We start from the raw sequence: 144179 nt of genomic DNA on the forward strand, positions 1-144179 counted from the left end.
GTTGGAGGCCTCCCCCCAAACGTGAATGAGGTCCACGATCTACGCACTAGACCAGGCGGGCGCCCGCCTCTTGTGGCCCCGGGCAGGCTCCTGGGAGCCGCCAGCCTGGTCCCGGGAAGAGGAGGAGGGCTGGGTGATAGCGGGTGGCTGGCTCATGCTGTTCCAGCTGCAGGGTCTGCTGGCTGCGTGCTGGCAGGCTTGCACCTGGCATGGGCACCGTAGCCAGACCGTGCCCCTTTAAGGGCTCCGGTGCCGGGAGGGGGGCAGAAGAATTTCCCTGGTTGTGCCCAGAGTGGCCACCAGGGCAAGCTGGGGAGGGCTAGCCTCCCACTAATTTGAATTAAGTGGCTACACAGCCCTTAATTCGAACTACTTAATTCGAACTAGGCGTTAGTTCTCGTAGAATGAGGTTTACCTAAGTCGAATTAAGCGCTCTGCTAGTTTGAATTAAGTTCGAACTAGCTGTTTGTATGTGTAGCGCCTATTAAAGTTAATTCGAACTAATGGCTGTTAGTTCGAATTAACTTTGCAGTGTAGACATACCCTAAGGTGCCACAGGACTCTTCATTGTTTTGGTGTATTTTTAGTTATCATGAATGTAATAGGCATTGATGAATTTCAATCAAAAAGGACCCAGTATCAGTTTTGCCCTTCATTTTAGTTTGCCTGTTATCTGGCCTGTTTCAGCTAATAGCAGGGAACAGTTGTTGCTTTTCATACCTTCAACACACTACTCTATTGGCTGTGGTAATTTCCAAGCCTACAAATGCAGACCACAGAGAGAATCCTCTACAAATATCTAACCTCTGGGATTATTTTTGGGTGTAACTGAAATGTGGTACTTCCAAACAATTTAATTAACATTGTGCCCTGTGCTGCCTTCTAATTCCTCATGGTGTCCTCTTCAGCTATCATTTAGCCATATGATTTTACTATTACAACATCTTGCCTGTGTGCCTTCTCTGTATTGTGGTGTTATATCCACACAAGTTATTTATAGCAATTGAGTTCTCAGACTAAACTGTAAAACTGATGTCTTGTGGTGAATGTAAGAATTACCAAAGGTCCATCTAGCTCAGTATCCTGTCTTTCAACAGTGGCCAAATGCCAGGTGCCCCAGAGGGAATGAACAGAACAGGTAATCATCAAGGGTATGTCTACTCTGCAGAGTTTTAGTGGGAAAATGGCCGTTTTTCCGACAAAACTTGAGGAACGTCCACACTGCAATTATATTTTTTTTAAACGAAATCGAAAGAGCAGAGGGGTTTTTCCAGCATTGGTAATCCTCATTCTATGAGGAAGAAGCCTTTTTCTGAAAGAGTTCTTTTGGAAAAAAGTGTGTGTGGATGAGGAAGAAGGTATTTCCCCTTCCCACCCCCAAAAGAAGAGGCTTCCATGAAATAGCACAGGTGACCTCGTGGCCACTGTATACAAAGTAATCACAACTCTATAGTTCCTGTCTGCTAGCCCCTCTTAAAGTTGCAGGCACCCTGGACAAGCCTTGTGGCAGAAAGCCTGCTTTAGAGCAGCACCTCACTGCGCTGCAATCCCTGCACTTGCAACCACATGCAGCATCAGCATGTAGCACGCGGACACAGCAGGCAGCCCCTGAGCATGCCCAGGATCCTGCTACCAGGCTCAGGAGAGGCCACATGTCCTGCCACACAGGGGGAGGGGGTGGCCTGTGTTGAAGCAGCTAGCCACAAGGGCACAGGCATGACCCCACACACACCGAGAAGTGCCACACACAGCATGCGGGCATGTCTGCACGTGCAAGACAGCAGCCACTCCCACAGATAGCAGTGCGAACAGCACCTGTGTGTGTGCAGATCCCAGAGAGCCCAAGGCTGCTCCTGCCTCCTCCGCCATGAGAGCATCCAACTGCAGCCGGGCACTTCCCTTGCCTACTTGTTTGTGGGCCGGGGGTGGGAAGTGGGCAGCACGGTCCTCTGGGCACGTTGGGGCCCCTGAGAGGCTGGGCCTGCTGTGAAGGCTGCACACGGCCTTGTTCCCAGGACATCTCCCTCTGGGCCTCAGACTGTTGGTCGCTGCTCACAGAGGAGGGCACGGCCTCAGGGACAGCGTCTACAGGGATGACTGATCACCTCTCCCTCTTGTGTATTCTCCACAGCTGAGACTAAGGGTCGAGCTACGCCACCACAGCCACCCTCCACAGCCGGGGGACCCAAAGGCACACCACGGTCCAAGAAAACCTGGTCCAACAGACCCTGACGCACAAGGTCCATGAGGACTTGTAATGGCGGAACTGTGCATAGGACCAATTGATGTAGCAGTGTCACAATGTGTGCTGTCATGTTGTGCATGATGGCACACCCACCTGATGCCACTGCTCCTGGCTTCCACCCTACTGCCCCCCCATATGCCCATCCCACCTCTGCCTGCCCCCCTCCCCGCTATGCCCTGCTCCCTCCCCAGGTGATGCCTGTGCCCATGTCTTTCCCAGCTGTGAGCCCCCTTTCCCCGCCCACCTTTTCTGAATGTTTCCTAAATACAGACTTAATATTTTGGAAAACCAAATGTGTGTTTATTGAGAGGTAAGTGACAGGGTGAAGGGAGGTTTTGTGGTGGGGAAGGGATAGGGCTGCAAGCCAGAGGCCCCTAGGGAGAAGGCTCTGGGGAAAGTTACTGGGGTTCTTGAGAGAACCTCTCTCTCAGGGCCTCCTGGATGCACACCCCGGCTTGATAGGCCTGGCGGATGGCAGCTGTTCTCAACTGCTCAAATGCTCACTCCTTGTGGCTGGCATGTGTCCCCCACCCTGCACCTGGATCTGGGCCCAGTTCAGATGGGCAATAAATAGGTCCATGCTGGGATCCAGGTGGCTGGTGTACGGCTTCATAAACCCTGGCATAAGGGGGTAGGCTGTGTCCCCCCACGATGCACAGTGGCATCTGCACATCCCCCAAAGGCAAGTTCATGGCGGGGGAAAAATGTGCCCGTCTCCAACTTGTGATACAGGCTGGAGTTTCTGAAGACTCGGGCATTGTGTGCTCTGCCTGACCACTCAACGAAAATGTCGGTAAAGTGTCCCCGGTGGTTGACCAGAGCCTGCAGCACGATAGAAAATTAGTCCTTGCGATTAATGTACAGGGCCACTCGATGGGCAGGTGCGCGGATCGGGATGTCCCATCAATGGATCCGCTGCAGTTTGGGAACCCCAGGACAGCAAATCTGGCCATGGTCACATCCAGGTCTCCCAAATGGATGACCTTCTGCAGCAGGATAGAGTTGATGGCTCTCACCACCTGCAGAAGAAAACAAAGAAACACACAAAACAGAGAATCAATGAGGGGGTGTCATGGCTCCTTCCCCACTTTGGCATGATAAATGCAGAAGTGGGGGCCAGCAAGTGTACCCCAAAGCCTTACCTACCAGGCTTTGGTATAAAACTTCCCCCAAAATCTTAAAAACCTAGATCTTGGGAATAAAACTTCCGCTGCCACCACCCAAATGTTGCTAAAGAAACCACGGGAAAGATCATTTGGGAAATCTCACCCCTAAAATAAAAATCAGGGCACACTATTAACCAATGCCAGGTTAATAAAAAAAAGGAAAGAACTTTTATTATTACAACCATATTTCTGTTGCAAGCATAATGACTAGATAGGAAGGTAACAAAATATACTCATGGAGAAACTCCATGGGCCTAGAACTTAATTACAAAGAAAAGTCAAAACATCTTTTAAACAGTGCCAGATCTCAGATCTCATACCCAACCCTTAAAACAATAAAGCCTAACACAGCTACCTAAACTTTACCCTACTTACAGAAAATGAAGAATGCTGTCTTGGAGAGAGAGAGACATGCTTGTCCCTCTCTGTAGCTGCAGATAACTCACTCAGGGTATGTCTACACTACCCTCCTAGTTCGAACTAGCGGGGTAATGTATGCATACCGCACTTGCTAATGACGCCCGGGATTTGAATTTCCCGGGCTTCATTAGCATAAGCGGGGAGCCGCCATTTTTAAATCCCCGCTGCTTCGAACCCCGTGTAGCGCGGCTACACGGGGCTCGAACTAGGTAGTTCGGACTAGGGTCCTATTCCGAACTACCGGTACACCTCGTTTCACGAGGAGTAACGGTAGTTCGGAATAGGACCCTAGTCCGAACTACCTAGTTCGAGCCCCGTGTAGCCGCGCTACACGGGGTTCGAAGCAGCGGGGATTTAAAAATGGCGGCTCCCCGCTTATGCTAATGAAGCCTGGGAAATTCAAATCCCGGGCTTCATTAGCAAGTGCGGTATGCATACATTACCCCGCTAGTTCGAACTAGCGGGGTAGTGTAGACATACCCTCAGAGAGACAAAAAGGGAGAAAGGAAAAAACCCAAATTCCTTTGTCCCAGTTTGAAAGTCCCACCTACATTCCTATTGGTCACTCCACCTGGGTAGGTGTAGTTAACCCCTTAATCCCCAGGCTGCTGGCTAACCCTCATAATCATGACAGGGGGGTACCTGAGCCCTTTGGAGATGCCTGCCCTGCTCCCCTCCCCTCAATACCCAAGGACCCACCTCTTATAAGGCATCCCTTCCCCAGCAGCCTACATGGCTGTGTGAGGGCAGGATGGCACAACTCCCCGAGGACAGGGCTTCCCCCCAACCCCACTCCATCCCTCATTGCCCCCAACCCATTTCCTGAGGGTCCCCCTTTTCCAGGACTCCTCTCGTCCCTGTGCAATGACTGCAACCCCAGAGTGCCTTACCTACATGAGGAGGCTGCCCCAATATTGGACTTCCCCATGCCGAACTGGTTGCCCACTAGGTGTTAGCTGTTAGGGGTGGTGAGCTTCCAGAGGTCTGTTGCAACCCTCTTCTGCAGGGGGATAGTGGGCTGCAGCTGGGTGTCACGTCTCCGGAGGGCGGGGACGAGCTAGGCACACAGCTCCAAAAAGGTGGCTTTCCGCATGCGGAAGTTTTGGAGCCACTGCTGGTTGTCCCACCACTCCAGGACCAGCTGGTCCCACCAGTCCGAACTGGTGTCAAGCCTTCAAAAATGTCTCTCCAGTGTAGACTGTGGTTGCCAAAGTGAAGCAGCTACAACCATGGAGAGGGTTCCCAGAAGGAGCTCAGGGTCCAGGTCGTACAGGAGTAGGAAGGCAGCTGGCAGAAAGTGCAGCAAAAACTGCAGCATGGCCATGTGGAGCCATCACATGCCCAGGGTAGCTCTGGTTCCATGACACAAAGAAGAAAGCTGTGGCATCCACAAAAGAACAGGGCAACCACACCAGGCACTGCGAGAGCTTTGCTGTCCCTCGAAGAGGCAGTCAGCACGCAGCAGAAGCAGAGAAATGGCTGTCCACGGCTCCTCCATCCATTCAGTGAGGTCCTACCGCTCCTTGGTCATCTCTTGCTCTCCCAGTGACATTGGCCCCAAATCAAAGAGCGGATTCTCCTCGCAGCACTCTTGCCCAGTGTACAGGCCTCCTTCCTGACAGCCCGCTGTGGTCCAATCCGCATACCCTCCTCCTCCACTTCCATGGTATGCACAAAAATACGTCTACCCACCACCGCCATATACCACCCAATGGCAACCCTGGGAGGCGCGTCCTATAAAGGGCCACCATCGTGCCCCTTCTACTATTTCCAGGCCACCTCCTGCCTCACCTCCCGCCATGGCCTCCTCCACCGAATCGAATTCTCCAGCCCCCATGGAGGCACATGACTCTCTTTCTGAAGGGGAGACTAGGTCACCTCTTCATAACTCGTCTTCATCTCCAGATGAAGAGGTCACATCCGAAGCCCCACCATCTGGCAACGATACTAGAAAATTTCAATACTTTTCAAAAGACTAGCTCTAGCTCAGGAAAGAGACCTCCAGGAGGTACAGGTGAAACAATATCGCCTTCTCCGCATGTTACAGCCTCTAACCACTTCCAGAATAGCTCTCCCCATGGCTGAAGCTATCATGGACCCGGCCAACAACATCTGGCAAACTCCAGCATCCATCACCCCAACAAATAAAAGGGCAGATCACAAGTACTTCATTGCTCCCAAAAACATGGACTTTATCTTTACTCACCCACCTGCAAACACCCTAGTGGTAGACTTGGTACGCCACGAAGGTAAACAATCCAACCTCAGAACCACCCCACAAGACAGGGACCATGAGAAACTAGACATCATGGGGCGGAAAGTTTATTCGTCAGCCACATTACTTCTGAGAGCTGCTAATTACACTGCCATGCTCGCAGACTATGACCACGCTAACTACTTGAAGCTACAAGATCTGCTCTAACACCTTCCGGAACATAAGAGGCCAACCTTGCTCAACATCATGCAAGAGGAACATAACCGTCTCCCCTACAGCACTACAGTCTGCCATGGACGTAGCAGACACTGCGGCTCGCATTACGGCTTCTGTGATTGTTCTCCACAGAATATCCTGGTTACAGGCATCTGGGGTACCTAGGGATCTGCAACAAAAGGTCGAGGACCTACCTTTTGACCAAACCAACCTTTTTGCAGCCAAGATGGATGAAGTATTGCACTCCATGAAGGACTCCCGTACTACTCTCAGGACCCTGGGAATGTACACTCCTCCCTTCAAGAGAACTAGGTACCAGTCTTACCAATGCCTGAGAGAGCCCTTCAGGCAGCAGCCCAAGTACAATTTTCACCCAAAACAAAGACCTCAGCGGCATAGACCTCAATGCCAACAATACCACCTCACAACCCATCCACCTGCAAGCAAGCAGCAGGTTTGAAGGTCAGGTTGAGAGCCAGAAAGTCAATCCACTACTACCGCCAACCGTTACTCCTCAGTTCCACCACCCCCTCCGGGCCTTTTTCCACCAATGGTCTCTCATCACTTTGGACAAGTGGGTCCTGGAACTGATTCAGTATGGTTACACTATCCCATTTACCTCCCTTGCTCCTACTCACCCTCCTACCCCATCCCTCCTCAGGGACCCCTCTCACGAAACTGTTCTCCAACAGGAGGTTTCACATCTTCTTCTGCTAGGCGCAGAGGAACAAGTACCACCAGATATTCCCATACTTGGGTGACTGCCTCATAAAGGGCGCGTCTTTTCAGAAACCAAAGCCATGACAGACACCACAATAGCTCAGCCTCGGTTTCCACATAAACTACGAAAATCCACCCTACTCCCAATGCAGAGACTGGAATTCATAGGCACCCTCATCGACATGGTCACAGCGAGGGCTACCCTTCATGAACACAGATTCGCCTCCATATGTGACCTGCACAGTCAGTTCTGACCATGACGGTCCACAACTGACTCAAGATCTTCAGGCATATGGCCTCCACAACCTACATCGTCAAATTGGCCAGGCTCCACATAAGAGCCCTTCAGTCTTGGTTCGCGACGGTTTACAAACCTTCCAGAGACCAACTTTCCAAACTTGTGGCCATTCCACCGCGCATCCTCAACTCCCTCCTCTGGTGGACAACTCCACAGAACATGCTAGAGGGCATTCCCTTCCAGCATCCTTCTCTCATGCTCACAGTTATAACAGATGCCTCGCTTATGGGATGGGGGGCACACTTAGGGAACATCACAAGCCAGGTCAAATGGTCATTCATGGAACAAACCTTCCATATCAACCTCCTCGAGTTACAAGCAGTCAGATATGCGTGCCAACACTTCAAACAGTACATACCGCATAAGTCCATTACCATCATGATGGACAATACCACCTGCATGTACTATATCAACTGACAAGGTGGGGCTCGGTCCCCTTCCCTGTGTTCGGAAGCTATCAAGTTCTGGAACTGGTGCCTGACACACTGAGTCACCCCATTGGCCACTTACCTCCCAGGCATATTCAATGTCACAGTGGACTCCCTAAGTCGCACATTCCAAGATCAGCACAATTGGGAGCTTGACAGACATGCCCTCACTCTACTCGTCCTTCGGTGGGGCCAACCAGACATACATCTCTTCGCCACAAGAAACAACAGGAAATGTCATCTTTATTGCTCCAGAGGAGCCCTGGGAAAACATTCCCTCGGAGATGCCTTTTCTATGACATGGGACGCCCCTCTCCTTTATGCATCCCCCCTCCCTTCCTGCTCCTACACAGAATCCTCAACAAAATCACGACGGACCAGGCACGGGTCATACTAGTGGCACCTGCGTGGCCCAGACAGACGTGGTATCCTTACCTTCTCAAGATGGTGGTGATGGACCCGAATCCCTTCCCTCTCCATCACGACCTCCTATCACAGAACGATGGGAGGACTCTCCATCCAGACCTTCTCAAGCTCCACCTCCACGCCTGGCTCCTTCATGGCTCTAGGATGCCGAGATTACTTGCTTGGAACAGGTGAAGGACATACTGATCAACAGTAGAAGACATTCCACCAGAAGAACTTACTTATACAAATGGAATAGATTCTCTCACTGGTATAGTCGAGTACATGCAACCCCTCCAGAGTCCACCCCTTTAGCTACCTTACTGGACTACTTATTATCCCTAAAACAGTCGGGTCTCACACTCAGCAGTATCAAGGTCTACACCGCCGCCATAGCTGCTTTTCATCATCCTACGACTGGCATTTCTTTCCTCGCTAACCCATTGTCCAAACGCTTCTTTAAAGGCTTACAGAATACCTTCCCTCCTGTCCGTCCACCAGTCCCCATCTGGGATTTGAACCACGTTCTAAAAAGCCTGACAAAGCCATCGTTCAAGCCTCTAGCCTCCTGTTCTTGGTCTCATTTATCTATGAAGGTGTCCTTCCTCGTTGCAATTACGTCCAGCAGGAGGATGAGCAAGCTCGCGGCCTTGATGGCCAATCCTCCATGCACTGTGTTTAAGGACAGAGGGTATGTCTACACTACCACCCTACTTCGAACTAGGGTGGTAATGTAGGCAACTGGAGTTGCAAATGAAGCCCGGGATTTGAATTTCCCGGGCTTCATTTGCATCTTGCCGGGCGCCGCCATTTTTAAATGTCTGCTAGTGCGGACTCCGTGCCACGCGGCTACACGTGGCACGGACTAAGTAATTCGGACTAGGCTTCCTATTCCTCGAACGAGGAGTAACGGTAGTTCGGAATAGGAAGCCTAGTCCGAACTACCTAGTCCGTGCCGCGTGTAGCCGTGCGGCACGGAGTCCACACTAGTGGACATTTAAAAGTGGTGGCGCCCGGCAAGATGCAAATGAAGCCCGGGAAATTCAAATCCCGGGCTTCATTTGCAACTCCGGTTGCCTACATTACCACCCTAGTTCGAAGTAGGGTGGTAGTGTAGACATACCCAGAGTGATACTCCAACCCCACCCGAAGTTCCTCCCCAAAGTACCCTCTCCATTCCACGTGAATGAACCTATACACTTACCTGCCTTCTTTCCGAAGCCTCACGCCAACCCAATCCAGGCTGCATGGCACACTCTCGAAGTCCGATGAGCACTGGCATTTTATGTTGACCGCACGAAGCCGTGGCGAGCCTCGCCTAGTCTTTTCATCTCCTACGCTGAAAGATCATGGGGACAAGCAGTCTCATCTCAGAGAATCTCGAAATGGATTACCTCCTGCATTTGAACTTGTTATACTTTGTACGACAAGCACTTACCTGAAAACATCACGGCCCACTCCACCAGGTGGCTTCCACAACCACCTTCCTTCATAACATTCCACTCCAAGACATTTGTAATGCCGCCACCTGGTCATCTGACCACACTTTTGTGCAGCAACATGCACTCTCCTCTTATATAGCATCGTCCATGGTGGTGGGACACGCAGTGCTGTCCACAGTGACTACTGTATGGCTCCAAACCCACCTCTGCAAGCCGACAACCGCTCTATAGTCACCCAGAGCGGAGCACCCACGGGGACCACTCGAAGGAGAAGAAAGAGTTACTCATCTTGTGCAGTAACGGTGGTTCTTCGAGATGTGTCCCCGTGGCTGCTTCACTATCCTCCCTCCTTCCCCTGCTTTGGAGCCTTGTACTATAGCGGGTAGGGAAGGAATGAAGGGGCTGCGACACTAGAGGGCGCTGCGGTGCCTATGTGGCACGGCAGAAACAGCTAGAAATGTCTCTGGTTACCGGTGCGAGGGCGCACCAGCACCCAGAGTGGAGCACCCACAGGGACACATCTCGAAGAACCACCGTTACTGCACAAGGTGAGTAACTTTTTCTTCCCTACCATTCAGCTAGCTCTATTGGTCCTAGTCCTCTTGGAGCCATTCCTGCTCGAGGGCTTCCATGGTGTCCCGATCCTGGTCTGGTTTGGTTTGGTCTCATCATTCCGACTGCTTCCACAAGTGACCAGCACTAAGGTTTCCCACCTCCAACTCCTCCTGGTGCCGTGCCTCACTTAAAGCTCATTGGGGCACTGCACCCTCTCCCAGTGCCACTTCTCAGACTTCTTCTTCTTCTGAAGCCTGCCTGGTTACATTGCTAATAACAGGGATGTTCTTTGATTAAAGAAATGTGGCTTCTGCTGGTTCTGAGCCATGCGCCAATACTGGTCACAGCCAGTCGTTCTGCGCATACTGGGGAGGGGAGTTAATGCTCACAGCTGGCTGCTCTGTTCACATGCCCCAGTGCCTGGAGGGAGAAGCATGTGGCGGTGGCAGCGGTGGCTCCAAGATCCAGGTATTAGGTTAGAGTGTGGGGGAGGGGGAAGGACAGCTGGGGGATCCTCATTCTGGGGGAGGGGTGAGGCATTGAGTTAGAGCTGGGGTGGTGGGAATGCCTGGTTCTGGGGGAGAGGAAGGGGATTAGGTTAGAGTGGGAGAGTCTGGGGGGGAGCGAGGCATTGGGTTAGAGTGGGGGGGGGGGCTGGGAGTGCCTGGCTCTGGGGGAGTGGAGCGGTATTGGGTTAAAACAGGCGGGGCTGAAGCACCATAAACTCAAAGTCTTTATGGATGCAAATAACAACAATTTTACACATATCATTACTGTATTAAATTCAAACAATACCTGAACAAATATAAAATATACCTAAAACAAAACCTATAATAATAAATAATTACAACTTTCTGAGGGTATGTCTACACTAGAAAGTTAGTTCGAACTAACAGACGTTAGTTCGAACTAACTTTCCTAGGAGCTACACTAGCGCTCCGTTAGTTCGAACTTAATTCGAACTAACGGAGCGCTTAGTTCGAACTAGGTAAACCTCATTTTACGAGGACTAACGCCTAGTTCGAACTAGCTAGTTCGAACTAAGGGCTGTGTAGCCCTTTAGTTCGAACTAGTGGGAGGCTAAGGCTTCCCAGGTTTCCCTGGTGGCCACTCTGGCCAACACCAGGGAAACTCTATTGCCCCCCTCCCGGCCCCGGAGCCCTTAAAGGGCCACGGGCTGGCTACTCACTTTGTGCCAGTTGCAAGGCTGCAAGCACCCGTGCCTGCACAGCCTGAACCTGCCACACAATGAGCCAGCCATCCGAGGGCTCCCAGCCCTCCACTGCTCCCCACGACCAGCCTGGCGGCTCCCAGGAACCTGCCCGGGGGCGCAAAAGGCGGGCGCCCACCTGGTCAAGTGCGGAGATCGTGGACCTCATCGAGGTTTGGGGGGAAGCCTCCAATGTCCACGATCTCCGCACTAGCCACCGGAACGCGGCCGTCTACGGACGCATGGCTGTCAGCCTGGCCGCCAGGGGCCACCAGCGCAGCCGGGAGCAGGTGCGCTGCAAGATTAAAGACTTGCGGCAGTCCTACTCCCGGGCTTGCCTGCCAGGGGCCGACCCGGAGGCCTGCCCCCACTTCCATGCCCTGGACCGCATCCTGGGGCCTCATGCCGTCCCTGCCCCCCGGGACATGATTGACCCCGGGGCAGAGGGACCGCTCCTGGAGACGGAGGAGGAGGAAGAGGGCTCTGAGAGCCAGGAGCCTGCCGCCAGCCTGCCCAGGACCCGGGACCCCCGAGGCACGCCACAGACCCGCTCGCCTGCATCGTCAGAGGCCGGGGAGGCGTCCACCTGTGAGTACCCTCGTGTTCCCCTTATGTGTACGGGGGGCTGGGGCGAGAGGGAGCCCCAGGACCGTGCGCCTGGGCCTTGCCCACCACGGAGCAGCAGCTGGGGATCCTGCAGGGGCCCTGGCCTTGCAGAGGGGAGCTGGGTTTCACACACCTGGGCCCCTGGGGAAATTGACCGCTGGTCTTCTTGCACCACAGCTGCAGCACCGGGGCCTGCAGGGCGCACCACACCGCCTGCAGCAGCCGCCCGCGCCCGGGCAAGCAGGACAGCCAGGAACCAGGAGGACTACCAGAGGCGGCATCTCCGGTTCCTGGACCGACAGCTCCGTCTCCAGGACCACTGGGTCCAGGAGGACCTCAGGCTGCGCCGGAGGAGTCTGGAGGCCCTGGAGGAGCAGGGCCGTGCCCTGCGAGGCCACCTCCAGAGCCTGCTGGACCGCTTTCCATTTCCTCCTCCCCCTGCTCCCCCTCTTGCTCCCCCTCTTGCTCCCCCTGCTCCTCCTGCTTCCGCTCCTGCTTCCGCTCCTGCTTCCTCCACACCCCCTGTCCCCTCTGCCCCCCCCTCCACAACCATTCCCCACCGACGCCCCCAGACCCACAGTGTGGCGAGACGGGAGAGGCAGCCGGACTCCCACCCCTGAGCTTTCCTTTCCCTTCCTCCCTTCCCTCCCCTCCCCTTCCAGCTCCCTCGTCCCAGGTTTCCCCCTCCCTTCTCCCACCTTCATTCCTCCCTCCCCCACCCCAGTTCTGTGAAATAAACAGATGTTTTTGTTTGAAAAACAGGTGTCTTTATTTGACAGTAGGTAGGGAGGGGAAAGGGGAAGGGGGGTAGGGTGGAAGAAGGCCCCGGTGGGGCATGCAGGGAGAGGTCAGTCCTCCTCCTCCTCCACCTGGAAGCTCTCCCGCAGGGCTTCCCGGATCCGGATGGCCCCCTGCTGGGCTTCCCGGATGGCGGCGGTGCGGGGCTGACCGTAGTGTCCAGCCATGCGGTCAGCCTCAGCCATCCAGGCTGGCAGGAAAGCCTCCCCCTTCTGCTCACACAAATCGTGGAGCACACAACATGCCGCCACCACGGGAGGGATGTTGTGCTCGGCCAGGTCCAGACGGGTGAGGAGGCATCGAAAGCGGGCTTTCAGTCGCCCGAAGGCCCCCTCCACCACGATGCGGGCCCTGGTCAGCCTGGCATTGAAGGCCTGGCGGGAGGGATTGAGGTGCCCCGTGTAGGGCTTCATGAGCCACGGCTGCAGTGGGTAGGCGGCATCCCCCACCAGGCAGACGGGCATGTCCACGTCCCCGACCCTGATGTGGCGGTCGGGGAAGAAGGTCCCGTCCTGCAGCCGCTGGCACACGGAGGAGTTCCGGTACACCCGTGCGTCGTGTGCTTTGCCAGACCAGCCCACATTAATGTCCGTGAACTGTCCCCGGTGGTCACACACTGCCTGCAGGATCACGGAGAAGTACCCCTTTCTGTTGACGTAACGGGACGCCTGGTGTTCCGGGGCACGGATGGGGATGTGCGTCCCATCGATGGCCCCCCCGCAGTTGGGGAAGCCGAGGGCGCCGAATCCCCGGACCACCCTGCGGAGCAGCACCCGGTTGATGGCCTTGACCACCTGCGGAGAGAGACACAGCAAAGCGCCAATCAGTGGGGCGCCCGGGTGGCTGGGAGCGTGCGTGCCCTGGCAGTGCCCCGCGCCCCACTCCCGGAAGCAACCCCCCTGGCGGCGTGTAGTACGGCCGGGACAGCCCGACCCCTCTGGAGCGGGGCGCTTTCGCCTCCTCCCGCCCCCCCCTTTGTCCCTGGGGCGGCCCATCCCCTCCTTGCAGCCCCCCGCCCCGGCTCGGTGGCCGACGAGCGCCGTACCTGCATGAGCACTGCTCCGACGGTGGATCTCCTCACGCCGAACTGGTTCCCGACGGATCGGTAGCTGTCCGGCGTGGAGAGCTTCCAGAGGGCGATGGCCACCCGCTTCTGGAGGGGGATGGCGGGCCTCATGCGAGTGTCCCTTCTTTGCAGGGCAGGGGCGAGCCACTCGCAGAGCTCCAGGAAGGTGTCCCTCCTCATCCTAAAGTTCTGGGTCCACTGTCGGTCGTCCCAGCGCTCCAGGACGATGCGGTCCCACCAGTCGCTGCTGGTGTCCAGACGCCAGATGCGGCGGGGCACGCCGGTGCCGGGGCGCCGCCGCGGCTCCTCCACGGCCCCCAGGGCGGCCAGGCGGAGAGGCAGGGGGCTGACATTCCCCAGCTGGTGCCAGGCAGCCTCGAGCCATTGCTGGCAGGCTTGCAGCAGCAAGTCCAGAAAGTGCACCAGAAGGTGCAGGGCAAGCTGTGGCTCCATGTTGCCACCTGCGGCGGCCCCCCCGAAGGGAAGCACCGACACAGACGGGCACAGAGACCGACGCTTTGCTGTCCCTCGGCGAGGTTGGCAAGCAAGCAGGAAAAGCTGAGAACCGGCTGTCCAGGGGGGTCCCTTTAAGCACGAGCCTCAGATAGCCTCAGACAGCAGCCACACAAAGCAACTGCTGACCTGATGCCCTGCCAGAACTGGTTTCAGCTGCCCTTAAATGCCCCCCTGCGTCCAATCAGTGTGGACGCGCTAGTTCGAACTAGCAAAACACTAGTTCGAAGTAGTTTTTAGTTCTAGATGCGCTAGTTCGAATTAGCTTAGTTCGAATTAACTAATTCGAACTAAGTTAGTTCGAACTAGCGCTGTAGTGTAGACGTACCCTGATAGAAGTACATTTTCTTTTTGGCCCTGAAAGCTATCAGTTTTCGTTTGTGCGGCCCTCTGATAGGCTTTGAGTTTGACATGCCTATCTTACTGTGTTTTTTAATTTGGAGCATAGATGTGCACACGGGGTGTGCCGGGTGTGCCCAGGCACACCCTAATGTTTCAAAGGTCCACCGTGGTGTGCTGGGGAACAGACGCTGCACAGGGTTTGCCACGCATGCGTGCTAAAACCGGTGGGTCTTAGCACCCCACGGAAACAGGCGGCAGGGAGCAGAATCGTCACCTTGCCTCCCCAGCAAGCGAGGTAAGTTTAAACCCCGGGCAGGAAGGCGGAGGGGGGGGGGTGTGCCTGTCCCTGGGCAGGGGATGGGAGCAGCGCGGCTAGGCCGGGGGTCAGCTTGGCTCGGCTCGGGAGCAGCACAGCTGGAGGGGGGGGGTGTGTGTCGGGGCAGCGCGGCTGGGCTTGGGGCGGGGGGGCCCGGGGGCGGGGGTAGCGCAGCTGGGCTCGGGGCAGGGGGGTCTGGGGTCAGGAGCAGCTAGGATCAGGGCAGGGGGGCCCGGGACTGGGGGCAAAGCAGCTGGCCTGGCCCAGGCTCTGGGGCAGCACAGCTGGCCTGGCCTGGCCCAACCTGGGGTTGGAGGCAGCGTGGCTGGGTCAAGGCAATGAGACTGGGGAGGGGAGGGGTCGGGGGCAGTGCAGCTGGTCTGGGGAGGAGAGGGAAGGGGGCAGCGCGGCTGGCCTTTGACCCCCCAGAGCTGCTTCCCATTCCCCCTTCCTCCAAGCCCTCCTCTTCCTCCCTGCCAACCCCGCATTCCTCAACCACCCCCCCAGCTCAGCTTCCTGCACCTCCTTCCAACTGGCCCCCCCTTCCTCTCAGCCAGCCCAGAGGCCCTGACCCCCCGCCAACTCTGCTTCCCACCCCCCCTTCCTCCTGGCCAGCCTCCCCACACTAGAGGCTCCCAGTGCCAATTGCACTCCACCTTCCAGTCATTCTCCCCACCACTGCCAGGCTTCAGTCTGGCGCCCAGCCGGAAAACCAGGAAATACCAGACATTGCATGTGTCTGGTATTTTCTCAATTTTTTTACCAGACAGAAGGCCCAAAAACCAGACTGTCTGGTAGAAAACCAGACACCTGGCAACCCTATGAGTCAGACCCGGTGCAGGCACCAAGTGATGGGGACTGCTGGAACTTTGGGAACGAGAGCCTGTGGGGTGGAGGTTTGTGGCCCAAAAGGGGGCTAAGAAACCTAAGAGACAGAGTAGGGGGAGCACCAGAAGGGTGACAGTCAGGGCAACCCTAGAACTCTGTTACAGACCAGCTGGCAGCTGCTGGAGCAGGGGGGAAAAATAGGGAGGAAAGGGTCAGAGAGGAAGGGGCTTGTGCTGAGGGGAGGGGGGCAGGTCAGGAGAAAAAAGGAGAAGGCACCAAGGGACAGAGTGGAGGAGGGAGACAAAATGCCAGGGGGCCAAGTGGAGACAATGAGGAAAAGGGCAGGAGGGGAAGTGTCAGTGAGACGGGGAACAGGATGATGCTAGAAGAGGAGAGGGTAAGGGCTTTGGGGGCTAAAGGAGAGAAGGAGAGGTGCTGGTAGAAGGCTTGAAAGAAGGGGTGGGCATGAGGAAGGCAGGGATGGAGCAAGGCATGTGTGAGGGCACAGGGGAATGAGGGTAATGGGGGGAGAGGGTGATGAGGGGGTGGGCATCAGGGAAAAAGGGGGCAGGGGCAGTGAGGGAAGGGGGAGGCACTAGGAGGGTGCAGGGGTAAGGGAAGGTGCAGGTGCCAGGAGATTCTGGGGGTGAAGCAGAAGGGCAGACACCTGCAGGAACCAGCACCAGTGGAGAGAGGCAGGGCTGGTGTGTAGTGGGAGGTGTTAGGAGAGGGGATGAGGAGGGGTAGCTCACATGATCAGAGTGGGGCTACTGGAGGAGTGGGCACAGAGAGGGAGAGAAGGGCTGGTGGAGGGGGGCTGGTCTCAGGAATGCTTATGGCAGTGAGAAGGGCAGGAGTCAGGACAGCAGAGGTGGGTGAGGGGTTGGGGGGGGGGGCAGCAGGCACCAGGGGAGCTGATGGAGCAAGCAGAGGAGGCAGAACAGCAGAGGGGAAAGGTAGAGGTTTATAAGATACTTATTAATAACTTGGGGTATGTCTACACTACTACCCTAGTTTGAACTAGGGTGGTTAATGTAGTCATACGAAGTTGCAAATGAAGCCCGGGATTTGAATTTCCCGGGCTTCATTTGCATGTTGCCTGGCGTGGCCATTTTTAAATGTCCGCTAGTGCGGACTCCGTGCCCGCGGCTACACGCGGCACGAACTAGATAGTTCGGATTAGGGTTCCTATTCAGAACTAACTGTACGCCTCGTGGAACATTTAAAAATGGCGGCGCCCGGCAACATGCAAATGAAGCCCGGGAAATTCAAATCCTGGGCTTCATTTGCAAGTTCGTATGACTACGTTAACCACCCTAGTTCGAACTAAGGGCGAACACAGTGGCACATCCAAACAAGCACAAACTCAGTACTGGTGCACAACACAAAATGTATTGTGCTCATGGGAGGAAACTCTTAGAAGGGACACTTCTCTCAGCCTCTCCACCCCCAGAGTTAATGTCACACACATTGGGTTAAAGGAATTACAGGATAGTTGCATGGGGTGGGTGGTTGGTGAGGGCCAAACTAATCCCTATAGGTAAGAGGATGGTGGGAAAAGTCCTTCGGTGGGGGGGGGGAGGCGGAAGGGGTCACCTTTTATATCTGGTCATGTGTCCATATTGCCCCAAAAGTATTACCCCCAGAGGCGTGGCTAATAAGGGTCAAAGTGTACATTTAAAAAAAATTCTTTGGGTGCACACCTTAATGAAATGTGCTGCGTACGCCTATGATTTGTGGTGTACATGTAAGTTGGGTCTCTATTATGGTGTTAGTTCGGCTTTTGGTGCTGTCTACACAGCAAGAAATTGAAGGAAGAACACTCTTCCTTCGACTTTCCTTATTCCTTGTGAAATGAAGGTTACAAGAGTCGGAGTAAGAAGTCCTTCAGCTCGATATTATTTCTAAAGAAATAATGGCTTGCTCTGTAGATATGCTCTTTAATGCTGCTTTGTAGACATAGCCTAAGGTGCCACAGAACTACTCATTGGTATAACTTTACAGACATTTGACCTGCTGGCCTAACTTGCTTAGAGGGCCAGAGATCCTGGATTCATATTCCCCAAAGAACTCTGCTGGCAGATGTGAAATCTATGGCTCTCTTGAAGTTGTCTTCTCCACCAAGGGGTGCTCATGAAATCCTTCTCCTTTAGGATGTCTACTTTTTTTATACCAGAGACCAGTTTTCTGCCATCCTAAACTGCGTCTGGGAGATCTCAGGGACTCACAGCAGTCCATGGACTGGACATTGAGAAACACTGGACTAGATGATTACTGTCCCTTCTGATCTAAGAATCTGTAGGTATGGTCCTGGCTCTGACAACAATGGGGCTGGGTTTTTGCCTTGTGAATCTGTCTGCTGGAAGGTTTGACTGCTGGGATTGTTATGGGAGTGCTCTTTCTTGGGTGGAATTATTTTATTTGACAAATGACACATGGGCTGCTCTTGTCTGAAGTGCTGATCCTTTATTCAGAAAGGTTTACGGAGCTTGAAAGAGCAATCTTGCTGTGGACTGAAAGTGGCATTTGAGGACAGAATATCTCTATAGGCCTCATTCCGGTGATCCCGTAAGTGGAAACTTGTTTATGTTACATTTGAAGACTTGTGTTTTAGTCAGTGATGCAGCAAGTATGAACATATTTGTGATTCCTCTCATTTCTCTATACACTGCCATTGTGCCAAAACTCATGAAATCAGTCAGAATTGCTGCAGCTTCTCATGTTGGCATGTTCCTCCAACTGCTTCTTTCCTCTTTTCTTATGGTCAACCAACTCATAGGTATCTGGGATTTGTGTTTGTATAAATCTGGATGCTTGCCCTAATTCATATCTGGATCACATTGACTACATGATAAAGATATTAGGCATATTCCTCTTGCTTGCAAGCATCCCAAATAACGGTGTGTCTAGACTACAGGGTTTTGTTTTGTTTTAAAGTGTCCTTTTTTCAAAAAAACTTCCCCTGAATCTAGACTGCTGCTGCTTTCTTTCTAAATTAAATTGAAAGAACGTGGTGGTTTTTTCAACTGCAGTAATCCTCATTTTATGAGGAATGACTCCTTTTTTCGAAAAAGTGGTCTTTCGAAAAAAGGCATTCTTGAATGCAAATAGGGCTTTTTCGAAAGAGAGCATCCATTTGAAATCAATAGAAACATGCTGATATGAACCCGTATCTCTAAAGAGAACTTGAGCAGCTGAAATTTCATGAGTGTGTGATGTACTCTGAAGGAAAGGTCAAAGATTAGCCTGAAGATTCTAGCCCAGCAAGAACCTGGATGTTGTCAGTCAGCCTCTCACCTTGTGTGCCTCCATTTAGTCTTATTGCTTAGCCAAACAGTATAGAATTTAGAACTTAGGAAATTCTGGATTATGACATTCAACCCGTAACAGAACACTTTTAGTCAACAACAGCTACCAATGAATCTCTTGAAGTGGAATTCACAGCAGCATTGTCACATTTTCTTGCATCTCTAGACAGTTAGATATACAAATGGGAGAGAGAGAAGCCACCTGAGTATTCCAGGATAGTGGCCAAAACTTAGTTAAGTAAGTCTTGTTTAGGTATTTCTGTGAATTAAGGTTTGATTCTTTGCCTGTTGAAGTCAATGGGAATCTTTGGCTCAGTGCCTAGGAAAAGTATTGGACTTGGCTACACTTAGTTCTGTGGTCCTTGTATTTTCCTACAGAACATGTAGAGGAAGTAAAATTGTATTGACCTGTTCCAGCCCTTGAGTTTTCTGCTGAGGTTATCAATAGGTACTTTAATCAGGATGGTGATATTTGTGTTGTGGACCTTAGCCCAGTTCTTATTTGATGAGATCACCAGTTAATCTTATTCAGTCGACCAGTCATCAGATAGACACATGGACTGGTGGGCGAAGCTGCTGCTTAGGGAGGCAAATTCCCAGCCTGTGGCCCCGCCTATATTCCAACCACCCCCTTGCCCTCAGCCAATGTCTCCCTCTTCTTTCTGCTCACCCACTTCAGCCGAATCCCAGAACTCAAATGTAGCAAATGACATTTGAAAAAAAACCCCATTCTTCTAAAATTCCTTTCTAAAGAAAATGGAGCATGTTTTCCACTGCATGCTAGGCTGTGATTACTGGACACACAGAAGGTACCTAATTAAAAGCACTAACTTTGGGAATAAAAAACATGAGTAACAGTTTTTTTATATACTCTGAAGTTTGTCAGAGATTTATTGGCAAAAACTTTGTAGTAAGGAAAAGTCTGTTTGTCCTGCTAAACACAACATTAAATATTATGGAATACATGATGCAGTTCTTCTCTGTTTTACATTTTCTTCATCAGTATTTCTAAGCTGATTTTATATTTTAAATATGCTCTTAAGCCTTCATAAAGTAATTATTCCAGAGTACTACATATTCTAACTCACTGAAACAAAGACATTATTTTAAATTAATCCGTCAGAGTGGTTTAGTATATTCATAACAAAGTTCATTGCTTTTAGAAAAAGGGAACAATAATTTATTTTGTGTAATTTTCATAACAATACATGTTTATGTAATTTCACTCCATGGTTATGTTAAAAATGTATTTCCAAACATTTTGGAGGAATGTTGTATATTTAAGGGCTCTCTTTGAATGGGGGTATGTGAAAGGCGAGTAGGGATGGATAGCAAGGGCAGGAAGACTTTGAGAGCAAGCTTTTAAGATATTGTCATTAAAATGTGTATTTTAGATAAGGTTGGTCTTTTGAAGAATGTATTTAAAAAACTATCTGAAGATCCAAGTATTTAAGACTAAAGCTGAATACGTAGATTTTGCATCTAAATGTCTATGCAAGGATACACAGCAATTGCTTTATTTCAAAAGAAAATTGAAATAACTAAGGTCTTTTCCTGACCTTTAGTAAACCTCATTCCACGAGGAATAAGGCCTCTTCTGAAAATGCTATTTCAGAAGAGGGTGTGTGTGGGTGCGGAACAGGGAATTTTGTCAAAAAAAGAGGCCTCCAGGAAATCCCACAGGTGCCCTGCTGGCCACTCCGTCCACACTCCTCAGGACTCTATAGTTCCTCTTCCCCTGCAGCTCTTAAAGCTGCAGACACAGGGGAAAAAGCTTGTGGCAGGAAGCTGGCCCTGACAGACTCCATCCACAGTGCAGCTGCCAGTGTAAGATGTCTGGCCCCCATGGCAGATTCCCAAGGCCCCCCCCCCCCCCACAAGAGCCCCCTGCCTATCCCAGGGAGCATGCAGAAGGCTCCCAGGAGCCTGCCAGGAGGCACAAAAGGCACACGCCATCCTGGTCTGGGGGGGGAGATCCTAGCCCTCCTCAAGGTGTGGGGCGAGGAGGAGAACCTCCAGGATCTATGCTCCAGATGCAGGAATGCGGACATATACAGCCAGTTGACCACTAAGGGCCAGACCAGGTCACAGGAGCAAGTCCGGAGCGAGGCCAAAGAGCTCTACCAGGCCTATGCCAAGGCAAAGGAATGCAGATCATGCTCCAGGGCAGAACCCACCCCTGCCCCTATTTTAAAGACTTCCCCCGCATCCTGGGAGGTGGTGCACCCCATTCCCACCACTGGTGGCAGACTCGTGGCTGGAGACACCTGTCGTTGACCACCCAGGGGGTCCAGCTAAAGAGGAGGAGGAGGAGGAGGAGGAGGAGGAGGAGGATGTGGCCAACACAGTGACCACTATCATGCTGGAGCTGGTACCCCATGGCCTGGATGTGTCCCAGGCATCCTCTGAGGCTGGGGAGGGATCATCAGGTGAGTGCTCTTAGTTTTCTCACACTGACAGGGTGCGGGTGGCAAGTGCTGAGGGGCAGTGGTACGATTGTCGCACGGCCTGCTCAGTTTGGCCATTGCACTGCAGTCTGTGCATGTGGATACATGTACAGCACCGGTCTGTGCCACGCAGCCTCAGGAGGAAGCACTGGAGCACCTGGGCTTCTGCTCACAAGCTCTGGAGAGGCCGGCCACAGTTCTGACTCCCTGGGGCGGGGGATGCCCCTCACCACCAGCTGCTGCTGCAAGGCGGCTGGGAACAAGGGCACACACATGCATGCACACAGACTCTGGAGTGCCGCACAAGGCACAAGGGCATGCCCGCATGCTTGAGGCAGCACCCGCTCCCGGGAACAGTGCTTCAAGGTGCAGGTGTGTCTGCTGCTCACACCATCCCCCAACCTCACCCCCTCTCCTTCAGTGGCCAAGGATACAAGGTCTCTTTCTTTGGGATGCCACCGCTGCCGGAGCCAGCATGTGTGCATCACTGATTGGAAACTTGCTGAGGGTGCAATCCATCCCCTCATCCAGGTCATTAATACAGATATTGAACAAAACCGGTCCTAGAATTGAACCTTGGGGCACTCCGCTAGAAACTGACCACCATCCTGACATCAAGCCGTTCATCACTACCAGCGGGGCCTGGCCTTCTAGCCAGCTTTCTATCCATCTTACTGTCCATTTATCCAATCCATATTCCCTTAACTTGCTGGCAAGAATATTGTGGGAGACCATATCAAAAGCCTTGCTAAAGTCAAGGTATATCACATCCACTGACTTTCCCATATCCACAGAGCCAGATACCTCATCATAGAAACTAATCAGATTGGTCAGGCACGACTTGCCCTTTGTGAATCCATGCTGACTATTCCTAATCACTTTCCTCTCTTCCAAGTGCCTCAAAATGGATTCCTTAAGGATCCCTTCCATGATTTTTCCAGGAACCGAGGTAACACTGTCCAGCCTATAGTTCCCTGGATCGTCCTTCTTCCCTTTTTTGAAGATGGCCACTACATTTGCCTTTTTCCAATCATCCGGGATTTCTCCTGAACTCCAGGACTTTTCAAAGATAATGGCCAAAGGCTCCTCAATGACATTTGCCAACTCCCTCAGTACCCTCGGATGCATTAAGTCTGGACCCATGGATTTGTGTAAGTTTAGCTTTTCTAAATAGTTTCTAAACTGTTCTTTACCCACCAAGAGCTGTCCATCTACATCCCATCTTGCGTCATTTAGCGCATTAGTCCAAGAGCCCACCGTGTCCGTGAATACAGAGGCAAAGAAAGCATTGAGTACTTCAGCTTTCCCCACATCATCTGTCACTAGGGGTATGTCTACACTACAGTGCTAATTCGAACTAACTTAGTTCAAATTAGTTAATTCGAACTAAGGTAATTCGAACTAACGCATCCAGACTAAAAAACTAGTTCGAATTAGCATTTTGCTAATTCGAACTAGCATGTCCACACAGAGTGGACCCTGAACTGGGGTTAAGGATGGCCGGAAGCAGTGCTGGCAGGGCATCAGATGAGGATTTAGAGCGTGGAGCTGCTGTCTCAGGCTAGCCGAGGGCTGTGCTTAAAGGGATCCGACCTGCACCCCGGAAAGAAAATTCTCAGGGGTGCCCCGCTTGCAAACCAGTCCTGGCTTGGATTGCCCGGAGTATCCACACTGGGCACATCATAGCACTCGGCCATCAGACCGGGTGCACTTTCCGCAGGCTGCCATCTGGGGAGAGGGGGAAATTGGGGGGCTGCAGGAGAGCTTACACCCCCAGAAGCCCGCAGAGCCAGCCCAGTCCTCCCCATCGGGGGCTCGTACCCCATTCCTCCCTCACCTCCTTCCACTTACCCTTCCCTAGCCCCCCTTCCTGATGTACAAAATAAAGGACACTTGTGTTCAAAAATAGAATCTCTCTTTATTGAACAAAACTCGGGAGACTGGGAAAAGGAGGTGGGAGAGGGGAAGAGAGAGGGTAGGAGAGGGGAGGGCAACTAAAACGATCAGAGGTTTGGAACAGGTCCCATATGAAGAGAGGCTAAAGAGACTGAGACTTTTCAGTTTAGAAAAGAGGAGACTGAGAGGGGATAGGATAGAGGTCTCTAAAAGCATGAGTGGGGTGGAGAGGATGCATCAAGAAAAGTTCTTCATTAGTTCCCATAATAGAAGGACTAGAGGACACCAAAGGAAAGGAATGGGTAGCAGGCTTCAAACTAGTAACAAAAAGTTGTTCTTCACAAAGCAAAGAGTCAACCTGTGGAACTCCTTGCTGCAGGAGGCTGTGAAGGCTACAACTAGAACAGAGTTTAAAGAGAAGTGAGATAAAGTGATGGAAGTTGGGTCCATGGAGTGGTATTAGCCAGGGGGTAAGAGTGGTGTCCCGGCCCAAAGTTTGTGGAAGGCTGGAGAGGGATGGCACGAGACAAATGGCTTGGTCACTGTCTTCGGTCCATCCCCTCCAGGGTCCCTAGGGTTGGCCGCTGTCAGCAGACAGGCTACTGGGCTAGATGGACCTTTGGTCTGACCCAGTAAAGCCATTGTAAGCTCAGGGCTCAGGGTTGGGGGTCTCAGTGGACCACCTTGATTTTCATGCACACCTGCTCCTGGGTGGCCAGGCTGGCAGCTCTCCTGCCCTAGTGCTTGTGTAGTGCCTATCAAAGTTAATTCGAACTAACGTCCGTTAGTTCAAATTAACTTTGTAGTGTAGACATACCCTAGGTTACCTCCTTCATCCAGTAGGAGCCGCACACTCTCTCTGATCACCTTCTTGTTAACATGCCTGTAGAAACCTTTCTTGTTATCCTTCCCATCCTTAGCCAGTCGCAATTCTGTTTGCGCTTTCGCCTTCCTGATAACCCCCCTGCATTCTTGTGCTATACATTTAAACCCCTCTCTGGTCATTTGTCCTAGTTTCCAGTTTTTGTAAGCTACCTTTTTGTGCTTAAGTTCACCAAGGATTTCCCCTGTAAGCCAATCCGGTCTCCTACCATGTTTGCCTCTTTTGCTACGTGTCGTGTCGGGATGGTTTCTTTCTGTGCCTTCAATAAGGCTTCTTTAAATACTGCCAGCTGTCCTGGACTCCTTTCCCCTTCATGTTAGCATCCCAGGGAATTCTGCCCATCAGGTCTCTGAGGGTATGTCTACACTACCCTCCTAATTCAAACTAGGAGGGTAATGTAGGCATACCGCACTTGCAAATGAAGCCCGGGATTTGAATTTCCCGGGCTTCATTTGTATGAAGCCGGCCGGCGCCATTTTTAAATGCCGGCAGTTAGAACCCCGTGCCGCGCGGCTATACGCGGCACGGCGTAGCTAGTTCGGATTAGGCCTCCTAATCCGAACTAGCTGTACTCCTCGTGGAAAAGCTTTGCGCAAAAGGGACTTTTGCCTGAATGGGAGCAGAACAGTATTTCCGCAAGAAGCACCGATTTCTTACAGTAGGAAGTCAGTGCTTTTGTGGAAATTCAAGCGGCCAATGTAGACAGCTGGCAAGTTTTTCTGGAAAAGTGGCTGATTTTCTGGTAAAACTGGCCAGTCTAGACACAGCCCTCAGGTTTTTAAGTCTCAGCTTGAGAAAGCTCTGCCTGGGTTGATTTAGTTGAGATTAATCCTGCCTTGGTCAGGGGGTTGGACTTGATAACCTTCTGAGGTCTCTTCCAGCTCTGTGATTCTATGACCATCTGTCTGTATTGTCCCCAACCGGACCAGCCATATCAGTGGGGCGATCTACACCACCTGAGCCAGGCACCTGACCCTGGGGGAGCCACAGTTGCTAGAGGGTCCAGGAACACTTGATGAGGGAGCATGTCTCCATCCTCAGGGACATGCAGGAGACACTGATCCAGAAGGTCTGGGACAACATGCACTGGCAGAGATATGGATGGAGCTGCTGCAGCAGGATGCAACATGTGCACGACCATCCAGGCTCTCCTGACCCACCTGGAGCCAGCTCCTGCTCTTGCCCCTGCCTCTGTTCCCCTCCCATGCCAGCCCCTGCTTCCCCTCCCATGCCTGACCCTGCTCCAGCCCCCCTCCTGCTTATCCCCTTAGCCTCCCTGGACTCTCCCACCCTTAAGGTTGCCAAGGTTTCCACACACAAGGTGGAGGAAGCACCCGAGCCACATGCCACTCCCAGCCCCAGCCCTGAGCCTCTCCTCCCTGCTCCAAGCTTCTCAGCACCCCCCCGCCTCCTCTCTCCAAGGTTCTCAGCCTCACACACCCATCCCCATTTACAGGTTCACAGCGCCCTCTTCCCCAATTACTTCTATTCCTAATAAATCACAACAGTTCTGTTTTTATAAACCAAACAGTTGTTTTTATTTTGTTTGCAGGGCAAGGGATGGAAGTGGGGAAGGGAGGAGTTGCTGTAGGAAAGGCACAGAGGGGCAAAGCACAGGACCCTAGTGGGGAAGACCTGGGGAGAGTGTCACTGGCGTCCTTGTGAGAAACTCTCCCTCAGGGCCTGCCAGATGCGTACCTCTGCCTGATGGGCCTGGCGGATGGCAGCGGTGTATGGCTGCTTAAAGGCCTTTCCCTTCCAGCCGGCCTCTGCCCCCCACCCTGGAAGGAAGGCCTCCCCTTTCCCCTCCACTATGTTGTGGAGCACGCAACATGCAGAAACCACCTGGGGGATGTTCTGCTCCCCCATATCCAGATGGGTCAGGAAACACCTGAACATCACCTTGAGATGCCCAAAGGCACATTCCACCTGCATGCAGGCCTGCCCAGGTGGGTAATAAAGAAGTCCTTGCTTGGGTGCCCAGTATAGGGCTTCATTAGCTACAGCATGAAGGGGTAGGCTGCGTCTCCCACGATGCACAGTGGCATGTCCACATCCCCAACCCTGATGTTGCACTCGGGGAACAAAGTGCCAGCCTCTTGCTTCTGACAGAGGCTAGAGATGCGGAAGATGTGGGTGTCGTGCCTTCCCTGACCAGCCGATAAAGATTTCTGAATATTGTCCTCAGTGGTCAACCAGGGACTGCAGGGCCATCAAAAAGTATCCTTTGGGGTTGATATGCTATCAATAGGCCCCCTGCAGTTAGGGAAGCCCTTAGTGGCAAAGCCAGCAGTGATGGGGTCCATGTCGCCCAGGCGGATGACCCTGCACAGCAGGACGGTGTTGATGACCCTCACCACCTGCAGAAGGAGACAAACAAACAAACAAAACAGAGAGGCTGCGTCTAGACTGGTAAGTTTTTCCGCAAAAGCAGGTGCTTTTGCGGAAAAACTTGCCAGCTGTCTACACTGGACGCTTGAATTTGTGCAAGAACACTGACAATCTAATGTAAGATTGTCAGTGTTCTTGCGCAAATACTATGATGCTCCCACTCAGGGATAAGCTCTCTTGCACAAATGCTTTTGTGCAAGAGGGCCAGTGTAGACAGGTAAAAACTATTTTGCGCAAAAACGCCCCAATGGCGAAAATGGCGATCGGGGCTTTCTTGCACAAAACCGCATCTAGATTGGCACGGACGCTTTTCCGCAAAAAGTGCTTTTGTGGAAAAGTGTCCATGCCAATCTAGATGCTCTTTTCCACAAATGCTTTTAACGGAAAAACTTTTCTGTTAAAAGCATTTGCGGAAAATCATGCCAGTCTAGACGCAGCCAAAATGAAAGGGGATGTCAAATCCCATGGGAGGTCCCCACAAACACTCCAGGAGCCTCCCCCTATGAAGCCCTTCCCCACACAGGGCTGTGTGAGGGTGGGACTGCAGAACCACCCAGGGATGGGGCTTCCCCCCACCACTCCTATCCCCTGACCCCCCAACTCTCCCTTTCCCTAGGGTTCCCTTTTCCAATACTTCCCCCCCACCCCCATGGGACTGCAGCCTGAGAGTGCCATACCTGCATGACAAGGGCCCTGATGGTCGACTTCCCCATGCCAAACTAGTTTCCAATGGATCAGTAACTGTGGGGTGTGGTGAGTTTCCAGATTGCGATGGCAACCCGCTTCTCTGGGGGGATGGCAGGTTGCATCTGCATGTCCCGTCCCATGAGGGTAGGGGCAAACCAGGCACACAACTCCAGAAACGTCTCCTTTCTCATATGGAAGTTCTGGAGCCACTGCTCCATGACAAGCTGGTCCCACCAGTCAATACTGGTGTCCAGTCGCCAGAAGCGGCGTTCCACAGTGAGGTGTGGCTGTAAGAGCTATGCTCCCACACATATGTTGAGAGACTCTGCAAGCAGCTCGGGGTTGTGTTCTTGCAGGGCCTTGAGGACAGCCTGTAGAAATTGCTGCAGAAACTGCAACACAATTGTCAGAGGCCATCGCATGACCAGAGGCAGCTCTGGCGCCATAGGAGAGAGTGCTGTGGTGTCCAAAAGCAGGGCAACCAATGCACGCAATGAAAATGCTTTGCTGTCCCTCAGGCTAGGTCTACACTACAGAGTTTTTGTGCAAAAATGGCCGTTTTTCCACAAAAACTTTTGGCGTGTCCACACCTCAAGTGCATTTTTGTGCAAGTAAATTGATAGAGCAGAGGGGATTTTCTGGTGTAAGTATTCCTCCTCCTGCGAGGAATAACTCCGTTTTGTGCAAGAGTTTCTGCACAAAAAGGTTTGGGTGGATGGGCAACAGGGTTTTTTTGTGCAAAAACGGGAAAGAGGAAAAAGCACAGGTGTCCTGGTGGCCATTCTATAAACAGCAATCAGAGTTTCCTTTCAAAAGAATATCCATGCAGTCTGGACGCTCTCTTGCACAAAAGTGAATCACTTTTTCGATGCACTTTTGCGGTGTGGACACGCTCTTGAGCAAGAAGTTTTTGCAGAAGAGATTTTATGCAAAAGCTTCTTGCACAAGAAGCCTGTAGTGTAGACATAGCGTCAGGGAGGTAGACAAGCAAGCAGGAGAAACAGACAAACAGCTGTTTTGGGGGGGTCCCTTTAAGCATGCGTCTCAGGCAAGAGCTCCGGGAAGCAACTGCTGACCTAATGCCCTGCCTGAACTGATTCTAGGTGACCTTAAATGCAAGATAGCATCCAACCAGTGTGGATGCTATCTTTCAAAATAGCAAACCACTATTTCATTGCACTTTTTGTGTGTAGACGTGTTATTTCAAAATAAGCTATTCCGGAAGATCTCTTCCAGAATAGCTTATTCTGAAAGAAGTGTGCAGTGTAGACGTACCAATAGTAATACACAAGTGTTTTTGTCAGTAAATTCAGGGTTGGCACATGCCTGTTAAATGGTTTCATTACCACTTAACGGTTTCATTTCAAAGGTTCAATGTTATTATGCTAATACGTCTGGCAAGCTGGAAGGTTTTTCATTTTTAAGTTAACTGATCCACTTTGTGGGAAGAGTCACCAGTCTGCAAGCTGCAACAGCCTACTCTGGGAGCTTTCAGGAACTGTCAGAATAGGGATAAGAAGTGAAGAGAGGTTGATCACTAAGACCCAGGAAAGGCATTGCCTCCCCTTGCCTCATATATCCACTGCCTATGGATGGACACAACTTTTGACCAATGTGCATGGTGTTTGGGAAGCTATCACCAGCTTTTTAATGTTTTGTCCAATCCTATAGCTACTGTACTACAACCAGACAACACTCATAGACTTCTTAAATTTATAAATAGCACACACTAGCGTCAAACTCGAAGCATTATTTTTGATAATTTATTTTACTATAGCAGTGTTTATCAACCTTTTTTATAAAGTACCCCTTTAAAAAAATTATAAGTACACCCTCTACCTACCATTTTCAGACACACAATTTTTTTTTTACCATTGCAACACATTTGTTTAAACAACTTAATTGTAGCTGGGTGGGCAATGAAATTGTTGGGTGTAAAAAGTACAAAAATAATAAAGCGCTGTAAAACTTAAAACAAAAATTAAGTTTTCTCCACATTTCATTTGTGTTGACATACACCCCAGACTTCTCTAACCCTAAGTACGTACCTCTGGTTGAGAAACGCTGTACTATAGCACCTGGAAGCCCCAGCTGAGACTGAGGGCCCTTGGTAGTAGATGCTGTACAAACCTGTGATAGAAGACAGGCCCTGTCATGAAGACCTTACAAGATAAACAGACAAGGCCATGGACAGGAAGGGAAACAGGCGAAGAGAGAGAAAGTGATTTACCCAAGGTCACCGTTCTCTTCTGGATTTCAGTTATATATGTGTGCTTCAGAGCAGAAGACTAGCATGTGAAACTCAGTGCTGAGGAAACTTCTAACCATGGAGAAGTGATGCAAGGTGGCTGATGACTGCAACTGGTAAAACATAAAGAAGGGTAAACCAGCTTGGCTAACATAAATGACCCAAAATGAATGCAACATTCAAATCTAGGTTCAGAAAGCATAGTCAATATGATGAGTCCTTTCCCCCTGGTATTTCTAACTTGGCTGTTGAAAGTGGTTCAAAACGTTTACAAACTATTGCTTGAACTTGAGAGAGGAAACATGGTCTACAGACTTAGGCACTGAAGTATTTGCCTGCCTTTAAGCACAAATAGTAGTTGCTGTTGGTTGTCTCTCGGGAGCTGAGGAAAACATGTTGTGCATTTCATTTGTGGAAACGCATTTGGCTCCAGAGCCCAAAGGTCAAAGCACATATGTAGTTACAGATAGGACATGGGATGCCGGTTGTCAGGACAGGAGAGAACGCAGCTCTGTGTCGTCTTTCACGTGCAGCTGCAAGGCGTTGGCGGAGGTCATCCTCAAACTTTGTCACTGCTTTCCTCATAAGGGAATGCCAATTAGTCCTGCCTGCAGCAGCTAGTTCAAATTGTCGAGGTTGAAGGCCTGTCCACTGTAAGTTGGTCTTCAGGTTGTCCTTATACCGCTTCCTTGGGCATCCCTGTTTGCGACTACCATGTACCAGCTCCCCGTAGAACAGCTACCTCAGGATCCTGCTTTCGTCTTTCCCTTTCCAGAAGAAGTTCAGTGAGAAATCCTTCTTCAGCAAGCCTGGTTTCACTCAAGACAGCAATATCAATACCATAGCATGAAAACTCTTTAGTGACTAGGGCTGTTTTCCGATGAGGTCTTACTGTCCATGAGCATACGGACATTCTATGCTTCCATTACCAACTTCTTTTTTTTGCACGACATAACCTGTGCATGAAGAATATTATAGTGGGAAAGCCTTTGCACAGAGACGATCCCACTCTCTCGGCCTCAGAAGTCAGAATCCAGTGGCACGAAAAAATTGCTACTTCTGGAGACTACCTCGGCTGCATTGGATGGCCATGTCACCTTAAATGCTCTGACATGCCCCATGCACTCCATAGTGCACTGCTGAAATGCCTTCTCAGCCATTGAATCATAAGGATTTCCTCTGCTTGATCCATCGAAGCAGTCTTCACATGCTGGGATGAGCAAGTCCCTAATTCACCGAGGGTTTCAGACCCATCGGCTACCCTCATCTGGTTTAGCCGGCCTGTCAAAGCCATTGCCTGGGAGGTGGCTGTTGCCACATGCAACGCAACTACGTGGAGCCACAGGTGAGAGATGGGTGCCGGTAAAAATCAATAAAGGATGGGCCAGTCCTGAAGAAGTGCAACAAGCCCTCCTTTAGAGGTACTACCCCATTAGAGGTACTACCATGCAACCCCATACACCCTTAAGCACAAATAGTGCCATTGAAATACATAGCACTGCTTACATGCTTGAAGTCACTCACATGTGAGGGTATGTCTACACTAGCCACCCTAGTTCGAACTAGGGTGGCTAATGTAGTCATTCGAACTTGCAAATGGAGCCCGGGATTAAAATATCCCGGGCTTTATTTGCATGTTCCCGGGTGCCGCCATTTTAAAATGCCCGGTAGTTCGGACTCCCTGCCCATGGCTACACAGGCTAGGTAGTTCGAACTAAAGCCCCTAATTCGGACTACCATTACTCCTCATTGTAGGGAGTCCGAACAACCGGGCATTTAAAAATGGTGGCGCCTGGGAACATGCAGATAAAGCCTGGGATATTTTAATCCCAGGCTTCATTTGCAAGTTTGAACGACTACATTAGTCACCCTAGTTCGAACTAGGGTGGCTAGTGTAGACGTACCCTGAGAGTGGAAAAGAGTCACATTACTGGAAGGGCCTAGTTCAGTATCCCACTGGTGGACTCAGGAGTGACAGTTGGGCCAGGCTGCTCCAAGCCAAACGCAAAGCTATCAGCAGGGAACACTAGGCTCTGTATATCAAAGTGCAGACAACTTCCATGAGCCTCTGGGCAAGGGTTTGTATGTGGAGGAGCGGGGGGGGGAGGGGGCGGAAGGCTGGCTCCCGCTCCCAGAAGGGGCAGGATCTTGGGTGGAAGGGGTGGGTCCAGGGCAGCTAGCCCTGTATGCTGCACCGAGCACACCATGCTGACCCCCAGGCCTCCTTCAGAGCTGCTGGACTGTAGTGCACTGCCCCCTTCCCTTAGTGCTGTCTGGAGCCCATGACCTGGTGCTCTAGAGGCAATCTAAAGGGCCTGGAGAGCCCTGATCCCCTTTCAATCGCTGGGCCCTGGGGGAACTGCCCCTTTAGCACACTACTTCCATCAGTGGGCCTGCTATACGTGCACAGTAAGGGTATGTCTACATATCAAAGTTACCGCTATTTTGAATTAACTTTAATAGTGTCTACACAGGCAAACCGCTATTTCAAATTAAATTCTAAATAACGGGGCGTTTAATTCAAATTTGGTAAACCTCATTCTACGAGGAGTAACACCAAACTCGAATTAGCTAATTTGAAATAAGTGCAGTGTAGACACTTATTTAGAAATAGGGGGCCTCCAGCCTTCCCAGGGTGCCCTGGTGGCCACTCCTGCCTCAAGTAAGAACACTCCTCTCCCTTCTCTGCCCTCCCCGGAGCCCTTAAAGGGGTAGACTGTGGCCACAGTTCCTGTGCCAGCTCCAAGCCTGCCAGCCCAGAGCCAGCAGTGACTGCCCCTGACCCAGTGGCCCCAAAACATGAGCCAGCAAGCCACTGGCAGCCAGCCCTCCACCGCTCCCCAGGAGCAGTCTGACAGCTCCCAGGAGCCTGACAGGGCCCAGAGAAGGTGGGCACCTTCCTGGTCCAGAGCGGAGATCAGGGTGGACCTTACTCAGGTTTGGGGGTGGTGGGATGCCCCCAGTGTCCATGATCTCCATACTAGATGGAGGAACATGGCTGTCTATGGCAGGATGGCTGCCAGCCTGGCCACCAAAGGCCACATGCAATCCCAGGAGCAGATTCGCATGAAAATCAAGGTGGTCCAGTGAAACCCGCAACCCTGAGCCCTGAGCTTCCCCTCCCCCTTCTTCCCCTTGCTTTCCCCTTCCAGCTCCCTCCTCCCAGGTTTCCCCCTCCCCTCTCCCACCCTCTCTCCTCCTCTCTCCCAGCTCCTTTCTCCAGTCTCACCAGAGTTTCATCCCCCACCCCCACCAGTTTTGTTTGTATTCATGAAAATACATGTTTTTTATTTGACATCAGGAAGTGGGGTTGGGGAAAGGGGTAAGTGGAAGGACGTGAGGGAGGAATGAGGCACAAACCTCCAGTGGGGCAGACCAGAGAGGCTCTGAGTGCTCCTCAGGGTGGAAGCTCTCCCACAGGACCTCCTGGATGGCAGCCTGCAGAAAGTACAGCCAGGCTCGCAGCAACATGTTCACGAGAAGCACCAGAGTGCCCAGGGGCAGCTCTGGCTCCATGTTGCACAGTACTATGGTGTCCCGAGTGAGGGCAACCAGAGCACTCTGCGACACAAATGATTTGCTGTCTCTCAGCGAAGCAGGCAAGCAAGCAGGGACACCTGGGAACCAGCTGTGTGTGTGTGTGTGTGTGTGTGTGTGTGTGTGTGTGTGTGTGTGTCCCTTTAAGCACAAGCCTCAGACAGCCTCAGGCAACAGCCACACAAAGACACTCCTGACCTGATGCCCTACCCCTGACCTGGTTCCGGCCAGCCTTAAATCTGAATCAGCGTCCACTCAGTGTGGATGCAGTATTTCGAATTAGCAAAACACTAATTTGAACTGCATTTTGTGCGTAGACGTGTTAATTTGAATTAGCTTAATTCAAATTAACTATTTCAAATTAAGATAACTAGAATTAACACTGTAGTGTAGACATACCCTAACATCTTTCCTATATCCTGCCAGATACATCACTTATTGCTAATGAAACAACATGCATAAGTGCCATGCTAAGAGCCTAAAGCACAGAGGATAGTGAATCCTAAATTCTGTTCTCTTTTTTCGTTGAGCCATGAGATGGCTTTGGGGCAAGATGGAAATAAACTGTGCACTCCTGCTTGGCACAAGGAAACATCTATAGAATTCCAGTCTGGTTAGCTGGATTCTTGCTGTGTCCTCTCCTAATTAACACAATAATTGATCAAACCAAGGAAGATAGGGTATGTCTACACTACAAAGTTAATTCGAACTAACAGACGTTAGTTCGAATTAACTTTGATAGGCGCTACACTAGCGCTCCGCTAGTTCGAACTTAATTCGAACTAGAGGAGCACTTAATTCGAACTAGGGAAACCTCATTCCATGAGGACTAATGCCTAGTTCGAATTAAGTAGTTCGAATTAAGGGCTGTGTAGCCACTTAATTCGAATTAGTGGGAGGCTAGCCCTCCCCAGCTTTCCCTGGTGGCCACTCTGGGCACCACCAGGTAAACTCTTCTGCCCCCTTCCGGCCCCGGAGCCCTTAAAGGGGCACGGGCTGGCTACGGTGCCCATGCCAGGTGCAAGCCTGCCAGCACCTAGCCAGCAGACCCTGCACCTGGCATGGCTCGAGCCAGCCACCCGCTGCCACTCAGCCCTCCCCCTCTTCCCGGGACCAGGCTGGCGGCTCCCAGGAGCCTGCCCTAGTCCGCAAGAGGCGGGCAACCGCCTGGTGTAGTGCGGACATCGTGGAATGAGGTGTACCGGTAGTTCGAATTAGAGAGCCTAATTCGAACTACCTACTCCGTGCCGCGTGTAGCCGCGGGCACGGAGTCCGCACTAACGGGGATTTAAAAATGGCGACGCCCGGCAAGATGCAAATGAAGCCTGGGATATTTAAATCCTGGTCTTTATTTGCAACTTCGAATGCCTACATTAGCCACCCTAGTTCGAACTAGGGTGGCAGTGTAGACATACCCTTGTGTAGCTGGCATGAGTTTAGTTTGACTGGTTAGCGTGGCTCTTTCACCTTATGAGCCTTTCCACTAAGCAAGGGCAGTTTTTCACTGTCTTTGATTCATGAGCTTTGCTTTTTGTCAAGCCTATGTTAATGTGCCCATGAAACAGGTCTACATGCTTTCAGTTTAAATCCTTAATGATCATTTTGCCATGCAAAATATGTGCCCTGTGACTGAGCACTCAGTGTAATCCCACGCAGAAACATGCTCCACTGCTCACTCTCTTTGTAGAAACATGACCAGCTTGTTGACTTTCTGGTTTCAGGTAGGTTGGACTTCAAGAGGAGAATTTTCTTCTGATTATATTTGTAATCAAGTGAGCTCCCTCTTCTTCCCTCTCATCGCATGCAAATGTATTGATTTGTACCTCAAATGCACTTCAAAACTGGATTAACTTCCATTTCAAACAGGACATTGTCATTTACAGCACCTGCCATATCTGAATGCTTCAGAAGCCTCAATGAATTAATTTTTACAATACACTTGTGAAGCAGGGAAATATTATCTTCAGTTTACAGATGGGGAAACAAGGTGCAGACTTTCAAAGGCATTTAGTTGGTGTTGTGCTTATTTTTGCAATGCCTAACTGACAGGAATCGAAGACTCATCTCAAACTGTGTTTAGACAATAGAAGCCAATACTCCCTTGTCAATGAGATTTAGATACCTAAAAGCTTAAATCCCTTTTAAAAAATGAGACTTTAGGCTCCTTTAAAAATCTGGGCTGGAGATTAAGTGATTTGTTCACACCAGATGAGTGGTAGTGCAAGAAACCTCTCCCAGATAGAGCGTCTGAATTCTAATCCTAATGTCTTAGCCACATGAAGGTAATGTTTCTCATGTTACTTATGCAGATATGATTATTCCTTTTCTAGTCTTAATTCCTGGTGCTTCCCATTTTAATTTTCCATTAGCTGACATATAACTTGCAGTGTGCTCCAATAGACTGAAGCTTAATCAAGGGACCTTGCTTTGGAATTTAGATCTAGCTCCCCATAGAGTAAATGGCACTTTGGTAGTACATGGTATATTTAATAAGATTGACCACATCATTTGCCTTTTTTTTTCTTTCCAGGACATGAGCAAGAAATAAATGATGGGAGAAGAAAGTCAATATTCACTGATGGTAAAATGCTCTTTCCAAATGACTTTTACAGGACTGTTGGATGTAGTGTCCTGGTGACAGCCCCACCTTATTGCTGACCAGAATATTGGAACAACTAAAGAAGTGATTGATCCTTAAGAATTTATTCCCGATATTGCAGTTCCTCCAGCAGATTCCGGGCCAGAGCTTTGGGGTTACATCTACACTGCAGGCTTCTTGCGCAAGAACTGTTTTGCACAAGAGCGCGTCCACGCTGCCATGTGCTTTTGTGCAAGAGCGTCCATGGCAGTGTGGACTCTCTCTTGAGCAAGAAAGCTCTGATGACCATTTTAGCCGTAGGCGTTCCTTGTGCAAGAAACCCCCGTTGCCCATCCACACTGCCTTCTTGCGTAAGAGCTCTTGCACAAAAAGGCTGATTCCTCATGGGGAGAGGAATAACTCTTGTGCAGGAAGCCCTCTGTTCCAACATTTTACTGTAAATTTTCTTGCGCAAGAACACGCGTGCAGTGTAGATGCTCCACAAGTTTTTGTGCAAGAACAGATGTTCTTGCACAAAAAGCCTGCCGTATAGACATGTCCTGGGAGTCTTGGTAAACAGCCAGTGCTGCATGGCTGTTCAGGCATCACAGGCATGATTGACCCACACAGCTTAAAGTCATGTACCATCCTGCTGAGTCTCAGTGCTTTCTTTTCAGCCACTCAGTCATCTGGGATCCCAGCACTTGCAGGGGGCTAGAACTGATGTTATGGGAGGTCATTGATCTCCATTTTTTATGAGTCTATGTGGTCTGATTCTTATTTACACTAAGGTCCCTTATGCTGCTAGAGTGGTGTAAAGGGTCCATAGTGAGTAAGGCAAATCCACTGGCTGTTTTTAACCTCTCTGATGCTCAGTTCAGATCGGAGGAGGTTCTGTGGTACACCGCCAAGGTGCTCAGCATGGAATCTGCAGCCCACCCCGGTGTTGGGGGACTAAGATGGTGTTGAGCCCTGAGGGTCTTTCTATGGGAACTGCCTGGAATCCCTGCTGGGCAACATGCCTTGCCCCTAATATGCCCTCTCCATTCACAACTCTGTTCTTGGCATGGTCCCCTATGCTGGGGATTGTGGAGGTTCCTAGAAGGCATCCTTGCAGTGACTGTAATGGCAGAATCCTTCCCTGGTGGGTGCTTTGGCTTTTAGGGTTCCTTTACACAGCACTAGCCCTTTTACATGGTATAAAGGAACCAGAGTTGGGGCGGGCATCTCCCCTCTTATGTAAATGGTTACACTGAGGCTGACACAAGCATGCAATGGAGCTGTGCTTTTAACACTAACCCCCCCCCACCAGCCCCTAATTTGGCCATTTGATAATCTGGACAATAACGTTATTAAGGTAAGTGAGACAAAGAGCATGAGGAGCTGGTGAACTTCTATGAGCTGAACCATAAAATTTTGGTGCAGCAGTGTCAGGGAAATAGGAGAAACTTAAATGGGAGCCAGGGAGGAGGAAAGAATGTGGGAATGTCAGAGAGCAAGGCCTGTGTGATGAAAGCAGCTCAGACAGGAATTCTGGCTTACTCTCTGCAAGAGGTCAGGTTATAAAGGTCCCATTTGGCATTCAAATCTATGCAATAGTGCTGGGAAATGCTGACACATAGCCACTCTCTGCTCTTGCAGGGTCGTTGTCTACAGTTAATAGGTGTGTGTGTGTGCACCATGTGCACGATCACTGGAAAGTTTTCTCTAGTGGTACCCATCACATTGGCTGTGGGGCCTCCTGGAGTGGTGCTGCTGTGGCAGTGTGTATGCCACTGCTGACCTGCCACCTGCTCAGTTCCTTCTTACGGCTAGTGATGGTCATTGGAGCTGCTCTCTCTTGCTTTGCAAGTGCTAGCTTTGTGATCTTCTAGCTAGTTATAGTCAGTTTGTTACAATTTGTCATAGTTAATGTTAATTACTATTTCAAATTTTGGGGCCTCCTCTCCCACCCATTTTGTTCCCCAAACTGGGGCATGCAGTGGTTGCAGGGACTTAAATTCCGTGCAAGCTGCAGGAAGCCTGTGCCTAAGGGCAATCTGCACAAATCTTGCCTCAGATGCCTGGGAGAGGACCTCAAACAGACAAGTGTCCCATTTGTAAGAGCTTCAGACACAGGACTACAAGGAGAGAGCCTATCCTTTCAAGCTCCTTCTCATGGAGGCAATAATCCCTCCTCAACCGACAGTGGTGCTGCAACCTCCAGCAGCTCATCATGGAGATAGGCGAGGACCTGCAAGGCATTTAAACCCTGGACCAGAAAAGAGTGAGACTTTCACCTGAAGCAACTTCTGATGGAATCTGCTCTTCCCCCTCAGCGCCAAGACCCAGTACACTGCCTTCAGTATTGGAGATGGCACCAAAGAGAGACTCATCCCAACACCAGCATTCACTGAATGCCTTGACATCCTGGCACCAGTCACACTCCCTGGCGAAGTCTACTACGGCAGCCAAGTCTTCTTCATCAGTGGCAATGGGACCCCCCTCAGCTTCGACCCTGATGACCATGCCAGAAGGTCCAGCAGGGCCTCAGACCAGGGCATTGCAGTGCCGTGTTCCTTTGGGGATCTGAGCCCCATCCTCCTCTACTTTCTCAGGACAGAATCGATGGTCATCGGCCTGCCTTCCACAATGAACACCTTTAAGACCACTTGAGGTCTCATTGAAATAATTAGGCCCCCTTCTGGGACAGACTGCTTACCCCACCACACCAGTTGTCCTCCAACTTGAAGCATGCCATGATGTGCCCATTTGCTCTGGCCACAGCAGCCCTTTGTTCAGAGTTCCAGCATCCCTCGGAGTCCTGGAAACAGTCTGACTTGTAGAACTGGTCCCGTAGTCAGTCCTCTTGGCACTGTTCCCCTGGAGAGTGTCTGTTATGAACCAGTCCTGGTCCCGAGTCATCCAGCTGACCTCAGAGTCATCCAGACAATCTGGGCAGTCTTGGCACTCCTAGTACAGAGGCAAATTGCAGCACCAAGGAACTTGATGCGATTTGAGCTTGCTGAAAGCCATCACTCTTTGCCTTGACACCCCTCTTCTCTGCACAGAACTCTGGAGTGTGGTATCTCACCTTGGCACTGACCCTTGCCCCCATGATCTGGCACCCGTTGCTTTCCAGTTGCCACTCACAATCTTGGTATGCCTGAAGTTCCAGCTAGTTCTCAAAGTGCTCCTTTTGAACCCTTGCTCCCTCCTGTACCGGTCATGGAAAGTGGCTTTTCTGGTAGCCATCACTTCAGTGAGGCGGTTGTTAGAGCTTCATGTGCTAATGTGTGAACCTTCCTACACTGTCTTTCATGAGGATAAGGGTTAGACCTCACCCAGCTTTCCCACCTCTAATTTTCATACTGGTCAGGATATATTCCTGACAGTTTTTTACTCAAAGACCCACAAGAGCTTGCAGGCCCTCATCTTTTATATTGACCATACCAAACCCTACCACAAGTCACTGCAACTGTTATTGGTGGTGGCTGAGTCTATGAAGGGGCTGCTGCCTGCCAGTATCATCACAGCATATTTCTTTCTGCATCATGGCATGTATCTAGCCCCGCTGTTGCCTCTCATGTCAAACTTCACACAGACACAAGCCTCCTCATATGCTTTCCTAGCTGAGCTCCCTCTCCAGGAGATCAGCAGAGCTTCAGTTTGGTCTTCAGGTCACACTACTTCATCGTGCATTAATTCAGGATGCAGCATTTGGCACAGCAGTGCTCCAGTCAAAACTCTTTGACTCCTCCTCATAGGTAAGGGTTGTGAATCACCTAATTGGAACTGATATGAGCAAGCACTCAAAGAAGAAAAACTGGTTACTCACCCTTTGTAACTGTGGCTACGTCTAGACTGCAAGCCTCTTTTGAAAAAGAGCGTCTAGACTACAACCAGTACTTTCAAAAAAGCAAGCCGCTTTTTTGAAAGAGAGCACCCGGACAGTCTGGATGCTCTCTTTCAAAAAAGCCCTGTTTGCATTCAAGAATGCCTTTTTTCAAAAGAGCACGTTCAAAAAAAGATGTTCTTCCTCATAAAATGAGGTTTACCGCGGTCGAAGAAACTGCTGTGTTCTTTTGATTTAATTTCAAAAGAACTCAGTGGCAGTCTAGACGCAGGGGAAGCTTTTTTTTTTTAAAAGGCCAGTTTAAAAAAAAACCCTGTAGTCTAGACACACCCTGTTTTTTGAGATGTGTTGCTCATCTATTCCATACCCACCCTTCTTCCCTCTCTGTCAGAAGAGCTGGCAAGAAGGAACTGAGGGCCGGTGGGGTTGGCAGGGACTTCCGTGGCCAACCCCATGGGTAGAACTGCCCAATAGCCATGCACTTCTTGAAGATATGAGCAACACATCTTGAAAAACAATATTTACAAAAGGTGAGTACTTGTATTTTTTTGAGATGTGTTGCTCATGTCCATTCCAAATCCTGCCTGCCTCCCTGCTGTCAGAGTAATAAGACAAGAAGAAACTGAGCAGGCAGTGGGTCAGCAGTGCCATATATACACCACCATAGCGACACCACTCTAGAGGACTCCACATCTGGCCAGGTACCACTAGGGAAAACTTTCAACTATTGTGCATGTGGCACATACACCGCCTATCTATTTGGACACGAGCAACTCATCTCTAAGAACAACAGTTACTAAAGATAGGTAACTTTTTTAACTGAATCGCAGATACAACAACAAAACACAAAGAAAAAAAATTAGGGTATGTCTACACTACCCCGCTAGTGTGAACTAGCAGGGTAATATATGCATACCGAACGTGCAAATGAAGCCCGGGATTTGAATTTCCCGGGCTTTATTTGCATAAGCCGGCCGGCGCCATTTTTAAATGCTGGCTTGTTCGAACCAGCACGCGGCACGGGGTTCGAACAAGCCGGCACGGGGTTCGAACAAGCCGGCATTTAAAAATGGCGCCGGCCGGCTTATGCAAATAAAGCCCGGGAAATTCAAATCCCGGGCTTCATTTGCACGTTCGGTATGCATACATTACCCCGCTAGTTCGCACTAGCAGGGTAGTGTAGACATACCCATTGTGTTTTATCCAATAAACATCAAGGCTGTGTCTAGACTGGCAAGTTTTTCCACAAAATCATCTGCTTTTGCGGAAAAACTTGCCAGCTGTCTACACTGGCCGCTTGAATTTCCGCAGAAGTACTGATGATCTCATGTAAGATTATCAGTGCTTTTGCAGAAATACTGTGCTGCTCCCGTTCGGGCAAAAGTCTTTTTCCGAAAAACTTTTGTGCAAAAGGGCCAGTGTAGACAGCAGAGATTTGTTTTCTGCAAAAAAGCCCAGATCGCGAAAATGGCGACTGGGGCTTTTTTGTGGAAAAGCGCGTCTAGATTGGCTACAGATGCTTTTCCGCAAAAAGTGCTTTTGCGGAAAAGCATCCTGCCAATCTAGACGCACTTTTCCGAAAATGCTTTTAACAGAAAACTTTTCCGTTAAAATCATTTCCGGAAAATCATGCCAGTGTAGACGTAGCCCAAGAATGGTTACTTTGGTTCTTTGGGGCTTGTTGATACAGCAGTAATTGAACTGAAGAGGGGAGTTATTTCTAAAATGTACTAATATGTTGTGCATTAATTGGTGTTTGTGGACCCTGCTGAAACCCACTACAGGTGACATCACTAGGACTATGTTTTAATCACAGGTATTTTTAGTAAAAATTCATGGACTACAAACAAAAATGTATTATGGCCCACGACCTGTCCATGACTTGTACCCTTGACTAAAGCTTGGGCCAGGGGTTGTGGCAGTTCGGGGGCTGGTGGTGGTCTGGGAGCACCATAGGTGCTAAGTGTTTGTGTGTGGCATGGCCCTGGGGCTCCACGGGTGTTAGGGAGAGGGGCTAGGTGGTGGCACACAGCCTGGGACCCCTAAAAGTGGCTGGCAGCTCCTTGAAGGAGGAAAGGCCAGGGGCTCCACATGCTGCCCCTGCCACAAGCTCTAGCTTTACAGCTCCCATTGGTCAGACACTGCAGCTAATGGCAGTGCAGGGGTGGAGCTCGTAGTGGGGCGAGTGGGCAGAGCTGCTCCCCTGGCCTTCCCTCCCCCAGGAGATGCAGGGACATGCCAACAGATTCCAGGGAGTCCCTGAGGTAAAAGCTGTCTTGCTCCCCAGCCATGAGCCTCCTCCCACACTAGACTGCCCAGTAGCAGATAGTACAGTTGTCTCAGGGGCTGTCTGATCTGCTCAGGCAGCTCTTGAGTCAGATGCACCAGCTGCTGCAGAAGTCATGGAGGTCACAGAAAGTCGTGGAATTTGTGATAGACACGTAGCCTTATTCTTCACTGTATATACAGAGTCCTGGTTCTCTTGGACACCCACGGAAAAAGTATTGCTGCCTTCCACCTCCCAAAACCCCCAAAAAGTAACTGAAAAATTAGACTAATAAACACAAAATCCAGCAGCCTTATTTATAGCATACTCTGTCCTGCTTTGTGTCTAATTCACCTTTTCAAATCTTTGGGCCTGAGTCTTGTATCACATGAGGTGTATGCACTGGTGTCTTCATCGATTGAAGTAAAATTACTCCAGCTTGCATAAGTGGGAGGAGAAGCAGCCCATCCCCCATTTTTAAATAAAATGCATATTTTGTTTCTTTCTAGTGATAAGGTAAGAAGCAGAAAATAGTAGCTGGGATTTTCATCCCAAGTGGAGTTTTCAAGGCTGGATAATTAAACAAACAAACACCAACAATAGTAACACTCAATTAAATCATTTATCCTTCGAGTTGTGAGAAGTTCAGAAGCTGTTCTCTAAATAACAAGCTCTACTTATACCAGTGATGCTGAGAATTTGGGAGTAAGGCATGGAAGGAAAGAACAGGCAGAAAAGAGCCATGTGTGAGCAAATGAGTTCAGTGAACCATACCGCATGTCATCTCTCCTCCTTGTAGTGTGTCCCTAGATGATGGAGAAAGCACAGGCTGATCTGAGCCATTTCTGGTTTGCTGGTTTGCTTGCTATAGGAGTCTATTTCACCGAGAAATTAGTCATGAAACCATAAATTAAAGCAGCTCCCTGTGGGATTAGACTTGTCAAGGTCTTTCTGTAATGCCGAATGAAGACTTTTATAAAGCTGCTTCTTGGAGAGGCTTTGCAGAGATCAATGAGCATTAATCAATTGCCGAGGAGAAAATTTACCTCTGTGCAGAGGGCTCTCAAAAGGGCTGTGAACCATGCAAGTCACTGAGGGCTAAAGCAGGAAACAAATAGTAAGTAGGCTGTGACTTGGTTGTCTGCATAAGGAAAAATTTCTCTCAGGGGAATAGATCACGCCCTAAACAAGATGTGTGGAAGGAGAAGAGTTCCAGATGTGTAGCATCAGCCCTCCTACCAGCCTACCTGGTGAGCTCTGTGATGTGTGGAGCTAAGGGGCTACAGTTACTATTTGTGTTGGCATAGAGCCACTGTGCACAGGCAAAAATGAACATTTAAAACTATGGTTGTGTCAGCATTATATTAGTTCTTTAAACAGTAGCATAAAATCTCTCTGGGGTTGAAGGCAGGAAAAGAGCCCATAGGATGCTATGCTGCAGGCTGGGGTGGGAGGAAACCCAAGACTTCTTTGTGGACCCCAAATCCCATGAATTTATTCAAACTGCTTGTACAGTATACATTATCCCTGTCTCATTCCATGCCTGGGAATTAATGAAGATTCCTGCTCACTGTGCAAACTTTCTGTGTAGGCTGATCAGGTCCTACCTCTTCTCTATCTATAGCACATAATAATTTAGTGTCCTGAGGACTATAATATTTTGGTTTAGTTTCAGTTGTTGGCTTGGTGTGTGGGTTGGGAGCTGGTTGGTATTGGTGGGCTGTGATCGGCAGGAAGTCAGACTGGTAGGCCATTCTAGCTTTAAATTCTATGACTCTGTGACCCAGTGTACAGGTGGTTTATCATCTGTCTCTCCCCGGCACCCAGCATTCTCTGCTTGCTCTTACTCCCATCTCTTTTATTCTAGGTGGGCATGATGTATGTATTTAACTCAATGTTCGGAATTGGAATCTTAGCCCTGCCCAAAGCCTTTGCCGATGCAGGCTGGTTGGCTAGCAGTGTTATCTTGGTACTTGCCATGGTGATGAGGTAAATACCTTTTTACATTGTCTGTCTCTGTTATCCTAGGGTTTACTTGGGACCTAGGCCTCCTTTGCAAGTCCTCAAACGTTGCTATGTAAAACGAAGTGATGCCTGATAAAATGTATATGAACAATTCTGTAATTGTGAGATTCCTTTCTCCGGTTGTACGCTCTTTGGTGCAGGGATCATTTCCTCTTCTGTGTTTCACCTATTACAACCAGGTCTGATCCTGACTGGGACATTTGGTCTCTTGTAATAGAAATTATTAAAACAGAATGATTTTTTCTACTTAATTTCTTAGGTAAACTCTGTGGCTATGTCTACCCTGGCAGCTTCTTGTACAAGAACAGTAGAATAAGCCCCCTTGTACAAGAGTTCTTCCACAAGAAGGCAGTGTAGACAGGCAACATGAATTTCTTGTGCAAGAAGCCCCTATGGTTAAAATGGCCATCAGAGCTTTCTTGCGCAAGAGTGTGTCCATACTGCCGTGGATGCTCTTGCGCAAAAGCACATCTCTTGCGCAAAAGCACACGGCAGTATGGACGTGCTCTTGTGGAAGATTTTTTGCACAAGAAATCTTCCGCAAAAGAGTTCTTGCACAAGAAGCCGCCAATGTAGACGTAGCCATTGTGTATATGTATGTCTATAGATGAAGGTGCTTCTGCTGCACCTGTCTCCCTGAGCTGCACTCAAATGCTTATTTGGGTGTTTGCCTGAGCAAAGTGTGTTTGTGAGACTGTTTGAGATCATTCTGGTCATGTGGTGTTAGGTGTTCACCTGTCCATTTTAAAATTATTCAGGGGAAGAAAATTGGAAACACTTCAAAGGTAGCAGTTGGTCTTTACACTGCCATGTGAGAAATGGGACCAAATCCTGATTCCTGAGACTATAGAATGACAATTGACAGAGGTCCTGCTCTGATTGATCACTGGGTAAAGCAGTGGTACTGTTCCTTCAGAAAGCTGAAGTACAGGGTTATTATTACTATTAATGCTGTTTATCATCTGCCAGCATGGCTAACTGGTGAGCAGTGTGCAAACATAGAACAGAGTTCATATGTTTCTAAACTTTTTACAAAGAGATTCCAGTGTCTCTAAGATAGGTATACTGTCATGCTTCACCTATCTTTTAATATATTTAGCCTCACAACACCTCATTTTACAGAGGGGAAATTGAGGCACAGATGTCTTCAAGGTCACACAGGATGTCTGTGGCATGGTAGGAAGAGAAACTAACCTCTTGGCCATCCTTCCTCTCCTAGGAAACCACTATATATTTTCAACAGGCCTAATGTCAGAATTTTAATGGGTGGATGGGTATTTATTACAGAAAGATGGTGCCTGTTCCATCAGTTGCTTTCCAGCTGTTAGCTCAAAAACGGCATGGGGTTTTTTTTATGGAAGAGGAGGACTAGGACTGGCTTTGTAAATAAGCCAAACTATAAATATAAAATTGAAAGAAATGTGATGCCATGGCCAGAAGTTTTTGTTCTGCTTCTGGGCATTATTCCTAAATCTCATGTTAGGTTGAGCTTTACTTGGCTGATTGCCAAGTAAATTTTGCATAAATATAATAAGCAACATAGTTACCTTGTTATGTGTTCTAAACAGCATGTGTCATGAAGGAACAAGAACTGCTGTTTTTAAGCTTTAGACAAAAATAGATGGAAAATGACATTGGATCTCAGATCTGAGGGTTAGGTACATAGATTACATAGGAATTCCTGGTCCTCTTCTGCACGTGAACCTCAGTGTTTAAAAAAAAACCTTAAATCCTACTGCCATCTAGAGGTGCCAGTGGGAGAAAACAGGCTAACTTCCAGAGATGTTTGACTGTGAATGCAGTTCAGGAAGAGTGTATCACTCCTCTCCTTCCAGTTTGTGCTGTAGTATTCAAGCTACACGCACAGAACTACATTTTCTGTTCTTACAGTATTTCATTCAGAGGAGGATTCAGTTCCTTGCTTTGCCACTGATTTGCTGTGTGATCATGAGCAAGTCACTTCCCCTCTGTGCCTTCTTGCCTTACCCACCTGCTGTCTTGCCTATTTAGAGCACAAACTTTTTGGATTATAAGTTGTCTCTGATGTTGTGGACATACAGCACCTAGCACAATGAAGCCCTGAATCCCATTTGGGGCCTGTAGACACTATTGCAGTGCAAATAAAAGAATTATGAGGCTTGATGTGCCTTGAGCAATATACTAGTTCAGACCATAGGAAACAATGTCTTCAGCCACACGCTACGGTCTGTGCGCACAGAGAGCATGAGAAACAGCACCCTGTGTGTCTGCACAGAGAGACTCAAGATGGCTATTCAGCAGCAACAGGGCCAGACCCACATGCCTTACTATACAAAACACACTTTGCTCTGCATATACGCTGCGTAGTCCCTCCCCCAGAGACCCAAGTGTTCCTTACTATAAATGTGCTCAAAGTTAAAACTTAGACTAGACATGAGCTAAAGCCAGAACCCCCAGTGTGATCCTATTTGAGTTCCAAGGGGTTTGGTTGGGGATCAGTCTCAGATCCCTGGGTTCTAACCAGCACTAGAGGTCTTGGCTCCAAATCAGAGCTATAACAAGAAGAGGCCTTTTTTCTATTCTCAGTTCATGTTCAGCTAACATTTCACAAAAATAGCTCAAAGGACTTCAGTGGGTCAGATTCAGATGATGGGCCTGACTTTCCTCTCATTTGCATTCAACTAAAATCAAGACTAACTCCACCGAAGACAATGGTGCTGCACTGATATAATGAGAAGAGTCAGGTCCTTAAAATCCAGCCGGGGATTGCTGGACCCTTGCTCTGTGCATCCGGAAGGGGCAGAACCCCATGCAGAAGGGGTGGAGCTGAGGCACCCAGCCCTCAGCATCACTTGGAGTGTGCCACACCAGGCCCTAAGAGATGCCCAAAGCATGCAGTATGATACTCCAGCAGCGATATAAAGGGCCTGTCAGCCGGCCTGTTCCAGGCTCATTTAATTTAGACCCAGATCTAAACTTCTCCTCATTGGCCCATTTCAGTTAAAGGCATGAGCAAGACAAATGGATGGGGCTATTTTTGCAGTATATTGTTAGGCATGAAGCAAGTATACAATACTCTAGAATCAGCGTTTCTTGCATTTCTCCCCTAGTTACATAACTGTGACCTTCTTGATTGAAGTAATGTCCTCTGCAAATGCCAGAGTTGTTTGGAACAGGAATAATGACATCCACAAAGAGGTGAATCTCTTTGCTCTTTACAGTTTAAGTATTTTTTTCTGAGATTAACTTTGTGCCGCTTTCTATCTGAGATATGAACTGAGCTGAATAGTAGCGCTCAAGTGAGTGGCCTCCAGGTTTAAGCAGGAATGGGAGCAGGTTATTTGATTCTCAGCCTTATTTCCTTGCCTCCATCTGCCAGTGTCTAGATTTTCTGGCCTTCAGGCACTGTTGCAAATGTGATTTTTTTAAATGTCAGTCAAAAATTGTCATTGAAATTTTCTCCATTTCTCTGATTAGCTGTACCCAGAACAGATCCCCAAAGGTAGTGACTAATGCCCTGGAACTCAGTTCTAGAGATCTGGGCTCTTCTAGAGACTATCTATGTTACTTCAGGCAAGTCACCTCATCCCTCTGACCTCAATTCTCCACCTGTATAATGGGGGTGGGTGGGATAATACTACCTTCTCCCTGCCTATGTTTGTCTTGTCTCTTGGGGGCAGGAACTGTTACTTGCTATGTTTGTACAGTGCTTGCCTTAAGTGCTATTGAAATACAAACAATAAATAACCACATTCACAATGTAACCTGAAGGTCAATAGATCTGGTGTATGGGGTATATGTTCCAATATGATCTACATGCACACTCTCAAAATGTCAGTAATATATAGATGGAATTATTTGGTAATCTTGCTTGTAGCAGCTGGTTAGTATAAGTGGGATTTGAACAAGGGGAGCACAATGTCCTTGTGGACAAGTACAGGCAGAGTGCTTCATGCATAGAGAGGAGATGTTTGCTGGAGAAGAGGCCAAACAGCCAAGGTTGGCAGTTATTTTAATTAAAATGTCCCAAAAGCCTTTAGTTTAGCTCTTTTCTCATAGATATAAAGGGCCTGTGACTTGTGCTTGTATTAATGTAACATGAAAGTTTCCAGTCACTGCTTGTGGACTTTGTGAATTACAGAGCAGAGCAAAGTGGTTTTATTCTTATGCAATGCTTGAAGTGAGTTCATTTGGATGATTTGTGCTTATCTAAAAGAGTTACTGCTTCAGTTGCTCCATCTTGGCTCATCTGAAGTGTTTAATTTAACTCAAAAGATATTGTATCCAGTAATATTCCCATTCATCATTTCATTACACTACAAAAAAGCCCATTAACCTAATGTTAAAAGTCTGACTTAGAGCCAAAAAATCAAGCGCTTTCAGAATTAATGGCAAAACTTGAGGCTGATGAGCTCTTTCTTAGCTTTACTGTGTGTGGCTGTTGTAACAAGCCACTGCATCCCACCTCGCCTTCTCCCCTTGCTCCTTCAGCAAGAAAACAAGCAGAAGGTGTAAAGGGTTCATGGAAAGGTAGGAGAGGTGTCATCTGGCACTTCTGCTTTGTGTGTTGAAGATATAAAGCCTTATTGTACTGATCTGTCCCATGCTCTGTTGATAATTTTGTTCTATAATCTATGTACTGCTTATATGGAGCCTGATCCAAAAGCCACAGAAATCAATGGGATTCTCTCTGTTAACTTTAATGAGTGCAGGTTTAAGTTTTAGGGCATGATCCATAGCCCACTGAAGACATTGGCAAGTCTCATATTGACTTGCTTTCTTAGAGCTGGGGGGCAGTGCTGCACTCGGGGCGGTGCAGAGATCTGTCTGTCCTGCACCTTCTGCCCTAGGCCCTTTCACTTCCAGAAATGCAGAGCTCACCCTCCCCTCCCCCCATTTGCCCAGGGGTCCGCAGAGGCAGTCAGCACCCTAATATTTTGAAATTAAATTATTGACTAAAATGGCAAACTACTGATCAAACTCTTTTTAAAAAAATTATGCAAAGTTCCAGCACATTCATATGCTAATTTGACCCAGACACTTGTCTGGCATGATTTTTACCATATTTCCTTTCATAAAGTCATAGAATCATAGAATCCCAGGGCTGGAAGAGACCTCAGGAGAGCATCAAGTCCAGCTCCCTGCCCAAAGCAGGGCCAATCCCAACTAAATCACCCAGCCACAGCTCTGTCAAGCTGGGACTTAAAAACCTCTAGGGATAGAGATTCTATCACCTCCCTAGGTAACCCATTCCAGTGCTTCACCACCCTCCTAGTGAAATAGTTTTTCCTAATCTCCAACCTAGACCTCCCCCACTGTAATTTGAGACCATTGCTCTTTGTTCTGCCATCCGTCACTACTGAGAACAGCCTCTTTGGAACCTCCCTTCAGAAAGTTGAAGGCTGCTATTAAATCTCCCCTCACTAAATAAGCCCAAATCTCTCAGCCTCTCCTCATAGGTCATGTGCTCCAGCCCCCTAATCATTCTGGTCACCCTCCACTGGACCCTCTCCAATGTGCCCACATCCTTTCTATAGTGGGGGCCCCAGAACTGGACACAATACTCCAGATGTGGCCTCACTAGTGCTGAAGTAAGGGGAATAATAACTTCGTGAGATCTGTTGGAAATGCTGCTCCAAATGCACCCTAATATGCTGTGACGGACCGGGCCGTGTCTGGGCACAGCTGAGGGCGCCCGCTCAGGGCGAATTGCTCAAATCTGGGGCTCCTTACTGCCCCCAGACTGGTGACCTCTCCAAACAGGCCACAAACCAGTCCCACAGAGCGCTTCAGCAGCCTGCCTGAAGCCTCACGAGCAAAACCCCTCCGACACCCCAGCAATATCCGTGCCCCAGATGGCCCCGGGCCTCATAAACAGGTGGGGGGTCCTAGCACCCAATCCCACCTACCCCGAACAAGTTCTGTCCGGTTCCAAGAAACCAGCCACAGATCCCTGGTCAATTTACCCTCTGGATCTTACCCACAAATCATGCTGGGCCAATCCTTTAGAATCTAAAACTAAAGGTTTATTATCACAAGAAAGAAAAGCCTGAGAGTCAGGTTGTTAAAGAATAGTACGTTACATGCACCGAATCTCCCAGTCCTCGATGCAGGCTCTAGCAGAGATGTTACAGCTGCTGGTTTAAAAGTTTTTATTGCACATCCTATCATCAGGATGGGTTCACAGGTCTTCCAGGCTCTTCAATCCCTGCAGTGCTGCCTCTGGGATGAAGTGCTGAGCTGAGAACAAAATGGCATCGACCACATGGCCTCTTTATACCTTCTTCCTGGCCTCTTCTGGTATGGAGCAGGTCACCTGGTCAGAGGCCAATCTCTGTTTCCTGCTGGCTGCTCTCAGGTGACAGCCCCCATTCTTTGGGTGTGTCCTCGGCCCATCAAGTGCCATTGTCCCACAGGGCCTGGCTAATCAGCCTGTCCATAGCAATGCTTAACCACATTCAGAGAAATATTCAGCTTCCACACAGATTACAGATTCCTACCTACACACACAGACATTATACACTCACATCAATAGCGTACATAAGATCAGCAAACAATAAGCTCCCATTCAATACCCCACATGGCTCCCTTTTATACCAATTTCTGGGGCCAACACCCCCACCTAGGGGTGCAGCAGTGATCTGGCTGCTTCCCTCCAATTCGGTAATGTGACACCCCCAACGCAAAATTGATGCAGGAAGTGATGCCAGTAACATCACTGAGGGCATCACAGGCCTCCCCATGCTCTGACTCTGTGTCATCACATGTTCTACCCAATGGCAGAAACAACAGTACAGAGCTGAATGTCGGTGTGAGAACCCAGTGTGCCTTAAATAGGCTTCATTATTGTAAGGTTTGCCCTATTGACAACTATGTCCTTGCACTGTCTCACCAACCCAAGGTAGAACTTGGTAAACACCACAGCTACATGGATCTGCTTTTGTGGCATGATCCATAAGTGTTTTAGGTGATTTTGCCCCGAGCTGAAGAAAATAGCGAATTTATCCAGGCCAGCTTTGGCAACTCTCTGAACAACAATTAACATTGTGTGAATGCGGGTATTTTTACCCCAAATCGTGTAGGCATTTTTGCACTTAGCCATGAAAACAAAATGGTGGCGTGCCTCAGTTTCCCTTTTCACATAGGACCTTCTGGCTGGAACCCTTTTTGTCCTGTAAGAAGTTCCTGGACCAGTTACAAGCATTAACCATGAAATATCAACATTACAATGCCCTTTTACGTACAGTCTGTCACTGGGCACATTCCCTAACAAGTTACAAGGTGTTTCCATAAGATCAGGCACATCATATATCCTTACGATTCTCTGCAACAATAATACATTGGTTACAAGAATTAACATCAGTAACAAGAACAATACTATACCAGGTGCATATTGACATTCTTCATCAGGCCCCTTCTCTGGCCCCACATCATTGCAGTTTTGGCCCTTCAGGTTCAAACTGCAAATCTTCTTGGCCAAAGCAAATCCTGCCCCTCTCCCTTGAAACCTCTGGCCTGAGCAAGACAAAGGGCTGGCTGGGTGTGACTCCTTGGCTCACAATGGCCCTGGAATTCTCCCCCTTCCCCCACTCAGTGGGGTAACAGCAGCAAGCTGTAGACTCCCAAGTCTCTCCTCTGTCCACCTCCAATCTCTGTTTCCACATGGAACCAGATATCAAACTCCCAATCCCACCTACCCCGAGGGTATGTCTACACTACAAAGTTAGTTCGAACTAACGGATGTTAGTTCGAACTAACTTTCATAGGCGCTACACTAGTGCTCCGTTAGTTCGAACTTAATTCGAACTAACGGAGCACTTACTTCGAACTAGGTAATCCTCATTCCACGAGGATTAAGCCTAGTTCGAATTTACTAGTTCGAATTAAGGGCTGTGTAGTCCCGTAATTCGAACTAGTGGGAAGCTAGCCCTCCCCAGGTTTCCCTGGTGGCCACTCTGGCCAACACCAGGGAAACTCTATTGCCCCCCTCCTGGCCCCGGACCCCTTAAAGGGGCACGGGCTGGCTACGGTGCCCATGCCAGGTGCAAGCCTGCCAGCACCCAGCCAGCAGACCCTGCACCTGGCACGGATCGAGCCACCCACCGATGCCCCCCAGCCCTCCCCCTCTTCCCGGGACCAGGCTGGCGGCTCCCGGGAGCTTGCCCGGGACCGCAAGAGGCGGGCACCTGCCTGGGCTAGTGCGGACATCGTGGACCTCATCCACAATCTCCGCACTAGGCACAGGAAAGTGGCCGGCTAGGGCAGGAGAGCTGCCAGCCTGGCCACCCAGGAGCAGGTGTGCATGAAAATCAAGGGGGTCCACTGAGACCCCCGAACCTGAGCCCTGAGCTTACAATGGCCGTACTGGGTCAGACCAAAGGTCCATCTAGCCCGGTAGCCTGTCTGACGACCCTAGGGACCCTGGAGGGGATGGACCGAAGACAGTGACCAAGCCATTTGTCTCATGCCATCCCTCTCCAGCCTTCCACAAACCTTGGGCAGGGACACCACTCCTACCCCTTGGCTAATAGCACTCCATGGACCCAACCTCCATGACTTGATCTCACTTCCCTTTCAACTCTGTTCTAGTTGTAGCCTTCACAGCCTCCTGCAGCAAGGAGTTCCACAGGTTGACGCTTTGCTTTGTGAAGAACAACTTTCTGTTACTAGTTTGAAGCCTGCTACCCATTCCTTTCCTTTGGTGTCCTCTAGTCCTTCTTTATGGGAACTAATGAAGAACTTTTCTGTATGCAACCTCTCCACCCAACTCCTGCTTTTAGAGACCTCTATCCTGTCCCCCCTCCGTCTCCTCTTTTCTAAGCTGAAAAGTTCCAGTCTCTTTAGCCTCTCTTCATATGGTACCTGTTCCCAAACCCTGATCATTGTAGTTGCCCTCCCTTCTCCCAGCCTCTCTCTTCCCCTTTCCCACCTCCTTTTCCCAGTCTCCCCCAGTTTTGTTCAATAAAGACAGATTCCATTTTTGAACACAATTGTCCTTTATTTTGTACATCAAGAAAAGGGGCTAGGGAAGGGTAAGTGGAAGGAGGTGAGGGAGGAATGGGGCACGAGCCCCCGATGGGGAGGACTGGGCTGGCTCTGCGGGCTTCTGGGTGTGGAAGCTCTCCTGCAGCCCCCCAATTGCCCCCTCTCCCCAGATGGCAGCCTGCAGCAAGTGCAGCCGGGCTGATGGCCGAGTGGTGTGATGTGCCCAGTGTGGGTACTCAGGGCACTCTAAGCCAGGACTGCTTTGCAAGCGGGGCACCCCTGAGAACTGTCTGTCCGGGGTGGGGGTCGGGACCCTTTAAGGCTAGCCCGATACAGCATCTCCATGCTCTAAGTCCTCCTCTGATGCCCTGCCGGCACTGCTTCCAGCCATCCTTAAGCCCGGTTCAGGGTCCACTTAATGTGGACATGCTAGTTCGAATTAGCAAAACGCTAATTCGAACTAGTTTTTAGTTCTAGACGCATTAGTTCGAATTAGCTTAGTTCGAATTAACTAATTCCAACTAAGTTAGTTTGAATTAGCGCTGTAGTGTAGACGTACCCTGATTGATTATGAGTGTCCACCGTGTCCCGAGATGGGAGCATAACTGCCATCTCCTGTATCCTAGGAAGAGTGACCACACAGCTGTTCTGCTCTGCATATTTAGCTCCACAGTCCTCCTCCTGAATCTGAGACACTAACTTTCCACTCTGCTCACTCACCTGGGAACAATCCTGTCCCACACACACTGACTTCCCAGCAAGCTGGTCACACACAGTCACTGGGTTAGCAGCCTGCTCCAATTCTCTGGCTGTTCCTGCCTCATCTGGAACAACCCTCAGTCCCTCCGAGACCTCTCCACCACCATCCACACTGGGTTTCCCTAAACCCAAGTCAGTGGAGTCACTGTTAACAGACAAGTTCTGTCTGTCAGGCACTGCAACAAGTGCCTCACGCAAGAAGCTGCTGCCTTTTACAGGCAGAGCTTTCTCCTGAATGCCTTTTCCAAGCAAGGTCCTGTCACCTCCCTCAGTCACAGCAAACTGCTTGCTACATGCACTGCCAGGACTCTCCTCCCTATGAGCTTCCTTAAGCCACAGTTCACCCTCCTCTGGCTCTGCAGTAGCATTGCCCTGCTGAGCCCCAACCAATTCCTCCTGCAATTCCCTTACTCCCTGGGTCATCTCTGGCCCCTCAGATGGATTCACAGACAATCCCCTCTCAGGCACACAGACAGACTCACAAGAGACAGGGTCAGAGGCACCTTCTCTCCCTTTGCAGCGCTCCAGATGGCCGTAAACGTCCACACCATCATTAGGCTCCAGAGTTAACACGCCCTCATTCTCTCCTTGTGCCCGGGTTAAGGGGTCACCCTGGTCCCACAGATTCACTTCCCCCTCTTCCAGCAACACAGCAGCATCAGTCACAATATCAAGGTCACCACTGTCTGATCTCTGGGGTTCTGGCAAAACACTGACTGGATCTACCTGAGTCACCTCATCCTTCTCCCCAGCAGACACGAACTTAGAGCCACCTCCTTTCTGGGCCTTTTCTGTATCCAGACCCAACTCTGGGACAACAGCACTGCTCTCAGCCAACACAGGCTGTGGGGCATCTTCCTCAGACAAAGAAAGAAACTCTTCCCCACACACGGACAGACAACCAGAGACAGTTTCTCCCTTGTCCCAATACCCCTGGCTAATCTCAGGCATACAGCTAGCCACCGAGACAGCTTCCTTTACTGCCCCACTGCTACTTCCACCAGCCAAATTGCCAGTTTGCACACACTGTGCTTCACACAACTCAATTTCAGCTTGTGCAGGTTCAATTCCACAAACCTCACCAGCCACCAACTCCTCAACTAAAACTTCACTCTGGCCAGCCACTCCAGACTGCCCCAGAGAAACATTTCCCTGACTTCTGGGCTCTTCCTGCCCTGGTTCTGATTCCAGCCTCACCTCTGAGGCATCAGACAGGCCCTCACCCACAGGCTCACTGCCCCCCTGCACAGACACACAGCTATCTGCCACAGGCACACATGTAGAGACACTTTCCCCTTGGTTACAGGGAGACTGACCAGCTCCAGGAAACTTTCCATACCCACATGCACCCCCTTCCCAAACCTCCCTGTTAGCTACAGGTAACACAAAAGGTTTGCATTCACACATACTTTGGGGTTGGGTCATCACATCAGCTGGGCAAAATATGTCTGCCATATCATAAGCACACCGCATACCCACAGAGTTATACATTGAACCTTCAGGAGAATACAGTCTCTCTTGTTCTTTTAGTCTCTTAAGCTGGAGGTCAAGTCTAGCATGTTTCTCCTTGGCTAGGGCCATCTTCTTTGCATGCTCTACCTCTTCCCTCCGCTGTCTCTCAGCATATTTTGCCTTTTCCTCCTCAAGTTCCCGATCCATCTCCTTCTGTCTCTTAGCAATTTCTTCATCTGCCTTCTGCCTTCTTTCAGCAGCTTCCTTGGCTCGCTTCTGATCCCTTTCATCCACATCTCTGGTTAGTAACAACACTACCAGATCTAGTTTAGAGGCCCTATTCCTACAGGCAATGCCTCTCCCCAAGCACAAACCCTTCAGAGCACTTTTGCCCAGACTCTCATATAATCCCGGGATCATCACAGCGGCTCTTTAACCAACCAAACTCTCAACACCAAAATTCAAATTTAGACAGCGTGGGGTCCTGATCCCAAAGCTCAATTGACCAAGATCTGTGGATACTGCCAACTACGCCACTGTGACGGACCGGGCCGTGTCTGGGCACAGCTGAGGGTGCCCGCTCAGGGCGAATTGCTCAAATCTGGGGCTCCTTACAGCCCCCAGACTGGTGACCTCTCCAAACAGGCCACAAACCAGTCCCACAGAGCGCTTCAGCAGCCTGCCTGAAGCCTCACGAGCAAAACCCCTCCGACACCCCAGCAATATCTGTGCCCCAGATGGCCCCGGGCCTCATAAACAGGTGGGGGGTCCTAGCACCCAATCCCACCTACCCCGAACAAGTTCTGTCTGGTTCCAAGAAACCAGCCATAGATCCCTGGTCAATTTACCCTCTGGATCTTACCCACAAATCATGCTAGGCCAATCCTTTAGAATCTAAAACTAAAGGTTTATTATCACAAGAAAGAAAAGCCTGAGAGTCAGGTTGTTAAAGAATAGTACGTTACATGCACCGAATCTCCCAGTCCTCGATGCAGGCTCTAGCAGAGATGTTACAGCTGCTGGTTTAAAAGTTTTTATTGCACATCCTATCATCAGGATGGGTTCACAGGTCTTCCAGGCTCTTCGATCCCTGCAGTGCTGCCTCTGGGATGAAGTGCTGAGCTGAGAACAAAATGGCATCGACCACATGGCCTCTTTATACCTCCTTCCTGCCCTCTTCTTGTATGCAGCAGGTCACCTGGTCAGAGGCCAATCTCTGTTTCCTGCTGGCTGCTCTCAGGTGACAGCCCCCATTCTTTGGGTGTGTCCTCGGCCCATCAAGTGCCATTGTCCCACAGGGCCTGGCTAATCAGCCTGTCCATAGCAATGCTTAACCACATTCAGAGAAATATTCAGCTTCCACACAGATTACAGATTCCTACCTACACACACAGACATTATACACTCACATCAATAGCGTACATAAGATCAGCAAACAATAAGCTCCCATTCAATACCCCACATGGCTCCCTTTTATACCAATTTCTGGGGCCAACACCCCCACCTAGGGGTGCAGCAGCGATCTGGCTGCTTCCCTCCAATTCGGTAATGTGACATATGCCATTAGCCTTCTTGGCTACAGGGACACACTGCTGACCCATATCCAGCTTCTCATCCACTGAAATCCCCAGGTCCTTTTCTGCTGAACTGCTACTTAGCTAGTCAGTCCCCAGCCTGTAACAATGATTGGGATTCTTCCATCCCATGTGTACTTGTTCTTGCTGAACCTCATCAGATTTCTTTTGACCCAACCCTCCAATTTGTCTAGATCACTCTGGACTGTATCCCTACCCTCAATGTATTTACCTCTCCTTAGTGTCATCTACAAATTTGCTGAGGGTGCAATCCATCCCCTCATCCAGGTAATTAATAAAGATGTTGAACAAAACCAACCCTAAAACTGATCCTTGGGGCACTCCACTTGATATTGAGCTGTTGATCGTTACCTGTTGGACCCGACAATCTAGCCAGCTTTCTATCCGTCTTACAGTCCATTTATCCAATCCATACTTCCTTAACTTTCTGGCAAGAATGCTGTGAGAGACCGTATCAATAGCTTTGCTAAAGTCAAGATATATCACATCCATTGACTTCCCCATGTCCACAGAGCAAGCTACCTCGTCATGGAAGCTAATCAGATTAGTCAGGCATGACTTGCCTTTGGTGAATCAATGTTGACTATTCCTGATCAGTTTCCCCTCTTCGAAGTGCTTCAGAATTGATTCTTTGGGGATCCTCTTCATGATTTTTCTGGAGACAGAGGTAAGGCTGACTGGTCTGTAGTATCTGGATTGTCCTTCTTCCCTTTTTTAAAGATGGGCACTACATTTGCCTTTTTCCAAACATCTGGGACCTCTCTCCAGTCTCAAAGCTCTGCAATGACATTTGCCAACTCCCTCTGTACCCTTGGATGCATGGATTTATGTATGTCTCGCTTTTACATTTTAAATTTGTACACAATTACAGGATATTGCAATATTTCACTGTACAAACAGTGGGGAGGTTTAATTGCATGCACTTAACAATAGCAATGTGAAAGATTAAATGGTTAACTGTTAGGGACTGGAGCAGCTCCCCACCTGCCTGGGGCAGGGGTCTGCACCAGCCTTCCTCGTCCTGCTGGAACAGCCCCTGTCTGTTGTGGGCCCAGACATACCTTCCCCACCACAGGTTACACATTGGCTCCCTTGGAACAGGACTGGCAGCAAAGCTTCCACCCTGGGAGCAGGGCCTGCAGCAGCCCTGCTGGCCCTGCTCCTGGAGAGGCTTTGCTGCAGGCTCTGTAGTATAAGGCTTTACATTACCGAGCCTGCAGCACAAATAAGCATGTAACCACTTGTAGCTACACGGTTATATTTTAAAATGTATTTTTACATCCGTAGTTGACAGTATGCAACAGTGTGTGTATAATTCTGAATATTGAGTATTATAATTGTATTGATTATTGCAATCACTTCTAGTGTCATACTCAGCATATATGGACTGGATCTTCTGGTGGTGGAATGTGGACCTCTGTGAAGCTACACTGATTTAACATCAGCAGAGGACTTCGCGTATTGTTTATATTTATGGTTCTGCGAAACTCTGCTGACTTTCCGCTTTGTATCTTTAGAATGAAATGATATTGAAAGAAAATGTTCCCTTGTCTGGAAAGAGAGAAGAAGAGTCCACCCACACAAAGGCCCTTCATTCAGTAAGTTTCCCTTCAGCAAGAATTCTTGCTTGGAAAGGATTCTTTTACTCGAAAGGGTAAGGGGCAGAGCATTCCTGATCCTTCCCTCTACTCTGCACTAGTTAGGCCTCAGCTGGAGTACTGTGTCCAGTTCTGGGCGCCACATTTCAAGAAAGATGTGGAGAAATTGGAAAGGGTACAGAGAAGAGCGACAAGAATGATTAAAGGTCCAGAGAACATGACCTATGAAGCCAGGCTTCATGAACTGGGCTTGTTTAGTTTGGAAAAAAGAAGATTAAGGGGGACATGATAGCGGTTTTCAAATATCTAAAAGGGTGTCACAAGGAGGAAGGAGAAAATTTGTTCCTCTTGGTTTCTGAGGACAGGACAAGGAGTAATGGGCTTAAAGTGCAGCAGGGGAGGTTTAGATTGGACATTAGGAAAAAATTCCTAACTGTCAGGGTGGTCAAATATTGGAATAAATTGCCAAGGGAGGTGGTGGAATCTCCCTCTCTGGAGATATTTAAGAACAGGTTAGATAGACATCTATCAGGGATGGTGTAGACAGAGCTTGGACCTGCCTTGAGGGCGGGGGCCTGGACTCGATGACCTCTTGAGGTCCCTTCCAGTCCTATGATTCTATGATTCTATGATTGTTGTTTTGAACATCTTCTCCATTATCGAACATCTCACCAGAACTACCATCCTTGTAGCTGAGAGCACTGAGAGATTCAGAGCGACAGCGATCTTGCTTCCCAACTGCTAAATAGATGGTTCTGTTACCCACAGCATACAGGACTAAGAATTGTTGCCATGTCTCCCACTTATGATGAATGTAGTGAGCCCACACTATTTTCCTTGTCTGTTTTGTCTTTGAATTTGGATTTCAGTGTAGATGTCTGAACCTAAACCATGTGACCTCTTGCAGGATTTTTGATCCAAGAATGGTTGTTTTGTTGCTATGTGCAATGTAAATTAGACCTTTCAAAATTTTTGAGACACCATCAAGAGAGTCAATAAATTCCTGTTCTAACTGATCCAGTGTTGCACATTCTAGATGAATGTTCTAACCATGGAGCTATTTTGCTATCCTTGAGTGAGTCTCTGTCTGAAATCAGAAATTCCACCCTAGACGTGCAGAAAATTTCAATGAAATAAGTCTTTGCAAAAATATTTTGTTTTTTGACCAAAGAAGTTTGTTTGTTTTGTTTTTTAAGTTTTGGGATCAGTTCTACTTTGAAGCAAATATGACCCAAAGTATATAGAAGTGTCTAGCTCAGTGGTCCAAAATACGGTACCCGCGTGTGCCATGGCACCCGCAGGGGCATTGGTATGCGACCACCAAGTGCTTGGGGCTGGCCTGGCCCCGGGCACGTGGCGCATGCATGGTGCTGGAGCCAGCCCCGGGAACGCATGGGGGGAGTGCCGGCCCCGGGCGCGTGGTGCTTGGGGGGGACTTGATCAAATGCTTCTCATTTAAGATGCATTTTCCTGTAGAGCAGATGGGCTTGTTAAGTCATATAGGGAGAATGAATAATTTTAGTTTTTATTCCAAGGGTCTGTATTCTTATATGACTGTATTATGTATGTACAATACACACATCATACAAGCCTATATTATGCATATATAATACATAAAATCATAGGGCTGGAAGAGACCTCAGGAGGTCATTGAGTCCAGCCTCCTTTGGCTTTGTCAGGCCGAGATTTAAAAATCTCTGGGGATGGAGATTCCACCACCTCACTAAGTAACCCATTCCAGTGCTTCCCCATCCTCCTAGTAAAATAGTTTTTCCTAATCTCCAACCTAGACCTCCTCCACCGTAATTTGAACCCATTGCTTCTTGTTCTGCCATCCATCACTACAGAGAATAGCCTGTCTCCATGTTCTTTGGAAACTCCCTTCAGGAAGTTGAAGGCTGCTATAAAATCCCCCCTCACTCTTTTCTTCTGCAGACTAAACAAACCCAAGTCCCTCAGCCTCTCCTCATAGGTCATGTGCCCCAGCCTTCTAATAATTTTGGTTGCCCTCAACTGGACCCTCTCCAATGTGTCCACATCCTTTCTAAGGGAGACCGGGGGCAAAACTGGACACAACACTCCAGATGTGGCCTCTCCAGAGCTGAATGAAGGGGAATAACCACTTCCCTGGATCTGCTGGCAATGCTCCTCCTAATGCAACCTAATATTCCATTAGCCTTATTGGTTACAAGGGCACACTGTTGACTCATATCCAGCTTCTCCTTCACTGTACTCCCCAGGTCCTTTTCTGCCAAACTGCTACTTAGCCAGTTGATACCCAGCCTGTAAAAATTCTTGGGATTCTTCCATTCCAAGTGCAGGACTCTACACTTGTCCTTGTTGAACCTCATCAGATTTCTTTTGGCCCAATCCTCTAATCTGTACAGGTCACTCTGAACCCTCTCCCTGCTCTCTAGCACATCTACCTCTCCCCCTAGCTTAGTGTCATCTGCAAACTTGCTCAGAGTGCAATCCATCCCCTTATCCAGGTCATTAATAAAGATGTTGCACAAAACTGGGCCTAGAACCAATCTTTGGAGCACTCCACTTGAAATTGACTGCCAGCTTGACATCGAGCCGTTGATCCCTACCTGTTGGGCCCAACAATCTAGCCAGCTTTCTATTCACCTTACAGTCCATTTATCCAATCCATACTTCCTTATCTTGGTGGCAAGAATATTGTATAGTACATGTATATTATTGTAATAGAAACCATAAATAATGACAAAAATCTGATATATATATAATACACATTTATAGGGTGTGCATTATGATGTGATTCAATCACAACATAAGATTGAACCTACTTGTTTAATAACATGAGAAATTTAAAAAGGGAGTTATTCGCTGCAGAAGCCTTCTGAATGTAAAGTACTTAGTGGTCCCTTAAGTGATGCAGGAGCCCCATTAAGAAGCCTCCTCTGTGCTAACATATGAATACGATTTAATTGCAACTGCAGGCAGTAGACTAGTCTTCTGTCTGCAGTTGCAATGAAAACTGACACCATGATCCAAATAGTGTCTGGAAAGCCAGCAGTCTGCAGAGCCAATGAACAGCTCCTGCAGCGGGGAACAAAGTGCCAAATCAGCATTTTTTTAAAATTGAAAGGGCCTTGTTATTTGTACTGAGATTAACCATGAAAAGGGATTTTGTAAGAAGCCTTTTGTGCTATAAAGGTCTTTAATCTCTTTGGAGTCAATGCTTGGGCTATGCCTTAGGATACTTGAAGGGGAGACCTCTCAAGATTTCTCTTCACACATATTCCCTTCAATTATGTTTGAGGCATATCCCCAAAGAATCATGCTCAGGAACACTCCCCAGAATCCCTAAGCCTTCTCTATGCAGAGTAGTATGATAAAATATGGTTGTTTGGAGAGAGTTTTTCAGGCTCAGTTTTGCAGGCCCTGTCAAACAGCTAAAGCCAGCTCTGAGTTCTGTACCCACAGCAGCACCCATTTCCAATGGGGATGCCCAGCTGCAGGTTACGTGCTCATGCTTAATGTATATGATGTTATAACCTCTCTTCCCTCCCAGATGGTTGCTAGTAGGATTTGAATTTAGACTCTTCAATAGCTTAACAAAACTCTTTTAGCTCAAGTGACAGAAGTGTATCTTCCTTGTCTTTTATAAATAATATGCTTTTGTCCTCTAGTGGAATGTAAAACTTGCTTTACCAGTGTGTTACATACAGTGCACTGTGACCAGAAAACAGTTCTGTCCCTTTTATGGTCTCTTGAAGGAGTCCTTCTCAAAGTACATTTGCTGCTACTATTGCCTGCCAGATGATCGAAAGCCAAGTGTGTTTGATATAAATGAGTTTCTCTCTCTGACTGACCTGACGAAGATGTACTTCAGTACCGGTAAGTTTCCTGAATTCATTTTGCCTTCCTGTTTGACTTTTGAACTGATTGTTTGGGAAATTTTCAGAGTTATTTTCCTTATCCACTTTCACAGGGTGGATCTCAATGAGGTTGAGTCAGGTGAGAGCACTCTCCCAATTCCAGTTATGTTTGTAATTGTAGGTACAAGTAATTGCATTTCTTCAAAGAGCGTTGTTAATGAAACACTATACAAATCACTTTCTGGTCTCAAATAATCAGTTTCTGAAACTGAAGTGCTTCCAAAATCCTTTAAATAATACTCTGCTGCAATGTCCTAGAAGTTCCAAATCTTGTTGTCGGATATGGTTCCATTGGTTTCTTCACTCTATGGGACTTCCTGCAAGGTCCTGTTACATTCCTAAGTGGGGTGTCATGAGCATAAGTTCTGAATACAGTGGTCTGGAAAATGGGCTTTTCATCCTGCAGGAAGGTCTGTTTTGACATTTGGAAGTGGCACATCCAGATTGGTACAACATAGCAAAAGTTTTTGGGGATAAAAAAAATCTGAACATTTTTGATTGAGAAATGTCAATGTTTTGTTTTGGATGAACATTAATCTCTGTGTCTGAACTGCCATAATGCCCTGTGGGGATTGTAGTTCTAGGTCCCTCATGCCCTCCCGCACCCATATGGGCCTTGCTCTGTGACTGCAGTATATCTCCCATGATGCACTGTGGTCTCTCTGTGACTAAAATCTACCATTCCACAGCTGCCCCCTTCACACAATCCATGCCATCCTAAGTCTTGTTAGTTTTAGCATTAGTTACTCCTCTGCAGTATCTGGGAAAACTCCATTAGTTTCAAGGGTTTTGGATGAGTCTTCAGCTCCCAGGGAGTTGGCTTCCATAGGGAGCTGCTTGTAAAGGAGATATGTAAAAAGAAACTGAGAATCTGGCAGTTGATAACAGAGCAGCTGTATTTGCTATTTGCAAATGACAAAACATATAGCAGGGTAACTTTGAAAAGATGCACAGGCTGAAAACTTTAAAAGCAGGGAGGCAGGGTATAGCAACATTGCTGCCCACACAATGTTGAAACAGTAGGTAATATTTTTGTACATATTTAAGCTGAATATATTAAACTTTACTTGAAAATCAGAGGAGATCTGAGCCATAGTATACTACATAAAGGAGACATTTTGCATTGACTCCAATGGGCTCTCTGCTTGGTGACTTTTCAGCTGAAGATAATTTTTGGAAAGAATGAGAATAACTAAAAATGGCCAGCTAGTATGATGTCACAGGCCTACCGTGATTGGGGAAGAATTTTGACTGAACAGTTTTCTGTTCTCTACGTGTATATAGTAAACCATGTTCACAAAAGTATCCTGAGCCAGATCCTCAGCTGATTAAATTGGTAGCTTCATGGACTTCAATTGAATTAAATCAGTTAAGGATCTAGCTCTCATGCATAAAATACAGGCACTTAAGCAAGGCATGGGATCCTGCATGAACTGGAACCATCAAAGTATCTGAGCACCTCCAAACGTTCAATGTGTTTATTCTCACAATACCCTTGTAATGTAAGAAGTGAGGTGAACCACAGAGTGACTTACCCAATGCCACTTACAGAGTCTGGGGCAGAGCTGAGATGAACCTCAGGCTTCTGAGTCCTAGATAAGCACCCTATCCACTGGGTCATTCTTCCTCTGGTTAGCCTCTTTTAATACACTTTATGTGAATGCTCTTGAAATTCACACTAATTTGCTTCTGTCCTTGGAAAGTAGTCATGGGCAGTGCTCCTGAATGGCTCTGTGACTGAGATTGTGGAACTACAGACTCAGTGGCAGTTCCAGTTTCTAAAGTAATCCTCCCCCAAGTGTCTTTGTGAATTGCCCAAAAATATGTCATGAATAAAACACAAACTGGTGGGAACAGATGAAAGGCAAGTTATTTGTCTGAGTTGCCTGATTTTGCTTAGAGGCATGAGTGTAGCCTGGGCTGAGTGGTCTGCTCCCACGCAAATCTGAGCAGGGGTATTAGTGCCAGAGCATCACTCCAGCACTTGTAATCCAGGATGGAGCTATGCAGCCACCGTGCAGAAAGCGTGGCTTTGGCAGCTCTGCTTTGTCATTTTCTGAGCCACAGGCCAGAGGATCCGCCCCCATTCAGCAGCAAAAACAATGAAGTGGTGCGGGTAGGATTGCCAACTTTCTGTTGGCACAAAACCTAACACCCTAGCCCTCTAGCCCTGCCCCTTCCCTGAGGCTCTGCCGCAACTCACTACATTCCCTCTCCCTCAATTACTGTCACTTTCAATGGGCTGGGGCAGGGAGTTGGGGTATGCGAGGGGTGAGGGCTCTAAATGGGGGTTCAAGCTCCAGGTAGGGATGTGAGGACAAGGTATTCGGAATGCAGGAGGGGGCTCTGGGTTGAGGCTGGGGTTGGGCTGCGGGAGAAGGTGAGGGCTCTGGGGTGTGGGCCAAGGATAAGGGGTTCAGGGTGTGGGAGAGGGTTCTGGGCTGCGGGTTGAGATACTGGGGCTAGGAGGTGAAAACTCAGGGCTGAGCATGTGGACTCTTGCGTGGACTCAGGGATGTGAGGTTTGGGATGCAAGAATGGGCTCCATGTTTGGGGAGGGGCTCAGGCCTGGAAGTTGGGGTGTAGAAGGGGCTAGAAGCTCAAGGCGGGGGATATGGGCTTTGGAGAGGGATGCCTAGACATGCAGGATTTGAGGTGCAGGAGGGGAGTCTCTGGATTTGGGGGGTTGGGGCTGAGACTTGGGCTGACCTTGGATGGCTTTTGGTCAGCAGCTCTAAGCCAGGCCTGTTCTGGAGTACCACACTGAGCCTTGGAAGCAGCCAGCAGGAGGCCCCCCTTGACACACTGCATACTGCTGTTGTTCACAAGTATGATCCCCTCGTTCCCATTGGCCAAGAACCAGCCAATGGGAGTGTGGAGCCAGTGCAGAGGGGGTAGAGCATGGAATCCTGTCACCCCCCCGCCCTTCCTGGAAATTGGACCTGCTGGTCTCTTTCAGGGTGTAGTGTGGTGCCCCAGACTTTTAATAGTCTGGTCAGCAGTGCTGACTGGAGCCTATAGCCAGGGGTGGGGAATCTACAGTCTGCAAGCTGGATCCAGACTGTGGCTTACTTGGCTCTGGTCTACTGTGAGGCACAGGGCTCCTCCCTGCAGTGGGGCAAGGTGAGTCAGTAAGTTTTGGGGGTTTTTATGTTTTTTTGTGTGTGTGTCCCCCAACTGATTTTTTGTAGGTCAGTAGCCTCTGACTGAAAAAAGGTTCCCCACCCCGGCCTCAGTGAAGGACAGCATCGCAGACACACATTAGCTCCCCAGTTGTTCTGCCACCTCATACCCTTCTGCCAGGCTCTACCATCTGGCTGCTAACTCAGGGGAGGGGTAAAAGATTGAAAAGGAGAGTGGGGCCTGATCCCTCTTTCATGAAGAATGCACTATGAGCCATTTGTGCTGGGAAATCAACCCAGAGAGGGGTGGCCAATGTGGCTCTCCCCTGCTGCTAAAGGGAAATGGTAAGGACCCCTGACAGCTCCTCTGAGGGGAGAGGTTAGCAGGCATATTGAGGAACTGTGCTGGGTCCCTGCCAGGTTCAGTAATGTGCAGGGCCCCATCAGGCCCCTGGCCCATGAGTGTGGGACAAGTAAAAGGCACCCAGGAGAGGTGAGCTGAGTTCAGCAGAGAAGGAATGTCCACTTCTTGCTATGCCACTGCTTAGAGGTAATGTGGACACACAATTGACTCAAGCCTCCACCTCAGTTGTCCTGCCTCAGAGTGGAATGATCCTCTCAATCAGAGGCGGGGAACCTTTTTTGGGTCAGGGACCACACGTGAGAAACAAAAAAACCCCAAACAACACTCCCCCGAGTGAGAAGGGGAAGGACACTCCGTACATACCTATCCTACGCCAGAGCCTGGGGGGGCCAGCCCAGTAGATTTCTGTGCTTCAGCTCTGTGTTGGGGCAGCAGGGAGGCTGGAGTGCCATCACAGGCTCTCCAGTGTGGGTAAGGGGGGGCTCTGAGCCCTGGGGGCTGGATCCAAGCAAGCCAGGGGCCACATTTGGCCCTGGGACCTGAGGTTCCCTACCCCTGCTCTAAATCATGGAAACAAAGGTGCTTAGCAGTGGAAAAGAGGCTCTATCCATTGAAGTCAAGCTTTTCCTCAAGATTGTTAATGTGCAGAGTGAGGGGAAAAGAATCTCCCTTTTTCCATCTCTCCTTCCACATGTTCTCATGGCCAGAGCCTCGTCTGGTGTGAATCCAACATAGCTCCCTTCAAGTTGAGCAGAGGATCAGGCCCATGCTGTCTTATTTATACTGCTATGTGTCTATCTGCAGACAAAGGAAACCTGTATAATTCTTATCTATAGATCTAGCTGTATATTTTGCTTCTGCCTGTCTCATCTGTGTCTGTGTATGCTATAGCATTATAGGCCACGCCACTAGTTTTCACCCAGCCCTTTGAAGTCTGAACCACTTTCATGTTTCTTTTGTTTCCTGGGTAGTTGGAGACCTCCTCAGTCGAATTACATTGATACTAGGCATATATGGATCGTTGGCAATGTTTCTCACCATGGTACCTTTCAGCCTTTCAGAACTATTCTGGTAAGAATTCATAAAAATCAGGAGAAACTTATGTTTTCCCCCTTCAACAGTGGCTCCAACTTAAATTGGGCACCCTTTGAGAAGCCACTGAAAACCAAGAGCTGACTTGGGACAGCAGACTGGTGTCAAGTCTTCATGGGGCAAAGACTTCATGGAGTAATGGGACAGGCAGGAAAGTGGATATTTAAAGAGATATCAAATAGAAAACTGTAAAAAGGAAACTCACCACAGCTGCCAGGAGTGGGGCAAATTGCCTGTGGCTCCTGGCAGCCATGGGGAACTCACAGCAGCTCCAGATAGCCTCAGAAGACAGGAAGCAGTGAGTCCTGTGGTTCCTGTCCCCTGCCATTCCCTTCTCCCACCATGAATACACGGAACCGCAAATAGCGATTCCATGAATCCACCGTATTAAATCTAGCTTGAGGTTATTCACATAACTGAGCTGGTAGTGTGCTTTCAGGTATAGCTGCTAAGGTTAGGAATTGCCAAGACAGCTGACCTCAGGAACAATTGTTAGCGTATTCCTTGCTGCAGAAGTGGAAGATTATCCCATCCATGACTACACTTCAATCAAAATGTAAAGCTCATCTTTTACACTGGCCTTGTCTTAATAATAAATTTAAAGCAACTATGCATTCTTGTCACTAGGAAGAAATGTTCAGATGACCTGTTGGCTTTAGCGAATTTTGGTAAGAGACCCTGAAACTGGGCTGATAAGCAAGATCTAGACACCTAGCTGTATTGTATTGTATTGTACATTTTTAAGAAATCCCAATTGATTTTAATGAGGAGCTCTGCTTAATAACTGAGGTGATGATATGTCCCCTAGCTAGATTAACACAAATATACGTAATTAAAGGTAAAATTCTAACTTTGAGCACCAACTGTGTCTGTTAGACTTGGCAAAGACTGTTTTTAATTCTCCTCACTCATTCATCATGTTGCAGAGTGAGGTGGAGCTTAAATTAGATTCACCCCCCCCAAAAAAAAAATTAGCCAATGAGCATACACAGAACTGATTTTTAATTCCTCAAAACATTTTGATTGTCCTTCTCACACCATCTTTCCATAGAATCATAGAGCTGGAAGAGACCTCAGGATGTCATCAAGTTCAGCCCTCTGCCCAAGGCAGGACCAATCCCAACTAAATCAACCCAGCCAGGGCTTTGTCAAGCCGAGACTTAAAAACCTCTAGGGATGGAGATTCCACCACCTCCCTAGGTAACCCATTCCAGTGCTTCACTACCCTCCTGGGCAGTGTCCAGACTTAGGGTTTTTTTCGGGAAAAGTACCCTTTTCCCGAAAAAACTTCCCCTGCGTCCAGACTCAAGCCTCGTTCTTTCAAAATTATTTCGAAAGAACGCGGCTTTTCTTTCGATGGCGGTAAACCTCGTTTCACGAGGAAGAACGCCTTCTTTCGAAAGTTCCTCTTTCGAAAGAAGGCGTTCTTCAATGTCAATAGGGCTTCTTCAAAAGAGAGCATCCAGACTCGCTGGGTGCTTTCTTTCGAAAAAGCGGATTGCTCTTTCGAAAGATCCGCCTGCAGTCTAGACGCGATCTTTCGAAAGAGGCTCTTTCGAAAGATGCTTTCGAAAGAGCCTCTTGCGAAAGAAGCCTGCAGTATAGACATAGCCCTGGTGAAATAGTTTTTCCTAATGTCCAACCTAGACCTCCCTCACTGTAACTTGAGACCATTGCTCCTTGTTCTGCCATCTGTCACTACTGTGAACAGCCTCTCTCCATCCTCTTTGGAACCTCCCTTCAGGAAATTGAAGGCTGCTACCTAATCTCCCCTCACTCTTCCCTTCTGCAGACTAAACAAACCCAAATCCCTCAGGGTATGTCTACACTACAACGTTAATTCAAACTAACGGATGTTAGTTCGAATTAACTTTAATAGGCACTACACTAGCGCTCCGCTAGTTCGAATTTAAATCGAATTAGCGGAGCGCTTAGTTCGAACTAGGAAAACCTCATTTTATGAGGATTAAGCCTAGTTCGAACAAGCTAGTTCAAATTAAGGGGTGTGTAGCCCCTTAATTCGAACTAGTGGGAGGCTAGCCCTACCCAGGTTTCCCTGGTGGCCACTCTGGCCAACACCAGGGAAACTCTACTGCCCCCCTCCCGGCCCCGGACCTCTTAAAGGGGCACGGGCTGGCTACGCACCTGCCAGCACCCAGCCAGCAGACCCTGCACCTGGCACAGCTCAAGCCACCTGATGCCCCCCAGCCCTCCGCCTCTTCCAGGGACCAGGCTGGCGGCTCCCGGGAGCTTGCCCGGCACCGCAAGAGGCGGGCACCTGCCTGGGCTAGTGCGGACATCGTGGAACTCATCCATGACCTCCGCACTAGGCACAGGAAAGTGGCCGTCTAGGGCAGGAGAGCTGCCAGCCTGGCCACCCAGGAGCAGGTGTGCAAGAGAATCAAGGGGGTCCACTGAGACCCCCGACCCTGAGCCCTGAGCTTACAATGGCCGCCCCGGGTCAGACCAAAGGTCCATCTAGCCCGGTAGCCTGTCTGCCAACAGCGGCCAACCCTAGGGACCCTAGAGGGGATATACCGAAGACAGTGACCAAGCCATTTGTCTCGTGCCATCCCTCTCCAGCCTTCCACAAACCTTGGGCAGGGACACCACTCCTACCCCCTGGCTAATAGCACTCCATGGACCCAACCTCCATGACTTGATCTCACTTCCCTTTCAACTCTGTTCTAGTTGTAGCCTTCACAGCCTCCTGCAGCAAGGAGTTCCACAGGTTGACTCTTTGCTTTGTGAAGAACAACTTTCTGTTACTAGTTTGAAGCCTGCTACCCATTCCTTTCCTTTGGTGTCCTCTAGTCCTTCTATTATGGGAACTAATGAAGAACTTTTCTGTATGCACCCTCTCCACCCAACTCCTGCTTTTAGAGACCTCTATCCTGTCCCCCCTCCGTCTCCTCTTTTCTAAGCTGAAAAGTCCCAGTCTCTTTAGCCTCTCTTCATATGGGACCTCTTCCAAACCTCTGATCATTGTAGTTGCCCTCCCCTCTCCCACCCTCTCTCTTCCCCTCTCCCACCTCCTTTTCCCAGTCTCCCCCAGTTTTGTTCAATAAAGAGAGATTCCATTTTGGAAGACACGTTATCTTTATTTTGTACATCAAGAAGAGGGGCTAGGGAAGGGTAAGTGGAAGGAGGCGAGGGAGGAATGGGGCATGAGCCCCCGATGGGGAGGACTGGGCTTGCTCTGCGGACTTCTGGGTGTGGAAGCTCTCCTGCAGCCCCCCAATTGCCCGCTCTCCCCAGATGGCAGCCTGCAGCAAGTGCAGCTGGGCTGATGGCCGAGTGGTAAGATGTGCTCAGTGTGGGTAGTCCGGGCAATCCAAGCCAGGGCTGCTTTGCAAGTGGGGTACCCCTGAGAACTGTCTGTCTGGGGTGGGGGTCGGGTCCCTTTAAGCACAGCCCTCGGCTAGCCTGAGACAGCAGCTCCACGCTCTAAGTCCTCCTCTGATGCCCTGCCGGCACTGCTTCCGGCCATCCTTAACCCTGCTTCAGGGTCCACTTAATGTGGACGCGCTAGTTCGAATTAGCCAAACGCTAATTCGAACTAGTTTTTTAGTCTGGATCCGTTAGTTTGAATTAGCTTAATTCGAATTAACTAATTTTACATTAACTAATTCGAACTAAATTAGTTCGAATTAACGTTGTAGTGTAGACATACCCTCAGTCTCGCCTCACAGGTCATGTGCTCCAGCCCCCTAATCATTCTGGTTGCCCTCTGCTGGACCCTCTCCAATGCATCCACATCTTTTCTATAGTGGAGGGCCCAGAACTGGACATAATATTCCAAGTGTGGCCTCATCAGAGCAGAATAAAGGGGAATAATCATTTCTCTGGATCTGCTGGCAATGCTCTTCCTAATGCATCCTAATATGCCATTAGACTTCTTGGCTACAAGGGCACACTGTTGACTCATATCCAGCTTCTCATCCACTGCAATCCCCAGGTCCTTTTCTGCAGAACTGCTATTTAGCCATTCAGTCCCCAGCCTGTAACAATGGTTGGGATTCTTCCATCCCAAGTGCAAGACTCTACACTTGTCCTTGTTGAACTTCATGAGATTTCTTTTGGCCCAATCCTCTACTCTGTCTAGGTCACTCTGGAACCCTGCCTTCCTGACCCTCCACTCTGACCCCTGACCCAGATCACAGCTCCTTCCTTCACCCAAACTTCCCCTCAGACCTCACACCATCTCCTGCACCCCATTCCCTTACCCCATGCACCCAACCTCCACCGAAAAGTGTGGCCCTTGACCACTTTCCAAAATCTTGAAGTGCCCCCCCCCCCAATTGTCCATCCTTGGTCTACGGTAACTAGCTTATATACAGCATCACAATTCCAGCTGTTCAAATATCATGAGAGAAGCCACCACAAAATTACAAGATATAAAATGCAAACATTTTGGCACTTTTATTTGTCTTATGAGTGTTGACAAGTATTTTTAAGTATTTATCTGCAACTGTGAGAGCTAAACACTTTTTTAAAGATAAAAGCTGAGGTTCTCACATAATAAAATGACTCCTGGAAGTTAGGATTTGTGGAAATCCCCTAATATTGTGATACATAAATAAAATTCAGGGAGTTGTTGCTCATTTCCATAGTATCTGATGTCTCATAAGTAGGGCATACCAATTTTGCAGCTGCGACAAATGCATCACAGGCCGTGAAATCTGATCTTTTGTGTACTTTTACCTTATTCTACAAGGTGAACATATACAAAAGTACAAAGCATTTCTCAAACTGGGTGTCCTGACCCAAAAGAGGGTTGCAAGTCTATTGTAGAAGGCTCATGATATTGCCACCCTTCTGCACTATGTCAGAGCTGGATGGCTGCCAGACAGGAAGCAGACTGACATCACCAGGCATATTCTTCAGAAATGTGTGAATGTTTGAAAAAGATCTTATGACAGAAAATGTATTATAGCTTCCCTTCAGCTTTTGCTGCCAGTGAAGAGTAAAAATATGGCTAAGTCATAAAAACATAAGAACATAAGAATGGCCGTACTGGGTCAGAACAAAGGTCCATCTAGCCCACTAGTCTGTCTGCCGACAGTGGCCAGCATCAGGTGCCCCAAAGAGGGTGGACCGAAGACAATGATCAAGCGATTTGTCTCCTGCCGTCCCTCTCCAGCCTCTGACAAACAGAGGCCAGAGACACCATTTCTATCCCCTGGCTAATAGCCTTTTATGGACCTAACCTCCATGAAATTATCTAGCTTCTCTTTAAACTCTGTTATAGTCCTAGCCTTCACAGACTACTCTAGCAAGGAGTTCCACAGGTTGACTAGACGCTGTGTGAAGAAGAACTTTATTTTATTAGTTTTAAACCTGCTACCCATTAATTTCATTTGGTGTCCTCTAGTTCCTCTATTATGGAAACTAATAACTTTTCTTTATCTGCCCTCTCCACACCACTCATGATTTTATAGACCTCTATCATATCCCCCCTCAGTCTACTCTTTTCAAAACTGAAAAGTCCCAGTCGCTTTAACCTTTCTTCATACGGGACCCGTTCCAAACCCCTAATCATTTTAGTTGCCCTTTTCTGAACCCTTTCCAAGGCCAAAATATCTTTTTTGAGGTGAGGAGACCACATCTGTACACAGTATTCAAGATGTAGGCGTACCATAGTTTTATACAGGGGCAGTAAGATATTCTGTATCTTATTTTCTATCCCTTTCTTAATAATTCCTAGCATCCTATTTGCCTTTTTGACCGCCGCTGCACACTGTGTGGAAGTTTTCAGAGAACTATCCACAATAACTCCAAAATCTTTCCTGATTTGTCATAGCCAAATTAGCCCCCATAATACTGTACGTATAGTTGGGGTTATTTTTCCCGATGTGCATTACTTTACACTTATGCACATTAAATTTCATTTGCCATTCTGTTGCCCAATCACTCAGTTTGGTGAGATCTTTTTGGAGTCCCTCGCAGTCTGTTTCTGTCTTGACTATCCTAAACAGTTTGGTATCATCTGCAAACTTTACCACCTCACTGCTTACCTCTTTCTCCAGATCATTTATGAATACGTTGAAAAGGATTGGTCCCAGGACTGACCATTGGGGGACACCACTAGTTACCCCTCTCCATTCTGAAAATTTACCATTTTTTCCTACCCTTTGTTTCCTGTCTTTTAACCAGTTCTCAATCCAAGAAAGGACCTTCCCTCTTATCCCATGGCCATGTAATTTACACAAGAGCCTTTGGTGAGGGACCTTGTCAAAGGCTTTTTGAAAATCTAAGTATACTGTATCTACTGGATCCCTCTTGTCTGCATGTTTGTTAACCCCTTCAAAGAACTCTAACAGATTAGTAAGACAGGATTTCCCTTTACAGAAGCCATGTTGACTTTTGTCCAACAAATTATATTTTTCTACATGCCTCACAATTTTATTCTTTAATATTGTTTCGACTAATTTGCCCGGTACTGAAGTTAGACTTACCGGTCTGTAATTGCCAGGATCGCCTCGAGAGCCCTTTTTAAATATTGGTGTCACGTTGGCTACCTTCCAGTCATTAGGTATGAAAGCTGATTTAAAGGATAGGTTACAAACCACAGATAATAGTTCAGAAATTTCCCATTTGAGTTCTTTTAGAACCCTTGGATGAATGCCATCCGGTCCCAGAGATCTGTTAACATTAAGTTTTTCTATTTGTTCCAAAACCTCCTCTAATGACACTTCAATCCGGGACAACTCCTCAGATTCATCACCCACAAAGGACAGTGCAGATTTGGGAATCTCCCTAACGTCCTCAGCCGTGAAGACTGAAGCAAATAAATCATTTAGCGTATCCGCAATGGCTTTATCATTCTTGATTGCTCCTTTTATATCTCGATCGTCTAGGGGACCCACAGGTTTTGTAGCAGGCTTCTTGCTTCTAATGTGCTTAAAAAACATTTTGTTATTTCTTTTTGAGTTTTTGGCTAGCTGTTTCTCAATCTTTTTTTGCTTTTCCTATTACATTTTTACACTTGATTTGACAGTGTTTATGTTCCTTTCTATTTATCTCACTAGGATTGGACTTCCACTTCTTAAAGGATACCTTTTTGTCCCTCACTGTTTCTTTTACATGGTGGTTAAGCCACGGTGACTCTTTTTTAGGTCTCTTGCTATGTTTTTAAATTTGGGGTATACATTTAAGTTGGGCCTCTATTATGGTGTCTTTAAAAAGTTTCCATGCAACTTGCAGGGATTTGGCTCTAGTCATTGTGCCTTTTAATTTCTCTTTAACTAACCTCCTCATTTTTGCGTAATTCCCCTTTTTGAAATTAAATGCCAGAGTGCTGGACTGCTGAGGTGTTCTTCCCACCACAGGAATGTTAAATGTTGTTATATTATGGTCACTATTCCAAAGCGGTCCTGTAACGGTTACCTCCTGGACCTGATCCTGCACTCCACTCAGGACTAAATCGAGAATTGCCTCTCCCCTTGTGAGTTTCTATACCAGCTGCACCAAGAAGCAGTCATTTAAGCCACTGAGAAATTTAATCTCTGCTTCTCTTCCTGAGGTGACATGTATACAGTCAATATGGGGATAATTAAAATCCCCCATTATTATAGAGTTCTTTATTTTGGTAGCCTCTCTAATCTCCCTCAGCATTTCAATGTCAGTATCACTGTCCTGGTCAGGTGGTCGGTAATATATTCCTACTGCTAATTTCTTATTATTGGAGTATGGAATTACTATCCATAGTGATTCTATTGAACATGTTGATTCATTTAATAATTTTATTTCATTTGATTCTACATTCTTTTTCACAAACAGTGCCACTCCACCACCCAGCTGGCCTGCTCTATCCTTTCGATATATTTTATATCCCGGTATGATTGTGTCCCACAGATTTTCCTCATTCCACCAGGTTTCAGTGATGCCTATTATGTCAATCTCCTCCTTGAATAGGAGGTACTCTAGTTCACCCATCTTATTAGTCAGACTCCTAGCATTTGTGTAGAAGCACTTTAAAAATTTGCTACTGCTTATTGGTTTGCCCTTCTCTGATGCATTGGATTCCTTTATATGCGGTTGTTTGTCTGCTCTGGCCCATGGTTTGTCCTCTCCCCTCCTCTCTTTCTGACTACAGCTTAGAGAATCTCTATCAATGGATTCTCCTCTAAGAGAAGTCTCCATCCGATTTACGTGCATCTCCGCACCAATCGGCTTTCTGCCATCTCTTAGTTTAAAAACTGCTCTATGGCCTTTTTAATGTTTAATGCCAGCAGTTTGGTTCCACCCTGGTTTAGGTGGAGCCCATCCTTTCTCTACAGGCTCCCCCTCTCCCAAAAATGTCCGTAGTTCCTAATAAATCCAAACCTCTCTTCTCTACACCATCGTCTCAGCCACGCATTGAGACTCTGAAGCTCTGCCTGCCTACCTGGCCCTGCGCGTGGAACTGGAAGCATTTCCAAGAATGCCACCATAGAGGTCCTGGATTTCAGTATCTTTCCTAGCAACCTACATTTGGCCTCCAGGACATCTCTCCTACCCTTCCCTATGTCATTGGTACCTACATGTACCACGACTACCGGCTCCTCCCCAGCACTACACATAAGTTTATCTAGATGCCTCGAGAGATCCGCAACCTTCACATCAGGCAGGCAAGTGACCATACAGTTCTCCCGGTCATCACAAACCCAACTATCTATGGGTATGTCTACACTATCCCCCTAGTTTGAACTAGGGGGGTAATGTATGCATACCGAACTTGCTAATGAAGCCCGGGATTTGAATTTCCCGGGCTTCATTAGCATAAAGCCGGCTCCGCCATTTTTAAAAGCCGGCTTGTTCGAACCCCGTGCCGCGCGGCTACACGCAGCACGGGCTAGATAGTTCGAACGAGGTGTACAGATTGATCGGAACAAGGTGTACAGATAGATCGGAATGGCTACATAGTTCGAACTATCTAGCCCGTGCCGCGTGTAGCCGCGCGGCACGGGGTTCGAACAAGCCGGCTTTTAAAAATGGCGGAGCCGGCTTTATGCTAATGAAGCCCGGGAAATTCAAATCCTGGGCTTCATTAGCAAGTTCGGTATGCATACATTACCCCCCTAGTTCGAACTGGGGGGTAGTGTAGACATACCCTATGTTTCTAACAATCGAATCACCCGCTAACACCTGCGTCTTCCTAACAACTGGCATCCCTCCCCCTCAGAGGTATCCTCAGTTCAAGAGGATATCGCAACATCCTCTGGAAAGAGGGTCCCAATTACGGGATGGTTTCCCTCTGTTCCCATTGAATGCTCTGTTCCTGTGAGACTTTCATCCTCTTTAAGAGCACTGGGGCTCTCAGACTGGAGGTAGAACAGTACTACAGTGTACCGGAAAGTCTCATCAACATATCTCTCTATCTCCCTTAGCTCTTCCAGTTCAGCCACCCTGGCCTCCAAAGCCCGAACTCGGTTTCCGAGGGTCAGGAGCTTCTTGCAACGGGTGCACACATACGCCACCCGTCCACCGGGCAGGTAATCATACATGTTACACCCGACGCAATAAACAGGATAGCCCCCACTCTGCTGCTGGGCTTCTCTCTCCATTTTTTTTATGAATAAGTTTAAGTATAAACTGGGCTTATTAAATGTCTGGAATATAGATTATTATAAAAGTTAGGTTTAAAGAAGGTCAGGAGTCACTACCACCCTCTAACCTCCCCCTCTAAACTCTCTCTCCAAACTCCCTGTTAGCTGCTCCTGTTCACAAGCTCCTTGGTCGCTGACTCACAGGCTTATCAAGCCCTGGTATCCCCTCCCCCTGACTGAGGCTCATCCAATTAACAGAGGTTTCTAGATTTCAAACCTTTTAGAAGCTCCTTCAAACAAACAAACAAACAAACAAACAAACAAACAAACAAACAAACCAAACAGACAAATACAAACTCACCACACAGCAAATAATGCCCCCACACAATAACACACACTACAGACAGCCACTTACCACAAGGGTCCCATATTTACTCCTCTTTTACCTGGAGAACTCCCTCTCCAAACTCCCTGTTAGCTGCTCCTGTTCGCAAGTCTCTGTTTGTGTGATCATACTGACTAATGGTGCATGTGTTAGAATATGGGTCAGCAATAATTCAAGCATAGTGAACTTCTGCATCGATTTCAGCCTCATTGCTGACCTCGTAATGACTTTAGGTTCCACTCAGTGATTTTTACATCAAAAAATTCAGGCGATGGCTACAGTGCTAGTAACAGCCAGAGTTGTCTGTGATGCCCAAAGTGTGCTTAGGGAGGAAAATCCATGGCCCGCAGTACTTAGAGGTGTGCTCTTTAAACCCTTTTATCATTTGAGTCGACCTTGCTGTCCCAGCCCAAATAATACTTTGTCTGGAATACAAGGTAAAAAGCACAGTTCATATTTGATCCCCACGAACCATTTTAAAGTATTCTTTATTAAGGATAAATGCTTTTTTCATTATAGTCTGCAGCTGGGTGGGGGCAGCTATGTTTGTAAACCATTTTCAAAACCTGCTCATTTCTCTAGTGTAGAAAGGCATTAAAATAAAGTGGCTCTTTCTTTGGGTGTGAAGTGAGAAGGAAAGAAGCCCTGAGTCTGAAAAGAGAAGTGAATTCTAGGTCTCTCAGTGTGGTATGGTGTGTTCTTTTTATGATGTCACCTTATTCTTCTCTTAAGCAGCAGAGGGCAGTGGTGCTTCAGCAATAATTTTTGTATTTCTGTGGTTGGCTGAGTTATGCCTTGCAGAGAATTTGGTTTCCATCCTGCAAAATGCTGTAGGCAACTTGAATTGAGGGTGCTCAGATCCTTTCAGGATCAGGTGCTTTGTTTGGACTGGCATGGGGAATGCAAGGAATTCCAATTCCTTCACAGTCAGGGGGAGTATGATACTTGTGCTGGCTCAGCTGCAACTCAGCACAACATCGTGCAACCCTTCAGGATAACCACAGGGCACTTCTCTGGTTCAGTCTTTTTCTGCTTGCCTACTTATGCCATGGAGTGGTCTGAAAGTCAGGAATACTGTATCACAACTTTGCAAGTAGGTTGTTCCATGGGTGCTAGAATTGGGTGGCAGAGAGGAAGGGGCCTTGCCCCCACTTTTAAAAATGGAAGGGCTATTCCCACCCACTTTTTAACATGGCACAGTTTGGGGGGGGGGGTAGGTAGTTGACCTCCTGTCCCCCAAAGGGCACTTCTCAGATAGACACGGAACAGCACAGGTAGGGGCTGCGCAGCACAGTAGGGGAGCTCATAGTTTCTCTGACACAAAGTGCAGCCCCTGCCCATGGTGCCAGTCTCTTCTCAGTGGGTGAGCTGAGGTGTCCCCTTGCCATAATGCCCAGTCTCTGTCACCCCATCACTGTTCCTTCACCCTAAGGCCCCAGCCCCAGCATGGCCAGTAGCAGAGCAGGGCTGTAATAAGAACCCTGGGTAGGGGCTCAGGTGTCTGACAGCAGCATCCAGCCCATGCCTCTCCCCCTGGGACATGCTGTCCAGGAGAAGTGGAGGATTTACGGTTCCCCATATTAGCCGAGGGTCCCTGGGTGGCTCTGTCCATAGCCGGGCACCAATTTCTTGCTTGGCTGGGGGCGGAGCCTCAGGGGAAGAAGAGGAGCATGGGGTTTTGGGGAAAGCTGAGGGGTAGAGGAAAAGGGCAGCAGTCATAGAATCATAGAATACTAGGACTGGAAGGGACCTCGAGAGGTCATCGAGTCCAGTCCCCTGCCCTCATGGCAGGACCAAATACTGTCTAGACCATCCCTGATAGACATTTATCTAATCTACTCTTAAATATCTCCAGTGTTTAACCACCCTGACAGGAAGTTTTTCCTAATGTCCAACCTAACCTCCCTTGCTGCAGTGTGAGGCCATTGCATCCTCAGAGGCCAAGGAGAACAAATTTTCTCCCTCCTCCTTGTGACACCCTTTTAGATACCTGAAAACGGCTATCATGTCCCCCCTCAATCTTCTCTTTTCTAAACTAAATAAACCCAATTCTTTCAGTCTTCCTTCATAGGTCATGTTCTCTAGACCTTTAATCATTCTTGTTGCTCTTCTCTGGACCCTCTCCAATTTCTCCACATCTTTCTTGAAATGCGGTGCCCAGAACTGGACAGAATACTCCAACTGAGGCCTAACCAGTGCAGTGTAGAGCAGAAGAATGACTTCTCGTGTCTTGCTCACAACACACCTGTTAATGCATCCCAGAATCATGTTTACTTTTTTTGCAACAGCATCACACTGTTGACTCATATTTAGCTTAGATTCCTTTAAACCCCTAGATTCCTTTCTGCCATACTCCTTCCTAGACAGTTGCTTCCCATTCTGTATGTGTGAAACTGATTGTTCCTTCCTAAGTGGAGTACTTTGCATTTGTCTTTATTAAACTTCATCCTGTTTACCTCAGACCATTTCTCCAATTTGTTCAGATCATTTTGAATTATGACCCTGTCCCCCAGAGCAATTGCAACCCCTCCCAGCTTGGTATCATCTGCAAACTTAATAAGCGTACTTTCAATGCCAATATCTAAATTGTTGATGAAGATATTGAAGAGAGCTGGTCTAAAAACAGACCTCTGCAGAACCCCACTTGTTATACCTTTCCAGCAGGATTAAGAACCATTAATAACCACTTTCTGAGTATGATTATCCAGCCAGTTATGCACCCACCTTATAGTAGCTCCATCTAAGTTGAATTTGCCTAGTTTATTGATAAGAATGTCATGTGAGACCTTATCAAATGCCTTACTAAGGTCTAGGTATACCACATCCACCGCTTCTCCCTTATCCACAAGATTCGTTATCCTATCAAAGAAAGCTATCAGATTGGTTTGACATGATTTGTTCTTTACAAATCCATACTGGCTGTTCCCTATCACCTTATTATCTTCCAAGTGTTTGCAGATGATTTCCTTAATTACTTACTCCATTATCTTTCCCGGCACAGAAGTTAAACTGACTGGTCTGTAGTATCCTGGGTTGTTCTTATTTCCTTTTTTATAGATAGGCACTATATTTGCCCTTTTCCAGTCTTCTGGAATCTCTCCTGTCTCCCATGATTTTCCGAAGATGATAGCTAGAGGCTCCAATACCTCCTCTATCAGCTCTTTGAGTATTCTAGGATGCAGTTCATAAGGCCCTGGTGACTTGCAGGCATCTAACTTTTCTAAGTGATTTTTAACATGTTCTTTTTTTATTTTATCTTCTAAACCTACTCCCTTCCCACTAACATTCACTATGTTAGGCATTCCTTCATCAGACTTCTCAGTAAAGATTGAAACACAGAAGTCATTAAGCAACTCTGCCATTTCCAAGTTTCCTGTTACTGTTTCTCCCTCCTCACTGAGCAGTAGGCCTACCCTGTCCTTGGTCTTCTTGCTTCCAATGTATTTATAAAAAGTCTTATTTTTTCCCTTTATTCCTGTAGCTAGTTTGAGCTCATTTTGTGCCTTTGACTTTCTAATCTTGCCTCTGCATTCCTGTGTTGTTTGCCTATATTCATCCTTTGTAATTTGTCCTACTTTTTATTTTTTATAAGACTCCTTTTTTACTTTTAGATCATGCAAGATCTCGTGGTTAATCCAAATGGTCTTTTGCCATATTTTCTATCTTTCCTACACAGTGGAATAGCTTGCTTCTGGGCCCTTAACAATGTCCCTTTGAAAAACTGCCAACTCTTTTCAGTTGTTTTTTCCCTCAGTCTTGATTCCCATCGGACCTTACCTATCAGCTCTCTGAGCTTACCAAAATCCACCTTCCTGAAATCCATTGTCTCTATTTTGCTGTTCTCCCTTCTACCCTTCCTTAGAATTGTGAACTCTATGATTTCATGATCACTTTCACCCAAGCTGCCTTCCACTTTCAAATTCTCAACCAGTTCCTCCCTATTTGTTAAAATAGAATTATAGAATCATAGAGCTGGAAGAGACCTCAGGAGGTTATCAAGTCCAGCCCCCTGCCCGAGGCAGGACCAATCCCAACTAAATCAACCCAGCCAGGGCTTTGTCAAACTGAGACTTAAAAACCTCTAGGGATTGACATTCCACCATCTCCCTAGGTAGCCTATTCCAGTGCTTCACCACATTCCTAATATCCAATCTAGACCTCTCCCACTGTAACTTGAGACCATTGCTTCTTGTTTTGCCACCCGTTACCACTGTGAACAGCCTTTCTTCATCCTCTTTGGAACCTCCCTTCAGGAAATTGAAGACTGCTACCTTATCTCCCCTCACTCTTCTCTTCTGCAGACTAAACAAACCCAGATCCCTCAGGGTATGTCTACACTACCCCCCTAGTTCGAACTAGGGGGGTAATGTATGCATACCGAACTTGCTAATGAAGCCCGGGATTTGAATTTCCCGGGCTTCATTAGCATAAAGCCGGCTCTGCCATTTTTAAAAGCTGGCTTGTTCGAACCCCGTGCCGCGCAGCTACACGCGGCACGGGCTAGATAGTTCGAACTATGTAGCCATTCCGATCTATCTGTACACCTCGTTCCGATCTATCTGTACACCTCGTTCGAACTATCTAGCCCGTGCCGCGTGTAGCCGCGCGGCACGGGGTTCGAACAAGCTGGCGTTTAAAAATGGCGGAGCCGGCTTTATGCTAATGAAGCCCGGGAAATTCAAATCCTGGGCTTCATTAGCAAGTTCGGTATGCATACATTACCCCCCTAGTTCGAACTAGGGGGGTAGTGAAGACATACCCTCAGTCTCTCCTCATAGGTCATGAGCTCCAGCCCCCTAATAATTTTGGTTGCCCTCCGCTGGACCCTTTCCAGTGTGTCCACATCCTTTCTGTAGTGGGGAGAGGCCCAGAACTGGACACAATATTCCAGATGTGGCCTCATCAGAGCCGAATAAAGGGGAATAATCATGTCTCTGGATCTGCTGGCAATGCTCCTCTTAATGCATCCTAATATGCCATTAGCCTTCTTGGCTACAAGGGCACACTGTTGAATCATATCCAGCTTCTCATCCACTGTAATCGCAGGTCCTTTTTTGCAGAATGGCTACTTAGCCATTCAGTCCCCAGCCTGTAACAATGGTTGGGATTCTTCCATCCCAAGTACAGGACCCTACACTTGTCCTTGTTGAACCTCATCAGATTTCTTTTGACTCAATCTTTTAATCTGTCCAGGTCACTCTGGACCCTCTCCCTGCCCTCCAGTTTATCTACATCTCCCTCTAGCTTAGTGTCATCTGCAAACTTGCTGAGAGTGCAATCCATCCCCTCATCCAGGCCATTAATAAAGATTGAACAAAACCGGTCCAAGAACAGATCTTTGGGGCATTCCACTAGAAACCGACTGCCAACCTGACATTGAGCCGTTGATCACTACTCAGTGGGCCCAACAGTCTAGCCAGCTTTCTATCCATCTTACAGTCCATTTATCCAATCCATATTCCCTTAACTTGTTGGCAAGAATATCGTGGGAGACCGTATCAAAAGCTTTGCTAAAATCAAGGTATATCACATCCACTGACTTTCCCATATCCACAAAGCCAGTTATCTCATCATAGAAGCTAATCAGATTGGACAGGCACGACTTGCACTTTGTGAATCCATGTTGACTATTCCTGATCACTTTCCCCTCTTCCGAGTGCTTCAAAATGGATTCCTTGAGGATCCCCTCCATGATTTTTCTAGGGTCTGGGGTAAGGCTGACTGGTCTGTAGTTCCCTGGATTGTCCTTCTTTCCTTTTTTAAAGATCGGCACTACATTTGCCTTTTTCTAATCATCCAGGATCTTTCTCGAGCTCCAGAAGTTTTCAAAGGTAATGACCAAAGGCTCCGCAATGACATTTGCCAACTCCCTCAGTACCCTTGGATGCATTAAATCCGGGCCAAAGGATTTGTGTATGTTTAACTTTTCTTAATACTTCCTAACTTGTTCTTTCCCCACCAAGAGCTGTCCACCTCCTTCCCATACTGCATTGCCTAGTGCATTTGTCTGGGAGCTGACTTTGTCCATGAAGACAGAGGCAAAGAAAGCATTGAGTACTTCAGTTTTTCCCACATCATCTGTCACTAGGTTACCTCCCTCATCCAATAAGGGCCCCACAGCCTCTCTGATCACCCTCTTACTGCTAACATGCCCATAGAAACCTTTCTTGTTATCCTTAATATCCCTTGCTAGCTGCAATTCCAATTGCGCTTTCGCCTTCCCAATAAATCCCCTACATTCTCAAGCAATATATTTATACTCCTCCCTAGTCATCTGTCCAAGTTTCCACTTCTTGTAAGCTTCCTTTTTGTGTTTAAGCTCACCAAGGATGTCCCTGGTAAGCCAGTCTGGTCGCCTACCATATTTGCTTTTCTTGCTGTGAATCGGGATGGTTTCTTTCTGTGCCTTTAATAAGGCTTCTTTAAAATACTGCCAGCTCTCCTGGACTCCTTTCCCCTTTATGTAATCATCCCAGGGAATCCTGCCCATCAGTCTCTGAGTGAATCAAAGTGTGCTTTTCTGAAGTCTAAGGTGTGTATTTTGCTACTCTCTTTTCTTCCTTTGGTCGGGATCCTGAAATCTACCATCTCATGTTCACTGCTTCCCAGGTTGTCACCCACCTCTACTTCCCTTACTGGTTCCTCCCTGTTTGTGAGCAGCAGGTCAATCTGCTCATGGACCCTGGTCGTTTCCTTCAGCACTTGTACCAAGAAGTTATCCCCAACATTCTCCAAAAACTTCCTGGATTGTCTGTGTACTGCTGTATTGGTCTCCCAACTGATGTCAGGGAGAGTAAAGTCGTCGATGAGAACCAGGGCCTGTGATCTGGAAGCTTCTCTCAGTTGTCTAAAGAAAGCCTCATCTACCTCATCCACCTGATCTGGCGGTCAATAGCAGACACCAACCACAATATCACCCTGTTGCTTCCACCTGTAAACTTAACCCATAGACTCTCAACAGGTTTTTCTCCTCTTTATACTGGAGTTCAGAGCAATCATAGTGCTCTCTTACATACAGTGCAACTCCTCCTCCTTTTCTCCCCTGCCTGTTCTTCCTGAACAGTCTATACCCTTCCATGACAATGCTCCAGTCATGTGAGTCATTCCACCAAGTCTCTATTATTCCAATCAAATCATAGTTCTTCGACTGGGCCAGGGCTTCTAATTCTTCCTGTTTGTTTCCCAGGCTTCTCGCATTTGTGTACAAACACCTTAGATAGCCAGTTGATTGCCCTACCTTCTCCGTCCAAATCAGGGATCCTACTTTGTTGCTCTTTCATCCTTGTGATTCTTCCCGGTGTCTGACTTCCTCACTTGCCTCAGGGCTTTGGTCTCTGTCCCCCAACGAAGCTAGTTTAAAGCCTTCCTCATTAGGTTTGCAAGCCTGCTGGCGAAGATGCTCTTTCCTCTCTTGGTTAGGTGCATCCCATCTCTTCCTAACAATACTTGTGCTTGGAACAGAGTCCCATGGTTGAAGAAACCAAAGCCGTCTCTCTAACACCACCTGCGTAACCATGCATTTACTTCCTCAATTTGACGATCCCTATCTGGACCTTTTCTTTCAACCGGAAGGATGGATGAGAACACCACTTGTGCTTCAAATTCCTTGATCCTTTTTTTCAGCAGTACACTATCTGCTGTGACCTGCTCAAGGTCATTCTTGGCAGTATCGTTGGTTCCTACATGGAGAAGCAGGAAGGGGTAGCAATCCGAAGGTTTAATCAATTTCAGAAGACTCTTGTTCACATCCTGAATGCGAGCGCCCAGTAAGCAACACACTTCTGGGCTGCTCCTTTTGGGTATGTCTACACTACCCCGCTAGTTCGAACTAGCGGGGTAGTGTAGACATACCCTTTGGCTTGAAGCTTGTGGAAGTGTGGCGCAATCTGATTCATCACACAGCAAAGGTGCTGGAACGGTTTATATAGTGGAGGTTCTGGAGCCACTCAGTCCAGCTGTAAACCCTGCACACGAGGTAAACACTTCAAGCTAGTGGGTATGGCAGCACTACCAGAAACTGGAGCTCCAGCACCTATGTCACACACCAATACCCATCTTAGACTTTAGTTAATGACAAACTTTAAGAGAAGGACAGAGCTTTGAAGTTATTATGACTTTCTCACTGAAAACTGGAGAATAAAGATTTTGGATCTTCAGCTAGCGTAAATTAGTGTAGTCAATGAAGTTACAGGAGTGGAATTATTGATGTTGTTCCACTAGCTGAGGGGCTAGCCCTTGCAGCCCATAGAGCTAGATTTAGCATTTCATTTTATGTAGGAATAATGCAAGGAACCTACAGGCCTGTATCATGTAAGGCCTTTCCTGAAGCAGTTAGCATGAAGCCAGTGAACTTAGGCATAGATAAATAGTCACCCTGGGTATGTCTATACTACCCCACTAGTTCGAACTAGGAGGGTAATGTAGGCATACTGCACTTGCAAATGAAGCCCGGGATTTGAATTTCCTGGGCTTCATTTGCATAAGCGGGGCGCCGCCATTTTTAAAACCCCGCTGGTTCGAACCCCGTGCAGCGCGGCTACACGGGGCACGAACTAGGTAGTTCGAACTAGGCTTCCTAGTTCGTGGAATGAGGAGTAAAGATAGTTCGAACTAGGCTTCCTAGTTCGAACTACCTAGTTCGTGCCCCGTGTAGCCGCGCTGCACGGGGTTCGAACCAGCGGGGTTTTAAAAATGGCGGCGCCCCGCTTATGCAAATGAAGCCCATGAAATTCAAATCCCGGGCTTCATTTGCAAGTGCAGTATGCCTACATTACCCTCCTAGTTCGAACTAGGAGGGTAGTGTAGACATACCCTCTGAGTTTTGGGGACTTGGGAATAGTGTGCTTAAGGGTGGCAATTTGTTCAAAATGACACCAAGTAGCCGCAGAATGTTGAACTGATATTAGCCTTGAATATTTAGGATAGAAATATGGAAATGGTTAACCACGAACTTGCGTTGCCAACAAATTGATGCATATAGTAATGACCTAAAAGTATTAATAAGCTAACCTATAGAATAAATGCACCTCAACATTATTAGGGTAAGGAAGGTAGATATGGACAAAAGAGTCTGGACATTTGAATGAATATTCATGACAGACCCTAGCTCATATAATAGGCCAGGCCACCACATGAGAAGGAACTGATCTGACCTGGATCTGGGCCATCAGACTTGCTTGGCATGCCAAGGACAAGGCAGGACCTTGCTCTCTTACCATGGGATCCCTAAGGAGGTTGTGACTATGTGCAAGAAAAAGAACAAGAAATAACATTAACTCTTATTACTGCTGTATCTTTATATGGTTTGGAACTTTTCTGTCTTTACTCGTGCTAATAGAAGTGGTTAAAGCTTTACTGTGCTTTCATTTTGAGTGTCATCACTGTGCACACCAGGGTTCACGACCCACTATTAAACTGGATAATCTTGATGCTCTTGTGCCTGACTCTGGGACTAGAATCTTATCTTTAAATCAGTATTAACTGGAAATCTAGAACAATCATTAACCACTGCAGCATTGGGCAGCATTACAGTCAGAACTTTCCCAGATCCTTAGCCATGTTTACTTGTGAGCCACAGGTTGGATACTGTGGAAGACACAGAATACAAAAAGCAAATATATGAGTTAAGGCTGATTTTTTTTCCAAAAGGGGCTGAAGTAAGTAAGTTTCTCAAAACATACAAGTCACTGGGGATGCCTGCCTAATTACTATAGTCCATTTTGAAACTCCCTCCTCTTTATGTTGAGGCCTGTTAAGAATTTAAAGTGTAGACTGGATGAAAGAGAGGCATGAATGACTGTGACAAATTACAAATCAAAGGAAAAACTACTGGGACCCACTGGAGATAATAACAGCTTAAAATGACTATTGGGCTATGTCTAGACTGGCCCCTAATTCCGGAAAAGTCATGCAAAGCAGGTAAGTCAGAATAGGGAAATCCGCGGGGGATTTAAATATCCCCCGCGGGATTTAAATAAACATGTCCGCCGCTTTTTTTCCGGCTTGGGGAAAAGCCGGAAAAAAGTGTCTAGACTGGCGCGATCCTCCGGAATAAAGCCCTTTTCCGGAGGATCTCTTCTTCCTACTTGAAAGTAGGGATTTGAATTTCCCGGGCTTCATTTGCACAAGCGGGGAGCCGCCATTTTTAAAACCCCGCTGGTTCGAACCCCATGCAGCGCGGCTACACGGGGCTCGAACTAGGTAGTTCGGACTAGGCTTCCTATTCCAAACTACCGGTACACCTCGTGGACTTTTGTCGACAAAAATAACCTGCGTCTACACTACCGCTGAGTTCTGTCGACATAACGTTGACAGAACTCAGCAGTTTTGTCGACGCTGGTAAACCTCATTTTACGAGGAATAACGCCTTTTGTCGACAGAGTTCTGTCGACAGAAGGCATTATTGCATCTAAACTGTCCTTTGTGTCTACACTGCGATGTCGACAAAGCAGCTTGCTTTGTCGACAGAACTGAATGTAGTCTAGACGCTCTTTGTCGACACAAGCTTTGTCGACAGTATCTGTCGACAAAACTTCTGTCGACAAAAGCCTATAGTCTAGACGTACCCTAAGGGGGAAGAGGGATATGATAGAGCTCTATAAAATCATGACTGGTGTGGAGAAAGTAATTAAAGAAAAGTGATTTACTTGTTCCCATAATACAAGAACTAGGGGTCACCAAATGAAACATGTTTAAAACAAACAAAAAGAAGTAGTTCTTCACACAACTCACAGCCAACCTGTGGAACTTCTGACCAGAAGATGTTGTAAAGACCAGGAATTTAACAGGGTTCAAAAAGAACTAGATATATTAGGGATGTGAAAGACTAGTTGACTAGTTGTTCCCTCCTCCCCCGCTCCTCCCTGCCCCACTCTCTCTATCAGAAAGAGGCAGCAAGTGGGAGAAAGAGGAGAAGTACTTCAAAGCAACAGTGCCGCATGGAACCTGGGGCCAGCTGGGGTGTCCCCAGGCTGCACGCGGCATTTCAAAGCAACAGTGCCGCATGGAGCCTGTGGTCAGTGGGAGAGTTCCCAGATGATCCCAGGTTCCACGTGGCACTGCTGCTTTGAAGCACGGCAAGGAGCCTGACTCCAGGAGCCTGACTCCAGGAGCCTGATTCCAGGCTCCACGCAGCGCTTTCGCCTTTGAAGTGTAGCAACAGCCTTAACAGTCAAAATGCACTGACTATTCGATTAGTCAGTTGCTTGCAATTTAACATCCCTGAGATAAATTCAGGAGGTTAGGTTCATCAATGGCTATTGGCCATGATGGGCAGCAATGGTGCTCATAGCATCTGTTTGTCAGAAGCTGGAAATGGATGACGGGTGGGATCACTTGATGATTGTCTGTGCTGTTCATTCCCTTTGGGGCAGTTGGCATTGGCCACTGTCAGCAGACAAGATACTGGGCTAGACAGACCTTTGGTTTGACCCAGTATGGCCGTTTTTATATTATTACTGCAGCCCCCAGTACTCTGTGGTCTATCCCATTGGCCTCATGTAACTGTTAATGGACACAGATCAGAGATTCGAAATGATAACACACAGAAACCTGTTGGGGAACATTTTAACTTGCCTGAGCACTCATTAATAGATTTAAAAGTGGCTATCCTCTTACAAAGCAATTACAGGAACCAACTAGACAGAGAGACTGCAGAACTAGCTTTCATATGCAAATTTGACAGATTTAGCCAGGGATTACACAAAGACATTTCTTGGATGGGCCATTATATTCAACCCTCAAATTACATCAGAAGCTAAGTATTGGGCACTTACAGGCCACTCTATTAGCCTCATTTTTCACAGACACTCTAATTGAATAGTTTTAGTTTTTTCTTTCCCTCTTCCTCTCCCCTCTTTATCTGCTATTTATTTGTACCTGTGGATCCTTTGCTCCATTTGTCTGAGGAAGTGGGTTGTGCCCACAAAAGTTCATGATACTATCTGTATTTTTTGTTAGTCTCTTGGGGCACGTCTAGACTACCCTCGGCTACTGAAAGTAGATATGCAAATTTGGCATGAATTTGCATATCTTCTTCCGATCCCTTTTTCGGAAGAGTTTTTTTCGGAAAAAAAAAGCAGTCTAGATGGGGTGTTTTGAAAGAACCCTGTAGACCTCATTTTTTGAGGAATAAGGGTTCTTTAGAAAAGGGAGGAGTTTGAGTGAAAGACCCCATCAAAACTGGCTAATAATATTCCTCAGCCAGTCAGAATACAGAAAGTTGTAAAGTGAATGATTATTAAGTGACCTGAAAAAGACAAAATTGGGTTTGCATGTTTCCTCCTTTGTGACATATAAAGAAAACCTGAGTATCACTTTTTCCAGCTTCTTTCATTCATAAGAAATCCAGGTATTTTCTGCCCTGTTTTTCATGGTAGAGTCCATGGAGAACTGGAGGGTTATGTCAATTTGCAAAATCAAATAAGTTAAATTGCCAAAGGAAGAGATTTATAGTCAGACTGTGACTCTTATTTAAGCTTTATGCCCTTAGTACTTTGGCAATGTAAAAAGGGCCTTAATACGACTGAGACTGAGGCACTTTGTTTTTTCTTGTTTGCTAGCTCTTGTTTAATTCTAATACCAATTAAGCGCTCGCAAGTAAAAGGTACAACACATCCACCATGAGATTTATGGGTCTAGATACTCACATACATACTGAGGCTTCAAGTAAAATTAAAGGCCAGGCTTCACAATAGATGAAAAATCAAACAGAACAAATGCTTTGAAACCAGACTAAAACATCCAAGCTTTTTTGATCTACACAAAAAAATGTAAAAGCCCAGAAGCCCAGTCTGTGTATGTCTGTGGAAGGCAAGCACAAAAGAGTCATGAACTGAAGGGAATTTGTTTAAAAATGTGAAGAAATGTTAATGGAACATGTTTCTATTATTTACTGCATTTTTTGTGCATTCACTTAAAACCCAAAAAGAAGGCTGAATTTGTGCAGACAGTTTGCCTTTCAAATCTGGTCTCTTTGTGTATATAGTATTGTTGCTTAGTTAAATGACTAATGTGTCAGACTGGATTTTGACATTGGCCTAAGAGACAGGAATTTCATATTCATTCAGCTTGCTATCTCCGTGGACCTTCAGTAGAATATCTTCTTATACCTGAGGTTATCCAGCTCTGAGGGAGTGGGAGGGAGTGGGTGTGTGAGGCAAATGAGTAATGTGTACTGAGTGTGTGCAGTGGGTTCTGAGAGTTGGCTTCAATGAAAAAACAATGAAAGTAACAGGAACCCAAAGCTAGAACTAATTCCCCACCTGAAACCAATGAGAACTCTTGGGAGGGATGTTTTCCCTTTGAGCTTGTTGATGTAACTCCTATTAATACTGCTAGTTGTATATATAGGGCCTGATTCTGCAATTGGATCTTTGTGCCCAGGTGAAAATGCCACCCTTGGTTCTAGTTCTCTGCTCTTGATCCCAGATGGGCGAGGAAATAGGGCACATTTGATTAATGGGTTACTGCTGCAGGGGGTAGAAAACAAGAGTCTTGATAAAACTGTTCACCCTCCGTCTGCAGGAGGCTTCACCATTGCTCAGTGAGGAAGGTATTAGTAGATTTGCAGCAACAAATCTATCCTTCCTGTACCATTGCTTCCTTCACCTCTCCAGGTAAACACACACGGCATGCACAAACCATGTATAGACTGCTTCTTTCACAGTTCAGTGGAACTATCCTTGTTCCACTACATCCAGGGCCCAGTGTATGACCCTGAAAGAGACGTCAGGATTTACTCCTAAGAGAACATCTTCCAAACCCTCTGAAATAACACTGTCACTTTCATTTGGTAATATAGCATGAATTGTTCCATAAACCTAGTCCACTGAGATGTGACACAGCCTCACCTAGCCACATCTGACTACAGTGCAACTCTGCACTGAGAAATTGTTCCATCCCTCCATGGCAGCTAGTCACCTGCTATTCCACCCATCCTTCTTGTCATCTGTTGAGGGGCCATCTTTGCTTCACCGTGTACTGAGATTCATTCAGAAGGAAAGCATGTGTTCAGGGGCAGCCATAGACTAGTTGCCAGCAACTGGCACCCTAGGCGAATCATGCAATCGGAGCCCCACCTCCAAACTGCTCAATGATATTGTGCCACCATTTGGCACCCCATTTAACTTGGCATCCTAGGTGACCGCCTAGTTCACCTCTATGGACGGGCCACCCCTGCACGTGTTATTTATTACACTGGGTTTTGAAAGGTCTCCACTTATTTTCAATGTAGTTCTTTAATAGATGCTGTGCCCTTGATATCTCTGCCAGTGGAAACTAGTCTTATCAGCTTGGCTCACTGCTATGATGCCTTTTTCTAGGCGGATGTAATCAACTGGTGGGAATACTTGCACAGTTCCAGTTTAGAGGAAGCACAAAGAGTAGAAATTAAATAATATCCATTCCCCTTTCCCTGCCTCCCACATGGAAATTACCACTTATGTTGTCCATATTACTGAACAATTCTAGCACATCGAGTTATGGAAGAATTGTGCCATGTAGGCTGGCACTATACACATGTGTTAAATAATCATGACAATCATTTGGGTCCCAGTTCTGCAATGTGATGCATCAAGGCTGATATCAGTGGAGTGCTTCTTAGATGGGGGATCTGCTCACATGTATCCCATTGCAGGATCAGGGCCTTAATGATCCATATTCTTAGCTTATTTTTCTCTCATCTTGCACTTCCTCTTAGCGTATGTCTATTCTGCAAAAAACAAACAAACAAACAAACAATAAACAAATCACCATGGCATCAAATCTCAGAGTCCAGGTCAGATTACTTGTTCTAGTAGTCCTTGAACTGGAGCTGGGCTCTGAGACTTCCCCTATTGCCAGGATCCAAGAGGAGCCAGAATGTCTGCACTGCTATTTTTAGCCCCACAACCTTTGGGACTTGGGATATTTAAATATCCCCTGCGGCATTTGCATGAACATGGCTGCTACTTTCAAGTAGGAATAAAGGATCTTCCGGAAAAGGGCTTATTTTCCTCAAGATCCCGTCTAGACTGGCGCTTTTCTCCGGCAAAGCCCCGAGCTGGAAAAAAGCGGCAGCCATGTTCATGCAAATGCCGCGGGGGATATTTAAATCCCCCGCGGAATTTGCAATTCCGAAGTGTCTCATTAGTATCCCTTTTACGGAAAAGGGTGCCAGTGTAGACACAGCCTTAGTGTTTGGTGGGGGTGGTGTATGTGAGCAGCTGTTTGCAATTTAGTTGCTGAATACCAGACCTCTACATGTCTTAAAGAGGCTGCCCAGCTACAGTCATAGCTGCCATTTTCATAATGTTAGACATGTTCATTGTAGATGATTGGAGGAGCTGCTCTGAGATTTTTCCATTGTTTTGTCTGGAAAACTATCATGGGAAATATGTCTGTTCTTTTGTTCTTCATTCCTAGTTCTCTTAGTGGTCAGTCAGAGGGAGGATAGGGATGTCATGGAGTTACTCCTGCCTGAATAATATTTCCATTGCTATATTTCAGTGAATTAGTGGAATGCGTGCATTGGGGGATGCGATGTGACTGCCTTTGTTATACTGGAAGGTGCTTATCCTGGATAGAGATTTAAAAATCATCATGTATGGATAGTCTCAGCCTACTTCAAACAGCTCTGGAAATGCCAGGATTCAGGCATAAATCTGTGCCTCATATTCTTCTTGTAATACAGAGACACTTGATAGACTGGATGTAGTAATGGTACCAATTAGGACCACATTTTTCATAAAAGGGCCACTTGATTTTTCAGTGCCTCAGTGTATGAGTGCCAAACTCAGGTCCAAAGCTTGAAGCGTGCAAGATCCATGACAATGTGGTTGAAAGCGAACTTTGACAATAGCCTAAAAAATAAGGTAGGCAAGTATTTCTTTTTAAGGATGCATACATATTCAGGGACAAACTAAAAAGGCTCTCATCTCATTGTACAAGCTGTTTGAGAGCACTGCTCATTCTGTCACAGGAGTATTTTAGTGCTTTAAAAAAAATTGCCAGAAAACATCTGCAGTCTGCAAAGAGCTGTTCCAAAAAGCATCTTGTCCGCATTAGTCTGTGATGCATCCCCAAAGGATTTATTACCTATGGTTGGCTGACTCTCAGCAAATCCCCCTTCTTTCATCTAGATGGCACTCTAGAGTCTGGAAAAGCCTTTTACAGATTGCTGGGGAGTGCAGACATTTTAGCAATGACTGCAAGGAATCTGGCTCTTAAATTAACTTTAGTCAAACTTATTGTGCATGAATGGGGAGGAGAGAAGACGCATAAAGGGGGAGCAATAGAATATCAATGCTGCTTCTAAAATTTTAGAAGCTAAATGAACATGGAGAAATACTGTCTGTGGCTGAAGCAAATGTTAGTACCTTTTTGGTGTGCATATGTAAGAAAGGAAGACCAGTGATTTGTTCAGAGGCATTTTGATATTGGCATCTTCTCCTTAAAGAACAACAACCAAGTATAAAGTCCTATTTCTCGAGCACATTTCTTGTTTCTTTTCCTATTTTTGATTCTTTCCTCAGCTTGTCTGCTGAATGTTCAGTCTCTGACTTGTTCATTGTATATATTCCCCAGGTCCATATAATGATAGCAAGTAAATAGGGGAATTTGGGGAACTGGCAAAGGAAGATCCCTAAAAGCAGGGTAGAGTTAAAAACACCTGGAGTCATGATGGTCAGTTGCTGAGGATTCAGAAGACTTCCAGATTACCAGCTCTGGACAAATACCTAACACAGTGGGCCACAAATCTGGATGAGAGAGACCTCCTAGGCTCTACCAAGCTATACATGATTAATATAGTTGGAAAATTTGTTGGTGAAAATTAAAATATTTTGATTCTGAAATGCTACTTGGTCACCTGATGGGAGATTTAGATTGAGGATCACATGCTCCTATTCTCCTTTCAAGGCACCACATCATCATAGCTTCCCTTTCGTTGAAAGGGGTAAGTGCAACATAGCACTCATGTGGCCCAGTGGGTAATGTGGAATCCTTGTTCTCAGTGACTAGAAAAACAAGGTAGTAATAATAACTACTACAGGAGAGCTGAACTATTAGACAGGAGCAGGGAAGAGGAGGGTACTGGCATACTGTTGGTGCTTTCGAAAGGAATCTCTGGTAGCAGTGAGAAGTATTGTCAGGATCAGGTCTTAGGTCCTATATGATGGGAAGCCAAGGAGTGAGACTGACCCATCTTAGCTGCTGGAGAGCTCCATGTTTGGCTTCACACATGATAAGCTAAAGAACCCTTTAAAACTGCCCTGCTTCTACAAACAAGACAAGACACTATATCTTTCTACCTTTTTCAGCAATATCCCTAGTTGCACAGGAGTGAACAATTTCACTGCTAAGCCCTATGAAGAAAACCACTGCTGGGGGCCCATCAGCAGGATTAATGCTTACAGAATTTTTCTGGTGAGAATTTTTGTGGCATTTACTTAATTTATTTAATTCTCTAAAAACCTGAAGCTATTATATTCAAGGAGTTAGCCATCAGTAATTATTCCCCCCCCCCTCCTCTCTTGTGTTTTTTTTCCCTAACAGGCTGGCTTTGTTTTACTGATAGGACCTTTTGTATTTTTCTCCATTCAGAAGAATAAATTTATTCAAATCTTTGCTACCATTGTATCCTTCTCAGGTAAGATGAAATACAGAGCAGCCTTGGGATATTTTCAGGCTGCTGAGTGAGTAGAGTTATTTATCTCTGCAAACAGTAGTTACATTTACAACCTCTAACACCCAAAGCTACACAAGGTTACTTTTAAGGGATTTGTATAATTCATATTTTGCCACTGATGTGTGTGTCTTTCAAATGGCTCCACCCTGCAGGCAGTTTTATATGAAATAATGCTTGTATTTTTAGTGGGGCCTAATTCCTTTGGAAATTTAATAGGAATTGGGCACCTTGCTTTGAAAGCTAAATGCTTGTTAAAGGCTTTGCAGGATGTGGGCCCTGGTTTGTGTTGAGCAAAATAATGAAAAGTCACATCTTTAAAAGGGCTTGGTGCCCAGAAGCTTATTGTTTTGCAATCAAGTTTCAGAGCAGCATATATTTATATGGAGCACAAGAATACTCAGAATTAGAACAGAAGTTACTAAGAAGTGTTTGGAATATGAAAGCTCATGCTTAGTGACTTATGCCAACCTCTATCTAATTATTATGGGCTAGGAGATAATGTCCTGAGGGAGCAGATTGGCCCAGAACTGATTGCTCTGTCTGGAATTTCTTGCATCCTCCTCTGAAGAGTGATGGTCACTGTTAGAGATGAGACACTGGACTAGATGCACTGTGAGTCTGATGAAGGCTGGCAGCTCCTGTGTATAAACTGCTGTTTTCAATGGAAGTTGCTGGATGCTGAACACTTGGAAGAATTTGGTCATTGATAAGGTGCCTGAATTGCAACTGAGCTCTTTTGAAAATCTGGCCTCAATTCTGTTAGCTAAAAACTTTTGAAACATGCGGTGTAAGGGCCTGATCCAAAGTCTGCTGAAATGAATAGAAGATCTCCAGGATTCTGCTCTCAGTAACTGTGACTCAATGCTAAGGAGATGTCTCAGAATTTGCCTGCAGACACAGAAGAGGGAATCAAGAAGGCTTATAAAATAGTCTTACACCACTGATTATTTTTCCTGCTTCAGTTAAGTTATCTCTCTCTCTCTCTCTCTCTCTCTCTCTCTCTCTCTCTCTCTCCCTCCCTTCCCCCCCCCCCCCCAGGGATGGCAGTAATTTTTGACTGGGGGGGGGCACTCCAAGAATTTGGTAAATGGTCAAGGGTTGCACTCTTCTATGTTAATAATAGAGAAGGTATGGGGTCTGGGATGGAGGTTTAGTGCAGGAGGGAGCTCAGGGTGGGATGTAGGAGGGGCTGCAGAGGTCTGGGAGGGAGGTGTGACTAGGGGAGGAGTGCAGGAGGAGGTGCAAAGGGTTTGGATTGTGATCTAGAGGAGGAGGAGGTTGTGACCTGGGGCAGTGTATTGAGGGAAGTGAGGTGGAGTGCCTGCATTGGAGTGCTACATACCCTAGCTGGTTCAACAGGACCCTCTGATAGGCTCCCTGCACTGCTCAAAGCACTGCTCATACCCCCACACTGCTCAAAGCAGTCAGCTGCTGGGGCCATGTGTGTCTGTACAACATGCCAGTTGGGTGGTCCTCCGCACGCTGCCTGCACCACAAGTATGGCCCAAGCAGTTCCCATCAGCAAGTTTTTTGCTGTTTTGAGTGAAGTGTGGGGCCAGAGCAAGCAGGGAACCTGTCCAAGAATCCCACTGTACTCCTCATTCACATTATACATGCATTGATACCAGTGTCAGATGGTTGAGCTGAAGCACAGAGAGAGGATTATAATACATCTGAAACATTATTGTCTGCTACACAGATAAATATGCTGCATTTTGGAATTTTGGGGAGGGCTGGAAGATAGACCTGCCTCTTTTCTATAGCTGTTGACCTCATTTGTCTGAAGACTGTTTATGAGCTGATTAAGTTCCATATTTGTTTAATTCTATATACAACTGGCCTTTCCTGTTTGCATTGGCAGCACAAAGAGAAACACAGTTCTACACATCATTATAACTCTTGGCTGTGTCTAGACTGGCCAGTTTTTCCGGAAAATCAGCCACTTTTCCGGAAAAACTTGCCAGCTGTCTACACTGGCCGCTTGAATTTCCGCAAAAGCACTGACTTCCTACTGTAAGAAATCAGTGCTTTTTGCGGAAATACTATACTGCTCCCGTTCGGGCAAAAGTCTTTTTCCAAAAGACTTTTGTGCAAAAGGGCCAGTGTAGACAGCAGAGATTTCTTTTCCGCAAAAAAGCCCCGATCGCTAAAATGACGATCAGGGCTTTTTTGTGGAAAAGCGCGTCTAGATTGGCCACGGACACTTTTCCACAAAAAGTGCTTTTGCGGAAAAGCGTCCTGCCAATCTAGACGCTCTTTTCCGAAAATGCTTTTAATGGAAAACTTTTCCGTTAAAAGCATTTCCGGAAAATCATGCCAGTCTAGATGTAGCCCTTGTGTTTACAGATGACTGACATTGTTCTCTGTAAGCTGAGTGCTTATGTGGCCACCCAGGAGAAATTCAAGTGCTGCCCAGCTGAATAGCAGAGCACCCTCAGCCTCCCACAGCTGGCATCATGTGTTTCTACTGGTGGTACCCATCTACATATATATATAGGTGCACTTAACAAAATTTATTCTGCACATGAATGGAAAAAATCAAAAGGAACACTGATGACTGGATAACATCTTTCTTAATTTATGGGTTAATTAACAACACTTCACATAATGCCATTTTCAGGGTCTGAGTCTCCTACCCCAAATGTTGTATTAAACTTTAGGGGCCAGATTTTCAGCTGCTGTAAATCCTTGTCTCCGAAGGAAAGCTATTCTGATCCTGACATTTGACTTTATATGAACTGGCAAGGAGTGTGGTCTAGTAGCTAGAGCACTCACTGGGAATTCAGGTCAGCAGCTTTTTGAGGATTCCTAGGCTCAGTTGGAGCAGGACATGACTTGTCATACATGGGTGTACTGTATAGGAGCTAAGCATTTCAGAAATATCTGCTTTAAGGATTCTGTCTCTTTCATGGACATTTTACTTTAGAAAGTTTTAACTTTATTGTAAAGGATTGTTTCCATTTCATTTTTAAAGTTGGGAGGTTATAAACCTTCTGGCTGAGGTTTCATTTTTCTGGATCAAAAAGAGAAGTGAATTGCATGTTTAAATCCCGTGGGGATGCTTGAAGTATTACCTAAGTGTAGAACACATTGTTCCTGAAAGCAGCTCAGCTGCCTGACCTACCTAGAGTGGTGACTCATCCACCTCATCTCTGGCACCGATGGGGATATAAGCATATTCTTTTCATAGCCTCAAGAATTATCACTTGCAGTTTTCATTGTGTTTCAGGGCAGTGCAATGCTGCATGTGAAAGCTACTGTCACACTGGTGTAACACAATGTAATTGCCAAGCTCCGCCTGGGCCAACTTTCCATACTGTGGCCATGTTGCCATTTGTAGGTTCACTGACATTCTTCAGGAGCAACTTTTATCAAAGTAAATTAAAGTTAAAAAAATAGCCACAGCACCAGTGAGACCCAGAATTCAGTGTCTGTTAACCTGCTGCATTTCTGATCCACAAGAGACTACAGCTCCCAGCCATGGAAGTTAATCCTTTCATTCAAGGTGGAGTGAGTCACATGGGAGGTTTGGAGTTCCCAGGTTCACTCCCTGGTGACAACTCCGATGATGATTGTTATACAAAGAAAATGGGGACAGCAACATGGTCAAATACTGTTTGATGGTTTCCACATGGACAGTACTCTCTGGGCAACATTGCCAGCAATTTTTTCTTTTGCCTGCGGGGTGATTGCACCCATAGAGCATTTGTATGCAATCAAGCCCTGTCAAAAGAATGGTTAGTAAATCTAAGAGATAGCTATTTATTTTTCATTTGTGTTGTAATTTGCTTGTGTTTTCAGTTGTTCAGAATGACCAAGCAACTTCATTAATTTACTGAATGAGGCTTGTGTTTGTGTCTGCTACAAAGATAATTGGCCTTGGCAGACAGCACTTTTTAAATGAATTCTGAGTAGGCCATGTTGATGGCCAGTTTCTGGAGCAGCAACCGTAAACCCCATGTGACAGCAACTTGGGACTGAACATTATAATTTTCTTCAATAGTCAGTATGACTGTGAAGATGCTGATTTTATATAAGAAACTAGCTTTCTTCCCCTTGCTCAATCTTCATATGATCTTGCTTTCTAGGGCTACAAGAGCAGGTGGGGCTGGGTTGTTTATGCTGCCTACGGCTCTACCTTTAAATAAGGGGTATTGATACCTGAACCAGTCTTGTTAGGATGATAGTGGATTTTATATTCATGAGTCACAACTTGTTTAGACACTTCCTGGTGACCTCATTCCATCATTTTAGTAGATACTGTCTCATTTCCAGGCCCACTTCCTCCCTCCCCTGGAAATGACAAGTTAAAGTTCTCTAGGAATTGTTTTAACAATGTGATTTTCAGAGTCTGTTGGTTTTCCAAGGAAACAAAACTCTGTTCTATTAAGATGTTTGCCTAAAATCTCGGGGGGGGGGGGGGGGGGGGGAGGGAGAGAGAGAGTGAGTCCAGATTCAATATCTTAGTATATTACACACAGATAAGCAATAGGAAAAATGCTTGTGGCTTAAGCTCTACACTTTATAGTCAGAGGTATTTCAAAGACTTTCCTGTCTTTCTATTCAAAAACAAAGCTAGCAGAAGGAAAATGGACATCACTTAATATCAGAGGCTTATTATTTGACATTACTCTTATAAAACATTATATAGTTCTCCACTTTAAATTAAGGCAATAATTTTCTGATATTTTAAGAACATAAGAATGGCCATACTGGGTCAGACCAAAGGTCCATCCAGCCCAATATCCTGCCTGCCAACAGTGGTCAATGCCAGGTACCCCAGAGGGAATGAACTGAACAGGTAATGATCAAGCCATCTCTTGACAGAGAAAAACATATCTTTTCCCTATATTCACCTTTGGGCAATATGGGAACTCACAAAGGGATGTTTCATACATAAAGGCATAGAAAAGTAAAGTCTGTTTTAAAGAAGCTGATCTGAGGAGATCACTGTTACCTTAAGAGGAAGGATTACCGAGTGGACAAGACAGGAGCCTGGCATTTGGGGAGGGAGAGTGGAGGAGACTGAGTTTGAATTACTACTCTGCAACAGGCTTCATGTGTGATGTTTGGTAAATCACTTAGGGTAACGTTATCAGACGTGCCTCAGCAACATAGAAGCTAACTCTCATTCAAAAATGGGATTTAGGCTCCTAAACCACTCAGGCACTTGGGAAATTTGACACGTTGTCTTTTTCTGCCTAGTTTCCTTAACTGCAAGATGGGCATAATAACACTGTGTGGTTGTTGTGATGATGCATACATCAGACTGTGAGGTAGACAGAGATTTGGTAATGGTGATTAGATGAAATACCTTTGAGAGCAGAAAGGTAACTTGATTGCCATAAATCTCCTTCCCAAGCCTCTCCTGATCAGGGATTCTAGCGGCTGAATTTTTCTGTGTACATTTTAAAAATTAAAGTCTAGGTTGTTTCTACACAAGCAGAGTGACCATTTACTATGCTCTTGCTATTTTGTAGTGCACGTCTCTCTCTTTCCTTTTAACTGAAGCCCAGTGACAGTTCTGGAGCCCAGAAAAACTCTTGGAAACTATCAGTATCCAGGGTCAGTCTTGCTAGGTGGCAATTAGCAGCTGAGTATAAAATGCATGTAAAGAGTTGTTATCAATGGGGCCTTTCTGGTGGCATGTATTGTGCTAGAGGCAAATGTAAATTGAGGCATGGGCACCTTAAGACAAGAGCCAGAAAGACTATTAGATCCCAGGTTGATTTTTTAAGTCTGGCAGGTTGCAGGTAAAATATCTTATTACTTACCAGTAAAGCAGGGCTACTCAACTTTGGAAGTCCCGGGGCCACAATGATATTCAAATTATATGCTGAGGGATGCAACTTAAGTGTGGTTGCATGTACATGCAAATATAGATGCAAGTATATGCAAATAGCTTCTTTCACACTGACTGGCATAAATGCAATAATTAAGGCAAGTCTACACAACACACAGGCCCCATTTAAGACTGTTCTGTTTATATTAATAAAATTCAATATTTATTCAATTTCCACCCATATTACAGCACTTTTAATGAGCAATGACAGTCCAGGAAAGTAACTACTAAAACACACATGAACAGAAGACCATTGTATTGACTACTTTTTTGTTTTGGCTCCCACCCATTGAGCCCTGCATAAACCCAAAGTGCACCGTGGGCAGCAAACAAACGGGTTGCGTGTTGAGTAGCCCTGCAGTAGAGTAAACCTGATCAGTATGTCAGACAATGGAAATACATGCAATGCTGTTTTTGTTAAAAAAAAAAAAAAAAAAAAAAAGAAAAGGTGCCGGTACCCTGTGCTGATGCATACCATCACAAAAAAAGCACTGAAAACATGGAACCCCATAGTTCCCTTCTTTAAGTCACTTTTCTATCTTCAAGCAAATTTTAACTAAATTCAGCCTGTGGCAAAGAAAACTTTAACCTTGAATCTGACTTTTGTGTAGGAACCCCTTTCCTTCCAGGAACCATTAAGTTTCTAGTTTGCATCCCCTGGTTACTAAATGAGAAACATATTTTGCTTTCAGATGTGTGTGAGTTATTCAGGGTTTATATTTAGCAATGTTGAAAGTACTGTGTGTGTTCTAAAAGGAGCAATGCCATTTGGATAGCGATCAGCCTTTGCTGATCTACTGAATTCTATTGAGGATGGGTGCATATGGCATATACATGTACAGTGGAAGGTATCTGCAATTAGCTTTGGTGTAAGGAGACTTTGTTCCTGACTGTACTGGGTTTAGAAGCAAGCCCTTGGTAAAGAGGAATAAAAATCTAGGGTAAAACCCTGGCCTCAGCTAAAGTCAATAGAAATTTTGTCATTGATTTCAGTGGGGCCTGGTTATCACCCTTTGAGTTGCTTTAGTATAGAGTGGTGTTCAAAACATCATTGCATAATTAATGGTCCGCTTCTTTTGATGAAGTTTTGTGCAGAAAAGATCAATTCAAACTACAAGGGGTGTGAATTATGTATGCATAGGTATTATTTGCTCTGTAGTCTAAAGGTTAACTAAAACAGCCTTGAAGGATAGCTAAACTCCCATGCTAAATCCAAACTTGCTGGTAATTGGAAAAAATTTGGAGAAAAATCAGATGGGACTTTGTATACTTAAATATATAATTCAGCCTAGCTAAATCAAAGTGAACATAGCACGTTGTTTATAAATGGCATCTGCACTTAATCAAATCAATGCAGGAAAAGCGTATTTTCTGAATTAATTATTCTAAAGCTAAGAAGCTGCTAGCAAGTTTGTAATGTGCTGCATGTTTGATTTTATTCATTATATGAATAGGTTGGGAAATGCTGACAGAACAGAAAGACCACAAAATGAAAAATTAAGGTAATTGGCAGCTTGAATTGACCATTTGCCAAACTTATGAGGATTCCAGATCTCTTATAAGTGAAGCGTTTGGTTTTGCTGCTTGATGTAGACCACTGTCAGGAGACTTGGGTTCTGTTTCTGGTTTTGCCTCGGCATGTTGTATTGTTGTTTGGGAATTACTTCTGCCTGAGTTTCCCCATTTGTAAAATTAGGGAAATAATGAGGTTTAGTTCTTGGAGCTCTCTAAATTACTATCATTACTATCAGAGTGAATGTAACTTAGAGCTAGTGTGTTATCCTGCATGTTTTTTCATGGTAACCAAGTTATTGCTCCTCTGTGCCACAGATGTTGGTCTTTGAGGAACCTACCCCTAACGTCTCACTCACAATAAGTGCTAGCAGTTGCTTCAAGGCTACAGTGGATTACAGCATGATGGCTGCAATCAACAATATTTTTCCTTACAAACCTAAAAATGTCCTGTTTTGCACACTAAAAATGTAGGGTTGTGCCCTAATATGAGTCTATAAATCTATAACCTATGCTAAAATCCTTTCTACAGCAGTTTTGGGTGATGCTGATGTGAGGAAATTGTGTTCTCAGTGTGTGGAGTCTTATTTTTAACATTGCATTGTGCAAGATGCAATGTTTTGTTTGCTTGTGAGAGTGTAACCTATAGGTAACAGATTCATTGAGGAACTTCATCAGTCAGAATTGTGCTTACTGGTAATAGACTCAGCTTCCAAAAAGAAATGTTCCACATCTGATCATAAACATTTATTCAAGATATATAAGTTATAGAACTAACTTTAATAGTATCACTTTATGGCTTCCCATAATGTTTTATGTATAGGGGACAGGTGTGAGCCAATAAAGTTAATAAGAACTTTAACTTTGGCCTGGTCTACACTGGGGGTTTAGGTTGAACTTAGCCACATTAGGTTGATTTTCTAAACATTGAGTCTACACCATTCCACTTATTTCGAGGGCTGTTAAAATCTATTTCGCTATTCCTGATTTTCATGGGGAGTAACAGTAAATGTGACCTTGCATGCTCAATTTTAGGTTAGTGCAGTGATGCAATGCTATGAAAATTGATGCTCTTGGCCTCCAAGAGGTGTCCCGCAGAGCCCCATTTGACTGCTTTGGCAAGCACTTTCAACTCTGCTGCCCTACAGATACACACAAAAAAGCTTGGGAAAGTTTGAATTTCATTTTCTGTTTGGCCAGCATTGTGAGCAGACCTCAGAGAAGGCAGCACATGTGATCATGAATGCCCAAAGTTGCAAAAGGGCTCCAGCAGAAAGCATGTAGGAGATCCTGGATATCATTGTTGTGTGGCAAGAGGAATCTGTGAAGACAGAACTAGGACCCAGCAAAAGAAAACCTGTAATCTATGCCAAGATTGCATAGGGCATGGTAGAAAAAGGATATGTCAGGGACACCCAGCAGTGGCACATGAAAGTAAAGAAGATCAGGTAGGCATACCAGAAGACAAAGGAAGCAAAATGATGGTCTGGGTCAGCACTGCAAATGTGCTGCTTCTATGAACATGGGATTCTGGGGAGGGGAAGGACCTGACCAGTGTTCCAACCCAGTATGTGTTCCTCCCAAGATATTCCTCAGGCAGTCTTGGGCAGCAGCATGGAGGATATGTGGATGAGAAGAGGAGGAGAAAAGTCAGCAGACAAGCGGAGCATCGCATCTCACCGATAGCCAGGACCTCTTTATAACTTTGGAGACAATCCCCTCCTTCCAGAAAGTATTACTGCTTGATGGCAGTGAGGGCACTTCTGGTGAGTTTATATTTTTAATCATGCTACAAGTGGATTATGACAGTTGGGGGTGATCTGTGGCGACCGCTCTGCCTACACAACAAGGGCTCCCCGGAACAGTTTGTTAGTGTGTCTGGGGATGGAGTGGGAATCCTCCCTGCACATCTCCGTAAAGCTCTCATAGAAGTTCTCTTTCATCCTTTTCATAAGGTTGCTGGGGAGGCCTGCTTTATTCCATCCTCTACAATAGGATACCTTTCCATGCCAATTCATCAGTAAGTGGTCTGGCATCAATGCAGCTCAAAAAACATTTCAGAATAAGGTTCAGGTCACATTCAGCCACATTCAGTCAGCATCCACTCTCTATCACTCTGTAAGATTCAGAGAAGACTGATGATATGAATGGCAACCTGGATGAAGCAGGGGAAGTTATATATGTAACTGATACCACAGCTGTACTCCTCCGTTTGCTCATCCCCAACAAAGCATTGTTTGAGCCCCTGCCCTGCTGTCACACCCAGACCTCCTCCCTCAGCAGTCTCCTCTGGAAAGGGAAAGTTGCACTGTCCTGGCAAATGGTGTGTGTGTGTGTGCACATGTGCATCAAACACAATCACCATGTGAGCCCTTGCCCTGCCACCATGCCACTGTGGCCCTCCTTTGCAATTTCAGATGCTTGCATAGCTGCGGGAGCTGCTATTTTCAGCCATTGTGTCGCACATGCTTTCAAAGTGAAAGCAAAAGAGCAATCCCTAATCTATCCTTTGCCATATCTGCCACCACACTGAGTTCAACTTCTTCCTTAAGATCTCCGTGGTGTACCTGCTCCATAGTGGGCACTTTAAAGCATACATTTGGACTTGTCCATAACACATCCCTATTGTCTTGGACAGATGTTCTTTTATGCTAAGAGATTAGGTTTTACATTCCTCCTGTATGGTCTGCCCTTCACTTTGTTTTGCTACAGTGGATACCACAGTGAGCTTGTTGCCCACTCCCCTGGCTCCTTGAACTGTTTGGCTAGCACAGATTCAAAGTGAAAATGTAGTTGGGATGACCTGTTCAATGAGCAAATTCAATCCACCTGCATAGATAGGGTGCAGTTAAATACATGGAGGAGAGCGATGTTGCAGGAGATGTAAACGGAGTGCGAGGAAAGGGAGCATGCAGGGAATGTGAACTGAAGGCATGGGAGGACATCTTGAGGATCCCAGAGGAGACTGGTAGACTCATAGGAGAATCAAAAGCACAGACAAACACACCCCTTCTGGCCCATGCAGAACCACATTATCTCCTCACCAAGTTCCATTACCTCCCTCCCAGGTGCTGGGGGCTTTCACTCAACCCCCAGGGATGTCTTCTGCAATAAGTCTGAATAAAGACTTTAATTATCTTACCCATTACAAAGATAGCTTCCCCAATTATCACCTCTAATACCATTAGCTCACAGACATTTACCTCCCCCCCCCGATACCCCTTCTGTTCTGAAATTTGATTTGTCCATTTCATATGTGTTCATTTTTTTAATCGTATCCTTTGGTATATATGGTTGTGACAATTTTCTTCCACTATTTGATCTGAGGAAGTGGGTCTGGCCCACGAAAGCTCATCACCTAATAAACCATCTTGTTAGTCTTTAAAGTGCTACATAGTACTGTATTTTGTTTCAGCTACACCAGACTAACACGGCTACATCTCTATCACTATTCTGCAATAAAAGGCTGTCATTCTCACCTGTGTAACTGCTGAACAGGGGGATTTTAATATATCACTTTCCCTTGCCTCTCCCCCAACCTCCAAAGCTCCCACCCTGAACTTCTTTACTGGTCCTGCTTTCTTGTGTTTCCTAAATAAAAATGTGTGGTTTCTCATCAACAGCATCTTTATTGCTTGTGTTGCATAATGTGGGGGAGATTTACTGGCTTTATGGGCAAGCACACTTAACACAGGGTGCATCTTGTTAAGAGCAACATGCATGATTCTCATATCACTGTCTGGCTATTCACAAAGCTGTTTTTCAAAGCTTCTCTGATTTTCAGTGTCCCTCAGTGTGGTCTCCTTATTGCCCCGGTGTTGGTCTCCTCATAACTAGTGGCTAGACTCTGTGCCTTGAGCCCAACACCATGGCATAAATTTTCTCCCTTACTGTCACAGATAATATGGATATCCCAGCAGGCTCCCACATCAATGGGAATATTGCTTTTGCTGAGCTCTAACCTTGTCAATAAACTGTGAAACCTTCCCTTTAAATCATCTAAAGCATATTCTATCACCATTCTGCATTTGCTCATCTGTAGTTGAACGGCAACACTTTGGCCGTTCACCAAAATTCATCAATATCATATGTCTCTTACACGGCAACATGCAGGTTGTGATACACAACAATGGTGATGCAACTGAACCAATTGACATAAGGACTGCAGTCAAACAAGGGTGTGATATAGCACCTGTGCTATTTAATATCTTTTTCACAGCCATGCTCCGGGTTATTGGAGATGACCTCCCAGGTGCAGTCAAAATAACCCACAAGATGAATGTAGCATCCTCAATCTGTAGCATCCCCAATCTGGGCCTCTTCAGAGCTAAGACCAAGACTACAATAACATCAGTGGTAGAACTTCAGTATGCTGTTGATGCCGAGTTCAGTGCCACCTTGGAAGATGGTCTCCAAGCAGTCATTTATGATTTTGCCATGTCTGACCTCAGATTGGGACTGTCTCTCAATGAGTGAAAGACCAAGTTTCTCTTTCAGCCACACCCATCATACCGTTACCTGAACCAACCATCACGGCAGCGGACCAAGTGCTGGAGAATGTCAACAACTTCCCCTATCTCAAAAGCTATCTGTCCAGCAATAATGACATTGATGATGAAATCTGCCACCAAATCTCCAGTGCCAGTGTGGCTTATGGATGTTTACATAGGTGAGTCTTCAATAACCATAACATCAAGACGCAGATCAAGATTGACATATACGATGCCATAGTCATTCCAATGTTGCTACATGGAATTGAAGCCTGCAATCCCTATAGACATCATATTAAAGATCTGGAGAAATTCTACCAAAGGTACCTGATGAAAATAATGGGCATCACATGGCAGGACAGATGGACCAATGTTAGTGTCCTCGCAGAGGCTGATTCCTGCAGCATTAAGGCAGTAATCACCCACAGGCAGCTACGATGTTCTGACCATGTGGGCAGGATGCCTGACACATTTTTGCTTAAAGAGATTTTCTATGATCAGCTGAAGATCAGGATGAAGTGTCGTGGCAGGTAGAGAAAGGACTATAGAGATATTCTGAAGAACACCTTGGTAAAGTGCAACTTTGATACTGACACCTGGGAGAGGCAGATGGAGCATCGGATAACCTGGAGAACCATCATCAAGAATGATGCCCGACACTTTAAGATCAAGCATCATCTCCATGAAAAAGATCAGAGCGTGCTCAGTGCCGCTGGTATCGGTGCCAGTGGAGATAGAGACCTCACATGCAGCCACTGCCAGAGAGTGTTCCTTGCCAGAATTGGCCTAATTTCTCATCTATCGGTTATAGGCATCTAAGGGGAAATCTTACCCGATTTTAGGGATCTCAGAGAGATAGATGTATATCTTCTAATCCTCAATGAAGAAGCAATATGCTACAGAAAATACATTGTCATCTGTGATATGTGGGGGCTGTCTGCCTTGTAACCCCGTGTTTCCACCTGATTGTGCTGTGATGTGTGATTCCCAATGACTCACCCCACGTGTGTATTGGCCCTGACACCTAACTACCAACCTGAGCAGTTAACAAGGATCTTCCCAGAGGGAGAAACAAAGGAAGGACGGTGAGACGGCCACCACGCTGGGGGGTAGAGCCTGGGAGCTGGACAGTCTTGGCTGAAGAAAGCATGAAGAAAGCAGACTAAGTCCAGGACAGGGAGGTTCAGGGGCCTGTGAACCCCCAAGAGGTCTAAGGCTGTCTGCCTGGCTCCTGTGTCAACATCAAGCCTGTGCTGCGCTGTATCTCTGAGTACCAATAAACCTTCTCTTCTACTGGCTGGAGGAAAGTCACATCTGGCTGTGGATGAGGGTGCAGGGTCGGGTGCCCTCTGACGTGCCGTCACCAGCTAATAAAGTTTTATGAATTTATGAAAATATCAGGTTGGAAATAGGATTTAAGTGATTTGCTGTTACTCAAGAAGAGATGCTTCATTTATTGAAAATTATTTTTGATTTTCCTTGAAACTGTTTTAAACTTAATCTACTTGATGCTTTTTATTGAGACAGTGATTTTTATACGAATGCTACATTTTTTAGATAATTTTCTTTGCAAGTAGTTTTCTCCTAGAAAAGATCCCATGTCACAAGCCTCCCTTGATACTGATAATACAATATATTCTTTTGAAGCGCCCATCTTTATTTCACACTATTCACATCCTTTTTTTAAATCAGATTCTGAGCTTGAATTAAAACTAGTGTTTTGATATTCCCTTCCCGCCTTGTCTCACCACCCAGGAGGCTTGTCTCATTTTTCTTCCCTTTTTGAAATGAGACCACTTGTACAATTTCTATGCTGAAGAGTGCACAGATTTTTGTGTTTTGATAGCTATAGTTTGTTAAGCATAGTAGACATGCTACAGGATACTGTAGTTCATTTATGTATAATTAAGCATAAAGGCACAACACACCATCCTGCTTCACTAGAACTCAATAATCTGACCCCACTGGACCTGCTAATGAAGTGAAAGGAATATATTTTGCTTTCAGTCCTGTGCTTCATTTGAATATGTAGACTCAATCAGCTATATCATGAAGTGGAGTGGTTTTGTGTCTATTAGACCCATGTTACTAGCATTATTGCTCCTTGTACCTTCCCCACTCACCTCTGTGACAAGTGTCTTGTGGATAAATCATGTAAGAAAGCTTTGTTTTTGTTTGCACTTTGACCTCTAGACTGTTGGAAGGCTGGGTGGTGGGGAATAGGTCAACAACTGCTTCAGTCATGGCTATATCTGTAAGGTGCAGAACATTTCCATCTCCCATGTGCTGCCCCTACATTACAACATGCCTAGTAGCATATTCTGTGCTAGGTATAGACCCAGTGGTACCATGTGTTTCTGCCTGTGCATGTCAGGAGAATGGGAGTCACAGTGTCTTTCAGTTATAATCTGTCACCTGGGCTATTCTAAGGGAAGCTTAACATTGCTCACAGTAGAGCATATAGTCACGATCTAGTGTTTAATAAGTAGTTGAAGGTCACTGAGCAAAGAAGAGCAGCATTTTCAGCAGCCATAGATGAGTTCCCTATGGGAAATGATGGCAATTATGAAATTTCTGCTCTTCCCTAGTACTCTGAGATAGTTAAGTTTACACACTCTAGTGTACATTGCTATTAGATGGATGCAGTCTGTGACTACATAATTGTGAATAATGATGGCTTGTGTTATATGCAGGTTTCAGTGCAGTTAACTCTTTCAGTTTTCTGTACAAATACGTTGTCCTTTATTCAATGAGCTTCATTTATATTTTGACTTTTGATTTCTCTTCTTTGTGTAGGACAATGGCTTCTTTACCTCTGTAGGGGGGTTTTGAGATTCCCTCACTAAGCTGTGATATAATGGAGGCCAGACTAGATAGTCTGTGTGTCTACTTGATACCAGGTGTAGTTTCAGAAATAATGCTTTTAGACCCAGTCCACTAAATACTATATACACATCACTGGTATTGTGCAGAATTCCATCCCACTACAGCTTCTCCATGACAATCTAATGTAACACAGCCCACAGTGCGGGTGCTATCATACAACTTTTTCCTCACGTATACGAATACTCAAAGATGTTGATCAGTATGTAGACTTTCTCAAACAAAAAATTGTCCTCTCTGGTAGTTGAATGTGGACCAGATCTTCAGCTGGTGTAAATTGGTGGTGGTCCACTTTGAAGTAAAGCTGCACCCAACATCCACTTCTGAATTGTTGTCCACAAATTTTGGCAGTATGTGCAGTTGGTTATTAGTGTTCGTATTAGGGATGTGAAAGCCTAGGCTCATTCATTAACATTCATGGTTACATGCAGGACTCCTCCCCACCCCTCGATCTGTTGCCTTTGTATCAGAGACAGCAGCATGGGGAGGAGGGGACAGACAGGACCATCATCTCAACTGAAACCTTTGTTTTCAGTTCAGAGATTAGGACTAGGCTTCAAACACAGCATCTCCTGTGGTGACAGCCCTTGTAACTTTTCTTTACAGCTGGGCCAGCTGCAAGCTTGGCATGTTCCCCACCTTCCACGCCATGTATCCATCTGAGAGGGATCCACAGGCAGAAATGCGGATCCCTCTCATGTGGGAGCAGATGGCCTGCCTGCAGTCTCTCACCCAGGGACTCGAGGAAGAGCACCAGGAGCAGGCTGCCAACCAGGAGGAGTGCTGGGCCAACCGGGAGGAGCAGCGGGCTGACTGGAAGCAAAGGAGGGCTGCCTGGGCCCAGCTGGTGTGGCAACATGATGCCATGTTCTCCACCTTTTCCTCAGTGATGGAGCGCTTGGAACACCATGAAGCGGGCCACCAGCCACCTCCCCGTGCCTCCATGGCTTCCTCTCCAAGGCTCCCTAGGGGCTGCTAGGGCTCCAGAACATGGGGTGGTGGGAACTCTAGGACAGCCAAAGCTTCCAGACTATCTAGAGGCAGGTGCCATTACCAGCTCCATCCCACTTCCCCATTCCAGGTTCTTTACCCATACCCTGTTGTATGTCCCCCCTCAATAAACAGTCCTGTTTTTTCACAAAAGATGTCATTATGGTTTGCTCTGTAGGGGAGGAAGGGGAAGGTAGGAAAAAAGGAAAGGGGAATGGAGGGGTGGGGAATGAAAGGCACACACAGGAAATTCAGGGGCCCCTTGTGGAGAAATATGTGGAAGAGTCTCAGAACTGACCTTGTATGAAACTCTTCTTCAAGGCCTCTCTGATGAGAACAGCCCTTTTAGGTGCTCTATGTATGGCACTGGTGTCTGGCTTCTCAAATTCCCTGGCCGGATATTTACCCTCAGCACCCCACCCTGGCAGAAAAGTCTCCCCCTTGTTCTCACACAGGCTGTGGAGCACAGGACAGGCCGCCACCACAAAGGCGATGTTGTGCTTGCTGAGGTACAGGCAGGTGAGGAGATTCCTGAACCTCCCCTTTAAATGGCTGAATGCTCATTCAATGACCATGTGGCACCTTCCCAACTTGGTGTTGGACTGCTCCTTGCTGGGCTCCAGGCTGCCTGTGTAGGGCTTCATGAGCCTGGGGAGACAGAGGTAAGCTGTGTTGCCCAGGATTATGAAGGGCATGTCGACCTTCCTGGCTTGATGATGTGGTTGGGGAAAAAAGTGCCGGTATGCATCTTTCGGAAGAGGAAGGAGTTCTGGAAGATGTGGGTGTCAGGCCCCTTTCCTGACAATCCAACATTGATGTCAATGAAGCATCCCTTGTGATCCATTAGGGCCTGCAACACCGTGGAGAAGTACCTCTTCCTGTTGATAAAGTCTGAGACATGGTGATTGGGTTCCAGCATGGGAATGTGCATGCAGTCTGTGCCCCCCCGGCAGCTGCATGCACATGGCAGCCCATGGCTGCAAAGCCATCCGTGATGGTGTCCATGTTGCCCAGAGTGACAGCCCTCAGTAGCAGCAGGCAGTTGATGGCCTTTGCTACCTGCAGGAGAATGGTCCTGACTGTGGATTTCCTTGCACGGAACTGGTTCCTGACTGAGTGGTAGCTGTCTCGCACGGTGAGCTTCCACAGGGCGATAGCGATGTGCTTCTGTTTGGGGTTGGTGGGTCTCATGCTGGTGTCCTGTCACCTGAGGGCAGGGGCAAGCCACTCACAGAGGTCCAGGAAGGTGGCCTTGTGCATATTGAAGTTCTGCAGCTATTGCGGTTGTCCCATACCTGCATGATGGTGTGGTCCCACCAGTCTGAGCTCATCTCCTGACACTAGAAGCAGCATTCCAAAGTATCCAGGGGATTCAGGGGCGTGAACAAGAGCACCAGGACTTCGGTGAGCAGGGTTTGCAGGCAATGCTGGGGTTTGTCATCCTCATGCTGCTGGAGCAACACGCAGTTAGCTTGGAACTACTGTGCCATGAGGTGCAGCATGAGACCCATGAACCTGGAACTGCTTTGCAGCAGCTCTGTCTCCATGCTGTGAATGGTGTGGCATCTGCAAGGGCAACCAGATCACAAGAAGGGATGTGCCCACTTCATCCCTTTTTGTGTCCCGCGTCGGGGAGGCAGTGGAGGAGTGGCTTGTGAGAGGCAGCTGTAGAGAGTTGCCCCTGAAAGCATTCATCACCGTTTGCCTGACCAAGCAACCCTTGGAAGTATCCGCCCTCCTGGTGCACTCCTCAGAGTGCTTCTGGGGACTCTAAGTCCAAGGCAGGATCCAATCAATGTAGACTCGCTATTTCGGACTAATTCTAACTTATTTTGAGGCTTCCCCATAGAAGGGACATGCTATTTTGATTTTGTTAAATTAGGAGTTATTAAATCGGGTGTTATTTAAAAAAGGGAGAGAGAATAATATGGAAAATATCTTAATGCCTCTATATAAAACCATAGTACACCCATATCTTAAATATTGCATACAGATGTGGTCGCCTCATCTCAAAAAAGATATATTGGCACTGGAAAAAGTTCAGAAAAGCGCATAAAAATGATTGGGGGTTTAGAACGGGTCCCATATGAAGAGAGATTAAAAAGACTTGGACTTTTCAGCTTAGAAAAGAGGAGAGTAAGGGGGAATATGATAGAGCTCTATAAAATCATGACTGGTGTGGAAAAAGTGAATAAGGAAAAGTTATTTACTTTTTTCCACAACATAAGAACTAGGGGACACCAAATGAAACTAATAGGCAGTAGATTTAAAACAAACAAAAGGAAGTTTTTCTTCACTCAGCACACAGTCCACCTGTGGAACTCCTTGCTAGAGGATGAGGTGAGGGCTAGAACTTTAACAGGATTCAAAAAAGAGCTAGAGCTACACCTTGTTCCATGAGGCGTACGGATAGTTCAGAATAGGAAGCCTAGTCCGAACTATCTAGTTCGTGCCGCGTGTAGCCGCGGGCACGGAGTCCGCACTAGTGGACATTTTAAAATGGCGGTGCCCGGCAACATGCAAATGAAGCCCGGGAAATTCAAATCCCGGGCTTCATTTGCAAGTTCGTATGACTACATTAACCACCCTAGTTCGAACTAGGGTGGTAGTGTAGACATACCCTAGCATACTTGCCCCGAAATAGCAAAGGCTGTAGCCCAAGTGCTTTCCTCATGATGCCCCGAGTGCATGGGTAGTGTGAGTTATGTGCTGGCTGCAGAATGCCCTCTCTCTTGCATGCTTCCACTATGTGGGAAGGGAAGTGCATGCAGTTCCTTCATGAAGCTTTGCTGAGCAAAATCACTCCACTCTCCACCCCAGTATGGCAGGCGTCTCTCCTCTCCTTTTGTTTCACAAGAAAAGGATGTAGAGTTCTCTGCCTCCAGTGCACCAACTGACCATATTGAATGTGTGACTATTTACAGATTTAGATGCTGCTGCTGCACCTTGTATTGAATACAGCTTTACATTATACACTTACCATTACAAATGAGCAATGCATCTTGGCAATTAGATCTCAGCAGTGGCGACTGTGCCTATGGGAGGAAGGGCTGCAGGGGACCCAAAGAGGCACAGGGAGGGAACATGGGGGCACCCCATTTAGAAATTAAAATGTTGGTGGGGGCACAGAGGGGTAGTACACCTCCCAGTGCTACCACAAGTCACCTACAGATCTCAGCTGAATGTGCAAATGCCCAGTTTCTGGGCTCAAAGGTCTAATAAAATGAAACGTATGCAACACATATTATCATTAATAATGCATATCACCTTGTGCATCCAAGCTCTGTAAATGCTTTTTAAATATTAACAAACAGCCTAACTTGTGGGTGCGTAAGTACTAGCACTCTCTGGCCAAAGGGGCAGCCAGGATGCAGGGCTGTTAAGTGGCTTCCCCAAGGTGGCAGAGTGGAACGCAGCATGGCCAGCTTCTAGTTTCCTGACAGCTTGGCCCAATGGGAACTGCACATTCCTGGCCCTTGCTTAGAAGTGAGACCTGAGGCCTGGAGAGCATGACTGAGAATGGCAGCACTTCCAGCTAGGGGCACTTCAGTCCTTTCCCCGGTACTTTAGCAAGGGTCACTCTTAGGCCTTTCTCCGCCCCTAGTGACAGCCTTTATTCGTGCTGCTTCATGATCCCTACAGTGTATGAATCTGGTCCTTTCTTTCTTGATGTACTATTTGCCATCCTTTTAATACTTCAGTGTATTGCCTAGAGGGTTCCTAAGTCCTTGCATTCAGCAAGCAGTTATTAAATATGCATTCTACTTTTACTCCTGTGACAAATTGTTATCATAAGCATTCAACCGTGTATCAGCTTAATGGAGGGCTTCGTTATCACTGAGGCATAAAATCCAAACAAAACAGTGTTCAGTGCTTTAGTGCAGGCTTCCTCCTTAAGGGGTTTGGAGGGGTTTTTTTCCCTCAGATAATCCATATGTCATTGCCTAAAAGCTGTAATCAGTGGGCCTATGTTCCCATCCTGAAGTCTTATATAATTAAAGGAAAAACACCTTGTAACTTCAAAATCACTCCCTGCATTACTTTACTCTGTGTTTTCTCAGTGTTTGATAGCAGTAATGGGCAAGAGCAGTTTGGTTTGGAAAGTGCTCAGAAGGTCCTCCTCTCCTGTTCCACTGAGGTTCCCTTATCCCCACTCAGGGTTATTTGTATTACCAACAGCAATTGGAGATCCCAGTGGTGACTGAAGTCCTCTGGGAGAGGTCCTGTCTATTACTTTGTGCTAGGCACTCTTACAACAGTTAGAGACAGTCCCTAGCTGTAGGCCTGCTGACAAGAGGTGAGGGAAGGGATGGAAAGCTGTTGTCCTGTGTACCTGCAATTCTAAAGAGCCTAGAGCCCCACACCCTTTAAATTGCCACCAGAGCGCTGTGCAGTATGCTCCAAGCGGCTCTAAGGCTGTGGGGAGAGGGAGCCGGCTTGGCATGCTCTGGGCATTGCTGAGGGCTGGCTGCCTCGGTTATGTCCCCTCCCAAGGCCCCTCCCCTTCCAGGAACGCATAGCTGGTGGCCCCTCCACTCAGGGGCCCAGTGTGGCTGCCAGCTCCTTTGCCAATCTTAAACATTCTAGTCTAAATAGGGTAGACAAACAGTGGAAGGAGGCACTCAAGCACATAGTGGTAAAATGACTCATCCACTGTGGCAGGCTACATCTACATTGGCAAGTTTTTGTGCAAATGCTTTTAACGCAAGAGTTTTTGCATTAAAGTATTTGCAGAAGAGAGTGTCTACACTGGCATGTGCTTTTGCACAAGAGATGTGCTTTTGTGCAAAAGTCCCCGTGCCAGTGTAGATGCTCTCTTGCGCAAGAAAGTTCCGATGGCCATTTTAGCCATCAGGCTTTCTTGCGCAAGAAATTCACGTTGCCTGTCTACACTGGCCTCTTGCGCAAGAACAGTTGCTCAAGAGGGCTTATTCCTGAGCGGGTGCATCATAGTTCTTGTGCAAGAAGTACTGATTTCATACATTAGAATGTCAGTGTTATTGCGCAAGAACTCCCCACCAGTGTAGACAGACAGCATGTTTTTGTGCAAAATCATGCCAATGTAGACACAGCCCGAGAGTAACAGGGTGCTTGCCCATGGGCTGCAAAGTCTACAGCTGATTTGGCCTTGATTATGAGATGAGCCTCTGCTATTGGGAATCAGGTGCTCTGACATAAAAGGCAGCAGTAAGCTGCAGGAGGGGTGAAGAGAGAGAGAGAGAGAGAATGAGAATGAGAATGAATGAATTGAAAAACAGGGCCAGAGTGCCAAGTTCTAGTCAGAAAGGGCTGGCAACTGCTGGCTTCAGGTGGAGCAGATTAACCAAGAGTTCTGGATGTGGCTACTGATTAATTGGATTTTGTTGGGAATGCAGAGAGGGTCATTTTTGTAAATGAGGACTTTGGAGTCTGTGAATTTTGTTTGATGTTAAACCAGCCTTGGGATGGGCTGCTTGAGCCCCACAGAGACTGTCCAGTGTACCTAAGGGGGAGCTAATAGGGCAAGGGGTTTGATCCCAATCAGTAAACACCAGGACTTTTAGTTGCACAGCAGGTCAGTGGCAAAGACAAGAAGAACCCAGGTTTTCTAAATCCTAATCCAGGGCCTTATTCATTGCATCTCAGGGCCTCTCACATGCTCTCCCCATCATTTCCTGTGCCTCCCTTTCAGTAAAAACCTAATACAGCTACACATGTTGGACATGAGATTGTTACTATACAAATTAACTCAATAGTAAACTTACAAACACATTAAAATGCCAACACACAATCTTCCTACTGGGGTCTTCACTCTTCCTCCATCCATTTCAGAGAGGGTAGCAATTTGGATGTTGTTCCTGCACGCTAGTGGCATTTGGCTGCCATTGTGCATTTCATGCCTGCCTTTTCCTTCATCTCCTGCCTCCTCCTCCTGCCCCTGGTTGTGTATGTCCCATAGGTAGTGGAGCAATAACCCTCAAGAAGAGGCTTCCCAACCTGCTGGGCTTTTAATTACAAACATTTAGGGCCTGAATTTTCAAAGGTGCCCATTCATTTTAGGTGCCCACTTTTGAAGAAGCCTTTGGCTTGATTTTCAGAAAGGCTGACTATCCATTAGCTATGGGTGAAGTCAGTGGGAGCTGTGGGTGCGCAGCACCTCTGAAAACCAAGCCCAAGGGGCTCAGGTTGGGCACAGGCCACTTTTGAAAAATTCAGATAATGGCGTTGACCATTGCAGCTGGTGTATCCGCTCCCTCCAGGGAAAACCCCATCTCTGGGGAGGAAATCTTCCAGGAGAGGCCAATGTGGCCTCCACACCCACCCTTGATGAAGCACCCTTTCAAATGTCCCATTCTCTTGACTGCTGCCCCCACTTACTACTACCCATTTTGTTGGTGTTGTGTCCCAGTCCCTCCTGCTATCACCTTTTGCTGCTGTCCTCTCACCACCCTTTAGGAGGGGTAGAGCCCTCTCTGGAGCCAAAGGAATGACCCTAAATTAAACAGTAATGATCTTTAGCTCAGCTAGAGTTACCATATTTGAACTTTCAAAAAAGAGGACACCTAGTGCCTGCCGCTAAGGCAGCGACTGCTCCACTTGCACAGGAGGTCGGGCTCGAAAGTCGTCAAACTCCTCTGCGCACACACCAAGCTCAGGGCTCTGGCAGCCACCTTGTTGTTGCCGGGGCTGCTGCTGCCCCCACTGGCTCTCGGTGCGAGGGGATACCGTATACCAGGCTTCTGCTTCCATGCTGCACTCCCCTGAGACGCATGGCAGTGTGGGCTCCAGTGGTGCCGCCGACCAGCCGGCAGCCCGGCTGCGGGGCCAGAAGGAGAGAGTGAGTGGCTAGGGAAGCTACTGGCTGTGGCCCATCCTGCGGCATGAAGTTAAAGGCACGGAGGAGAGAAGTGGCATGGCTAGAAAAGGAAGCCAGGAATCCTGCTTCCCAGAATCCCTTCCTTTCCCCTGCCTGGGCCCACCAAGCACCAGCTCCCACAGTCCTCACAGAACTGAGACTGGAACCCCCAAATCTAAACAGACCCACTTCCCACCTACGGGAAAGGAAAGAAGCCGGAAGTTCTAACCCAGTGCCCCCGCCCTTCCCCAGAACCCGACGCTCCCCAACCCCGTTCCCGAACCCCTCCTCCAGAGCCAGGCACCCCCAGTCTCCCTGCTCCAACCCAATGTCCTCTCCTCCTTCAGAGCCAGGCATCCTCATTCCCCCTGCTCTAACCCAATGCTCCACCTCTCCCCCAGAACCAGCCCCTCTGCCCAGTGCACCCGCCCCTCCCCCCAGAGCCAGGCACCCTCCAGCTCTTTCGCTCCAACCCAATGCCCCTCCCCTCCCTCAGAGCCAGGCACAGCCAGCCCCCTTGCTCTAACCCAATGTCCCACCTCTCCCCCCCAAACCAGCCACCCCCAGCCCTCCTGCTCTCACTCAGTGCTCCTGCCCTCCCCGAGAACCAGAGCAGCTGTTAACATCTGGGCACATGGCTTTGAATAGGCACGTGCCCATGCCCCCTCCCCAATCCCTTTTGCAGGGCAAAATTCTGGACATTTTTAGCCATTTAAAAAACCCAGCTGGATGGAGATTTAAAAAGTGAAAACGAGGACTTGTCTAGGAAAAAATGGACGTAAGGTAACCCTAGCTCAGCAGTTAAGGTAAATGGAAACAGCAGGCGGCTGTCTCACCATACCATCTAAGGAGGCGGGAAGCTTGTGAAAATACTACCCCGGACCCAGGCCAGCAAGAGGAGAGGAAGCTCTTCCTTTGTGCTTAGCTACAGTCCTCTCTGCACTGTCCTTACTATAGTTGGCTTTAACGTGTGTTAGCCAGCAGCCTGAAATGCATGGCAAGCATTCACAAGCAGAAGGTTTTAAAATGAGCAGTTAACACTATCACTCCAGGTGCATATGACACAGGCATCAGAGATGTTACTGCAGAATGTGTAAACATGTCCATACTTGCTTTGATTTAGCGGGCTGGAATAACAATAGCTATGAAGCTGCAGCAGCATGGGGGTCTAAGGGCTGGAGTACTTCATACCTAGCAACACAGGGCTTTACAGCTATTGTTATTCCAGCCGGCTAGGTCAAAGCTACTTCCCCACATGCTGCAAGGTGGGTGAGAGTAATAACTCGCTGAGAGAGACAGACTTTCAAGCCACACAGAGCTCCTTTTCTTATTACCTTACCCACTTTGTCTCTCTCCTATCCTAGGACTGACATGGCTACAACCACTTTGCATACACACACTGGAGTGTCTCCATGCAGAATCATCCTGTGACTCTCCCTGTGCATTTCATGCTGCCATAGGGCTTTCAGTTTGCTAGCAAACAGAGCACACTTGACGTCAGAATTTAACTCTGGTGTGCTGCAGAGTACACTGCAGTGCAGAGCAGATCTAAATGCCCCATGATGCAGTTGTTTGGGTTCAGAGTCCATCTGTTCTTACACACTGTGAACGATTCCTTTCTGCAACTTAAGTAGTAAACCTTTCTCCTCCCTCCAACAATTACTGTTTTGTCTGTTCCCTTCCTAAATTAATCTTCACTTTTCAGATAATCAATCCTGTCAGACCAGCAAGTGGTGACACCTTTGCCCTATTGACTGATTTACACTGCTATATTAATTGATACTGAATTATCAGTAATGCTTCTGGCTCAGTTACTGGTCTGGTATATTTCTGCTTCAGAGAACTGTTGATTTCTCAGTCGTTTTATTGCATAGATAAATGCAAGCGCTAATAAGAGGGAGGGAGGAAAGGAGGCAAGGGATAGTTTGGGGGCATTCATCTTCAAAGGGAGCGAGTAGAAATCTTTTTTGTGCCAGACATTCTGGTGGAAGTGATGTATTGCAGTTAGTCTGATGGCCCAAACGACAACTGAACTCTTAGTAATAGAAAAATGACAAACACAGTTATTAACTTTCATGGAAAGCTGCCACTATGAGTATTAGACTCTGAGTCTGAGCAAGTGCTGTCCCTTATCTGACCGGGGAAGCTTAAGGAGCAGAGCAAGGCTTCTTCTGACTCATTCTAGGGTCAATTAAATCAGTTTCAATAAGTAAAATCTCATTTTCTTCCTCCCTTCAGGTCTTTCCAGGGTTCACAAGAGTACTTCCTTCTTGGTGTGATGCTGTAACATGCTGCTCATAAATATTTAGATTTTGAAGCCAGAAGACATAGTGATTATGATAATTTACTGACCCCTGCTTAGTAAATACAAGCTGTAGAGTCTATCCAGAGCCTGTCCCACATGAGTTCCCATTTAATTTGATGGATCTAAGCTGAGCCATGATTCTGCAGTTAGACCTTTGTATCTGTGAGAACTCCTGCAATTGTACATAATAGGGATGTAATAGTCTAGTCGATTAAACAATTAACCAGTAATCAAAAGCTTATAGGTTAATGCTATAGACTACACACATTTCCCCCCTTCCCCCGCCAGTAAATTTTTTTGCAGGCTGACCAGAAGCCCTACTCAGTCCTGGCTTGTGATGGGTCCAGGACCTACCCCTGCTGTGGTTCCACATTTAAAGTGTTTTAGGAGCTGGGCAGGCAGGCAGCCCAGCTCAGTCTTGACTCTCGCTGGGTCCGGAAGCTCAGGCCTCTCCTGGACAGGGGCTGCTGCCACCCTGCACTGCTGCCTCTGTATCAGAGGCAGCATTGTGGGGTGACAGGCAGCTGATCCACGAGAGGAGCTAGTTTTTAAACTGGCTCCGTTTGTGGACTAGCTCCTACCTAGCACCCGACGCTGCTGCCTCTGATACAGAGGCAGCAGCACAGAGTGGCAGGGAGCTCCTTGGGAGTGGGGCTAGAGCACACTGGCTGCTGGCTCCACCCCTGGGGACTATAGAATAGTTGAGTAAGAATTCACGAGGTTAGTCAACTATTCAATTAACCGATATTTAACATCCCTAGTACAGAACCCCACTGATGTCAATGGGATTCTGCTTGGTGTCCTGTTGAAGCTAATGCTGTTCTAGCTATATGCAGTGCCTGGTTTGGCAGACTTCTCACCCTGAGTCTCTCCATTGCAGGTGATGGCAGGGTCTGAGGTTGATGGGACACGCTGGGGCTCTGAAGAGGAGGAAGTAGCCCCCTGCCAGGCTGTTCAGGAAGTGCTCTTGCACCCTCTCCAGTCACTCCCTGCCTTGGGGGCCAAGTTTTGGGGGGGAGAGGTGAAGGCCAGGATGGGCTGGGGTGGTGGTGGGAGTACAGGGATGGTGTAAGAGGCCAGGTATAGAGGTATGGAGGCTGCCATGGGCCAGATGAAAGGGAGTGAATGTAATTGATACCAGTGAATGCTTTGGAGGAAAGTACAAGGGAAGGTACCAAATGTGTCATTAATGTGTAAGATGATACTTACAGGCTGTGTCTACACTGGCAAGTTTTTCCAGAAAATCATCTGATTTTCCAGAAAAACTTGCCAGCTGTCTATACTGGCCGCTTGAATTTCCGGAAAAGCACTGATGATCTAATGTAAAATCATCAGTGCTTTTCCGGAAAAACTATGCTGCTCCCATTCGGGCAAAAGTCTTTTTCTGAAAGACTTTTGCCCGAAAGGGCCAGTGTAGACAGCATAGTTCTGTTTTCTGCAAAAAAGCCCCGATCGCGAAAATGGCGATCGGGGCTTTTTTGCGGAAAAGTGCATCTAGATTGGCCAGGGACGCTTTTCCAGAAAAAGTGCCTTTGCAGAAAAGCGTCCTGCCAATCTAGACGTCCTTTTCCGAAAATGCTTTTAATGGAAAACTTTTCCGTTAAAAGCATTTCTGGAAAATCATGCCAGTGTAGACGTAGCCATAGTGTGTATCTTAGATGGTTCATTCCTGTATATAAATATTAGGGTACCTCGACTTAATTTTTTGGCTGGCCTAGGGAGCGATAGTGAAATCCATACTATTGACTGAGCCGTGTCCATTGTCCTGGGTGCAAATATATAGGGGCTTGGAGGCCATCTGGCTACCGACACCTGTTAATGTATTTCATTCGACAGTAAACCTGACTCAGGTGCTCTCGTATATTATCTAAGTCTGTGGTCTTTGGGGGCTCTCATGAAGTCTATTATGCTAACTACCTGTGCAGAGCTGGCATGATATACTGAGGGAGCATACAAAAACACAGACAGCTGAACGTTTATCTTCACTGATGAAGCAGGAGACCTGTCAGGATGCTACACCAGTGAATCATGAATTTACTGTATTGCTGTTCTGAACTACTAAAGCAAATATGGTGTCCCTAGTCTCTGTTTTCTAGAAGTTGGGAATGGGCAACAGAGGAGATGATTGCCTCTTCTGTTCATTCCTTTGGAAGCACCTGGCATCGGTCACTGTCAGAAGACAGGGTATTGGGATAGACAGATCATTGGTCTGACTCAGTATGGACTTTCTGATGTTCTTATCAAAACCCAGATGTATCTGTCCCCTATTGTAACCCACTAGATCCCACTCCCCTCTCAGAGCTGAGATAGAGCTCAGGAGTCCTGAATCTCTCTCTTGCTCGAGTTAGTAGTGAAGTAAGAATATAGATTAAAATTTAAGCCTAATCAGTGACTTGCCACAAGATGTCAGAATAAGTATTAGAGCTGAGTGGATCTAATATTTATGTAATTTTCTTTTTTTATATAGGAATTAGGTACAGTGCTTCTGCCAGCTAACTGTTATCTGTCAAAAAACTAGAGTTTTCAAGCCCTTGGAAAGAGGTGATATGTGTGGGTCGGTAGGGAGAATTGATTTCCCCCCTCTCCACATTTGCTGCTTGGCTTGCACTGAGCATACCTAGTAACACTGTTGAAGCTGCAGCCTTCACTCCACCCACCATGTCCTCACTTTGCCCACCACTATTGTGGCATGCATGGGTCACTCCCCAAATCTAAAATGGCCCCCCTGCATAGGTGTTCTCCTGAAATGATGCTATTTTATGTCCTTAAATTCATATACATTCATTTTAAAAAGAAGAGAAAATCACAAAAGTGAAGAGGAGCTTAGTGCAGGAAGTCTCTATTGACAGGCAGCATGGATAATGAAAGATATTGGTCTGAGAGGAACTCTTGATTCTGTGGTCGGCTTTGACACTGTCTTTTGTACAGCTGTGGGGCAAGTCACTTCTCTCTGTGTCTCTGTTTCCCTCCCTGCCCTTTGTCTATCTTGTCTGTTTAGACAGTCCCTGCTCCGAAGAGTTTACAATTTGTTTGTACAGTGCCTAGCTCAGATGGGCTCCAATCTCAGTTAGAGCATCCAGACATTATTGCGATGCACAATAATAATAACCTTTTCATATAAAACACTAGCCAGTAGTATTTCTGGTACCCCTTTTGCAAACTGATTGCTATGGAACGTACAGCTGTTTATACAGCTGTGTCCCTCTGTCAGTTCAATCTCAAGTGAAATTCTTAGCATCATTTTCGGGATATCAGATAATACCCTTGCACATAACTTAGTGACAGTAAAAGTGTAAGGTGCAAATTATTTTTTATTTTTGTCCATAAATAATTTATTGGTTAATTACACATTTTTGCTAAGATGATGAATGTGGTGCTGCTGCTACAGTAGAGTAAGCGTACACTCTTCTGCCTTGCATAACAGAGCTTGGAACAAGTCTGGGGCAGGCAGGCTGGCACTGCCATACATGTATCGGGGCTGGGAAAAATACCAGGGAGGGTGAAGTTGAACAAATCCAGATTGGAGATTAGAAGAAGGTTTCTAACCATTCAGAGGGGTGATGTTCTGGAACACCTTCCAACAGGAGTTATGAGGACAAACTATTTAATTAGCTGTAAGAGTGAGCTGGACAAATTTATGAGTGAGACTCAGGGCCGGACGGAGGCATGGGTGACCCGGGCAGCTGCCCTGGGCGCCAACCCACGGGGGGTGCCTGATGGCAGCTGTAAGGGGCGTGCAGTGTCCCTTACAGCTGCCATCAGGAGCTGCGTGCCTGGCTCCTGCAGTGCTGGCCCCGTGGCGCCGGACAGCAGCGCCCTTGCCCCCACAGCTGCGGGGCCCTGCATGGCCTGGCGCATGCGCCATCAGCGCTGGCTGGGCCAGGCCGGGCAGCACATGCACCGCCTGACCTGGAGGCGAGCTGTGACCGTCCTGTGCATGCGCCGAGCATCTCAGGGACGGGCCCCGGGCTTCGCGCCAGCGGCCGGTGCACGCATGCGCTGTGAGCCCCGGGTGCGGGTCCGTACCCCACGGGCGGGCCTGCGCATGCACCCTCTGCCCAGGGGCAGCACCACACGCCTGGGCCCAGGGCGCCAAAAGGGCTCAGACCGGCCGTATTGAGACTATATGATGAAGTTACTCGTGCTGGTGAGAGGCATTGGCAGCCCTGAGGGTTTCTTCTAGTTCATATCAGATGTCCTTGAAATCTCTTGCTTCAGGTTTCTAGCTGGTCACTGTTGGGGTCAGGAAGGGACCCCCCCAAAGTCTGTTTAGGTTTTTTTATTTTGTCTCCTCCCTCTGAATCATCAGACATGGTCAGAGCTGGAGGGAAGTCACTGGATGGGGTGGAGCAGTGCTCTGAGGTGGCAGCAACAGCACCTCTCTCTCTCTAGTTCGCTCTCAGGTGTTTGCCTGGCTGGTTGTTGCTCCCCTGGCTTTAATTGACTGCTTAGGCCTGGAAAGAATTTCCCCCACGTCAGACTGGCACTGACCTTGGGGTTTCTTCACCTTCCTCTGCAGCATAGAGTTGTACCTCAGTCTCTCCCATTCTTTGCCTATGGCCTGTTATAGTCTAGTCTCCTGTAGGGTGTAACACTTTGGTCTCATTTCTGTTGCTGGTTTTATTGCCATGTTTAGGATAGCAGATGATTCTCAACCTCCTGCACATAATTTACTAACATTAAAAGCTTTAGCTGGAAATTCCTTCCCAACACACATATGGCAACCAATTAGAGCCAGGCAAACATCTGAGAGAGAGGTGGTAGGTGCTAGATGGTGCTGGTGCTGGTGGCTGTGACATTCATGAGGTAAGACTAGATGATCTGGTGGTCCCTTCGGCCCTTAAATTCTGAGTCCATGACTCAAAGCCATAACCTAGACTAGCTTTTGCATAACCCAAAGCGAGGGTGGAAAAAGGCTTGTCTCTTTTTATAAGTAAATAGGAAGTAATGTGGCTAGGGAGTGAGAGAGAGCAGCCAAAATCTGCCTCTGAGCCATGGGCATGTTGCTAGGTACTGGGGTAGTACAAACTGTCTGTGTTCCAGGAAATTAGATTGGGGGCACCTTCTTTCCCTGTGTTCTGGGGCTGGGGAAGCTAGGACCATGCACCACCTACCCTCCTCATGCTCCAGGGCTGGCAAGGCTCACATGGGGCTGGAGATCTGCCTCTGCAGTGGGCGGGGGGGGGGGGGGGGGGAGGGGTTTGGCTACCACAAAGGGCAGGGGCCTCCAGTGGAAGAGTGGGGCTGAGGGATTGCCTCCCCCAGCTCTAGTTTCACCCACCACTCATGCTCTCCGCACAGGCATACAACACACCTAGAAGGGATTGTTTGTCAAAGCCTCAAAGGGGTTCCCACCTCCTAGATAAATATCATGTGATCACCTTGAACTGGAAGCATCCTTCTCTCTTCTATTTCCAAGCTCTTCTGTTACTGTGGGGTGGAGCTGGGAATGCACTTTAGGAGAGGGAACTGCACAAGCTTTCCTGAAGTTGGTGAGTGTTTAGTTGTATGACTAGTTCCAGCTCTTTTCTTTTTTGACAGGAAGGGAAATATTATGTCCTAGATGGAGTATCTGAGACACTGAATGGTTGACGTGACTTACCCAATATCACACAGCGATTCAGTGTCAGAACTCAGCAGAGCAGGAGGGTCTTTCCTAGGGTTCTTTTGTATTGTTGCTGGGCTTTATTTTAACTCCACTCTGACTCTCTCCCCTCTCCCAATTGGCCAGCCCTGAGGTTTTCTATATTTTGCTGGTTGCTGGGAAATGTGTGCAAAAAAGTTTTCTACTCTCTGGCTAGGGATGCTTCTGGAGGTAGGAAATGAACCCAGGAATTCTGACTTGCAGTCCCCTACACTGTCCCCTAGAAAACAGCTTCTCCATTATTAGAGACAGGCATGTATTAGATCTAGCCTCAGATGTGTTGGTACAGGCATGTAAGAAATAGCTAGAGCCTGATTCCCTCCTCACCATCTCAGTTTTATACACTCATTATCAATGACGTAACTCCTGATTTACCCCAGTTTGGGAGGAGAACCTCACCCATGATATTTATCATTCAGCAACCATCTTCATCTCGTGAAGCAGAATTACATTGTGTTTTTTTGTAATTTAAAGTTAAAAGCCTTTTCTTTCCTACTTATACAAGTCTTATTCCTTTGACAGAATACAGTACATCAGTCTAAGCACCTAAGCATTCACATTGTTCCTTGGAAGTTCAGTCTTCAAAACAAACCCCAAGTCTGTACCATTCATTACTGGAAGCTTCGGGGGGATGCTGGATGGGCAAAAAAAACCCAATGTGTCATACTGAGCTTAGAGGTTATATCCATGGCGGTGCTATGCTCAGAGCAGCTGAGGTGGGGAGAGCAAATGTCAGTCATATGTTGCCTCAGAACTCCTGTCAGCTACCCTTTTGGCCCCAATATACGTCTGAGCGGCTTCAGGGCTGCTCTAAACTGCATTGGTTCTCTAAACACATTTTCTCATTCCCCCGACATGAATCCTATCGTGTATGTGTGTGTGGGAAGGATATAATCAAGTAAGGTTGTTGCAGCATTTTTAAGACTTCAGTATCCACCAAAATCAGTAGCAATATGTGTGCTACTAAGAACTAATCTCTTAGGCTATGTCTACACTACAAAGTTTTTCTGAAATAAGTTATTATTATAAGTTAGAAATAATAACTCCTGAAATAACTGTTTTGAAATAACACGTCCACACAACAAATCCCCATTGAAATAGCATAGGTCTATATTGACATAGCATGTCCACACTCATTGGAGCCTGAATTGCTTTTAAAGCCCCCCGAAAGCACTCTGGGCAAGGCTTCAGGACAGCAGTCACTTCCTGTAGATGCTGCCTGAGGCTATCTGAGGCTTGTGCTTAAAGGAGCTCCCCTCTACCGCCATGTCTCAGCCCTTCTCCGTTGCCTACCTCTTTGAGGGACAGCAAACACACACTGTGTGCTGTGGTTGCACTTGCAGACGCCACAGCTCTCCTACCATGGAGCCAGATCTGCTGCACAGCAGAGTCAGGCTCTCAGACCTCCTGCTGCATCTCCTGGTGCAGTTTATGTAGGCCACCCTTGTGGCACTGCAGGACCAAGACAGCCAGCTCTGACTGGGGCACCTCCTCACCCCAGCCTGGGTGCTCCTTCTACCCCACATTCCCCTTCAGCCTCCCCAGCACACTGTGCACCACCAGTTCTGGTGCCAGGACACCAGTTCCAGCTGGAGGGATTGGATCATCTTGGAGCAGTGGGATGTCCAGCAGTGTCTCCAGAACTTCTGCATGTGGAAGGACATCTTCCTGGAGCTCTGTGAGTGGCTCACCCCTGCCCTTTTTGTTTTGGAACAATAAATTCAGTGATTTTTTTATTTGGGGAATACATAAGTGGGGAGGGACTGGTGAAAGAATCCAGGTGGTGAGAGGAAGGGGAAAGAGACTGGGAAGAGGGGAGCAGAGGGTCTCAGGGATGGGGCGGAGACGGGTGCCTGCCTTGGCCACCCCTGGACGTCTTGGCTTCCCAAGAGGTCATGCTGATTCGTGTGCGTGGCTCTTGGTGGCCCTGGGGCAGGGCTAGGGGAAGAAGCCGGGGATGAGGGACAGAGTGGATGTGGGTGCTGGAGGGACTTGGTGGGGAGCAGCTGCTGAAGGGACTTGGAGCAAGTGCTGGAGGGAATTGGGTGGGAGCAGGAGCTGGAGGATTGCCGCTGGAGTGGCAAGCAGGTACTTCATGGTGCTGTGGAACACAGCACATGGTATCTTGTGCTGCTGGCACAGCTGCTCCCAGATGTTGTGGCGCAGCTCCCAGTCAGCACAGGACTCCTCCAGGTTGGCAAGCCACCCCTGGTCCTCCCACTCAAAACTCTGTGGGGGTATGTCTACACTACCCCGCTAGTTCAAACTAGCGGGGTAATGTATGCATACCGCACTTGCTAATGAAGCCCGGGATTTGAATTTCCCGGGCTTCATTAGCATAAGCGGGGCGCCGCCATTTTTAAATCCCCGCTGCTTCGAACCCCGTGCAGCACGGCTACACGGGGCTCGAACTAGGTAGTTCGGACTAGGGTGCCTATTCCGAACTACCGGTACACATCGTTTCACGAGGAGTAACGGTAGTTCGGAATAGGACCCTAGTCCGAACTACCTAGTTCGAGCCCCGTGTAGCCGCGCTGCACAGGGTTCGAAGCAGCGGGGATTTAAAAATGGCGGCTCCCCGCTTATGCTAATGAAGCCCGGGAAATTCAAATCCCGGGCTTCATTAGCAAGTGCGGTATGCATACATTACCCCGCTAGTTTGAACTAGCGGGGTAGTGTAGACATACCCTGGGAGGGCATGCAGGCACTTGAGGTGTTCCCTCGCCAGGTTGTCCTGGAGTCACCTCCACTTCTGGGTCTCGCAGGTCATGCTGCTGATGCAGGAGGTGGTGGACGCACCATGCTCGCAGCTGGTCCAGCTGTGCAGAAAAGCGAGAAGAGCATTCATTCCAGGAGACACTGTGCTTGAAGCCTAGCCCTAATCTGGGCCGGCACTGAAGGTCTCAGTTCAGACAATGACGATATGCTTCAACAAGGCTATCTGTTGCCTAAACAGTGGGTACTTTCCTGCAGGGGCACAGACATCTCAGGGGAGCCTTGCTACCCCCACGTCGCAGGGGCAAGCAGCCACGGGATGGTGCTGGCCAGGCCAGGAGCCTGCAAGTGGAAGGATGGAACGGGGCAGCTTGCTTCCTTACATGTTCTGCACACACCAGGTCTGGAAGTGCCAGCTTCCCATAGAGAGAGAACTGCCTGCTGGAGGGGAAGAGGGAGAGTGTTGTGAGCAGCTTACACTGCTTTCTGGAGAGAGTGGTGCTGCAGCCCACCCTCTTCTTCCCCTCCAGCAGGCTTCCATGCAGGGGATTGGTGTCCTCTGCCTCACTGCACTTGACTGGGAGCAGAGGCGGCCTGTGAGTATAGGCCGACTCGGCTGTCGCCTAGGGTGCTGCTTTCAACGGGGCGCCCGGGGCTCCCGATGATGATGTCACGCAATTGGCGGCGCCATTAACAGCCGTGCAGGCGGGGTTGCCAATCGTGCATTCTGCCTGGGGCGCCAACTGCAGCAGCCCACCTTGGGCCACCCCTGACTGGAAGCAGATGCTGCCTGAGAGTGTGGGCATGACCATGTGTGGCACTGTTGTGTGTTTCCCTAACCCCAGCATCCTTAGTGGTGGGACAGAGTCCCCCACCAAATTGGGAATAAGGCAGGCCCATGCAGGAATCTTGCGAGAAGGAGCTAAAGGTTCCTGTATGACAGCCTCATGGGGCTCAGTGCTCCTGACTGACATTCCATGTGCACCCATGTGCACAGGCTGTAGTACAATCTCCAGGCTGAGAGGGCTAAGCAAGGAGCATGCCAACTCACCCTGTATGTGTTAAGGGAAATTGATGGAACTCACCTGAAGTGCATTCCCTGGCCTCATCTGAGCACTGGGAGACATCCTGGGAGTGGGGTACCAGCTCCAGGGAGATGACCACCTACTGGCTGGTGGGCACGGTGTCCAGGCTGGCCTCCTCCTCCTCATCATCATTGCCCTCACCCTCCTCCACAGCTCCATCCTTGTGGTGGGGGGAGGTGACCTGTCCCCCTCCCAGGATGGCAACCAGCTGCTGGAAATACTGATAGGTCTGGGGTGCCACCCCAGAAGGTGAACTATGCTTCCTGGCCTTTGTGTAGGCCTGCTGAAGCTCTTTAATTTTCTTATGGACCTGGTTAAAGGTCCAGGGTCCAAGGTCCAGGCTGGTTGCCATCCAGGACCTTGGCATTTTTCCTCTTGTTGTACAGATCCTGGATGTTGGTCTCCTCTCTCCAGACCTCAGTGAGATCCAGGATCTCTGCACCAGTCCATGAAGGTGCCCTCTTTTGCCCCTGGGCACGGTCTTCAGGGGTGGCTGCAGGCTTGCCTGCAGCTGTGAGGAGCTCAGAGGGAGTTCTGGGGTCTGCTGTGGCAGCAACAAAGGGTGCCATGTAGCAGGGGCTGTCAGGGCTAGTGTGGTGCCCCAAGCTCTTTCCCTTCTGTCTGCAGCTTTAAAGCCTGCAGGAGAAATGAAGCTATCGAGTTTTGAGGGGTGTGGACAGAGTGGTCACTAGGGCAGCTGTGAGAAGTCCAGGAGGCCAATTATTTTGAAATAGGCACAGCTGAGCATCCATACTCACCTTATTTTGAAATAGCAATTTTGTAATAGGTGTTATGCCTCATAGAACAAGAGGTTATTATTTCAATTTAGCAAGCCTGTTATTTAGAAATAATCATATATTTAGTAGCCCAATGTTTGTGATTCTGTAACACTGAAATGTTGGCTGTTCCCTCTGGGCGGTGCTGTTGCTGAAATGCTGGCTGTTCCCTTTGGGTGGTGCTGTTGCTGAAATGCTGGCTGTTTCCTCTGGGTGGTGCTGTTGCTGAAATGCTGGCTGTTCCCTCTGGGCGGTGCTGTTGCTGAAATGCTGGCTGTTCCCTCTGGGCGGTGCTGTTGCTGAAATGCTGGCTGTTCCCTCTGGGCGGCCCATGCTGCATGGGGAGTGTGGGGCCCAAACGGCTGCTTGCGCCACTTGCTCCCCTGCGGCGGCCCTGCTGAGTGGTGCAGAAGTCAGCCGAGTGCCATGGCGGGAAGGGAAGGGGGCGGGGCGGTGACGTACATGGCCGGGGGCAGGGCCTGGCCATGTACGTCACCACCCCGCCCCCTTCCCCTCCCGCCATGGCGCTTGGCTGACTTCTGCGCTGCTCAGCCGGGCTGCCATGAGGGAGCCCAAATGGCCGCTTGCTCCCACACGGTGGCCCGGCTGAGCAGCACAGAAGTCAGCCGAGCAGCATGGCAGGAGTTGAAAGGGGGCGGGGTGGTGACATGCGGCATGACAGCAGCTCCAGGTCCCGCCCCCTGGCCATGAATGTCAACGCCCTACCCCCCTTTGCCTCCTCCTGTGGTGCTCGGCTGACTTCTGCACCGCTCAGCCAGGCTGCCACGTGGGAGCAAGTGGCGCAAGCGACCCTTTGGGCTCCACGCTCCCCATTCAGCAAAGGGAGTGCGGAGCCCAAATGGCCGTTTGGGTGCTGCAGTCCCCCGAGTGAAAGGCAGGAGGGGGAAGAGGAGAGAAAGAGAGAGACAGAGAGAGTGGCAGGAGATGGAGGAGAGCTGGGGGGGGGGGGGGGGAAGACAGTAGAATGAGGAATGAGGAGTAACGGAATGAGGAGTAACGGTAGTTCGAACTAGGAAGCCTAGTTCGAACTACCTAGTTCATGCCCCGTGTAGCCGCGCTGCACGGGGTTCGAACGAGCGGGGTTTTAAAAATGGCGGCACCCCGCTTATGCAAATGAAGCCCGGGAAATTCAAATCCCGGGCTTCATTTGCAGGTGCGGTATGCCTACATTACCCTCCTAGTTCGAACTAGCGGGGTAGTGTAGACATACCCATAGTGTTTATTTAAACTATAGTTTACTCTCTGGTAACACAGCAACAGATATAATGGGGTACATAAAAATACATGTATACGTCCTGTGCATAGGATGTAGCCCACACATTCTCTTTATTCCTATATGAGTTAGGCAGGTACATCCAGTAACACCATTTGAAAATGTAAAGGATGGAGTATACAAGATAAAGAAAATGAAAATTATTTTTATGGGAAAGAACTTTATAGCTTTAAAAGTAACAAGTAACCAAGCAAGGAAGTTCTTCCTGAAAATTCAGGAATCGTACACATTAAAACATGGCAAGAACTATAAAACTATGATTGAAACTGCTTTAGTTTTACTTGTTTTGCCCAAATAGGAGTTAGGAAAATATTTTCTTCTCCCTTAGTCATTGATTCTCCTCTCTGATAGTGAGACTAATCTCAAGCAGAATTATTGAGGACTGAGGATTGTATATAGTGTTTTCAACTACCATAAACTGAGATCCCCAACAGCAATTATTACAAGAAATAAAGATTGATTTACAGGGGCAGCTGTCTTTATCATTACATTTAAAACTGGAACTTGTTTTTCACCCCAAATTTATACACACAGCAATGAGAGCTTAGAATATTTAAATCCCCACTTCATTAGCTATTTTGGTTGCCTATATTTGCATCCCTAGCTCAAACTAGGGAGCAAGTGTAGACGTACTCTAACAGACACCTGGACACCACCGTACAAATCAACAATGGAAAATTAGACACCACTCTCTACAGAAAACCCACCGACTCATACAGTTACCTACATGCTTCCAGCTCCCATCCAGAACACACCACACGATCCATCGTCTATAGCCAAGCCCTTCGATACAACCGCATCTGCTCTAATCCCACTGACAGAGACCAGAAGCTTCAGGATCTCTACCAAGCATTTATAAATCTCAACTACCCACCCAGAGACATAAAAAAGCAAATTGAAAGAGCCAGACGAATACCTAGAAACCATCTACTTCAAGACAGACCCAAGAAAACCAACAATAGAACACCACTTGTCATCACCTACAACCCCCAACTTAAACCTGTCCAACACATTATCAATAAACTACAGCCTATATTGGAACAGGATACCATACTCAAAGAGGCTCTGGGAGACAGACCCATAGTCTCCTATAGACAACCACCTAACCTCAAGATGATTCTTACCAACCACCACAGGACATACCACACTAATACCAACCCTGGTACCTTCCCTTGCAACAAACCCCGTTGCCAGCTTTGTCCACATATTCATTCTGCTGATACCATTATTGGACCTAACCAAGTGAGTTATAAGATCAAGAACACATATTCCTGCGCATCCAGAAATATAATCTATGCTATCATGTGCCGAAAGTGTCCGTCTGCTATGTACATTGGACAAACATCTCAGACACTTTGCCAAAGGATTAATGCCCACAAAACAGATATCAGACAAGATCACAAAGAGAAAACAGTTTCTTGCCATTTTAACCAGAAAGGACACTCTCTCAGGGTACGTCTACACTACAGTGCTAGTTCGAACTAACTTAGTTCGAATTAGTTAATTCAAACTAAGCTAATTCGAACTAACGCGTCTAGAACTAAAAACTAGTTCGAATTAGTGTTTTGCTAATTCGAACTAGCAAGTCCACATTGAGTGGACTCTGAACAGGGCTTAAGGATGGCCGGAAGCAGTGCCGGCAGGGCATCAGAGGAGGACTTAGAGCGTGGAGATGCTGTCTCAGGCTAGCCGAGGGCTGCGCTTAAAGGGTCCCGACCCCCACCCCGGACAGACAGTTCTAAGGGGTGCCCCGCTTGCAAAGAAGTTCTGGCTTGGAGTGCCCGGAGTACCCACACTGGGCACATCACACCACTCGGCCATCAGCCCGGCTGCACTTGCCGCAGGCTGCCATCTGGGGAGAAGGGGCAATTGGGGGGCTGCAGGAGAGCTTCCACCCCCAGAAGCCCGCAGAGCCAGCCCAGTCCTCCCCATTGGGGGCTCGTACCCCATTCCTCCCTCACCTCCTTCCACTTACCCTTCCCTAGCCCCCCTTCTTATTGATGTACAAAATAAAGATAACGTTTCTTCCATTGACTCTGTCTTTATTGAAAAAAACTGGGGGAGACTGGGAAAAGGAGGTGGGAGAGGGGAAGAGAAAGGCTGGGAGAAGGGAGGGCAACTAACATGATCAGGGGTTGGGAACAGGTCCCAGATGAAGAAAGGCTACAGAGACTGGGACTGTTCAGCTTAGAAAAGAGGAGACGGAGGGGGGACAGGATAGAGGTCTCTAAAAGCAGGGGTTGGGTGGAGAGGGTGCATTCAGAAAAGTTCTTCCTGAGTTCCCATAAAGAAGGACTAGAGGACACCAAAGGAAAGGAATGGGTAGCAGGCTTCATAGTAGTAAGAGAAAGTTGTTCTTGACAAAGCAAATAGTTAACCTGCGGAACTCCTTGCTGCAGGAGGCTGTGAAGGCTACAACTAGAACAGAGTTGAAAGGGAAGTGAGATCAAGTCATGGAGGTTGGGTCCATGGAGTGCTATTAGCCAGGGGGTAGGAGTGGTGTCCCTGCCCAAAGTTTGTGGAAGGCTGGAGAGGGATGGCACGAGACAAATGGCTTGGTCACTGTCTTCGGTCCATCCCCTCCAGGGTCCCTAGGGTTGGCCGCTGTCGGCAGACAGGCTAGTGGGCTAGATGGACCTTTGGTCTGACCCAGGACGGCCATTGTAAGCTCAGGGCTCAGGTTCGGGGGTCTCAGTGGACCCCCTTGATTTTCATGCACACCTGCTCCTGGGTGGCCAGGCTGGCAGCTCTCCTGCCCTAGACGGCCACTTTCCTGTGCCTAGTGCGGAGATCGTGGACGAGGTCCACGATGTCCGCACTAGCCCAGGAAGGTGTCCGCCTCTTGCGGTCCAGGGCAAGCTCCCGGGAGCCGCCAGCCTGGTCCCGGCAAGAGGGGGTGGGCTGGGGGGCATCGGGTGGGTGGCTCTGTGCCGTGCCAGGTGCAGGGTCTGCTAGCTGGGTGCTGGCAGGCTTGCACCTGGCACGGGCACCGTAGCCAGCCCGTGCCCCTTTAAGGGGTCCGGGGCTGGGAGGGGGGCATAGAGTTTCCCTGGTGTTGGCCAGAGTGGCCACCAGGGAAACCTGGGGAGGGCTAGCCTCCCACTAGTTCGAACTAAAGGGCTACACAGCCCTTAGTTCGAACTAGCTAGTTCGAACTAGGCGTTAGTCCTCGTAAAATGAGGTTTACCTAGTTCGAACTAAGCGCTCCGCTAGTTCGATTCAAATTCGAACTAGCGGAGCGCTAGTGTAGCGCCTATTAAAGTTAGTTCGAACTAACGTCCGTTAGTTCGAACTAACTTTGTAGTGTAGACATACCCTCAATGACTTAACCACCTGCATTCTGCTACAAAGACCTTTTACATCTGCACTTGAAAGGGAATCCTCTGAACTGTCATTCATGTTAAAATTCGACACTTTCCAAAAAGGACTCAACAAACATTTGAACTATCTCACCCATTACCAAGATAGTTTCCCCAATTATCACCTCTAATACCATTAACTCACAAACATCCCACTCTCCCTACCTCTAATATCATCAATTCACAGACACTTACCTTCCTTCCTTCCCCCCCTCCCTGCATTCCCCTCCTGTTCTGCAGTGTGATTTGTCCTTTTCATATTTGTTCACTTTTTTTTTAATTGTATCCTTTGGTATATATGGTTGTGACTACTTTCTTCCACTATTTGATCTGAGGAAGTGGGTCTGGCCCACGAAAGCTCATCATTTAATAAACCATCTTGTTAGTCTTTAAAGTGCTACATTGTCCTGCATTTTGCTTCAGCTACCCCAGACCAACAATGCTACATTTCTATCACTATTGTAACAGAGTACAAATTAATTACAACTAAATTCTCTGTATCTCCTCTATTTAAAATCTCTCCCAAAGCACTGCACTAATACTTCTGTCATGTAGAAAGAGAAAGACTGTGCCAGGAATTCTACACTAAAAGAACAATCCTTAAAGTGACTCTCTTGTATTTAATTTAATAACATGTTACAGCTTTCAAGCTTATACAGAGAACTTATCTGTCTCTAACAGAAGCCCTTTAAATTGCTGCCAGAACCCTACATAGGGCAGTCCAGGTGGCACCGAGGGCTGGTTGTCCATAGACCTGCCCCTACTATCCAAAGCCTTGCCCCTTCCTGGGGAGCCCAGAGCCAAGTCTCCATCCCCATTGCCCAGGCTGATTGTCTGTCACCAGCCCTGCAGTAATGTGAATTAGATGAATAGGAGAACATTTATTAATTTAATAATGTTTTGACAATAAAACAGAAGTCATGCTGATTAGTAAAGGGAATTTCCCATTAATAATCAGAAAACATGATGTTATTTCTTCTTCCTGGAGTAGTATCCGTTCAGTCTGCTCCAATAAATACACCACTTGCCTGAAGAAGAGAACTTTTCCAAATTATAACAGTGTTCTACAAATGGTAAACCTTGATATCAAATCTGACAGATAGCTTTTGATTTGTTTTGACTTTACACACACTTGCTATGTGAAACTGCTGTGAACTGAAGATATGGAATTGTTGAATTATTCATGGCATTCAAAGCGTCTGGCGATCCTTCAGGTTACCATAATGCACACCTGATCCATTAAATATTGGACATCTGTTTTGAGGCATTTAAATATATAAATATATGGTTTTCTTGCTTTCTATTCTCAGTAGGGGAGCCTGGGAAAAAGATTCTATTTGCTAATTGACAAAGATCTGCAAGTTCACAACTAGATTTGGAGGAAACAACTGTAATGAGCTTTTGCTTTGTATATATTTACTCGTGAAAAATAACATGCAATGAGTGGCATTTTTCTGTCAAAAGTAGTTTTGCAAATTTAGCACAGTTTCTGAATTTGTAGCTCAGCAAAAGTTTCACAGTTTTTGTATTGAAAATAATGAATTCCCCGCTCCTCTCTCTCAAGAGGAATGGAAGTTTTCACTCTGCAGATATCAGCCATTCATTTCCCAGTCTACATGAGAGCATAAATAAATAAATACATAAATAAATAAAATAACTAGACAAACTGTGACAATGCTGCAAAAATACAATTCTTTGTTATAGCTGCTTCTTCTGGGGATATGAATTGGCTGAATCACCTATATTTCTCTGTGGCGTCTGGTGGGAGGGCTCTTAGGCTGTGTCTAGACTACATGCCTCTGTCGTCAGAGGCATGTAGATTAGACACATAGGCAAAGGCAAATGAAGCCGCGATTTAAATGATCGCGGCTTTATTTACATTTACATGACTGCCGCTCTGAGCCGACAAACAGCTGATCAGCTGTTTGTCCGCTCAGCGCGCTAGTCTGGACGCTCCCCTGCCGACTTCAAAGCCCTTTGTCGGCAGCCCCGTTATTCCTCGTGGGATGAGGTTTACTGGGGCTGCCGACAAAGGGCTTTGATGTCGGCAGGGGAGCGTCCAGACTAGCGCGCTGAGCGGACAAACAGCTGATCAGCTGTTTGTCGGCTCAGCGCGGCAGCCATGTAAATGTAAATGAAGCCGCGATCATTTAAATTGCAGCTTCATTTGCCTTTGCGAAAACAACAAATCTACATGGCTCCGTCGACAGAGCCATGTAGTTTAGACGTACCCTTAGTGAAAATTAGTGATATATAGTAAAGTGCCTCTCGGGTGGCCACCCAGGAGGTATTCAAATGCCTTTCAACTGACTAGCAGCACCCACAGCATCCATAGCCAGAAGCATGTGTTTCTATTGGCAGTGCACATAACAGCATTTATTCTGCACATTGATGGAAAAAATTAGAGGCAACACATTGAGGACTGTGATTAAAATTACAATTCAAGCCATAACTATTAACAACGTGACCTGACAAAGGCTACTGTATATAAAGGAAAAGAAGGTTCCATAATTTGAACTACAGATGCAACCTTTCTACCTCTGGAAGATGCAACACAATCTTCTTGTATCTAAGATGTCTGTAGTTCAGAAACCAGAAGCTCAGAATAAGGAAAAGCTAGTTAGAGGCCATAGGACTCTCTCTATAGTATTTGTAAGCTAACAGATGTGATGTTTTCTCAGCTCCTGGAACAATGATGGAGTACTTTGATCTAAGCACAACTCTTCTGTGAATGAGCTGGGAAACAGTTCCCATGCAGGAATTCTTGAGCTTCATCCCTGATATGGACCATCTGAGATTCTTGCCTGGCCCTTCCCTACATTATTTTAGCTGTATGACATCCCTGTGGCCTTTATAGCAACTGCTTACATGCAAATACAATATTTGGACAGTATTTATACATTTTTATTTCCTTACAATGTGCTTTAGCAGTTGAAAAAAAGGAGGAAGAGCCAGGCCCATGTGAACAAATATCATGTTGGGGATCTCCCACAACTGGTTTCCAGACTGAGAATGGTTCATGGTCTGGTATGTAACTTCTGCCCTAAGGGAAGCATGTGAACCAAGCTGACATTTCTCAGACATAAATTCCCTGACATGACATGCTGTAAATCTGGAGGTTCAAGTGTAAACTCCTCTTGCTGCCTCAGTTACTTTAAGGTGACACTTGACATTAGAGTGGAATCACATTGGAAAAAGATCAAGCAATAAGTTAGCTTGTAGGTTTTCAGAGTCAGTACTCAACTCTGGGATGAGCCAAGCATAATGAAAATAGGGGAGAATTTCTAAGCAGTGAGCATTGGTGTAAGAGCAATTTTAAGGCAGTATACCAAGGTCAAGTAGATGACCATTGGTTGTTAATTAATCCTTATTTTCCAGAGCTATTTTCAGAGTTTTGCTGTTTCCCTTTTGGATTTACTGTGGCAAGTTTTCTATTATTTTATTATTTAAGTCATGGTTTTTATCTATTTTTAGCATGAAAACATCAAATTGTTTCATCTGGAGTAAAATCTCTGATCATCCATTATTCAAAAGAATCTTTGTCTTCAAATTATACAAGATCAAAAAAGAAAAGAAAAAGTGACTAGTTTTCAGAAATGCAATGCTAAAAGAAGCTGGAACAAGCATAGTTTTTTGGGACATAGATGTGGCTTCTAATTAGAAAAGCTCAGAGGAGTTAAACTACATTTTGGAGACCAATTGCTCCTTCTTGCTGAATAGAAGATGAGCTGAGTTTCTCTGAACAAGACTGGGGGCTGGGATTCAGAATTGCCTACGATGCCTTTGTTAAAATTTTATCTGCAGAAGACTAGCTCTTGTCTGTTGCTGTCAAATGGCTGAATTTAATCAAGACTGAGAAATAAACAGGCAGAGCCATAAATTCTTCTTTGTAATAGAAAATATGCAGAAATAGCTCCAGTGAGCTACGTAAGTTATCATGCTATCCAATTCTGAGAAAGAAATGACACTAGTAACTGACTTGAGGCATGGCTGAAAACAGCCTTTGAAAAAAGTTCCTAAGACTATGGAGATCTTGATTGGGAAGATGCTGGCTACTGCTCTGCTCATATATGGCAGCATTAGGGGTCCAAGATGCCTATAATTTGGGGGCAAACGTATTCAAGCCACTTTCATACTACAGGTACGTCTACACTGCAGCATTTTTCCGGAATAATGGGTGTTATTCTGGAATGCAATTGCATTCTTTTGACAAAAAGTTGAAAAATTGGAGTGTTTTTTCCAATGGTGGTAAATCTCTTTCTACAAGGGAGAACACCTTTTCCAAAAAGCTTTTTTAGAAAAAGGTGTGTATGGAAGTGGAAGAGGGAGTTCTGTCAAAAAAAGAGGCCTCCAGGAAATAACACAGTGCCCTGCTGGCCACTCCATCCAAACTCATCACAACTCTTTTAAAGCCGCAGGCACCCAGGACAAGGCTTGTGGCTGGAAGCTGGCCCTGGGAACTGCACCTCATCGCATGGCTGCCACTGCCACACTTCTGGACACCTGTGGCTAAGCCTCAAGCCCCCCTCAGTCCCACTGGCCCCCACAAGGAGCATACCTGGGGCTCCCAGGAGTTTGCCAAGGTGCACAAAAAGGTGCCATCATGGTCTGAGGTGGAGATCCTGGATGTCCTGGAGGTATGGGGTGAGGAGACCATCCAAGATCTCCACTCCAGACGATACGACACTGACATCTACGGCCGGATGGCCAAGGCCATAGCTGTGAGGGGCCACCACCCCAGGAGCCTTGAGCAGGTGTACAGCAAGGTCAAGGAGCTATGGCAGGGCTATGCCAGGGAGTGCAGCTTTTACCACTTCTGGCCCTATGTCAATGAACAGCACTTCTGGTCCTACTTCAATGAGCTGCATCCTATCCTGGGGGCCACGGCAGCCTCTTCCCCACCCCTTGTTGTGAACTTGGAGCTGGAAATCACCATCATTGTCAGCCCCGGGGTTCCAGCCAACAAGGAGGAGGAGGAGACGGACACTGAGCTGGAGGAGGAGCAAGAGATGGCCAGAACTGTCACCATCACTCTGGAATCGGTACCCAGGGCCTGGATGTCTCGCAGGCATCCTCTGAGGTTGGGAAAGAATCATCAGGTGAGTGCTCTTAGGTTTTCACACACACACAGCAGGGGAGGCGGGTGCTGAGGGGCTGGAGTGCAATTGTCACTTGGCCTGGCCCTTAGCCTTCTCGGCCTGGCCCTTGCACTACAGTCCGTGCACTTGGATGCACATGCAATGCCAACCTGCAGCATGAAGCCTCATGAGGCAGCCTGGAGCACCCCTGGACTTCTGCTCACAGGCTCTGGGAAGGCCACATGCACATCTGACCCCCAAGGAGATGCCTTCCCACCACCAGCCACCACTGGAAGCTGGCTGAGGACAAGGGCGCATGCACATCCGCACACAGACTGAGGAGTGCCGCACACGAGCATGCCTGACTGCTCGAGGCACCACCCGCTCCCGGGGACAGTGCTGCCAAGCGCAGGTGTGTGTGTGGCCCCAATGAAAGCCCAGGCTGCTCCAGGCCCCTCTGCCATCCACAGGATCCCAGTGTGGCTGGACACTTCCCTTGCCTGATTGTTCAGGGTCGGGGGGGAAGCATGGTCCCTTGGGCCCCGAGGACTGTTGCTCACAGCTCACAGAGGAAGGCACGGCCTCAGGGACAGTGTCTGCATGGATGACCAACCACCTCTCCCTCTTTATTCTCCACAGCTAGACCAGCTGGCACTGAGGGGCGATCACCAGCAGGAGAGCCAGCTGCCCAACCCCAGGGGAGCCGCAGGTGCTGGAGGGTCCAGGAGGACCTCATGAGGGAGCATGTGGCTGTTCTCTGGGACACACAGCAGACCTTGGCCCAGAAGGTCTGGGAAGACACCCAATGGCAGACCCAAATGTGGAACGATCTGGTGCAGCAGAGCCACAACATGTGCGCTATCATCCGGGAGATGATGGCCTACCCAGCTCCTGTCCATGCCTGTCCCTGCCCCCTCCCCCTGCTATGCCAGCCCCCCTCTCCCTGCCATGCCAGACCCCGCTCCAGCCCCCATTCCTTCCTATCCCCTTGTTATCCCTGGCTCCCCCACCCTCGAGTCACTGAGGTCCCTGGACCCAAAGCGAAACTTCCAGCCACACCATGCACCACTACGAGACCCAGCTCTGAGCCACCCTCCTCCCTCCCCCATCCAAGTTCTGAGCCTCCCTCTCCCATCCAGGTCCTCCTCTCCAGTTTCCTTGATTATACAAAATATACAAAGATTTTGGTTTAACATAAACTGTTGTATGTACTGAGTGTACAGGGAAGAGGGGGAGAAAGGGGTTGTATGTGGGAAAAGCATAGAGGGGCAAGGCACAGACCCCTAGTGGGAAGGCCCTGGGGAAAGTTACTTCCCTTCCCACCATCTAACACCCCAGAAGCCACATCCTACGAGGCCGCCTCTCCCCCCTCCCCCGCACAGGGCTGTGCGTGAGTGGGGCTGCAGAATCCCCTGGGTATGGGGCTCCTCCCCACCCTGAATCTCCCTTTCCCTATGGTCCCCCTTTCCAGTCTCTTCTGGGACTGCAGTCTGAGAGAGCCTTACTTCCATGAGGAGGGCCTAAACGGTGCTGAACTGGTTGCCCACACACAGGTAGGTGTCTGGGCCAGTGAGCTTCCAATGGTGATGGAGACCCACTTCTCCAGGGAGATGAAGGGTCACATCTGGGTGTCACGTCATCGGAGGGCAGGGGTGAGCCAGGCACCCAACTCCATGAAAGTGGCCTTCCTCATGCGGAAGTTTTGGAGCCACTGCTGGTTGTCCCACTGCTCCATCAACAGCTGGTCCCACCAGTCAGAACTGGTGTGCACCCTCCAAAATCATCTCTCCACCATGGGGTGCGGTTGCAAGGGCCTTGCTCCCACACACAGACAGAGGGTCTCAATGATGAGCTCCGTGTCAAGCTCCTGCAGGACCATGAAGGTAGCCTGCACAAAATGCCGCAGAAGCGGCAGCATGGCAGTGTGGGGCCATCGCATGCCCAGAGGCAGCTCTGGCTCCATGTCAAGGAGTATGCAGTGGTGTCTAAAAGCTGGGCAACCAAAGCACAAACCGCTAAAGCTTTGCTGTCCTTCAGAGAGGTAGGCAAGCACGCAGCAGAAGCTAAGAAACGGCTGTCCATGAGGGTCCCTTTAAGCACGCTTCTCAGGTAGCCTTAGGCAGCAGCACCTGGAAGGAACTGCTGGCCTAATGCCCTGCCTGAACTAGTTCCTGGTGGCCTTAAATGTGAGATAGCATCTAATCAGCATCCCACATTGATATTTTGTTGCACTTTTTGCGTGTGGACGCTCTCTTTTGAAATGAGCTTTTCTGGAAGATCTATTCCAGGAAAGCTTATTCTGAAAGAAGCTTGCCATGTAGACGTAGCTTGAGATTACTCCCTTTGCCCCTAGCTCCGAAACAGATAGTCTCAACTATGGTGAGAAATCCACTGATTATATGAACTACAAATGTCTGCCAGTCATAAATGAGTGCTATTTGAAGCAGCAATAACCAACTACATCTCTTATGTTTCTCCCCACCATGTTATCAAATAGGGTTGTTTGTTCTCTTGTTCCTCACATTTTCATAAGCCTCCATTCCTGTCTGGTCTCCAAGGATCTTTGGAATGAAAAGATGCCTATGTTGCAATTCCATATGGAACTATAAAAAGCAGTACTTTTGGCTTGTGCCCCAGTTCTCAGGGGAGCCTCTTTAGTACGTGACCATGCTTTTCAGTATCAGTATGCTGGACAGAGGATCAGATGACCCAGAATTTCCCAGAAAGCTCAAAAATCCATAATTTGTCTCAAATTGTATTTTGTTTATTTATGTTTCAAAATAAAATGTTGTTGTCATTCTAGAATAGTAGGATAATGAGGCAGTTTGTTTGGCAATTAATAAATAAATGGCAGTTAGTGGCCATATGTTTGGGTGTACAGTCTGTGCTTGAATCCTCTATGTGCTGGGTACTACGAGGCTCATTAATCTCATGGAGAAAGGTTTAACTAGTACCAATGTCTGCAAGTTAAAGCCAAAGTAGAAATAAAGCATGATTTTAAACAGGGAGGGTAATTAACCACTGGAACAAGCTACCATGCAAAATAGTGGATTTTCTGTCTCTTGAAATCTTCACAGTCTTTTTAAAGGATCTGCTTCGGTCAACCACTACAAATGACTGGGTTCAGCATAGGAATAACTGGATGACATTTTGTGGTCTGTGCTGTACAGGTCAGTTTAGATCAGTGGTCTCCAACCTATTTAAGTGTGAGATCACCTTTGCTAACTCAAACTCAAATATTCTGGCCACACCTCCTCCACCCTGCTCACTTCCTCCCCATCCTCACTTTTACCAGGCTGATATAAAAGTACCACGGTGTGGGAATGCAGGCTTTGGTCTTGGACCTAGAGGATCAGAGTATAGGATGGACTCTAGGCTGAGCCTGGGGCAAGTGGTTGGGTGTGTAGGAGGGGATTCAGGGTTTATGCTCTGGGAGGGAGGCGAATTTGGATGTAGGAGGGGCTCAGAGCTAGGGCAGAGACTCAGGATGTGGGTTCTGGCTGGATACTGCTTATCTCAAGCAGCTTCTGGGTGGTGGTGTAATGGGACTAAGACAGGCTCACCCTCACCCTGGCCCTGTGCCTCTCCCATTAAATTCATAAGCTGTGATGTGTTTTTGTGTCTTTCCAAGAAAAACAAATCTTGTTTCTCTGAACTATCCAGGAGAGGTCTGCAGATTACAGAGCATATAGCTGTGGGAAAACACAGGGCTGGCAGTGTAGTAGGGTTACCTTGCTGGTTATAAGGCTGGTGGGAGCCAGTGTGGGGGTTTATAAGACTGTAGACATACTGGAAGGGTCAGAGCTGCTGAACAAGGACTGTCTAGTACATAGACACTTCAGGATGTGACCTGCATGCTTGTGTTTGTGAGTGTCCCAGGCTAGGAGTTACCACAACAAAGCATTGTAGGGCAACCAGGGCAAATGATGACACAACCCCTCATTTGTCTGGATTGCCCCTTGAAATCCATGACAGGTGCCTGTTGGAACTGAAGTGACTGACATGTGCCATTGATAAAAAATAGTAGCTTTCACTTACTCCTGCCTTGGACTTGAGCTGATTGATCTAGAGAAAGAAGGTTTTATATTCCATTACCTAATCTCTCAGCCATTTAGTCCAGTCTACTGGCAATAATTTTAAAATCAGCTGCACTCTAGATAATGCTCTTTTAAACTGGAGGCCCACATTACACTTGGGCCTAAAGCCGAAGCTGTGATTTCAGAGATTCAGTTACTGAGTATTTGTCCTATGCTGACTGTCTCTGAAAGGGATTTGCTGTGCATAATTTTGGTTATAAAGTTCTAGGAAGACACTTGATGAGTCATGTACAAATTAGCCAAATGTTGATGTCCATCTGCAAGTGGGCATGCTTGCTTGGTTTACAAGACAATGCTAGTAATGAGCATGCATGTCCCCTAGCACTACGTGGTGGTGTCATAGTCTTTCCAATACTTGGTCCTGTGCACACCTCCCTTTGCAAACGTTCTGCAGGAGTTTGGAATGTTAGAGTTGTTATAATTCCATCATCGGGCCTTGCTGGAGCCTGTACACTGCTCAGCAAAATGAGGTCCTTTTTCTATCTGCTGCATCCTTTTTCAAAACTAAATGTGGATATCAGGCTGAGGTCTTAAGCTTTCTACAGTGAATCAAAGACAATGCCTCCCACATCACCAAAGCTGTAAGTCTAATTTCAAACAAGACATGCCCATATCAATCCTGTCTTTATGTAGTAGCTGATTTTCTGTGATACCATTTGGCTAGATGCACTTCCTAAATCATTAGCAGGTAAAGAGGTATACTTTATATTTGCAGCATTTAAATAGCCCATAGTTAACTCCATGTAGTTCAAGATATTTTGCTCTTCACAAACATAGATACAGCCAGAGTTAATTATCATTTTAGTAGTTGCAGTTATCCTAAGTGGTATATGTCCTCTTTGATTACAGCATCCCAGAGTCATATGGAGTTCACAACACTTCTCACAACCTTCCCCCTTGGAGCACTGCAAATAATTAGAAAAAAGTCAAGTTGCTGTGTTTGGTGTTTTTTAATA

General features: G+C 47.4%; 2 protein-coding genes across 3 annotated transcripts; both read left to right on the forward strand.

Moving 5' to 3' along the window:
• Positions 1-9167: 9167 nt before the first annotated feature.
• Positions 9168-12659, forward strand: LOC149523548 (uncharacterized). The gene is made up of 2 exons (XM_089782279.1): positions 9168-11908; positions 12104-12659. Exons 1-2 carry the CDS (start codon positions 11359-11361, stop codon positions 12544-12546), a joined length of 993 nt encoding a protein of 330 aa, XP_089638405.1. The 5' UTR covers positions 9168-11358; the 3' UTR covers positions 12547-12659.
• Positions 12660-17076: 4417 nt separating this feature from the next.
• On the forward strand, positions 17077-110153 carry LOC106732119 (putative sodium-coupled neutral amino acid transporter 12). Of its 2 annotated transcripts, XM_025185417.3 has the most exons (9): positions 17077-19335; positions 35717-35767; positions 43733-43854; positions 46980-47067; positions 58178-58258; positions 61999-62119; positions 66618-66717; positions 93951-94056; positions 94186-94368. In XM_025185417.3, exons 2-9 carry the CDS (start codon positions 35735-35737, stop codon positions 94327-94329), a joined length of 795 nt encoding a protein of 264 aa, XP_025041202.2. In that variant the 5' UTR covers positions 17077-19335; positions 35717-35734; the 3' UTR covers positions 94330-94368. The 2 variants fall into 2 exon arrangements, with proteins under 2 accessions (XP_025041202.2, XP_089638409.1); XM_089782283.1 differs by lacking the exons at positions 66618-66717; positions 93951-94056; positions 94186-94368 and adding an exon at positions 109652-110153 and having other exon boundaries at positions 17080-19335.
• Positions 110154-144179: the final 34026 nt, after the last annotated feature.

Source organism: Pelodiscus sinensis, chromosome 15 (assembly GCF_052426305.1).
Source record: "Pelodiscus sinensis isolate ZL-2025 chromosome 15, ASM5242630v1, whole genome shotgun sequence".
Lineage (NCBI taxonomy): Eukaryota > Metazoa > Chordata > Testudines > Trionychidae > Pelodiscus > Pelodiscus sinensis.

Excerpts from the sequence above, each read along its gene's own strand:
- LOC149523548 (XM_089782279.1), top strand. The coding sequence starts at position 11,359 with ATGAGCCAGCCATCCGAGGGCTCCCAGCCCTCCACTGCTCCCCACGAC. Across the intron at positions 11,909-12,103 it reads GGCCGGGGAGGCGTCCACCT|CTGCAGCACCGGGGCCTGCA; the intron begins GTGAGTACCCTC and ends CTTGCACCACAG.
- LOC106732119 (XM_025185417.3), top strand. The coding sequence starts at position 35,735 with ATGATGGGAGAAGAAAGTCAATATTCACTGATG. Across the intron at positions 43,855-46,979 it reads GTACTTGCCATGGTGATGAG|TTACATAACTGTGACCTTCT; the intron begins GTAAATACCTTT and ends TTTCTCCCCTAG. Across the intron at positions 47,068-58,177 it reads ATAATGACATCCACAAAGAG|AATGAAATGATATTGAAAGA; the intron begins GTGAATCTCTTT and ends TTGTATCTTTAG.